The sequence below is a fragment of the Diceros bicornis genome, chromosome 3, assembly GCF_020826845.1.
Source record: "Diceros bicornis minor isolate mBicDic1 chromosome 3, mDicBic1.mat.cur, whole genome shotgun sequence".
NCBI classification, from domain to species: domain Eukaryota; kingdom Metazoa; phylum Chordata; class Mammalia; order Perissodactyla; family Rhinocerotidae; genus Diceros; species Diceros bicornis.
Window position 1 is genome coordinate 78,780,670 of NC_080742.1, and position 110,061 is coordinate 78,890,730.

The 110,061-nt window shown below is 43.4% G+C and overlaps 3 protein-coding genes and 1 pseudogene across 9 annotated transcripts; 2 read left to right on the forward strand and 2 right to left on the reverse strand.

Annotated features, from left to right (window-relative positions):
- Nucleotides 1-12,473: 12,473 nt before the first annotated feature.
- CPA5 (carboxypeptidase A5) lies at nt 12,474-30,855 on the forward strand. Of its 2 annotated transcripts, XM_058529961.1 has the most exons (11): nt 12,474-12,589; nt 14,248-14,329; nt 15,369-15,503; nt 22,472-22,570; nt 23,795-23,896; nt 25,102-25,203; nt 25,560-25,670; nt 26,108-26,198; nt 29,478-29,677; nt 29,968-30,052; nt 30,529-30,787. In XM_058529961.1, the coding sequence occupies exons 1-11, from the start codon at nt 12,474-12,476 to the stop codon at nt 30,714-30,716; spliced, it is 1,311 nt and encodes a 436-aa protein (XP_058385944.1). In that variant the 3' UTR covers nt 30,717-30,787. The 2 variants fall into 2 exon arrangements, with proteins under 2 accessions (XP_058385944.1, XP_058385952.1); XM_058529969.1 differs by lacking the exon at nt 29,968-30,052 and having other exon boundaries at nt 30,529-30,855.
- Nucleotides 30,856-40,697: 9,842 nt separating this feature from the next.
- On the forward strand, nt 40,698-47,311 carry CPA1 (carboxypeptidase A1). Its single transcript, XM_058529994.1, has 10 exons — nt 40,698-40,762; nt 41,248-41,329; nt 41,787-42,020; nt 42,268-42,369; nt 42,928-43,029; nt 43,224-43,334; nt 44,026-44,116; nt 44,633-44,832; nt 45,360-45,444; nt 47,124-47,311. The coding sequence occupies exons 1-10, from the start codon at nt 40,698-40,700 to the stop codon at nt 47,309-47,311; spliced, it is 1,260 nt and encodes a 419-aa protein (XP_058385977.1).
- A 2,533-nt stretch (nt 47,312-49,844) lies between these two features.
- On the reverse strand, nt 49,845-51,285 carry LOC131397181 (elongation factor 1-alpha 1-like; annotated as a pseudogene).
- A 4,802-nt stretch (nt 51,286-56,087) lies between these two features.
- Nucleotides 56,088-101,429, reverse strand: CEP41 (centrosomal protein 41). Of its 6 annotated transcripts, XM_058530063.1 has the most exons (14): nt 89,368-89,431; nt 89,187-89,264; nt 87,813-87,876; nt 79,082-79,189; nt 78,819-78,955; nt 74,672-74,719; nt 70,442-70,503; nt 69,376-69,445; nt 63,706-63,850; nt 61,841-61,992; nt 61,371-61,438; nt 59,941-60,055; nt 59,264-59,479; nt 56,088-58,580 (listed from the first exon to the last, which is right to left on the reverse strand). In XM_058530063.1, exons 6-14 carry the CDS (start codon nt 74,709-74,711, stop codon nt 58,423-58,425), a joined length of 1,026 nt encoding a protein of 341 aa, XP_058386046.1. In that variant the 5' UTR covers nt 74,712-74,719; nt 78,819-78,955; nt 79,082-79,189; nt 87,813-87,876; nt 89,187-89,264; nt 89,368-89,431; the 3' UTR covers nt 56,088-58,422. The 6 variants fall into 6 exon arrangements, with proteins under 6 accessions (XP_058386046.1, XP_058386054.1, XP_058386015.1 ...); XM_058530071.1 differs by lacking the exon at nt 79,082-79,189; XM_058530032.1 differs by lacking the exons at nt 78,819-78,955; nt 79,082-79,189; nt 89,187-89,264 and adding an exon at nt 101,339-101,429 and having other exon boundaries at nt 89,368-89,433.
- Nucleotides 101,430-110,061: the final 8,632 nt, after the last annotated feature.

The following is a 110,061-nucleotide window of genomic DNA, read 5'->3' on the forward strand; positions in this document are numbered from 1 at the left end:
AGGGCAATTGCTAAAATAATTATAATAAGTGTACTTGATATGCCAAGAGAGAAGATAAAATGGAATCGTATGAAATGTTCAATTAAAACCAGAGAAGGCAGGAAAAGAGGGGAACAAAAGAAACAAAGAACAAGTATAATAAATAGAAAACGGTTACAAACATGGTAGCTGTTACTCCAACTATATCAGTAACACATTTAAATGTGAATGGTCTAAATACACCAATTAAAAGACAGAGATTGTCAGACTAGATAAAAAAATAAGAAACAACTATATAGTTGTCTACGAGAAACTCACTTTAAATATAAGGATTCAGGGCTGGCCCTGTGGCTTAGTGGTTGGGTGCACGCGCTCCGCTGCTGGCGGCCCGGGTTTGGATCCCGGGCATGCACCGACGCACCACTTCTCCGGCCATGCTGAGGCTGCGTCCCACATACAGCAACTAGAAGGATGTGCAGCTATGACATACAACTATCTACTGGGGCTTTGGGGGAAAAACAAATAAATAAATAAAATCTTTAAAAAATATATATATAAGGATTCAGATATCTTAAAAGTGAAGGGATGGAGAAAGCTATTCCACGCTAACTAATCAAAAGAAAGTTGTAGTAGTTATCTTAATTTCAGACAAAGCAAACTTTAGAAAAAGAAAAATTAGGATAAAGGAGAAAAAGGGGCATTATATGACAATAAAAAATATTTTTTTAAAATTTTATTTATTTATCTATTTTTTCCCCCAAAGCTCCAGTAGATAGTTGTATGTCATAGCTGCACATCCTTCTAGTTGCTGTATGTGGGACTCGGCCTCAGCATGGCCGGAGAAGCGGTGCATCAGTGTGCACCCGGGATCCGAACCCAGGCCACCCGCAGCGGAGCACGCGCACTTAACCGCTAAGCCACAGGGCCGGCCCAATATAACAATAAAATTTAATTCTCAAAGAAGAGATAGCAATTCTTAATATGTATGCACTTAACAACGTAAGGCAAAAACTGATAGAACTGCAAGGAGAAATAGACAAATCCACTATCTGGGTGGAGACTTCAACACCCTTCTTTCAGTAATTTATAGGTCAAGTAGGCAGAAAATCAGTAAGAATATAGTTGACCTGAACGGCACCATTGATCGATTTGATGTAATTGACATTTATGGAACACTCCATCCAATAACAGTAGAATACACATTCTTCTCAAGCTCTCAAGAAACTTTCACTAAGATAGACCATATTTTGGGCCACAGAAAAAAATCTTAACAAATTTAAAAGAATAGAAATCATAAAAGTTTTCAGGTTCCCTACACTTAGGATTCCTTTCCTGTAATTCAACCTACTGCCTGTGCAGGTGTCACCTGGCCCTCTTTGTGGAAAATAGGGCTCAGGGAACTGGCACAAATGCTGATATTGCCATGAAAAATAAAGTCTTTGTTTGTGACCCAGGATTGTTGCCTTCTGCTGGCATCCATGAAACTGTTTCAAGCTAACTTGTTAGCTTGTAGGCAGGGTAAGATCTTCGACCTTTCAGAATTTTGACAGCATCTTTTATAATTTTATTCTTTTCCTGCCCAAATCAATACCTAGCTACCTGAGTTAATCCAATGAATGTCCAAGTGAGGCTAACTATTTGCTTCCAGACTCTCTATTTCCATCTTTATCTCAGTTGTATCAAGTTTATATCAATTGTTTAATCATTGGCAGTAATAATTTCAGTTTTCCATTTTCCACTAAGTTTTACAAAATGTGGGCAAAATGCACAAACATTGCTGTTTAGATGAAATCAAGTAAGGTGAGAAGCTAAATTGGCAGGCATCACCTGTCTCATGCCCCCCACACACTTGCTCTCCTTCCGCTGTTGCCCAGAAGTCTGCTGTTGTACAAGAGACTGAGTTCAGCTCATACAGGGAGTCTTACTACATAATTGATGTAAGTCAAGGAGAGCCTGAAGTAACCATGGACCCAGCAGTAGCCTTAACATTCTTGATCCCAAAGGCCTGCCATGGGGGAGGATGGTTCTGACTCTACGTGACAAAAAGGAGCAGCAAAGATTCAAAATCCCAACCAGACATCAGGTTCCAAAGGCAGAACCTTGCTCACAGCAGTGCTTAAATAGCTTTTTTTTTTTCCATAATACGTTCATTTCATGGGTAGTGAAATTCTCCAATATCTGCCAACATTGATTTAAATAAATTTTAGTTTAAAAAAAATCAGATTTTGCCACCCAACACTATGTCAGAGAAGAGGTACTTATGGAAACACAGGCATGACAGTGTGCCAGATCATTAGACCAGTGTCCTTCAGATTTTTTTTCATCCTGCACTCCTATAATTAAAAAATTTTTAACATGTCACATCCAACATATGTAATTACATATTTATAAATTCTGTATAAATACCATTGTACTCATATTATGTATTTTATAAAATTGAAAAAATTGAAATAAAAAAGGATGAGATAAAAATATATAGTAAAAGTCTTAATAATTTCTTCCTTTACCCCCATTAGGATTGAATGCCTCACTTTGGAGATCATTGGATTTGATTTAGAATGCTTCTAACTCCTCTCTGATTTACCTGAGCTCTCTAATAGTTCCTAATAGTCTTCTAAGTGAATGCCTGCCTCTTCAACCAGACTAGGGGTAGGCAAACTACAGCCCACAGGCCAAATCTAGTCCCCACCTATTTTTGTACAGCCTGAAAGCTAAGAATGGTTCATATATAAATATATATATATATTTTGTGTGTGTGTGTGTGTGTGTGTGTGTGTGTGTGTGTGTGAGAAGATCAGCCTGTGATAACATCTGCTAATCCTCCTCTTTTTTTTTGCTGAGGAAGACTGGCCCTGGGCTTACATCCATGCCCATCTTCCTCCACTTTATACGGGATGCTGCCACAGCATGGCTTGCCAAGCAGTGTGTCGGTGTGCGCCTGGGATCAGAACCAGCGAACCCCAGGCTGCCGCAGCAGAGCGCTCGCACTTAACTGCTTGCACCTCTGGGCCGGCCCCTTTATATTTTTAAATGTAAGAAAGACTATTCAGTAAGAACACCTGCTCTCTTACCTCGTGGCCCCTCAAAGCCTAAAATAGTTACTACTTGGCTCTTTGCAGAAAGAGTTTGCTGGACCCTGGATAGGGAAAGTGTTTGGGTCACCTTTGCCTTTCCTCCACACAGTGGGGACATCTTAAGCTCCTCGCAGGGCTGTGCAGGTGGCTCTCCAGCCCAAGGGGCTAGCCCTGGCTGTAGCTGTACCCCTTGGCTTGTAGGCGCCTTCTTCCAAAAAGTAGGAAGTGGCTTTTTGGGTGGTGACTGCCAACCATCTTCCTCGCTGGGAGCAGGCTCTTAGCCTGTGGTCTTGAGCACTTCACAGTGATCATTAGCTGGGTGGTCCTGGGTGGGCAGACCCTCAGCCATAGGGTGGTGAGAGCTGTGGGCTGAGGGCCAGGGCATGTCACTGGGTAAACCCTCTCCCCCTCAGAGATTGGGTGGAGGTGGGCTGGAGCTGGGGGTTCCCTTGTTAGGTGGCTGGACCAGTGGGGAAGGGGGTGGGTGCACTGCATTTGGGAGGAGGCCAGCTGGGTGCCCAGGTAGAGGCAGCCATGTGGCAGAGGGTGGCCCAAGAGCCTGTCCTCGACTGCTGGGCCTAGGTTTGGAATGGACACCAATCCTAGCGGAGGGGAAGGCAAGACCCTGGTGTTGGAGGGCTGCACTTAAGGATGACAGCAGGTGTGGTCTCTGGCTGTGGGTGGTGAGAATGGGGTCTAGTCGCTAAAAATGGGGAGCAGGACAGAACAAAGATTTAGGAACTCTGAGCTGATGGATGCAGAGCTGGTGGAATAGGCAAAGGCCTGGGAAGCAAATGTTGGTTTCCCTAAGCTTTGTTCAGTCATGTGAATGAGTGAATCAACTAATCAATCAATAAGTAGGTCCTGGGCAGTGGGCTGGGCTGTATGCAGGGTTTCTGAAGTCACATAGATGAAAATGACACAGCTGCAGCCCATGAGGACTTTGTTTCATGTTAGACTGATGCTTGTAAAGAATTAGAATCTATACGGTGTGTGATGATAGAGGGAGGCACAAGGTGTGATTAGCTAAATTGGAGATATGGGCAGTCAGCTACAGCTTCTCCCCGGGAGTGGGTGAGGGGATTGGGTGGTGTTGGGGTGGGTGGGGGTGGCCCCAGTGTGGGATTTGGAATGATGAAGTGGATTTAGAAACTTTAGAGCAGCATTAACCTACCTTTTGGCGGGTTATTGTTTTCTTGGATTTTCGGTACTTGATTTCCTCTGAAAACACCTGTTTAGAATATTTCTGGAAGGTGGGATAAGCCTGTTTTTTGTTAATTAAATCACATTTTGAGTGCACCAGGGAAGCTGGCTATGTTAAGAAACCATGGTAAATCCTCTTGTTAATCAAAGGATCCTTTTGTAATGTGAATGATGACACTCCTGTTTTTCTGTTTGTTAAGATAACATTTGATATATTTATTTCCATTAAGCACCTAAGGGGACTTTTGGAAATTAAACATAATTTAGTTTGGGAGTTTTATTTGCAAATATTGGAACACCTCATGAGATCGCTGGAGACCCTCAGGGTGGTTCCCAACCAGAAGTGGGAATTAATACCTTTAATGAAGAAGGAATTCAGGGCAAGAATCAGATTTCCTGCAAACTCCCTGCTCTGCTTCGGCTCGTTAACTCCTTCATACCTAACCTAACTCAGCTCAAATGCCACTCTTCTTTTTTGAGCTTTAATTTTTTGTTTGTGGTAAAATGTACATAACATAAAATTTACCACTTAAATACTTTTTAAGTGTGCAGTTTAGTGGCATTAAGTACATTCACATTGTTGTGCAACCATCAGTACTATCCATCTCCAGAACTTTTTCATCTTCCCCAGCTGAAACTCTACCCATTAAACACTAACTCCCCATCGCCCTACTCCTCCCCACCTCATGTCTCAAATTTAGCTAATATTTGACTACTCTAGGTATCAAATGCCACTTTAAAAAAAATTTTTTTTCTTGGTGAGGAAGATTTGCCCTGAGCTAACATCTGTTGGCAATCTTCCTCTTTTTTATGCTTGAGGAAGACTAGCCCTGAGCTAGCATCTGTGCCAATCTTCCTCTATTTTGTATGTGGGACGCCTCCACAGCATGGCTGATGAGTGGAGTATGTCCGCCCATGAGATCCGAACCCAAGAACCCCAGGCTGCCGAAGCGCAGCAGGTGGAACTTGAACCATTCGGCCAGCCTCTCAAATGCCGCTTTTTAAACCTCGCTTTTATTTTAACCAGTTATGTAGTTAAATAGGTTGTTTAAAGAGTCAGGTAGTTCTATGAGATTTGTTATAAAAAGCAGAGGAGTCCTGCTCCCCCTTCCTTCTTCCCATGTCTTGCTCTACAGCAACAACCATATCGAATTCTTTTAGCCTTGATATTCACATCCATAAACCTAGATAAGATGCTTATGTTGCTACTTCTTGATTTTTCAGTTTTAGGCATTTTCTATTGATTTTTCACTATGAAAAATAAGAATTTAGCTTTTCCATATTTCTTTTAAAATATATCTTATTGTAAAGTATATCATACATACAAGAGCCTGTATAAAACGTCCATAACCTATTAAAAATAAAATTAACACTCTTTTACCCACCGTTCAGCTTAAGAACAAACATAACACTACCTTAGAGCCTGCATGTGTCCCTCAATTGCACATCCTTCCCTTCCCCAGATGAAACCACTAATCCATACTAATAATTTCCTTCCTTTTCCTTATAATTATCATGTGTGGACATATTCCTAAACAATATATTGTTTGGTCTTACCTGCCCATGAACGTATATAAATGGAAACACGCAGTGGGTGTTCTGATTTCGCTTCTTTCACTCAACATTACAGTTTTGGGGATCATCCAGTGGGTGCGTGTAGCTGTAGTTGATGCATGTTCTCTTCTCTGTTGTATTCTGTATGAATATAACACATCCCCATTTATCCAATCTTGGACATTTTTCTTGGTGCGCATGCACGAGAGTTTCTCCAGGCCATGTAGCTGGGAGTGGAATTGTCAGGGCATAGGGTGTGCAGTACATTTTCAACTTTACTAGGTAACCACTGTTTTCCAAAATGATTTCATCAGTTAAAAGCTCCACCAGGGGTGAATGAGAAATTTTATTCCCCCCATGCTTGCCAACACTGGGTATTGACTGACTTTTTAACTTTTGTCAATTTGGTGGTGTGATATGGTAATTTCATTATGGTTTTAATTTGCTATTCCCTGATTACTAATTTTCATATGTTTATAGATCACTTGTGAGTCCTCTTCTGTGAAATGACCTTCCATGTTTTTTGCCCATTAAAAAAAAAAAATTCACTGATGTTGTTTATAATTTATGGATATTAATTGTTTATCAGTTTTACACGTTGTAAACACGTCCTCTCAGTTTGAGGTCTGCTTTCTAATCTCTGTCAAGGGTCTTAAGAACAGAAAGTTCTTAATTTTAATGTAGTTGATTTTATGCATCTTTCCCTTGAGGGGAATCTTTATGGGTTTTTTTTTTTTTTTTCCCTTTCGTGTCTTATTTAGAAAAATTATTCCCTATCCACCTGTCATAAAAATAGTCTCTACAGGGGCCGGCCCAGTGGTGTAGTGGTTAAGTTCGCGCGCTCCACTTCCGGGGCCCCGGGTTTGCAGGTCCGGATCCTGGGCACCGAACAACGCACCGCTTATCAAGCCATGCTGTGACGGCGTCCCATATAAAGTAGAGGAAGATGGGCCCGGATGTTAGCCCAGAGCCCATCTTCTTCAGCAAAAAGAGGAGGGTTGACATCGGATGTTAGCTCAGGGCTAATCTTCCTCATACACACACACACACACACACACAAATAGTCTCTATATTGTCTTCTAAGTGTGTTATAGTTTTGCCTTTTACAGTTAAATATTTTAATCTACCTGGAACTGATTTCTGCATGTGGTGTGATAGGGATTTAGTTCCATTTTTCCCATATAGATCTATAATTGTCCCAGCAACATTTATTGAATATTCTCTGTGTTCTGCAATGATCTGCTATGCCAAGTCTGCAAAAAATGAAGTTTCCGAATGTGCTTGGGTTTGTTTCTGTGCTATGTTCTATTGGTCTATCTGTGCCAATGCTATACTGTCTCAATTACTATAGCTTTATATGTTTTAATGTCTGGTATAGAAAGTTCTCCCACTTTATTCTTCTTCAGGATTGTCTTGACTCTTCTTAGGATCTTTGTTTTTTCATGTACATTTTTATCAGCTTGTGAAATTTCATGGAACCGTTGGACTTTTGGCTGAAATTACGTTGAATCTCTAGATCTATTTGAGGAGAATGGGTAATTTTATGACTTTGAGGTTTCTTATCCAAATGTACAGTATATCTTTAGATTTGTTTGGAAACTTACCATTCAATAAAGTTTTATAATTGTCTCCAGGAAGGATTGCACTTTTTTTGTTAGAATTATTCCTGAAGGGCCGGCACCGTGGCTTAGCGGTTAAGTGCGCGCCCTCCGCTGCTGGCGGCCCGGGTTCGGATCCTGGGCGCGCACCAACACACCGCTTCTCCCGCCATGCTGAGGCCGCGTCCCACGTACAGCAACTAGAAGGATGTACAGCTATGACATACAACTATCTGCTGGGGCTTTGGGGGCAAAAATAAATAAATAAAATCTTTAAAAAAAAAAAAAGAATTATTCCTGAATATTTTTATATGTTAAATATTCTTGGGAAATTGAAAGTAGTGTCATTATTTAGTGGCCCTCTTACTTCTGATAATGCCTTTTGCCTTAAAGTTTATTTTATCTTATATTAATAAATGCACAGATGCTTTCTTTCAGTCAGCATTTACCTGGAATATCCTTTTTTCCATCTTTGACTTTTATTTTTTTATTTTTATTTTTTTGTGAGGAAGATCAGCCCTGAGCTAACATCCATACCAATCCTCCTCTTTTTGCTGAGGAAGACTGGCCCTGGGCTAACATCTGTGCCCATCTTCCTCCACTTTATATGGGACGCCGCCACAGCATGGCTTGATAAACGGTGCATTGGTGCGCGCCTGGGATCGGAACTGGCCAACCTCGGGCCGCCTCAGTGGAGCGTGCACACTTAACCACTTGTGCTACCAGGCCGGCCCTGATCTTTGACTTTTAGTTTCTCTTTTTTCTTATGCTTTGAGCACATCTCTTGTGAATACATATAGCTAAGTTTTAAAAAAAAAGCTATTCTGATAATTTTTGTCTTTCACTGGAGAGTTAAACCCATTTACATTTAGTACAATAGAAAATATATTTAGGTGAGTTTCTTCTTTTTATGTCCTTTCTATTTGTCCTACTTTTAAAAATTCCTTTTTTTGGTCTTCTTTTCTCATCTTCTTTTGCTTTATTTCCCCCTCTTTTTTTTCATTTCATCTTTATCTTTTCTACCTGTTTGGAAGTTATATGGCTCTGTGCCAGTCTTTTAGTTGTTATTCAAGCAATTTTAACATTGCATACTTACCAAAGTTTAGAAAATTATCAATATCTATTCTTTCTCCCAACGATTACAAGACCTTAAAACACTAAATCTGATTACCCACTTGCAACTAATACGCTATTATTGTCCAGGATTTAAAATCTTGGTGTTACTTAGGTGATCTGGGGAAAAATATCCCCTGAGAATTCATAACCACAAGTAAGTCCCTGCATGAGTTTGTGGTCTAAATTTATGCTAACGGTGTAGTCCAAAAACACTCAAGCAAACAGATTAATTTAGAGTGGTTGCAGGTTGGTAGTGCCCCCCGAAGGCAACTCACAAAAGTAAACGCAGATCCTCTCTGGAGGAACTCAACTTCAATCCAGGCCTCAAAGGATTTCCAGATAAAGGTTCAAAGAAAATGATTAGCTCATAGATAAATGGCACAAAAAACAATGCACCATGAGTGAGAACCAGAAGAAATAATATGCAGCAGAAATAGACTTACAAAGTCTTCAGATATTGCAATTATCTGACATAAAATATTTATGTTTTATAAGTTTAAGGAAACAAACAAGGAGTTCTAAGATAGATAAGAAATTCAAATAATTTTGGCTTGAAAAAGAATCAAATGGAATTTCTAAAAATGAATACCATATTGTGTTGACTATAAAACATGATTGATTGTAAGATGCACCATAATTTTATGTGCCATCCAAAACACTGCCAATTATCGTTGCAAGATGCCACTGATTATAAGATGCACCCTGATTTCAGAGGTGTTAAAATGTGAGAAAAAAATTGTTTCAGAATCAATGAACTGTAGAAATTGAAACTTAAAATTTAGCAGATTGATTAAAGTACAGATTAAACTCAGCTGATGAGAGAATTAGTTAACTGGAATAAAGAAACAAATATTTGATCAAATAAATTATCCAGAATGTAGCCCAGAGAGACAATGAAATGGAAATAGAATGATTAAGAGTCTTGGAGGATAGAATAAGGCCTAACATATCTAATCAAAAGTTCCAGAAGAAAGTAATGGAGAGAATGGAAAAGAGGCAATGTTTAAAAATATAATGACTGAGAAATTTATGAAAATAGTGGAAAGAGAGCTATCCTCAGATACGGGAATCCAAATAACTCCCAAGCAGGATAAACCAAAAGAAATCTATGCCCAGACACCTTACGGCATATCTGAAGAATACATGAAGATAAAACTGCAGAACATCAAAGACAAAGAGAAGATTTTCACAGCAACTAATTGATTACCTTTTAACAGCAAACGGAAGCCAGAAGGCTGTGGGAGATTGTTTTCAATGTGCTGAGAGAAAAATAATCAACCTAGAATTTAAACCCAGTAAAACTCTTTCAAGAATGAAAGCAAAGTAAAGAATTTTCAAACAAATAAAAACAGAGAACTTCACTAAAGGAAAGTTTTAAAAGATATATTTCAAGCAGAAGGAAAATGATCTTATACAAGGTGTATTCTTCCAGCAGGAATATCAAGAATTCTAGGGTTCAGAGAACTCTTCAGGGGAAAATTTGCTACCTCTGAGGTGTTTAGTTTTACTTCTTCGTGGGATCTATAGATTCTTACTTTCATGCCAACCCAGTGATACATTTAAAAAGCTGTTAACAAAAATATTTTATCCAGCATTTTAGTTGTTTCATTTGGGCAGGATTGTTTAGGTGTCTAATCCACACACCTGCAGGAGATAAAAATCCTCAAAACTTCTTTAGGGAAACTCTTGTCTCTTCAGTCTGTATGGAATCCATGTTACCTGTCCTCATGGCACATGGCACCTTCCCCTTGTAGCAATACACTTGCTATATTTTTACATTTATTTGTATGCTCTTTGAATTAATTGTCTACTTACCCCATTAGAAATCTAAGGTCCAGATCTGTATCACTCTCTATTTTATTCCCACACCTTAGCAAGTGCCTGACACATCATAGGTATTCAGTAGACATTTATTGAATAAATGATTGGATGAATAATCAGTTTTGAGTGAGAAGCCAATATTAGGTATTAGGTCAAGTACGGCTATGTGTTTCTGCTTCAAATCCAGCCATTGGAGGCAAAGCCTTAGGGCTGGTGAATTCCCATAAAACTATGCCGTCTAATACAACAGCCGTTAGCCACACATGGCTAAGTTATTTAAATTAATTAAAATGAAATAAAACTAAAAATTCAATTCCTCAGTCACACTAGTCTCATTTCAAGTGGCTAGTGGCTATCCTATTGGATAGTGCAGACATAGAACATCTCCATTATCACAGGAAGTTCTATTGGAAGTGTTGCCGTAGAAGTCTCAAGAATTCTTAACCGCTCCTCTCTCTCTCTCTTGCTCTTTTGCTCTGCTCTTGCTCTCGCTCTTTCTCTCTCTCTCCTCCACCCTTAAACCAAGTACAGGGATAGTTGTCTTACTATTATTAGTGACTTAAAATGATGCTTTTGAACAAGAAGATGCTGGGTACTTTTGGTGACTAGCACCATCCCCACATTTTTTCTTTTAAATTCCTGAGCTATTGTTTACTAATACATTCTTTTATTACTATTTCTACTAAAGCTGAATGTTACTTGGGTGGAAAACCTAATTACTTTCTTTTCTAGGTCCCTAAGCCCTTTGCTAATGTTTCTGTCTGAGAGTTCCCAAAGCCAGGGTTCTAGGAGAGTTTGGCATGTCTGAACAGCTGAACCACGAGATAATGGAGTAGGTCCGGCGGGGTGTGGGAGCAGGGCATTCTGTCAATAAAAGAGCTCACTTCTCTGCACACATGGCTGGTTAATTGGCCATTCTGGGAAAGTACGGATGGGGAGGGGGGCTTCTGAGAATCGCCGGTGACAGTTAAGTGGCCTTTTGTTGATGTCCTCTGCTGAACAATTTTGTTGGATTTAGTCTCTGCCTTTCCTCCGCTTCCTGTGGCTTTTCTGTTAGATTCATCATTTACCATTCAGGCATCATCTTTCACTTTCTCCTTCCAATATGACTGCTTTGTGTGCTGGCCTCTGTTTTATTCCTACTATTCTCAGACCATAAAGGGGGCTGTGTGGGGCTTCAGCAGGACCGAGAAATTGGCTCTGCTTTCTGTTGAGAACTATAATAATGGCTGCAGTGACCTTCATGTCCGGCAGAAAACGTACTACCTCTCCCAGCATAGTGGTGACCCCCTGCAGAGAGAGAAAAGGGACTCTTCACTGAATTCCTTCTCATACGATACATACTTCCTTTGTTCCCTCTCCATTCTCTTCTCTTCCCATTCTCCCCACTGCAACTGGAGTACTGACCTAAGATGCGGCTGTGACTAAGAGTTAATGCTTTGAAATAATAATACGTTACATTTTGCAGGCTTTGCCAAGCCAATTCACTCAAATTGTCTCACCTAATACCCCCCACCCCAAATCCTGTGAGGTAGGGAGGGGAGGTGTTATTAATCCCATCTGGCTGGTGAGTACACCGAGATTGAGAGATTAGGTCAATTGTCCCAGATCTTTTAGACATGAAGTGAGCACCGGCTGTCTGTCTCTAAACCCTGCGTCCTTTCTGTGGCATCCACACCCGTATGTGTAAGGAGGCTGTGGCCCAGGGAAAGTGTGAGTGGAAGGCGAGGGAGACGGAAAGTGGAAGAAAAGCATTAAATGAGGAGGGAGGAAAGGAGCGATGTCCTTGGTGCTCTAACTACTCTTATCTTTCTCTGGAGATGGAGGATTCGATGTTCACTAGAGGCTGGCCCAGCAAACCTCCAGGCAGGAGAGAAAGCTAAGGGCTTTGTCTTCCTCTTTCCCTCTTCCCTCTCCCCTTCCCAGGAGAGGATTTGCCTAGAAGTGGGGAGGGGCAGCCCTAGGTCTCCCAAGGCCTGGCATGTGGGAATCACCTGCTGGGTCTCCCAGAAAGCCTAATGCCCATTCTCAGGCCGGGCCTGCCGGCCTTTAGGTGCTGTGCTGTCCTGAGGCCTTGGCCATGCCTGTGTGAGAGGAAAGCCACTGAAGCTCACCTGGAGGAAGAAGCATGCAGGGCACTGGCAGAGGAGGCATGGGCCCTGGGCTGTCCCCTGTGGACAGGCGCACGCTCCTGGTCTGCAGCTTTATCCTGGCAGCAGCTCTGGGCCAAATGAATTTCACAGGGTGAGTGGCTGCTCCCTAGTGGGAGGGAGGATGGCCAGGAGCTAGGGGACCAGGTGTCCCAGCGGGGAGGTGGCTGTCCTGCTGGGACCTGATCAAGGCGGAGGAAGGAGTCAGGATTTTAGTTCCCATCCTGAACCCACTTCCAACTCCGTAATCTCCCAATCTCATGCTCAAGGGCAGGACACGCAGCTGTATTATTGTCCCTCCCCAAATCCAGAGTTCTTAATCTGGGGTCTATGGGTAAGCTTTCAGGGCTCCAAGAATCCTCTGAAATCATATGTAAAATTTTTTGTGTATCTACTTTTTTTATGGGAGAAAGGTTTATAACTTTCCTTTGATTCTTAGAGAGGTTAGTAACCCCCGAAATACTATGCATCCCTACCATATGGATGTGGTATTGTCCTCCTTTGAATAGCAATAAGCACTAGTATAAATAATATATAGTATACTATACTATTTTAAATATATAAAATAATATAATATAATAAGCCATAGCAGCCCTGGTGGTCTAGTGGTTAAGATGTGGCACTCTCACTGCTGCGGCCTGGGTTCACGTTTGTTTCCTGGTCAGGAAACCACACTATCTGTCTGTTGGCTGTCATACTGTGGCGGCTGCATGTTGCTGTGATGTTGAAAGCTATGCCACTGGTATTTCAAACACCAGCGAGGTCATCCATGGTGGACAGGTTTCAGCGGAGCTTCCAGACTAAGACAGATTAGGAAGAAGGACCTGCCACCCACTTCCAAAAAAATTGGCCATGAAAACCCTATGAATTGCCTCCAAGCATCGTCTGATATAGCACTGGAAGATGAGAGGATGGCGCATAAAGCCTGGGCAGGGTTCCGCTCTGCTGTTCACAAGGTCGCTTAGGAGTCAGAATCAACCCCACAGCACTAACAACAATGACTAGTATCATACACCAGGGCCTCTATGGACATGATTTCTCAGTCTCCCAAAGATCCCGCAAGGTAACTACTCCATAGTAGAGAAGAGGAGACACAAGCTTAGAGACGGGGTTCATCATCCACGGTATCAGAGTCAGTCAGGGAGGGAGCCCAGGCATCAGACCCCAGAGGTCACACTGCAGGCTGCTCAGTTACACCACCTCCCACCCCCTTCAGTGGGACAAGAAGGGGTGGAACCTGGGGGACCCTATAAGGTAGGGTGAGGCTGATCTCTCCTATGTCCTTAGGCTCTTGGGCGAAGGCAAGGAGAGGGTACTAGGTTTGGACAGACCATGGCCTTGGGCCCTTGTATGAGAGCACTTGGGGCCACCGTTGGACCCTTGGCCCCCTGTCTCTATTCCTTTGTCCCCTTCATTCCTTTTGTTGCTCTGCCCTCCTCCACCCCACACATTCGTTTCCCATCTTTCTTCCCCTGTCTTGGCTGCGGGTTCATCAGTAGCACTGACAGGCTTTATTTAATCCCCTGGGTGGTCTGTCCTTGGGGCTGGAGAGACAGCTGGCCCCAGGCTGGAGGACTTGTGTGCTTCCCAGAGCTATAAGTCCTTCTACTCAGCAGTCCTCCAGCCTCCTGGTGACAAGGTGCCTCCCAGCCTTCCTGCCGGGTCCCCTCAGCCTGGTCTCTTCTGCCTCCTCCAAGCAGCACAGCCTTCCAGGAATCCCTCTCACTGCTCCCTCTCCCCATGTCTTTCTAGAGACCAGGTTCTTCGAGTCCTGGCTAAAAATGAGAAGCAGCTTTCACTTCTCAGGGATCTGGAGGCCCTGAAGCCCCAGAAGGTGAGGACTCCTCAGGGCTTGGGGACATGTACTCCCCTCCTTCACAGTGGCTTGCACTTTCGGCTCCCTGTCCTGCTCCCCAAACCCCAAACCTGCCCTCAAGATGTCTCTGCCAAAGATCACAACAGTGTGGAAAAATCAAATGTGGCTCCTCTTCTGGAAAGGTTGGGAACACTTGCCCAGAAGGTTGGGTGGCCCTTCTTGGCTTTCCCCTCTGTCCTGATGGGGTGCTACTGAGCAGACCCTCTCGGGGGGCCACTCTGAAAACAGCTGGAATGTCCTGAAGCCACATGGGAGGTACGTATGTCTCTGGCTGGGATGCCATGCAGCATGCAGACTGGACATGTCTGTTTCCCAATTGAAATGGCTTAGCTTGGCAAACTTGTGTTTTATTTGGGTTCGTCCCTGTGAGCCAGAGCATTTGTTTCCAAGAACATTTGTCCTCTGCAAGTATTCCACAATGGAAAACATTTTCTTCAACTATTATCATAGAAGGGTTTTGTTTGAGGGCTATTGAAACAACCAGATATTTCTGGAGGTGGCCCAAAGCCCTTGTTCCTATTTGTATGAGTGCCCCGATCAACCAGGACTCATAACACTGTACAATAATTCTCTCCATTTTACAAGTTGAAAAATAGAGTAGCATTCAGATGACATGGGGACCCAGATTAGGCCTTTCCTACTGTATCTCCCAGGTTTGGGGGCAGTGAAGTCTCTTCTGACCAGAGTTCTTCTGTGTATTAATGTCCCAGATGATGAGCCATTTGACTTTTAGAAACTGTTTCAGGCTCTTTGGATCCGGGCGAAGTTATATGTGTGAGTGGAGCTGGGAGATGAAGGTGCTTGAAATTAGAGACGAAAACTCAGTGCCTTGGCGATTGTGTTTGTCCTGGTCTTGCTGCTCGGCCTTAGGTTTTCATTATGGCACTGGGGCCCTTTTAACCATATAAGGGAAGATCATCTGGCTCGCCAGGGTGCCTACAAGATTGTGTGTAAGGACATGTGATAAATGTGCCATTTTTCTTTCCCTGTGAACAAGGTGGACTTCTGGCGTGGCCCTGCCAGGCCCAGCCTCCCTGTGGATGTGAGAGTTCCTTTCTCTGAACTGAAAGACGTCAAAGCTTATCTGGAGGCTCACGGCCTTGCTTACAGCATCATGATAAAGGACGTCCAGGTGAGGGCCCGCCCCAGCGCTGCAGCGCGGGGCTCATCTTCCACTGCCTTTCCGGTTTGGGCACAACATGAAGGAAAAAGATCCAGGGCTAAAATGGACGTCTTGTTTCTGGAGTTCTGTCTGCATTTTTGTGAACCAGCAGTGGAAGGAATGAAAGCTCATGCTTCTCAGAGAAAATTTAAATCTAAGACAGAGTTCATGGCGGGGAAGCACTCCTAGTGTGGTAACAGGGTCGCTTGTGGACGAGTCCTTTTACAGAGGGATCTGCAGCTCATAGCAAAGGAGGGGAGGGGGAGAAGGAAGACGGGAAGAAAGAGCTCAGGCCTTTTCTATGCACCATGGGGAGGCAACTCTGGATGGCTTCATTTGCTTTTCTGACTGCTCCCCCGGTGCCTGTGTGTCCCAGCCATCCAGGGAATTCTTTCACTCTAGAGAAGCGGGAGGAGGTGAGAGAAGCCGCGTGTGGGCCCTGCTGTTTCCCTCACTAGACACCTCTCCCAGGCAGGATTCTCCCAGAGGAACAGCTTTGGCTGTTCCTGGTAGGGGGAAGGAAGACTTGCTCCCAGGCACCCCAATCTCCTCTCCCCCACTTGTTGCTGCACCTTACAGTGTCTCTTCTGAACATCAAGAAATTCTATTTCAATTGTTCTATCTTCAAGGATATCCCAAGGAGCCTCCTTCCTAAAGCGAGTCTTTTGGGTACCACTCCTTGGTTAGGCCTCTGGCTGCACCCTCTGCAGACGCTGTTGTGTACCTGTAGAACGATATCCACAAAGATTCATTCCCAACCATGCTGTGCTGCAGCTAATCTCCTCTAAGCGCTTGAGTGTGGGAACACAGCCTCCCCGGAGCGCACACACTTGACACCGCATGCCAGGGGATAAAGGCATCAGGCAGCATTCCTTTCTCGCGCAAGCACAGGGCTGGGCCACTCAGGTCCATTCAAAGACCTTTATTCCTCATCAGGCACATCTGTTTCCTGCTCAACATGTAGGGATGGGCTATTTCTCTAATTAAGTCTCCCACAAACAAAAATGGGGAAACTCCCACAGACAAGAGAGGCTACTACATCCAAAGAAATAGAACTCACTTCTCATTTTTAGCCCATGCCTGCATTTTGAAGTTTGCATTTCCCTGCTTCTGCCCCACCCTGGAAACCACAGCATTTGGCAAACAGATATGACGAGGTCTCTAAAAATTATCTGTTGATTTCTGCATATCAAGAATGGCCCTAGAGGCACCCCTGAGCCTCCCCAACTGGATCCTCTGGAGTTGGTTGTCTGCGTTCTCCTTGGCCTGTCCTCTCCTGTCGTCCTCAGCTCTGCAATTGCTCTGGGAGTTTTTCACTCCCTCTCATTGTACTGGACTCGCAGCCCTAACCCAGCTAGGCAGGATTTTCACCAACAACGCACTCTGTCTGCAATGCATTAAGCTCTGATTTTCATACTTGAGATCACATTTTGGCGTCTAGGGTACTGGGAGAGGGTGGGGCTGCTGTGTTGAGTTGATTTGTGGTGAGGATGAGGGAAGGTGTCCAGGAGGAGGAAAGCTCAGAGGCGCTAACAGGAGGGGAAGGGCTTTGCACCACTCAGGTTGTTGGCCTCCAGTCTCATGTTTTAGTCATTGGCACGCAGACCTGATTTCTCCCTGTCTTCTGGTTCTTCTCAGCCTCAGGATTTGGCATAGTGTCTTCTGCATGGTGGGCCATCGACAACTGTCTGCTGAATGAGTTACTCTACTGGCAGGCTCAGGAAGAGCATGCCCAGAGAGAGACCTTACAAAATGTTGGTCTTTGTCTCCAGAGCCCCCTCCCCTGACCCCCTCAAGGTCCAGGATCATGCGCCTTATCCATCTTTATACCCCAGCACTTACTGTAGGATCTGCTGCTTAGTTGGGGCTTAATAAATGTTAGTTGAATTAATGGATGTGAGAAGGAAATGAAGGAGAGGGTGTGTTTGCTTGATAATACTAGGTTGCAAGTGAGTGTGAAAAACCTTGGTGCTCACTTTCCCTTTGGCCAGAGGCCCTGGAGAGTTTTGAGGAAGGGAAGTGCTCTGCCTCCTGCCTGCCCTGTGATCAGAGGGATGCTTGAGATGGAAGCGGTGGGTTCATTCATTCCACCCACGGATACAGAGATACCTACTGTGTGCTGGGTATTGGGCCAAAGGCTGGAAATACAAAGATAAGAAATGCAGCCCCTGTATCTAGGGGAGCTGAACTGGAGGGTCGTGGGGGTGGGGAGCGGAGGGGAGTAAATCGGTGATTACAATGGAGTGGATGAGTGCGCTGATGGAGTGGAGCAGGTTGCTATGGGAGCGAGTACAAGAGGCACTGCACGTCTGGGCTCTGAGAAGGCAGTAATTACGGTGGTGCGGTGTGGCTGAAGAGCCGGCGAGCTGGGGACAGGGGGAGGGGAGCCCCTACCCCGTTTTGCGACGAGGCTGAACCAGATCACAAAGGGCATCCTCCACGGGGTGAAGAGGTCGAGATTTTATCCCGAAAACTGTGGGGGAGCCATCGGAGGGCTCTGACATGATCAGATTTGCATTTAAGAAAAATCCCTCTGAGAGTGACAGTGTGGGGTTGGGGACAGGAGCAGGGAGAGACTGACAGGCAGGAGGGTGGTGAGGAAATTGCGGTGGGCCAGGCAAGAAATTATCTGATTCCGAGTGAGGTCTATTTGCATTTAATTTTTCCTCACCTCCTCGTTCTTTTCAGCCCTTTGGTTTTTGTGTTTTTTTCCCCGGGATGAGTCACCGTGGAAAGGCTTCACTTGAGCAATCAGCTCTGTGGATTTTAATGGCTTTTTTCTGATTACAAAATTAATAAATATTCATGTAGATAATTTGGAAAATAGGGGAAAGCGTGAAGGAGAAAACAAAAATCACCCATGCTCTGAGCATCTGGAGCAAAATACAATTTAGTGTAAATATTGCTTTACGAATTTTCCCCTTTCTCCTGGGTCATTCCCATTAGCATACAAATATAGAGTTATTTGTCTCATCTTCAAAAAATCCTTTTTTGACCCCCTCCCCCCACAGCTATCACCCCATTTCTCTGCTTCCCGGTAGAGCAAAACTCCTGGAAATATTGACTACACTTGCCGTCTCCTTCCCTCTCCTCCGGCAGACCATCCACCCCTCGCTTCACCAAAACTGCCCTTGTCAATGTCACACACATCTCCTAGGTCCACCTCAGAGGTCAACTCTGAGTGCTCATTGTTCTTTCATCCTTCAGCACACTGGTCACTTGCTTCTCATTGCAACACGTCTCTTTCTTTGGCTTCCCGGCCACTGCGCTCTCCTGGGTTATCTCATCTTACTGGCTGCTCCTTTGCATATTGTTTTGCTGTTTCCCAGCTCTGTCCTTGGATTTCTCCTCTGTCCCCTCATCCAGGATCATGGTGTTGAAGACCTTCAGCCTCCTGAATACTCCCATGTTTATAGCTCCAGCCAGACTCACATATCCAACCTGAACCCCTCTTTTCAGAGTTCAGGAGGAATCCAGATTTCCTGGTCATGCCTTGTAATAACTGTTCCATCACAGAGTCCTGGAGTCACCCCAAGGGTTGCTATTGTTGTCCTGTCATTGTCGTCATCATCATAGCTAGCATTTACTACATGCTAGGCGATGTTCTAAGCATTTTATATGTATTAACCCTTCTAATCCCCATGAGAACCCTGTAAAGTATGTGATCACATGACCTCCATTTTATGAAGGCACGGAGAAATTAGCAATTTAGTAAACCGAGGCACAGAGAAATTAGTAATTTGCCCAAGACAGTGACAGCGTCAGGATTGAATCTGAGACAGCCTGGCTACAGGCGCTGCACTCTTTGCTCTTGTGCCATCTGCCTCCTCAGCAGTGGCCATTGTTGTCTGTGTGGTGTTTTAACTTTGCCTTTTGGGCAGTGAAACCACGGTTTAGCCTTGACCCCTGAGGGGGTCCATTCTGATAACCCTAGATCCGTGGCCACCCCCCACGTAGGCATGGACTGTAGCTGCCACCAGCCAGGCAGCTGCTACTGCAAACGTTAGGCCTGGAAGAGAAGGCCAGGAACTTGTGAGGAGAGGTGACTGCTGCCGTCACAGAGCGGGGGTTAGAACCCATCTCCTGCTCCCCACCGCTGTCTCCAGGAGCTGCGTCCATTCTACGTCTGTGCTTGGAGTTCAGCTGCTGAGTGCGGTTCAGGTCTCCTCCCCTCCCCCATCCTGGAGATGCTGTTCTTTCCTTAATGTTCCCATCCTTCCTTACCCCTGTCATAAATTAATTCACACCAAGGTATTACTTTCCCTGACAGGTTATGGCTTCCAGGGAGGCAAATGGCTTACTTCTGAGTTTTTTTTTTCTCTGAGAAGCCTGACAGGGCTGTAATTAGGCATTCCTGAGCCTGTGGCAGGACTGCATTCTTAGTTTTCCCATCCCCTTCCTTCAGCCCTGTGAAGGGAGCAAACATCTGTGTATTTTTCAAGCCAGGGTAGATTAATGTTCCTGGAATTGGGACCCAGCTGCGAGGGCTGAGCATTCCCAATTTGTAAGCGGGTGTCATATCCATTCACAAGGCTGTGAGGGTGTTTGGACAGTTATTTGCAGTTTGGTGTCGACTTCCCATTCGCCTCCAAGCTGTGTGTGGAACAAAGGACAGCCTCATGGGAGCTGTCTTCCTGTGGGTGTCCCTGGGCTGTGTGGGAAGAGTGAGGTCTCTGGTCCTTTCTGCCCAGTTTCTCCTCCCTGTCCTCCACTTTCACCCGCCGCCTCAGGCCCTTCACCAGCCCCTAGGAAATTAGATATATGTCCTCTGTAACTTCATTCCAGTGGGACCAGAGCGGGGACCAGACCGGCCCTGACTCTGGGTGCACTGGCTGGCCGCCTCTCTCCCCTGCAGCTGCTCACCACAGCTGGTAGTGCCCGGCCTACAGTGATGGGCACACATGGGTCGTGGCGGCTGCTGAGATTTCCGTCGATTTCCTGGGAAGAAGACATTCCTTTTGTTAGGGCTTCCCGGAGTGGTGGTGATGTCGGTGAGGATCCCGGCTCCTCCAGCCATCTCTAACCTAACTAGCAATCCCAGCTTTGCCCGAGTGGGAACGTCCCCAGCCCAGCCAGTTCAGCTACAAAACGTTGCAATGACAATTGCCTAGCATGTAGTCGGTGCTCAAAAAGAAAATAAAATGAGCCCCAAACATCGATTTCCAGTCCCATTTTAAAATCTGTGAACTGGAGGTTTGTGAGCAAGCTGACTGGGGCAGCAGGGTGAGTGAGTCACTGGGCAATGGCTTAGTCCCAAGCAGGGGACTCTCTTCCAGCCCTGGGACTGAAGACTCCATGGCTGCTGCTTCATTTTAAGCCGTTAGGGCTTTCTGTTTTTGCGTTAGTATTATTCATTCATTTAGAAGATCCTACTTACTGAAGTAGTATAAGCACATTGCCAAAATGTAAAAATAGAGAAAAGAAAAAAAATGCTTAAAATCATAATCCTTCTATCCTAACAGGCATTGTTAGCATTTTAGTATATATATTTTTTGGCATTTTAGTGTCTGGCTTTCCTATGCTTGGGGTACTAGCTTTTCCCTTGTTTTAAAACACTTTTTAATTGCAAGAATAGTACGATGGACTTTTCACCTGTTGTTAACATTTTTTACATTTGCTTTCTCTCTCTCTCTATGTATACGCACATGCGTGTCTGTATCTATATACACATATATAGATATGTATATCTATATGTGTGTGCGTGCTTGTTATTACTGTTAGCCTTTAGTTTTGATAGCTAGCTAGCCTTAAGGAACCCAAGGCTAGGAACTAGGATAGCTGGGTTCTTATCTCACTTCTGGCCCTTATTAGCTTTGCTGTTAAGTGCCTCACCTCTGCAATTTGCTTTAGCTCTAAAATGTGAATAGTTGATTCCTGCCTTGTTATCTGGTCATCTGACAAGATCAACTGAGATGATGAGGATAAAGATGCCCGTAAACTCAAAGACTTACTTGTGGCCCAGAGCTTCAAACCAGGGGTGACTTTGGGTTGAGGTCCTCTGCTTTCCCAGCACCCTTTGTGGCTGAGGGGCCCAGGAACTTCCCATACTGGACAGTCAGCACTGAGTCCTGGAGTGCCTTGGCCCCTGGGTGGCAATGTAAGGGTATGAACTTGGGGTGAAAGGCACCTGCCCACCTCACTGAGTCCCATGCTGGGAAAAATGTCCCAGGATGATCAACCCAACCCAGGCAATATACTGCCCTCTCTCTGGTCAGTGGGAAGTACCATGTGAAGATTGAGTGCCAACTCCGAGTTGATACCCCAGGTCATTGCTTTTGGATCACCTATTCCTGTGTTTAAGAGGCAGTTAACATGGTAAGTGAAAGACTGTTGGAACATTAATAATAATGATTTGGATTGGCTTTGTTCACACCTGGCTTTCTGAATGCCTTGGACACCAATTGTCTAGGCTACTTCCTGGGAGTAGAGTTGATGTTGGGGTTCAGGGGAGCCCTCTGCTCCCACAGGGAGTCACTGCACATAGTTCAGCTTGGGCCTTGACTCAACAGAGTGTTCATAGAGGGCAAAAGCAATGTCGGCAGTAGACCATGAGCATCTTTTCCAAAATACTTTCATATCCATTATTACATTTCTTCCTGTGAGATGGGCAAGGCAGGTATTGCTGTCCCAATTTTCAAGCTGAGGGAATTAAGGTCAAGGTTCCACAGCCAGTTAGTGGCAGTGGGAGACTTGGAATGCAGCTCTCTAGACTCCTTGCCTGTGCTCATTTGAGAAGTGGTGGCATGAATGACAGCTTACCAAGCGAAAGAATCACCCAGCAACCCAGCATCTCCTCGTGTTGTACAGCTCACACTCATTTTGGCTCATTCTCATGTGTGGATGCTGTCTGTGTGCACAGCCAGCTGAGGCAGAGCTCAGAAGAGGCATGGTCGGCCCAGCCCTCTTCTTCCCTTCCAATATGTGCTTCTGTCTTCTAGGTGCTGCTGGATGAGGAGAGAGAAGCCATGGCGAAATCCCGCCGGCTGGAGCGCAGCACCAGTAGCTTCAGTTACTCCTCTTACCACACCCTGGAGGAGGTAGGTCTGCCCAGTTAAGCTCCAGGCTCTGTTGTCCCTTTGGGCCCTCAGGATCTCCAGACTCAGGCAGAGACTAGTGAAGGACTTTGGGGTCTACGGGGCTGTGAACTGAGACTTGGGGGGTACAGAGCAGACACTGGGCGAAGGTCTGTTGGTAGACAGCTTCAAAGAGATCCAGAAGCCAGGATTCAGAAAGAGGGGACTGTGGTGCAATAGTACAGCCTATGACAGGTAGTGCACCAGAGTAATGGGTCTGCTAGGCACAACACTATGGCGGGGACCTGTCATGGGCCAGAACAGAGCAGGTAGAGGCACCTTCATATCCAACACTCTGGCTAGGGATCCAGGGGTCTTGACCTCTCCTGGTGTTAAGTGGCCCCAGATGTAGGTACTAGAGTGTAGAAGGGGCAGGGAGCCAGGCACATTGGAGAGCCATTTTGTAGAATAAAAGAGTTGCCTTCACTTGGAGAAAATTCCTGATCACAGTTATAGCAGCTAGGGCAGGTGTGACTGATTGTGACCTGTCTGTAAATGAGACTATATAAGGAGAGCATAGGGGTGCCCAGTCCAGAAAGAAACTGAAGGCACAGGTCCCATTTCCACATAAAGGATGTGACATTATTGATATTGTCCACTCTATTATTATCGTCATCACTCTTGCCATTTCACAAGACCTATAATAGAAAATTCGTTTTATTTCATATATTTGTTAATTCAATTATGTGTATTGAAAGAATAAGAGAATGAATTAATAAAGTCCTTCAGTATTTATTGATGTCAGAGATAAATAACCCTCCCTTCCAGGAGCTTAGAGTCTAAAAGGGGTGAGAAGACCAAAACAACACTGTGAGGTCTATGAGATCTGTCAAATGGATTGAATGGGCCAAGAGAATGGAGGCAAGAGAGAAAATTTCCAACCAGAGAGAGCCTTGCAGACCGACCCTGGGGACTGAGTAGGCTCAGCACATGCTGTTCTTCCAGGCTAAGGTTTAGCTCTGCACGGTGGTGAGAAGCCTGGGAATCTGGGCTGACCACAGCTCGTTGCCTTAGGTCTGCAGGGCATCTTTGATTTTTGCAGTTCTTGATTTGGGTTCTTTTAGATCCTCAAGGGAGGTGGGGAAGCGTTAAGGAGGGTGGGATGAGGGAAGGAGAACATTCAGAGAGGTCCTGGGGTTCACCCCCTCCCTACTTGACTGCCTGTCTGATAAACTTCATTCCTTTCAGATATATAGCTGGATTGACAACTTTGTAACTGAGCATTCAGATATTGTCTCAAAAATTCAGATTGGCCACAGCTTTGAAAATCGGTCCATTCTTGTCCTGAAGGTAAAAGCTCAGTAGTGTTGACCACTAGACTCTACAGTGAGAGCCTCTGGCATGAGATTGAGCCTCTGGCATGAGATTGAGCCTATGTGGGGTCGTGGCTGGGTAGGAGTTTTGGGGAAAGAGAAGATTGTATGCCCCTGTCCTGAGGTGACCCACAAGTTGTGGGATTGTGGTGTTCAGGGACCCACCCTTGTAAGTATGGCCAGGTGACAGTGTGGTGACCTGGCACGTCCTGGGTCAGAGAGTAGGTGGGAGGGTTGCTAAGGAAATGGAACTGCAGAGTGGCAGTCATCACTCTAGACTTGGGGTGTGAGTGTGGGTGAGTCAGTATTCTTCCTGTTACCTCAGTTGCTTCATCTGTTAAGCGGAAAGAGAGGGACATAGAGGCCTCATTTGCAAATGACTTAGGTCATCTGGCTCAGGCAGCCACAGGTGGGCCTGAGACCGTGTGGAGACCTCCCAGCCCTTCACATGGGCCACTGGAAACAGAGTTGGAGCAAACTTGGCAGCTGCAGTGCCCTTGGTCATGAAGGAGGCAGGATAGCTGAGAGTGTGGGGCCCACGGAAAACAATTCTTAGTGTGGCCTACAGGGTACTCAGGAGCATGGACCACAGGGCGTTTGACATCCAGCTCTCAGGGAAGACAGGCACTGCTGCTCTCAACAATGCCCTGGGGACTCTGCTGAAGGGCCCAGTGGTCTCATCTAACTTGAGACTTGACTTCTCCTGTCCCTGCTTCAGTTTCCTCCAGGTGCTGTCTGTGTTCTCTCTTTATATACATAAGACCTTGCTACTCAAAGTGTGGTCCTTGCATCAGCAGCAGCAGCAGACCCCGGAGCTTGTTAGAAATGCCGAACTGCAGACCCCTCCCAAGACCTACGAATCAGAATCTGCATTTTAGTAAGGTCCTCAGGGGATTCAGGTGCCCTTTAAAGTTTGAGAAGCGCTAGTCTAAGATACTTTCAAGACCTTGGAAATTCTGTGTTTCTGGCTGGATCACTTTGCTCTCGAAGAGCATCACTGTGCCCCCGCATCCATTCACTTCATGGGCTCATGCACAGGTCCCTGCACACCCCCTCTCGAGGGCACATAGGGTCACCCCAGGCAGCGAAGATACATCCGGGGTCTCCTCCCAGGCAGCTCAGGGACAGCCTTGTAGCTGTCTCGGTTCAAACTTCTTTTTGGATCCCTGTTCTTTTTCCCAGTTCAGCACTGGAGGTTCTCAGCGACGGGCCGTCTGGATCGACACTGGAATTCACTCCCGGGAGTGGATCACCCATGCCACTGGCATCTGGACTGCCAAGAAGGTCAGCATGGACGATGGGGGCTGGTGCAGGGGGTGGGAGCTGCTCCACTACTTAAGGGCACCTCCAGTTGAAAAATTATACTTGGTTTGTTTAAACTCAGGGTACTCTCTACCCTCCTGCCCTTTGGAACAGCTGCCATGTGCTCTGGCCTTTTGCAGCACAGAACCCACATCTATCCTCTGCCTTCTAGTTGTTTAAAATCCAGGTCTTTGCTTCTGCACAAAGGATGTACCTGACGGCCTGATGCCACCCCTGCCTGCAGCCAATGGCCATGCAAATATCCTGCTCCACCTTGAAGGAGAGCCCAGCAGGGTCTCCCCTCCCTCACCCTGTATCTACTCTGCCTTTTCTTGCAGATTGTCAGTGAATATGGCAAAGACCGCATCCTGACGAACATACTGAACGCCATGGACATCTTCATGGAGATCGTCACCAACCCTGATGGGTTTGCTTTTACCCACAGCATGGTGAGGACATCTGGGAGGGAGGGGTTGGGGGCCAAGGGTCAGCTCTGGGGGTTTGGAGGAAAGGTCACTGCTGCTTTGGGCTGAGGTTCCCTGGGGGCCAGCCCCTCAGGGGCCCCCTGCAGAGAGTCTCACTGAGGCAGGTGGGCTGCTCAGGTATGCAGCTGTGGCTCTTGCCCTCCAACCTCCCTCCTGCTGCCCAAGGAAAGCCACTATTGGCAGCCTATACTCAGGCCTCCCTCCACACTCTGGCTTTAACCACCAAGTGTGTGATCCGCAGCATTGGCCCAGCCCCATGCTGGCCCCATCCTGCCCTAGAGATTCTTTCCCTTTGTCCCTCCCTGTCCCACCAGACCCCCCTTCCTAGGCCAGGATGTCAGTGGCTCCCAACTCTGGGAATGGACCCAGTGAATGAGGTCACCTGACCTGGGCTTTCTCAGAACCGCTTGTGGCGGAAGAACAAGTCCACCAGACCTGGAATCTTTTGCATTGGTGTGGATCTTAACAGGAACTGGAAGTCAGGCTTTGGAGGTATGGCAATCTACTGGACCTGGGGGCAGGGCTGGAGGAGGATGTGTTGGTCCTTGGCACATTCTCCCACACAGATTATGTTGACTCATAACTTGGGAGGCAACGTATTAGCTAATGCAAGTGAGTCATGGCCAGGGACAGGCAAGCATGTGCCTAAGATTGGCTGTGGGATATCGGGAGAGCTTGTACATGTGTGTTACATGTGTACATATGCTTAGCCTTCATGGGAAACAGCTCCTTGAGTGGAGATGAACTGCAAGGATCAAATCTTCAATATGGTGGAGAAAGGCCTAAGGTAGCTGGTTGCTCAAAACTCGGAGTTTATGGTGCCCCCAAAATGTCCCTAGCCCTTCTTTGAAGGGAGCATGCCACAAGAAAATGCCTCTGAGCTCCTTCCCTGAGAGCTGTGACCTGAAATTTGCCCTCTGAGGAGGCCAGAATGGTAGTTGACATATAGAATAAGCCGCTTCCCTATCGTCAACACTGACTTGAGCCTGGTTTTTATTTTTGACCCAAGTACTTTGGGCTGATGGGCTGGTGCGTGTCTGCAGGGCTGTCTGATTCCAGGGAGGGGTGGGTAGCTTCCTCTTGAGTTCCTTGATGTTCTTCCCTGGTTATCTCCCTTACCATGCCAGGGGCACAGGGACTAGATGGGGAAACTGAGATCTCCAGGAAGCTCAGAGATGAGCACGTGGACCCTGGAAATGCAGCAATTTGGTGGGTGGGGCATTGGGTCCAGCCAGGACAGTCTCCAGTACTGAGGGTTGCATGCACACAGCCCTCAGCCCCCAGATGTGGCATCCGCACTATACTGGGGGATTGGGGTTTGGCTCCACAGGAGACAGTGCCATTGCTTTTGAAAAGCAGATCCATAGACAGGTGGCCGCACCAACGAGATAGAACATTCTAGATCTGGTTGCCTATCGCTTTGAAAATCTGGCTTCTTTGAGTCTGTTCTCATTGAAATAATGACAGCTCCGAAGCATCTGGAGCGAGGCCCCCAGTCCACTACGTGAGGGTTGCCTGAGGGTCTGGGCTGTGTGTAACCCCGAGTGTTAAGGGAACACGACCCAGTAAAATTAGGTGATTCCACCTCCAAGTGACCAGACCCCTGCCCCAGGGCATCCACGTGGGCCCCTCAGAACCGGTTGAAGTGAGTGCCCATGGACCCCAAGATGGAAAGGCTAGTAGAAAGACAAATTACCTCTTAAAGAAAATAACTTTTGTGGGTTTCATTGCAGGGAAAAAAGATCAGTATATACACAATGGAAAAAAAAAAAAGAAGCCCAGAGGGGACAAAAAAACTCCCATAATCCCACTACCCAAAGATTACTGCTTTTAATAATTTACCATGTCCTTCTAGAGATTTCCTCTTGCTACAAATTACATTTTTAGAGAAGGAAAAATAAATAGCTAATGAATCCATTAGCAGGTACTTGTGAAATAGGCAGGCTCAGAGGACTCTGTGAACGTCAGAGAGAAGCAGGCAGCTAATTCCCATTTGGTCAGGGCGAGATTAGTTTATTCTGCTTAGCTCAAACCAGAACTAATGGCCTGAAGTGTTTCTCCATATTTGGGCAAAGCCACCTGGTCGTTGGCAGGGGAACAGCTTTCCATGCGTGGGCTGCAAACGCAGACAAAGCTTTCAGCCTCCTCGCTCTGCTCATCTGTTGCTATTTGTCATTCATCAAGTGTAGCAGGTGCAGAAGCTCCCGGCAGACACAACAAACAGGGCCACCATTAGCTGGGCTGACTCCAGCCTGTGGGACTGCTCCTCACCCCCTTGCTCCCTGCAAGCACATCCCCTTCTAACCAGGGTCCTCACCCCAGGCAAGGCCCCACAGACCAGGAGGGGATGTGCTCCCTGCTCCCCAGTGCATTGCCTCTGGGCCTTCCTGTGGCCAGAAATAGCATGAGTCTGGGCTGGTGACTCAGGCAGGAAGAGTTTGTTTATGGTTTTATTATTGCCTTAATTTAATTGCTGCATAATGAGTAATCTGTCGACCATCCCTCCCACCTGTACCACCTTCACCTGCACTCTTGGGGAGGACCGGTTTGCTGCAGTCCTAGAGCAGCATCTGAACTGGTTCACAGGCCAGGCCCCCCAGCTCTCCAGCCAGCCAGCTGCCCTGGGGGTCAAGAGGGATGCTCTGGCATCCTCAGGAGGCTTCAGAAGTTGGACTGATCCCTGGCCTCTGAATTGGGCTTGTGCACAGTCATTTCAGGGAGGAGGAGCGAGAGGAGGAACTGGGAAGGTTCTTTCCAAATATGTCCCTAACCCACAAATCTTGACCAGCCCAGCCCAGCCCAGCCCAGCCCAGCCCTCCATGACCTGGCCCTTGGGGAGGGGAGGAAAACAGAATAGGGGAAGAGGAAGAAAAGAGATAGGGAGCAAAGAATCTAGGAGGAGATGGCAACAAATTAAATTTGTGGAAAAAAATGGAAGCACTGACCCTCTTTGTCCTCTCCCCCAGTTTTGGTCCCCAAGAAGAATTTTCGAAGACCTCTTTGCATCTGTGGTTCCCAGACCAGCCCCAGGCAACTATGGGGATCTGTTCTCTCTTTTCCTTGTTGCTCCTGGGGCCATGGCTATGACAAAACTTGAGCAGATGCTAAGTCTGAGCACTCAACTGACAGTGAACCCAAGCCTTCCGCATGGCCATGGAGGGTCTGCAGAGAAGGGTCAGCTCAAAGGGGTCGCTGCTCATAGGGAAGGCTGGGTTGGGGCAGAGACCTAGTTTCCTGTGGAGACAATGCTCAGACAGGCTTGGCTTTCCAATGGAACCACAGTCAGGACTTAACCAACGGAAAAGGCAAGGGAGCTCCCCACAGGGCTACAGAGTTGCTGAGTCATGGTGTGGCTACACTCTTGTGATGTGTTAGACTAGGGTATGCAGCAGTACCCCTCCAAATTGCAGTGGCTTAACACAATAAAAGTTTATTTTTTGTGCACATCAAGTCCAATGTGGGTCAACTCTCCTTGACAGCTCTCTTCCAATAGTAACAGAAGGATCCAGGATACTTCCTCCATCTAGAGTCTTTTACTTCCAACCATGTGAGCAGAAGAGAGTGTGAAGTCATGCTTGCTCTAAATAGCCTTGGACTAGAAGGGACACATCATTTCTGCTCACATTCTCATTGGTCAGAAGTAGTCACACGGCCTTAAACTGCACAGGAGGGTGGGAAATGTAGGGGAATACGTGGATATTTTGAAAGCATGAAGTGTCTTTCCTAAAACTGGAAATTCTAACCCTTTGGGGGGTTTTATTTTACCTCCAGGAAATGGTTCTAACAACAACCCCTGCTCAGAGACTTATCATGGGCCCTCCCCTCAGTCAGAGTCAGAAGTGGCTGCCATTGTGGACTTCATCACAGCGCATGGGAACATCAAGGCTCTGATCTCCATCCACAGCTACTCTCAGATGCTCATGTACCCTTACGGCCGCTCACTGGAGCCTGTTTCAAACCAGAAGGAGTTGGTGAGATTGGCAGCTCAGGGTTTGGGGGAGGCATCCAGCAGACTCCCACAGGGTTCAGACCCTCACTTTGAAAACAAGGATCTGGACCAATAGACCCCACAGTAGGGAGGAGTGGGGAGCTTGTTCTCACGTGTGATCAAGTTCAAAGCTGGAGGTGTTGTGCTCCCGTGTCATGAGAGCCATCTACATGTTCAACTCCTAGCACTCCTAAGTCCCTGCTTCTCAGCAGTTGGTAAGGGAGCGGGGTGTGGGGAAGCCCAGCCTCTTACCCTCTGGATGTAATCTTGCAGTACAATCTTGCCAAGGACGCAGTGCAGGCCCTGTATGGGGTCCACGGGATCGAGTACATCTATGGCAGCATCAGCACCACCCTCTGTGAGTGAGCCTTCCCCTGGCCACTGCTTCAGGCACTGCATCCAGCAGGTGCCGGCTCTTTGCTGACTGGCAGGCCTGGTTGGCTACAGGGCAGTACCATAGATCTAGCTGGGCTGGGCCAGAGCTGACTCCCACAACTGGATAGAGGAGTGGACGGTGGAACCCAGAAGCAGGCAGCTGTATCTTTGCAACAGTAATTAATGTACAGCTCCCAATGCCTGGCTTACTGCTAAGTACTTTGAGGGGAAAGATCCTCCTTCTGGTGGCCTCAAGGAGCTTTCCTTTTGCTGGGCAGAGCATGGGTTGAGTGGGCAGGCTGTGGTTCAGAGTGAGGCCTGGGCTAGGAAGCTTGGTGTGGTCTGGGGTGGGTGGGCGTTTGGCCCCCAGGGCTCACTTTCCACTCAGGATGCCTCTGTACCTTGTGGCCACACCCTGTTCTTCCTTTCGGGGGCATTTCTTTGCCCTGTTGTTTCCAGATGTGGCCAGCGGGATCACCGTGGACTGGGCCTACGACAGCGGCATCAAGTACTCCTTCAGCTTTGAGCTCCGGGACACGGGGCGCTATGGCTTCCTGCTGCCGGCCTCCCAGATCGTCCCCACGGCCCAGGAGACATGGATGGCGATTCGGACCATCATGGAGCACACCCAGAATCACCCCTACTAGCAACATTACCGAGGGCAGAGCAGGAGGGTTCGTCCTCCTCCCCAAGGCCCAAGGCCCGGCGCCCCTCCTGAAACCCAAGTTATGAATTCCCCTCCATGCCCCTCCAACCCTGACCCCTTAGGAAATAAAAACAAGTTTGAACAGGCTTGGCAGCCTCTGGTGCTGGCTGCCACCCCTTTGCACTCAGCATTAAGGAGGGGGCAGGGGCAGCTTGAAATGCCTCTTAGCTCCCAGGTTTTCAGGAGGATGAGGGACTAGCAGGCCTTGTCTTTTCTCTTCTTGTGGGTTCTCATGGCCTAGAACAGATAACTCACCCTCTGGGAGCTACTAATATACACATTGTCCCCACAGTTTTTACTTTTTATTCTGTGAGGAAGACTAGCCCTGAGCTAACATCTGTTGGCAATCCTCCTGTTTTTGCTGAGGAAGATTGGCCCTGAGCCACATCCGTGCCCATCTTCCTCTACTTTATGTGTGGGATGCCTGCCATAGCATGGCTTGATAAGCAGTGCATAGGTCCACACCCAGGATCCAAACCTGCAAACCCCAGGCCGCTGATGTAGAGCACGCAAACTTCACACCACACCACGGGGCCGGCCCCCACAGTTTTTTTACATTTTTAGATGACACTGGAGGGGACACTCTTTGATCTAAAGGAGTGGGTCTCCAGTGGTGGCATTTCTGGCACCTTGAGGGAGAGATAGGTGTGGACAGGCAGCCTCCTCCTCTTCCTGCTTCATTTCCCTTGCTGGGTAGAGAGCAGGGGCACATTTCAGAGGCCCCCACTCAGAAGATCCACTCACCCCGTCAATGAATGAACGAGTCACTGGTTTGTGACCTGTTCCTCCTGGGCGTCCTCACAGGCTCTGCTGATCCTGGGAGCACAGAGTCTCAGCCTGTCAGAGCCAGCATGCAAAGCACCACGCACCCAGGAAGAAGTCTCTTCCTCCTCACCATAGTCATGGTTGTCATGCATTGAGCGGTGACTCCAGGCCAGGCCATGTACCTAGTAAGCATTTTATCTAAGGGAGAGAAAGGGGCACTGTTTTGAGATGCTAATGAGCATCCTTTGAGATGCTAATGAGATCCTTCCCCCATCCTCAGCCTTCCTTGTGCCTTTTGCCTTCCCCCACCACTGGGGAGCAGAGATAGTGGGTCTATTTGCCCTGCCCACAGGGGAAGGCAGGTATCCCTAAGAAGCAAGAGATAACTGGAAAGCTGAATGGGTTTGTGTAAGTTTGAGGCAGAAGCAAGACTTTCATTTGCAAAGGCCAGACTTTTGTTGTTGGTGTTGTTGCAAAAGAAAAGGATTGTGGGTACCCGTGAGTTGGCTCCTGCAGGACACAGAGCATAGGGTTTTACTACAAATCACAGACAGGGAAGAAAGTAGGGTAAAGTAAAAACAAGCCCCCCTTTACACACAACTGTAAAAGGAGACAGAGGTTGGACCAGTGAGTGGAAGGAGGGGATCAGCGGTGATGGAAACCCCAGGTAAGGCCCATGTCCAACATGGCGCCTGAGCAGCAGATTAACAATGGCTGAGCGAGGGGTCTGGACGGGTGATTAGAGGCAGCCATATGGTTGGGTACACCTCAGTGGTACAGCTATTGAGAGCTCTGAGCAAAGAAATGAGAAGGTTTGTGGCTGAGGGGGCCTGGGGTAGAGGCAAGGAGGCCGAGCCTAGGGGCCAAGCAACCAGCGACCATGGTGGCACAGTGGGCATTCACTGGGAACACCTGTGCCCAGGACCAGCTGTGCTATGGGAAGGCCTGAGGAAGTCAGGGTAATGAACCCCTGAAGAACCCTAAGGGGAAGAGCCAGTGACGGAGGAGGAGAAAATCCCTATTCAGGCTGCAGTTTCCCTAAAGAGATTGAGTTTTTTTAAGCTGGAAGTGGTCTGAGTGATCTAGAATTTCCAAGCCAAAGTTTTCTGCTATTAGTGGAAATACGAGGTCATGGGCTAAGTTAATATAAGCTATAGATAAATAAAGCAAGTTATACCTTTGCACACTGGAGCCTGTGATTATAACTTTTATGCTCTCTGCACAAATATTTTTATTTCATCCTCATGGGGAAGATGTTACTGGTATTAGTAAGCTCATTTTTCAGATAAGGAAAGCATGATTTTGAGCGGTTTTAAAGGGCATGCAAGACCACATGGATGGAAAGTTGTTGAGAGAGACTTGAGCTTGGGTTTGTCTAACTCCAAAACCTGTGTTACCATTTGTCCAAGTAAGGCCTGTGGCCACGCCAGCAGCAGAATCCATGGGGAGTCATTTAACATGAAGCTATGTGGGTTCCATCCCCAGACTGAAACAGATCTCTGGGGTGGACCCCCCAAATCTGCATTTTTACCGTCTGCCCCAGGAGTTCTGAGGTCCTTGAAGGCTGAGAACCACTGATCCCTGCTCTCCTGCCTCCCAGAGGGAACACATTTGAGTCTTCCAGGGGGAGTTGGGGCTTTGGGTCTCCCACCCTCTGCCATTGTCCAGTAGGGCTGAAGGTGGCTACCACAGTGGGAGGCCAGTCATCCTTCTCCAAAATATTCCCGAGGGGCCGCCTTGATCCTGGCCTAATGCAGTGTGGTCTGCAGACCACAGCATCAGCATCACCAGGAAGCTTGTTGGAAACGCAAACTCTTGGGTCCCTCCAGACCTGCTGGATCAGAATCTCTGGGGATGGGACCCATGTGTTTCTAATGCCAAGCTAGAGACGCATTGGCCTAGAGGCAGGACTATCTGGACGCTGGGATCCCAGCAGCAGTGAAAACAATAAACTCTTTTCTAGCACTTACTATGTGCCAGGCATGGTTCCAAGTGCCTTCTAGGACTCAACACTTTGGCTCCTCACAGCTGTAAGAGGTAAGACTATTACTGTCCTTATTTTCAGATGAGGAAGCTCAGGCTCAGAGAGGATAGTGGCTAAAGGGCACACGGCTACTGAGCGGCAGGGCTGGGACCGGCCTTCAGGTGACAGTTTATCATGTGCTTCTAGAACCTGAACCTGAGGGCCAAAGCCCCTCAGGACCAGGGGCCAGGAACTTGTTCTCATAGCCACGTTGGCAAGATCTCTGTGTAGCCAACAGGCCCACAAAAGGTGGGGCTGAAACTGCTTTCCAGATGGGAGTCTTCTTAAAAGGCAACTTTCTTCTTAAAATCCTTCAATGACTTAAAACCCCGCCAAAGCGCTCCTTGATCAGCCCTGCCTACCTCTCCCATGGTGTTTCAATACTCCTCACCCCCTCACTCACCAGCCCCAACCTCACTGGCTTCTTCTCTGTTCCTTCAGCATGAAAGCTCCTTCCAAACTAGAGCCCTTTGCATGTGCTTCTCCTTCTTGTCTGGAACATTCTTTCCTCCCACTCTTCCTTCAAATGGCCACTCCTTAAATTTTCCCCTTCAATACCATTTTCTCACTAGTCCTTCTAGAACCATCCACTGGCAGTAGATCTTCTATTATTCTCTTTTTCAAGGCTTTATTTATTTCCTTCATAGCAATGATAGTAATTAATTGACTTTATTTGTTGTTGTTTGCCTCTGCCACCAGTGTGAGGGCTCTGTGAGGGTAGGGACCGTATCTGGGTTATTCGCCCTCACTCACTTCCTGTCAGGCACGCAGTAGGTACTCAATATTTGATGAAGGAGTGTTTCTTCTCCTCAGCCTAGTACAAATTAGGACCAGGTTTAGCATTATGTGACAGAAACCCACCTTATAGTGGCCTAACCAGATCAGGGTTTTATTTCTGTCGTGTAACAGGAAGTCATCTGAGGTAGGCAGCCCAGGGCTAGTTCAGTGACTGCTTGATGCACTGGGGATGCAGACCCCTCAGATCTTTTCTGTTTTGCTGCTCCACCGTCATTTTGACCCCTCGTCTCCGTCATATGACTGAATTCCAGGCAGTAAGGGCAAGGGGCAAAAAACGTGAGCCAGCTGAGTTGGCCCATCCATGGACTTCCACTTACATCTTATTGGCTGGGGCTGTGTTAGGTGGCCATGCTCAGCTGCAGAGGAGGCTAGGAAATTGCTTGATTGCTGCCTCGAATAAATTGGAGTTCTGTTGGTAAGGAGCAAGGAGAGAATGGATATTGGGAAGGCAGCCAGCGGAGTCTGCGGCAGCTTCTCTGAGGGGAGAGAGGATCTCAAGGGGCCTCCAAATCAGTTTATTTGCTCTAGCTCATCAAGTGACTGACTTAATCATAAAGCCATAGAACTTTCCAAAAGAAAGGTCTTTTAAAAGCTTCTAGTCAGACCCCTCATTTTCAGTTATAAAGATCGGGGGCCGCTAGATCACCTGACTTGCACAAGGCCCCATATGAACCTACTCCTGAGAGAAGACCAAAGCCAGGGGGCCTTCCTCCTAGGACTGAGGGGTCTCCTCACCAAGCCCAGGGAGATGATGGCTGGGGCTTTAAGTTTATCAAATAAAGGCTCAAGATTTAGACATGCAAGTTTTAGAGATATTATGGAATAATCTCTTTTTCATAAAACCTGCACTTTTTTTTCATTTTTTTAGCTATATAATGCTAAATAGGAATTCAGTTTTTCTACTTTCTGCTTATTTTTTTTTCTCCCAACAAATTTCTCTTTTAAGGTATGTTTTTTCATCCTTTTCACCAGTAAAATTTATGACCATTTATTTAAAAGAAAAAAACATTGGAAAAGCTGAAGAGAGAAAGAGCGATTATACATATGGAAAGCTATAAAGAACCACAGCGAATGTGCTGCAGTTATTGCTTTCTTAAAAAAACAAACCAGGCAGGCGGTGTGGAATGTGAAAGGGTCCTGTGTGAGGGCAGGGCAGGCGCAGAGGCCGAGAGTGATGGGCTAATGGCTGGGGTCCAGGGAGGCTGCTGAGGTGCGTTTCACGTCCCCTGGCCTCCTCCATCTCCCCTCTGACTGCTCCAGATGGGGCCAGAGAGAAAAAAGGCCTTACTGAAAAATAAAATTAAATTTCAAAAAGCTCCTTTAGAAAAATAAGAAGGCCCAGGCAGCCACTTAGTACAGGCTGAGAGAGAATCCAGTGAACATGGGGCCTGGGCTTCACAAACTGGTGAGGCAGCACCACATCTCGATCCTGGGGGCAAATCATGTTCTTCTGGGGTGGTGGGGGGTCCTGAAGGACAACTGCAGCCTGTCCAGCCTTTGGAGGTTCTCCTTCCCTGAGTAGTTGGAACAGTCCTTGGGAGCGATAACTTGTTTGCAAATCAGTCCGTTTGGCTTGACCCTCACTGGCCTCTTGCCCCGGGGCCTGTACCTGGTGTCCTGCTCTCTCCTAACCAACTTCGCCAAGCTCTGTGGCTCTCCATCCGCCCTCCTGCCTCTCAGCCCACCTCCCTCCATTCCCCAAAGCATAGCTAAGACCGCAGGGCAACATTTCACAAAATGTCACTTGAGAATACAGAAGGGACATACAGTGTAGAAAAGAAAACACTCCAGCGGGACGCTGGAGATCGCTGGCGCTGGAGTTGGTGGATGTCCCTTCGCGAGGTAACCCCTACAGCCTTTGCCCTCCTTGACCATCTGCCCACTCCCACGCCGCTGGGGCAGCCCATCCTGCCCCCCAAGTGTGGGAATGCCCCTCCAAGGGCTCCTCAGCTCCTCTCTCAGGCTGGGGGAGAAGCCAGCCTCCAGCCTACTTGTCCTTCTACATTATGGGACAGTCCTGCTTAGTTCCTCTCTCTTCCACCTCTCCCGTCTCAGATTTGGGCTCTGACTTGACATTTCCTGAGGACCTACTTCTATCTTCAGGTGACTCTTCCTCCAAAGAAAAATACTGCCTCCATTCTGGGGACAAACACCTCTAGCCACTTTAAAGGGACAGTTCTACGGCTTCAAAGCAAACAAACAAATATGCTCTCCTGGGCAAAACTCAGAGAGGCCGCTGATGGATCTCCTCCGCTCAGCCTTCCATGACGCCCCCAAGCCCTGGGACCCTCCTGCAACTCCAGCAGGATGTGGCCCCTCTTGACCTACACTGCCCTGGGAACGCTGACCCATCACAAGCCCCAGGGCCCCTGTGGCTTTATTCTGATCTCACAAACCTGGCAAGCCCAGACCTGTCACCACAGTTTTGATTCGTTTGGGGGTAAAAATACAAATATCCTAGAGTCATAAAGTGTCACAGCTGGAAGGGACCATGGAGATCATTCTGACCAACTCCCTCATTTCATAGATGAGGAAACTGAGGCCCAGGGATATGCAGTGACCCGCCCCAAATCATATAAGGGGTTCGTGACAATCTACTTTTAAAGGCATCCCCTGCCCCATTTTGCTCTCTTCTGAAGTTAGAGAATGTCTTTGTGTTAGCTGTGTACTTTTTTCAGTCACATGTGACAGAAAACCAACTTGAAAAAGCTTGAGGAAGAAAAATGAAATGTGTTGGCTCATCCCCAGACCTGGGGTTGGGGTGGGGTGGCTAGGTCCACCTGAATCACGTGGCCTCAGAGTCAAGAAGGGGTGGTCCTTCCCTCCACAAGGGAAAATGGAAGTGCTGTTATCAGAAGGAGGAGGATCCTGGGCGGGGCAAGTGAGAGATGGTGGACTACATCCACCACGTGGCTGCCCCAAATTCTCATAGACTTCTCTTCCCAGACACACAACTGTACTATGTCCGACCTTAAACACACTTGCCAAAGGAGACTCCTGAAGTCTCGTCCAGCTACTGCGGCCAGCCATTCTGACTGCACCTGTTTGTGCTCTCTGCAAGGATCTCCCTTGTCCGCTGTCCCCCTTTGATCCCTAAAGTGGACATGGGGCACTGGTTCTCCTTCTGCCTCTTTAACAATCCATTTTCTAGGTTTTAGTTTGGTGGTGGCAGGTGGAGGGGTTCTCTGATCATTGCCTTAGAGCTTCTGTTTACTGTGCCTGGGCATTCTCTGGCAACAAGTCTGCCATGGATAGTTGTCCAGTTTGTGCACTGCACAAAGGCATTCTGCTAAGAGGATGAGGGACTATGACTGCCCAGAGAGGGAGGGGTCCCTTTCTCCATGTCGCATAAAGGCTCCCCTAGGCTAAAATTGTATTGTCTTCTGACAATAGCAGCACTTTAAGAGTTTGGTAAGTGCATCAGTTAGAAAGCTTTTTACAGGAACAACAGAAACTTCAATTAATAAAAACGAAATGTATATTCTTTCCTATTATATAGCCCAAAGGTGGGGCAACAGACTTGACAATATCCAGAGACAGGTGCCTCTTTCTCAAGAGTGGGGAAACGTTTGCTAGAAGCTTCCTTGCTGGCCTCCCCTCACATCTCATTCGCAAAATGGGGTCACATGCCCGGCTCTAAACCAATCACTTGCGAAAGAGAAGGGATTTCTCAGTTGTCTTAGACCACTCTTAGAATCTGTCCCTGAGCCGGCAATGGGGTGGCTTTCCCGAGGGGTGACACCTACACGCAATCTGGGTTTGTTCAGCCCGGAAGAAGAAAGGAGGGACACTGGGAACACTAGTCAATGTGGCTACAGCAGGCCTCCCTCTGTTTGCATCCGGTGACCTGTCCTTGGATCTAGACTCCAGCCTGGTGGTTTCTTTCTCATGCGAATAGGTCTTGGTGCTCTGCCTGTTCCTCTAGCTTTCTGCCTATTGGCCTTCGTCTTGGTGCTTGCCTTGGACCGAGGCAAAATAAGCTCACGGGGTGGGAAGGCAGAGCTGTGGCCCTCTGCCCCAGCCTCCATTCTAGCAAATTGGTCTTTACCAAGAGGCAATTTTCATCTTCCTGAGGTGCTTTAGGGGGGCCCAGGGAATTAGGCTGAACCTCCACCTGAGACCCAAATTCCTCTGCCACTGTGCTTTCAAGCTTCCAGCCAGTGTGGGCTTCCATTTCAGCTTGCAGCATTGAATTAATCTTTCCCAACCTTGCAAGAAAATAGATTATATGACTGTTGGACACTTTGGATTGCTGGCTCGAGGCAGCAAGAGGCCCTCTTGGCAAGGCAGTCTCCCCGCCCCCCTCCACCCCTCCCTTTTCCAATGGGCTTATCTTTTCTGGAAGGAATTCACAGAAGGCCCAAGAATTCGCCAACATCCCCCAACATGTGTAGTGTGCATGAAACAGAGTCAAAATTATAGGACAGCTTTAGATTTAGAAATAGAAAGAGAAATATTGTGTTCCTAATGCAAGCTAAAGAAAGGCTCTACAAAACCTTCTTTCCTGGTGGGGAACAGATTAGAAAGCTTGAGACACTGCAGGACACTAAGGGATGAGGAAGAGTGTGAGGGACGGGTAAGACACGGTTCCTAGTAGGAGGAAATTTATAGTCTCGTTGGGGAGACAGAAATAACTCTCCAGGAACAATTAAGGAGGAATGAATGTGAGTTTGTGTTCAAGCACCGAATAGTGTGATAAACACCCCTTCCCTTCTCTGCCTGGCAAAATCCTGTCATTAAGACCCAGGTTAAATGTCACTTTCTTGGTAAAGTCTTCCCTGGACCCTCCTGTGTGTGCCCATAGTGCTGAGTCCATAGCCTATGCTACTTCTCATGCCATGTCACAGAGAATGTGCTGCTCAGGTCTCTTACAGCGAGGAGAGCATCCCCAGTAAGTCTCTTGCAAGTCTAATCCTGTCTTGGCAACAGCTTCTTGAAGCACTTGAAAATACAAGTTGTTTGGTGACGTCTGTCTCCTTTGCTAGACGGTGAGCTCCCTGCGATCAGGGACCAGTCTGTCTTGGCCATCATCCCAGGGTGGAACATAGTACCTGGCCTGGAAGGATGACTGAATAAAGGGATGAGCATTCAGAGAAGAGGCAGACTTGTGAGAGAGAAAGAAGCCAGAGGAAGTTTTAGGGAGGAAGTGAGCCTTGCCTGGGGCCTGGAGGGCAGGAAAGGAAAGACACAGTCTTTGTGGAGGCCCAACATCTGTTGAGGATGGATTCAGTGTTTTATCATCTTCCCAGAGCTAGGCTCCGGAGACAGTTGTGAGTAAATATAATGGGGTTGCTCTGCCTTGGCATATAGGAGGGTGTCCAGGTAGGGTGTAGGGTAAAGAGGCAGAGGGAACAGATGCAAACCAGAAAGGGCTGCCTTGGCTGTCATCAGTGCCCACGCCTGAGGCCTTGACACAGAGCAGGGCCCCCAGATGGTGCTAGGGAACTGATGGGGGCCCCTGTGGATTAGAGCGGATCTGCCTTGGATGTCTCTGCAGTGAGATCAGCAGCCAGAGCCAGAGCGAATTCCCCTTTGTGAGTTCCAGTTTCTCCTGTACACTGTGCGGTCTCAACAGGGGTCTGGCCCTGGTTCCCACCACCACACTTTCTAGTCAGATGACATCCGGTTACAGTTCCCATCAAGAGCAACCCTGATCCCTGAGCCCGAGCGGTGGGGGTGGAGGGAAATGCTGGAGAGAGCTGGGCTCCTGCCCCAGTTGCTGCTGCTGTGGCCTGACTCCCACGAGGCTGCTGAGGCTGGTGGGAGCGGGGCTGGGAAGTGCCCTTCAGGGGACGGTACTGCAGAGGGGGACACGTGTGCACAGGGTAGGGCAGCCCTGGACAAAGCCAGTGCGGTGAGGAGCCAGCGGGGACAGGAGCTGTATGGGAGCAGAGGGTCCCAGCTTGCTCTGTCACATGAACAAAAGAACTGGCGCTCAGGGACCTGGGAGAAGGGGACACCTGCACGAGGCCCCAGCTAGTGAGGCCTCTCCGGAGTCCTGGCTCCCTCTCTACTGCCTGGTCAGCAAACTGGAAGTGCCCAGGGCTATGAGCGAGCAGGGTCCCCGCTGAGGCCTCCAGCCCAGCCTGGCCCCTCATGACCAAGGGGTTGGGGCCAGGCTTATCTTTCCAGCTGCCCTGTTCCCTGCCACTTTATCAGGGAGGGTGAGAAGGTGTCAGAGCTCAAAACTCCCATCCCTCCCTCCCCGTGGGACAGGGCCCAGGTGCAAGGGGAGGCCCACTCTTGGGCACAACCGGAAGACCTCTGTCCTGGGAGAGTTTAAAAAGCCCCAGGAGCCTCTCTCCGCCTCAGTTGACCTTCCTAACTGGCTGCAGCATGCAGAAGCTGCTGATTTTGAGTGTGCTGCTGGGGGCTGTCCTCGGCAAAGAGGACTTTGTGGGGTAAGGGTGTGGAGAGGAGGAGAGGGTGCTCAGAGGGGAGATAGGGAGGACTTGGCCCCCAGCCGGCATCTAGAGGAGACAGACACACAGATGCATGGGAAGATGGCCAGAGAGGAGCAGACTAGCCCACCCTGGGAGGCAGGCTGACTGGAGACCAGGGCTGAGAAGGGGTCCGGTCTCTCAGGACAGCCTCCTGAGCCCTGGAGAAATCTGAGCTCTGAGAAAGAATTTTCAGGAGAGGAGGTGGGAAGAGGCCTAGCTGGCTTTGGCGGGAGAAATAGAGTATAACTGGGACGGGGACTGCAGCAGTGTCCAGAAAGTTCCAAGGAGCCCACGCCTCCCATTGCTAAGACCCCTTGTGCTTCCCCCTGCTCAGCCCAGAGGACGAGGTGTCCAGGCCAGCCGCTGCCCTCCTCCCACGTGGGGAGTGTGCATGGCCAGTAGGGGCTGCTCAGGCCCTCAGTCTCCCCCTGTGCTCTGCCTAGGCACCAGGTGCTCCGAATCTCTGGGGCTGATGAAGCCCAGGTACAGAAGGTGAAGGAACTGGAGGACCTGGAGCACCTGAAGGTCAGAGGAAGCGGGGAGCCCTCCCTGAGGCCCCAGGGTACCTCTCAGGCTAACTGGGCCCACTCCAGAACCCCACTACCCCTTGGGACCTACTGGGGCCTGGGCTCTATCTCCCCAGCCACCCAGAACAGAGCCATGGGACTGATCCTTGTTAGGAAGTGACTTAAACCCCGCCCCCTTCCAGAATCTTGCTGCCCTTGAGCATCTGAGTGAAGGGGGTACGCCCGCTTCCAGTACTTCTCTCTCACTTGCTGTCTCAAAGCCCCTCCTCTCCGCTTCCTGGGCCATTTCTCTGACCACACTGGACTTTGTCCAGTGCCCAGGGTTTCCCTTCAACCTCTGCCCCTAACACCCATGCCTCCTCCCCAATTATACGGGAAATTCTGGCACCAACAACCCCTCCCAGGCTGGCCCTTTTCCAGCCCGCTGTGACGGTGCCAGCTCTTGTCTTCTCCAGCTGGACTTCTGGCGGGCCCCTGCCCAGCCTGGCTCCCCCATCGACGTCCGAGTGCCCTTCTCCAGCATCCAGGCTGTCAAAATCTTCCTGGAGTCCTATGGCATCGAGTACACGATTATGATCGAGGATGTGCAGTCGTTGCTGGATGAAGAGCAGGAGCAGATATTCACCTCCCAGGCCCGGACCAGCTCTACTGACAACTTTAACTACACCACTTACCACACCCTGGAGGAGGTGAGGGACACCTGGGGCCACTCCCCACAAGCACCAAGCTCTTCATCAGGCTAGCAGAATGCGGCCAGAGCCAGGGCCAGTCTGGGTGTGCCTGGCACCTGCTCTGCCTCCCTGTGTCCTGGGCTGTCTGGGTCGTGGCTCCTCTGCATTGCAGAGTTCACAGGAGGCTGGCTAACGGAGCTGCTAAGGGAGGCTCCCGGGTGCTCGGAAGCCATTAAGCCCTCCCTTCCCCACCCTTCCTTCTCAGATCTATGGCTTCATTGACTTGCTGGTGGCTGAGAACCCACAGCTTGTCAGCAAGCTCCAGATTGGCAGCTCCTATGAAGGTCGTCCCATCTACGTGCTGAAGGTAACGGGAGCCTGCAAGTGGATGTACACGGGCACACGTGCAAGAACGGGCACCCACATCTGTGCGTAGGTTCCCCCGGGTGAGCCCATGGTCACAGAGAACACACTGTTGTACTAACTCCCTGTGCCGACATTTGGGAAGGTCTGAATTTCCATGCTGGTCTAGGTGTGCGCATATCTGTACACACACAGTTTAAACTTTTAAGTGACCCGAGTGTTTCCAATCAAGTGTCACATTGTGGAAAGTATCCTGGAGGCAGAGTAGTCCAGATAAAATGTGACCTCCCACAGACAACTGTATGCGCAGCAGAACAGGGCGGGGCCCTGAAGTCTGGCTGAGTCATATTTGCCCCAAGGCCAACATGAGGGCAGGAGGCCAAGCTTTGCGGGATCCCCGGCCCGACCCCAGCCCCTATACCCCACCCGAGTGATGGCCCCACAAACAGAGCGTTAACTGGAGATAGCCAGAGAGCAGATGGCCTCTGGCCTGGGGTGCTCTCGCCTTCAAGGAGGTGAGATGAGGCTCCAGCTGGACCACTTCCCTGCTCTTCTTGTCCAGTTCAGCACTGGGGGAGAAGACCGTCCCGCCATCTGGCTCGACACAGGCATCCATTCCCGGGAGTGGGTCACCCAGGCCAGCGGGGTCTGGTTTGCAAAGAAGGTAAGCCTAGGGAGGTGAGGAGGGCTCTTGTCTGGTAGGGCATTGGTGTCTGAGGCCCACAGAAGCCCTGGCCTCCCCTTCCCATCCAGAAGTGGTGACCGTAGAGGGAGGTTGAGGACAGGCGTCCATTGCTTTAGCAGGGCTGATGCCTGGTCTGGCCCACTCTGCCTCTCTGCCCCCTAACCCTCCACCAGATCACACAAGACTATGGCCAGGACCCAGCTATCACCGCCGTTCTTGACTCCCTGGACATCTTCTTGGAGATCGTGACCAACCCTGATGGTTTTGCCTACACCCACAGCACGGTACAGGCCTTCTTCTGTTCTTGAGGAAAGCAGGGTGGGCCTCTAGCCTCCAAGGTCCACAAGCTACTCACCCCTAATCTCCACCCCCAGTAGTCGAAGGAGGGGCACACACCTGTCCTCCCAGGCCAGGGGTTCTTGACCTCGGCGGTCTTGGCTTCTGGGGCAGGGCATTCTTTGTGCGCGGGGCTGTCCTGGGCATGCAGAGTGTCGAGCAGCATCCTGACCTATTACTCACTAGATGCCAGTAGCAACTCCCAGTTGAGACAATCGAAAACGTCTTCAGACATTGCCAAATGTCTGGGTGTGGGGGGACAAAACTGCCCTCAGTGGAGGCCCACTGCCCCAGACCTTTCTTCCTGGTTCTATTTTATTTTTATGGCAGATACAGCATGTTTCCAATTAAATGTGTCTGGGGGGCGCCTCATGCGTTCTTCACCTGCCACCAGTAGAACCCTCTGGTCAAATGCCCTCCATTGTTTCCTCTGTTCTCCTTCAACCAAGAGCCCCCTTTGCAGACCTTTCTCCCTGACAACCAATTGGAAGTGGTTTCTGATCCCACACTGTGTCCACACCCAAGCTCTGGATTGGGGAGCTTCGTGTTGATGGAGGCCGCTCGCAGCCCACAGTGCTCTCTGGGGCTCTGAACCCCAGCCTAGCGCGGTGACCGACAAGTGTTTGATTCCTTCCTCAGAATCGCCTGTGGCGCAAGACTCGATCCCTTACTTCAGGCTCCTCCTGTGTCGGGGTGGACGCCAACAGGAACTGGGACGCTGGCTTTGGGTGTAAGGCCCAGTGTGATTTGGCGAGCAGGGATGGGACGACCCAGAAGGGCTTCTTACCCTCCTTTGTCCTGTTGCCCTCAGCAGTGAGGGTGGGGTGGGGGTCAGCCCTTCCTTTGAGGCTCTCAGTGAGGAAGGTGGCACTCTGAGATTTGCTTGTCCCTAGTCTGTAAAAAGAAACTTCCTTCCAATGGAACTAAAGTCTGACACCTATCCAGGGTTTTGCTAGGGTAACTTCAGCTCCTTCCCTCCGTGGTCACTTCTCTACAAGAACCTGTCTGGCTTGAGTTGCCCTTCTTACCTCCCTGGGCGTGGCCATCAGCTCTGCCCAAGCCTGGCTGTGGACAGAGGCAGGACTCCCAGGTTATAAAAGGCCTCTGGCCTTTTCTTAATCCCAGGGTCGGGGTGAGCCCTCCTGCATCCCACCTCACCCCTAACTCCATGCAAAGAGCTGGAAGCCATGGGAGCCACAACTGCTTGGGTGTAAGGAATGCCCGCTACCCCTCTCTTCTCCCACAGTGGCCGGAGCCAGCAGCAGCCCCTGCTCAGAGACTTACCACGGCAAGTCTGCCAATTCTGAAGTGGAGGTCAAGTCCGTCGTGGACTTTGTGAAGGACCATGGGAACATCAAGGCCTTCATCTCCATCCACAGCTACTCCCAGCTCCTCCTCTATCCCTATGGCTACCAAAAAGAAGCAGCTGCCGACCAGAATGAGCTGGTATGTGCTGACCCCTGCTTGCCCTCCGACCCCACAGGCGGCTTTGGGCGGGTCTGGGCTTTCATCCATCAGACTTGTTTAAGGCCTGAGGGCCTACACCCTACCACCCCTTCCTCCCGTGGGACCCTGATGGCGAGGAAGACTGGCAAGGCAGACTAGCCTCGCTTTCTGTCTGGGAAACTGAGGCACAGAGTGGTCGAGTCACTTCTGTCACATGACAGAGCAAGGGGCAGGGCTGGACTTGGAGCAAGTTGTACTGCAAGTTTGCACTTGGAGCTGCAGTGTGACCAAAGGGCAGTGAAGTGCTAGCCAGACATCCTGCAGGGTCAGAGGATTGTGGGGCTGCTGAGCCCCTGGGGCTGACGCTGTAGGGCCTACCAGGCCCTGTGCTTTCTGCTAGGGGCCCGCTTCTGCAGGGTGCTCACTCCTGGGTCACCCGGCCAGCCTCCAGGCTACCCTGGCCCTGCAATTCCCGGGGCCTGGTGTTACTGGCCATGACGAGTGGTCTTGCTTGGCTTTGTCTCCAGGATCAGGTGGCGAAGTCTGCTGTGGAGGCCCTGACCTCTCTGTATGGGACCGAGTTCAAGTATGGCAGCACCTACACCACAATTTGTAAGTGGGTGCATGCTCATGGTGGCCCCGGGAGGAAGCTCAGCTGTCTCTTCCTGCCTGAGGGAGCATCCCTCCTGGAGGAAGTAGCCAAGGGTGCCTAGATCTGGGAGCATGGGTGAGGAGAGCGGCTCCTGCCGTGCCTGACAACTGCTGGGTTGGTGGGCAGTGGTTCCCTTTTCTGATGGGAACTCTGCCTTCTTCGATATCTTCAGAAAAACGTGTCAGGTCTTCTGAGAACTCTTGTCCTCTTGTCTTGGGGTTAAGACCAGCTTGATGCATGGAGCAGGTGGAGAGTTCTGCTGGTATTTGTGGAAATTCAACTTAGAAAAAAATATTCCTCCTCCAATGCCCTTCAATTAGAGAATATATCCCATCTTTTCCCAGTTTACTTGTACATGCAATGCCCCTGGGAGGAGCGCTTCCAGAATGGAATTGAGTCAACCAGTGTGTATGGTGCACCTCCTCTGCACCAGGCCGTGTTTTGTGTGCTTGGGATACAATTGGGAATAAAATCAGCAAAGACTTGGAAACTTACAGTGTAGCCAGGGAGACTGACAATAAACACGAATAAGTAAATGATACAGCATGTTAGGTGATAAGTGCTCGGAAGAAAAGGAAAAACTAGAACAGGGTGAGGGGACTCAGGAATACGGGGGGCAGGGGGTGGATGTGGGGTGAGCGGGTTGAAGGGCCTCACTGAGTGAGTGAAATGCGGGCAAGTGTTGAAAGTAATGAGAGTGGGAGCCAAGATGCCATCTATCTGGGGAAAAGCCTTCCAGGCAGAGGAACTTTCTAGAGCAAAGGCCCTACTGTGTGATCTGGCCTAGCGAGTTGCAGGAATAGCAGGAATAGCACGGAGACCCACGTGGCTGCAGCAGAGTGAGAGCAGGAGACTGTAGGAGACAGGTGGGGAGGGGGGCAGATGGCTCCGGCCCTGAGGGAAGCAACAAGTTTGCCTGCTGACGGGAGGCAGGAGTTCTGAAGAGGCAGGGACAGGGGCAGAGGTGGGAGGGCGGCATGTCCCCCTCGCAGACTTCCTCTCACAGACCTCCTGCCCCTGCGCCCAGGTTTCGGCGGGTGAGTTGGTCCCAATCTTCCCCAGGGCTCGCCTTGCTTTTGGGACTCCAGGTCTTCTTTGGAAACTGTTTCAACCCTGAGTCGAAGGTTTTTGCTTCATTCAACGTGATCAAGTTAAATTCTGATATGCAGCCACCTCCCTCTCCCCTGCCCAATTCAAAAGCAGCTTCGTTTCCCACTGTTGACTGCATCTCTGGGCAAAGACAGACAAAGGGCTTTTGCTTTGACTGGGGCCCTTTGCACTTTCCCCTGCAGACCAGAGCCCTGGGGCACAAATCCCAGTTGCCCAAGTCGGTGACTCTGGTATCTTTGGAGGCTTGACCAAAGCGGCTGTTGGACGGTTTTCAGTGGGGCTTTCACAGTTGCAGGAACTTTCTTGCATCCCCCAGTAGAGGAGAACCGCTGCTGGTCCACCTCCCTGGGCCTCTTTGGCTGAGATCCTTTGCGGGAGCTTCTTGGGAGGAAGCTAGGCTGCTTGGTCAACAGCAGGCGCTTAGTAGACGCCTACTGCACGAGGCTCCAGGCTTCGGACTGTTAGCCCGGCCCGTGTAAATATTTCAAATTGATTGACCTTTGCTCTCCTGTTTCTGCCCCTGCCCCAGACCAAGCTAGTGGAAACTCCATTGACTGGGCCTACAGCCAGGGCATCAAGTACTCCTTCACCTTCGAGCTCCGGGACACCGGGCGCTATGGCTTCCTTCTGCCGGCCTCCCAGATCATCCCCACAGCCCAGGAGACGTGGCTGGCACTTCAGACCATCCTGGAGTACACCCTGAATCACCCCTACTGAACTGGCCCCTCGGCCTCTCCCCTTCCTCCTCTCTGGCCCCACCCAGACAACCAAATAAAGTTTGAGCATACATGGAACAGAATCTCGGGGCTTGCGTGTGGGAACGTGTGTGGCGCCTCGGCCTTTTCAAGTTGGGGCAGAAGTGATTTAGTTCCTGCAGGCCTCACTGGAAATGTGTGGGTGGTTAGACTAGATGACCCCTAAATTCCCCTGCATTCCAAGGTCCTGTGATGTTGTATCCAAATGGCGTCTGTTTTAATTAGACCACCCTGAGCTCAGCTCATCAGTGGGGTGATTTGCTCATACCTTAGGAGCAAGCAGCAGCCACAGCTGCTAACCAAATGCCCGGCACCCCACGGCGGAGAGGAATTCGGCTTGTACAATAGTCTAGCTAGTTGGAGCCATTCATCTACAAAAGCAATACCCCTGTGTATGAAATAGAAGGATCCTGGTAGCCACTGCTGTCCCAAATAGATGTTGCAGCCGGGCAAAGCAAATTTCTATAAAACACAATATGGTCTCCCACTCCTGAATTAAATTGGAAGAAAACAATTAGGTTAAATGGAATCATTTACAGAAGATAAAGAACACCAATCCCAGGACATTTTATTAACTGTAGTATATCACAGAGACTGTGCCTTTAGGGACAGTAGTTTACTTTTCATTGCCACGTCCTTTCTAGCATCTTTCAGTACATTGTCTCTGCTCCCTCTCCTGTTCCATTCACCATAACTCCTTATCATTCACAAAATTTCTCAAACACAAGGCTCTCCTCTTGATACCCTCCACAGCTCCTAGAATTTGGCTTTCCTCCTTTGGCTTGGTGATTCTGATGACTGTGGTTATCACACTTGGTGGCTAGCACCACAATACCTAGGGTATCTCAACTTTTTTCAAAGCAAGAATCTACCTTTCTTTCTTCCGAATCTCTTAAGATGTGAATGTGGAGCAGGGGGTTACTCCCACAGAAGTCGCTGGGGTGTGGGTGGGGGTGGATTCGTGGCTCCCCAAACAAGGGGTCTGGGGGTGAGGATGGCAGCCTCTCCCTGCATCTGCCTGGTGAGGTGTCACAATCCATCCAGCTCCACTGACTTAAAAGTCTTGTCTTTTCCACATAAAATGGCCTGAAGGTCAAATGCTTTTTTTTTTAAGGGACAGTTGGGGAATTTTCATCTTGGAGTTTTTATTTTAATAGTTTTTTTTTGTTATCAAACATTCTAAAAAACAAAAAGAATGAGGCTGATACATATGTAAGTTTATACATATGTAAGTTTATGAGGCAAGGTAAGTGGTGTTTCAGTCTTTACAGAAAGATGCCCTAATGATTTTACAACACTTCCTTAAGCGATCTTTTGGGAAACATTTGCCACCAATCTACGTAGATAAGCTGAAACCCATTTAAGTGCTCACTTTGGGCAAGTAAAAAGCTGATCTTATTTTTTGTTTAATAAAGACTATAAGTGAAAAAATATTGTTAGCAAGACAATATATCATTTTACAAAATTGTTTTACTTAGATTTCAAGGGTAGAATTGCTTAATTTAAAACAAACTGTGCTCTCTCATAGCAGGGACCACTTTCTTTGCTATTCAATCTCCAAAACCATCAACAGAATTTGACATATAAGATGCCCAATGAATATTTGTTGAATGAATGTTCTCTACTTTATTACTAAGGAACTCATGAATTTTATAATCTGTGTATTGTAGGTTTGCAAGTTATTTTGAATTCTCTGAGTTGTAGTTTAGAAAGTAAGGCTCTGAGAAAGTAAGAGTTTAAGAAAGCTGAAAAGACAAGGAATGAAGCACCAAAACGAAAATTCCATGAGGGCAGGGATTACATTGTTTTGTTCAACACATAATCCCTACTGTACATGGTACATAGTAGGCACTTAATAAACGCTTGTTAAATGGAAACATCGAAGTTGTTAATACCTTTTTTTTTTGTATTTTCAAGTGTAGGAAGAGCCTTACATTTTGTCTGCGATACATATTTTTACAAATCTATAAGTAAAAAATTTTTTATTTTATAAATAAAAACACAAAGCTAAAAAAGAAACAATGATTTTAGAAAATATTGCCACATATACGAAAAAGTATTAATAACCTTGAGGGGAAAAGAGCTCTTATAACTAAAGGAGGTTTAAAAAAAAAGACTAACATTTCTCTTTTTTTCTCAAACTTTGTTTTAATGGGTCTCAAAATTCTGTGACAGATTTTTGGTCAAATTGTTTCCATTAAAAAGTACTGATTTTAAAAACCAATAACTTAGCAAAAAGAGGAGTATTAGCATGGATGTTAGCTCAGGGCTGATCTTCCTCACACACACAAAAAATAAACAAAAAAAATCAAAACCAATAACTTAAAACTGCTACACAAACAAAAAACCAAATGGTCCACAAAACATTCTCTTTTCCTTCTAAAGGTTTTACAATGCATTATCATCAACCAGTCTTTTACTATTAAACTTAAATGGCCAATTGACACAAACAGTTCTGAGACCGTCCCCCCACTCATTCAGGCTGGGGTGGCAGATACTGGGGGTAACATTCATTTAGCCTTCTGAGCTTTCTGAGCGGTCTTGGTGACCTCGCGGGTTCTGGCTGCCTTCTTGCGCACTGCTTTGATGACGCCCACGGCAACTGTCTGTCTCATGTCATAAACAGCAAAACGACCCAGAGGAGGATAGTCAGAGACGTTCTCAACACACATGGGCTTGCTGGGAACCATATTAACAACGGCAGCATCACCAGATTTCAAGAATTTGGGGCCATCTTCCAGCTTCTTCCCAGAACGAAGATCAATCTTCTCTTTCAGCTCAGCAAACTTGCGAGCAATGTGAGCTGTGTGACGATCCAGCACAGGTGTGTATCCAGCACTGATTTGGCCTGGATGGTTCAGGATAATCGCTTGAGCCGTGAAGCCAGCTGCTTCCATTGGTGGGTCATTTTTGCTGTCACCAGCCACACTGCCAGGATGAACATCTTTGACAGACACGTTCTTGACACTGAAGCCCACATTGTCCCCAGGAAGAGCTTCACTCAAAGTTTCATAGTGGATTTCAACAGGCTTTACTTAAGTTGTAACATTGCCTGGGGCAAAGGTGACCACCATGCCAGGTTTGAAAACACCAGTCTCCTCTAGGCCGACAGGGACAGTACCAATACCACCAATTTTGTAGACCTCCTGAAGGGGCAGATGCAAGGGCTCGTCAGCTGGTGGCAGGATGCAATCTAGAGCTTCAAGCAGCATGGTTCCACTGGTGTTGCCATCCTTATGCACGACTTTCTATCCCTTGAACCAAGGCATGTTAGCACTCAGCTCCAACATGTTGTCACCATTCCAACCAGAAATTGCACAAATGCTACTGTGTCGGAGTTGTGGCCAATTTTTAATGTAGATGCCGACTTCCTTAACAATTTCCTTGTATCTCTTCTGGCTGTAAGGTGGCTCAGTGGAATCCATTTTGTTAACATCAACAATTAGTTGTTTCACACCCAGTGCGTAAGCCAGAAGGGCATGCTCACGGGTCTGCCCATTCCTTGAGATACCTGCTTCAAAATTCACCAACACCAGCAGCAACAATCAGGACAGCACAGTCAGCCTGAGATGTGCCTGTAATCATGTTTTTGATAAAGTCTCTGTGTTCTGGGGCATCAGTGATGGTCACATAATACTTGCTGGTCTCAAATTTCCACAGGGAGATATCAATGATGATACCATGCTCAGTTCAGTTTTCAGTTTATCCAAGACCCTGGTATACCTGAAGGAGCCCTCTCCCATTTCAGCAGCCTCCTTCTCAAATTTTTCAATGGTTCTTTTGTTGATCCCACCACATTTGTAGATCAGATGGAGAGTAGTGGCAGACTTGCCTGAAACTATGTGTCCAATGTCGATGATGTTATGAGTCTTTCCCTTTCCCATTTTGGCTTAGATTTAGTGGTGGTTTTCACAACACCTGTGTTCTGGCGGAAAATCCATTGCAAAAAAGCAAGACTAATGTTTCAAAAGAAAAATAGGCAATTCCCAAAAGAAGAAACACAAAAAGCCAATAAATGTATGAAAGATACTGATCCTCTGGGTGATTTTTTTGTATCCTAAAGCAAAACAAATGTATCATTTTTCTCCCATCAGATTGGCAAAGAATAAAAAGACTGACAACTCACAGTTATCAAGGGTATGAAGAAATAAGACCTGTCATATACTGTTGGTGGGAGGATAAATTTACTCCACCTTCCCAGAGAGCAATTTGGCAATGTAAATAAAAATTTTCAGTGTATTTGCTGCTTTGACCCAGAAAGGCCACTTGGAAGGATTTATTTTATAAAAATATTCAGGCAAGTTCAAATATATGGACAAGGTTGTAATAATAAAAATTTAAATATAAAAGAAAAGAACCTAAACAGATACCAGTATTGATACTGATATGACATGTTTACACAATGGAATATCATGAAGCCATTGAGGTCTCTGTTGACATGGAAAAACGGTCAAAAAATACTAAGTGAAAGAAGCCAGTAACATGATGGAAATGTTCTAAAATAGGATTGCGGTGATGGTTGCACAACTCTGTAAATTTACTAAAAATAATTGAACTGTATACTTAAAATGGGTGAATTTTATGGTATATGATTTATACTTCCATCCAGTTGTTAAAGAAAAAAAAGAAAGCTGGTTACAAAATAGTATGTTGAGTACAAATCTCATTTCTGTTTGAAACACACACACCATTCCCGGAAGGATATATTCCCCAATAATAATTGTGGTTAGCCTGGTAGTGGTGGTGGTTTTCTTCTTTATACTTTTCTGAATTTCTTGCAATAATCTTTTTAATCAGGAAAAAAAAAAAGCTATTTCAAACACACCAGATAACCTATGTGTAAAGTTATCTAATAGCAACTTATTATCAACATCAAACCTCTAAATGGCCATTTAATTTGTGCCCAGATTCTTTTTTATAATTTGTCTAAACTCATTTCTTCTGCTCTGGCATCATATTTCACCATCTTGCCCAGAACAATGCAATTGTCTTATCTTTGGAAAAATTTACACTCCAGGTAGAGCTAGAAGCAGCAGCGTTTCTACCAAGGAGAGGGGTGACTCGTGTCTTCCAGTTGGGGGACGTTCCCTAATCACTCTGCCATGGCTCAGATGAAAATTCCCAAGGGCCCTTTCTGCTCACATTCAGTTCCCATAGCAATCTGGGGAACTGATTATGTTAATGCCTATTCTCCAGGGCTTCTCAAAAATCTTTATTTTTAAATGAAGTCATTTTACTTTTTTCCTAGACCATTATATATGGTTCTCAAGGTGGCCTGTGGGCCATTGGTGGTCCATGAATCCTTTAGGTGGTCTCTTGAATTAACACTCAGATCTGCATGTCTAGCTTTCTGGCTTTGGCCTGAAGTTAAAATTGAAATGTCATTGAATACAATCCAGAGATGACCTCACTGGTCCCTCAGCCAGTGCAGGGCTATGCATCATCTCAGCAATTGTTTTGCAAGGGCAAGTGGGACTAGGTGGATTTGAAGATGCAGACGGACTCCTGCTCTGAGGACTCTAAAGACAAAACATCATTCTGTGAACACACTAAGACCCAGATGTTTCTTACAGGAAACCGATAACGACCAACCATGACATTCACATTGGCCAGATGAAGGACAAGCTCTCAGAAAAAGGCACAGAGGCCCCGTCAAATCTGAAAAACTGTTAAAGGGTCATGAATTCTCCCCAGAGCTTTTGGGATCCACATAAATTTGGCAACTCAAATTGTGAGCATCATCTAACAACCCCAGAGACCGAGACTGCCAAATGTTTATTGCCAAACTAAAAGAAGAAAATTAAAAGTCTCTGAGTAACCACAGTGTTGGTGTTCAGCTATAGTTTTAGAGGAGGGCAGTGGAGTAAGAGCTCTGCTGACACGGACGGAGGCACAGAGCTTGGCCGCTACTTCCTCCCATGAAACCCAGGCCTGCGGCCATGAGCCAATTCACGTTTCAGCCTAAATCAGAAACATCACCACAAAGGAAAGGAAAGATCAGACACAAATCATATCAATATACTTTATTGAATGACTAGATCAACCTATCAGGAAAACAGCTGACTTTTTTCCTACAATCTAATTAAAAGTTTGTAACTCTCATTCCTCAAGTGATACCTCATTAGGTGTTCATTAAGAAACAAAACAAACTCAGAAACCCTGGAGCACCTGTCTTCAAGATAGGTCACTAGACACAGACACTGGAAATATGGAAATACATATGCTGAGGAGCAGAAGTTTCAGTCCCTAAATTTCTATCGCCTTCTGTCCAGGCAGAGGTGGAAAACTTTCGGTGGAGTCTCAGGTAATAAGAAGGGAAGCCAATAGCCAAGAGAAAGTTACATTTTTGTTGGTAAATTCGAGGCATCACCAAGGGAGAGCATGGCTGCGCCTACCCAGAGTGGGCAGCGCAGAGTAGAGTGGCTGAACAAACTTGCTCTGGAGCCACAACTTTTGGGCTGGATCCTGGCTTCTCAAGCTTCTCGGTGAATCAAAGCAAGTTGCCTAATTTCCCTCAGTCTCCTCACCTGAAAATGGGGGTGCCTAACTCATAGGAGGACTGTTGTGATAATTAAATGAGTCAAGACTTAAAGAATCTGGGAACACTGCCGAACGTATAGTAAGCTCTCCATAATACTTGCTAGTATTATTATCTTGACATTTTCAAGATTTGAAACAAAAGAGAAAAATAACTCACTCTCAGATGGGGATGGTGTGCAACCTGTATTTGATGAATTCTGAAGGCTCCTTTGAGGCTAGGGGACCGTGAAAACAGGCCTGGCCGACTGCAGACAGCCAGGGTAACAAGGCTCCTAACAGCTCTCGGGGTGCCTCCTGCAGAGGGTAATCTAAAAATCTCAGTGCTGTGAATGCCTCTCCTACAAAAGCAGGATGTACCAGGGGATAAAAGATAACAAGGTTTCCGGGTCCCCAGAATGGCAGAGCAGTGTTGAGCGGCCACCACAATGTGCATTACATCCCAGACTTCAGTCTTCACAGGTTCAAATCATTTATCCACACACCCTTATTAACAGCCACTGTCATATAGTCTTGGAACTTATAGTCAAAATAATTTCAAATCATTTAAAAAAGAGTCCATCAGTCAATAGCATTTAATAAGTGACCTCTGTTTGCCCCACATTTTACCAAGTGCCTCAGGATGTTACACAGGTGGAGAGAATTTGCTTTTGCGCTCAGAACAAAAAGGATCAGCATCAGAGAGTGAGACCATAAGAGGACTGCGGGGTGACACATATAGTTTTGTAAACACTCATAAAATCATGCACTGAATCCTGTTCTGTCAGAATTCAAAGCTGACAAATTTCCACCATTACATATTTCATGCTATAACTGACCTGTGTACCAATTTAAGGACACCGTAAAAACAATTTCAATAATTACTACAATTCTAGGAAAAGATTATTACCCAAATGTATTCTGAACACTCTGGAAGCACAGCATGTCTCATTACTTTTATAGGAAAAATATTTGTTAATCAAAAAATTAATTGAACTGCATATAATCATATCATCATGCCCACATAATTAAACTGATGAATTATAATCCACGTTTCTGATGTTTCTTGAAAAAAAAGAAAAGTATTATGAGAGTTACATCTTTGAAAGAATTGTGAAGAAAATAAACACACATTAAAGACACTGAGAACATTTTGGAACTTGGGGAAGAAAGGTTCTTAATGATTATCCTCAGAGCAGAGAAAGGGAGTCATAGATTTAAATCTAGGTGGACAGACATTAATTATCCCCACTAAAAAAGTCAGATAACATAAAAGAGAGAATCTATAACCAATATATAACATGACAGAAACCAAAACCAACACAAGAAAAATTACCTACATATTTCTTCCTAGCCTAGGACTCTGATTTCACTTATATTTCACAAGGGAATTAGAGAAAAGAAGGTTTTATTTTGTTCTGTGTTCTTGGTGAGTAGCCTAAAGTCTTAAGAATTTCTGTCTAATCTAAATAGCACCACAGGAAAAATCCCTCAGCAACTAATGAACATTATTTGTTCTCTTCTAATTCTGATTTACACCAAGTCCAATATGATTGTGCTTGTTCTGATTTTCTACTAAAGGTAAAAAATAAAATTACTTTTAGGCCATTTGAATCATTCTACTGCCTTTCAGTAGATTAAACCCGATGTTATTACAGCCCAAGATGTTCTTTTGTTTTCAAATAAGTAGTGTAGCTTTCCCTTCCCTCCCTCCCCACTTCTTGCTTCCTTGCTTCTCTCCTTCCTTCCCTCCTTTCGTTCTTAAATACATACCCCTTTAAAGCACTGAATGTGTTATTTAGACTTTGGCCATCACTGTTCCTCAGACGGAGCTGTAGTTGTACCCCTCTATGTCTCTATGTCTTTGGACATAGACCAAGCACCTTCCATCTAGGGGGTCATGAGTTCCCAGGCAAGGATAGCTCATCAGCCTCTGAGACACTGACAAGAAAGTCCTGCTGTAATGTGTGGAAGGTGGCCATCGGTCCCTGCCTGAGCATGAAGAGAAACCTGGGCCTTCTGACTAGAGAACCAAGCTTCCTTGCCCTAAATGGAATGATTTCCTGATTCATTTATACAAAGAATACATGCCTTCCTGGGAGACACAGCAGAAAGACATATTCTTTCAAATTACCCCAGTCCCATGTGGCTCCCCCAAATCATCTCCATAGAGAGGAAGAGAGAAGTTGGCAGATCTCAGCATATTAATAGCAAACAACACATTAATAACTATGTACTTTAATCTTCAACATTCATAATTGCACAAAGTATCACTGATCACTTAAATAATACATGTCAGTTAATCTAATAAAAAAACTAGTAAAGTAGAACATTCGAAGCAATACTCGAGCATGTAAAAACTGTCTGCAAGTGACATTTAACACACAAAGTGCAGAATCAGAATAGGTCTTTGAGGAGCAGTTATTTAAAATTCTTACCAATAGGGCAAAGCACTATGGCGAAACACACATATATATATTTAGCCTTTCACATCTTTCAGCTAAATGCACAGCAATTCTAATAGGTTTGGCAAAATTGACTTTCCATATAGACACAGTAGTTTCTAACATTCTAGAGTTGTTTGGTGATGGGAATGCAGAATAGGAACAAAGGGGGACTACCATTTACTTTCAAAATAGAACCGAGTGGGCAAATCTACACTCTTTACTAGTCAACTTTGAAATGGCATAACCAGAACTTTGTTATAGAGAAAAATATTTTTTTCTTAAAAATGTATATGTGTCAAAAATGGCTGAAAAGTGTGTCCATGCTAGGGGAAAGGTGAGTGTGGAAAAATTTGCATTTTTTAAAATCTATGCTGTAAAGAAAATAAAAAGCCAGAGCATTTTGGCATTAGCAGAAGGCTGAACTAAGTTCTCAGGCAATAAATTTATAGGGAAACATGACAGGTTCCTCATTAAAGCTATGTGTACATTGGCTGAATTTTATACAAGATTCTTGAATCTTGTGGAAAATTGGGCATGGCTTGACATCTGAACAATGTCCCTGGTTTGTTTGATTTCTAAAGCATTGGAAAATGTTGCACTTTGGAAATCAAGTAGAGAAGGATAAACACACTAAAACAGGACTGGGCTGAATCTGAAAGTTCTTTTTCCATATGTCTCTATGAGATATTTATTACCTTTATTTCTCTTACAAACACAGCCCCCCATGCTAGAAATACTGTGGTACTTTTTTTTTTTTGGTGGTGAGAAAAATAGTCCCATTAAGGCAAATCTTACCCAGCAGCAGTAACCACCTAAGGACAGGCAATTTTCAGTTGGCTTTTCAGAAGCTGGTTGCCATGACAAAGAGCACAATTTATTCCTTAGTCCCTTATCACAGCTACAGATCACAGACTATAAAAATTAACAAGGCTCTTTTCCTTTTCCTGATGATTTCAGAGCTCCTCATCCTTACCTGAGGTCTTTGTTCCCCCAATTAAATGGAATGAATGTCAGTCATCTAGCAATTCAATTAATGCTGATTCAAAATTCTGGCCCAAACCAGAATCTATAATCACAACCTCCTAATCACAGCTCAGTCATGAGAATGAAAAGTAAGCAGGAAATTGCACTAATTACTCAATTAGACTAATACTGTATTTTTAAGCAAGGGCTTAAGGGGCTGTCAGCTCTGACAAAGGATCGTGGAGTCGTCCTCACCTTGTGTGCCTGTGGTGGCCCCATGGAAACTGATGTTTTCAAGTGGCCAGAATTTCCACCCCTCTAACACAGATGGACCCGAGGTGGGTAATGGAAATTTACAACTGATAAACCAACCACTAATGAGGGACAGCTCTGGGAGGCTTCGATGGCTCTCAACACAGCCCCGTATAATGGACGGGGCCTTCCTGCAAGGGGCCCCATGCCCTGTGAGAAGGCAGCTGAGCACACATTACCACCTGTGCTGGCTCCAGGAAAACACAGCGAGGAGGAACATTCAGGGAGCGTGAGAGCTGCTCTGCTAAATCTTAAACTTGAGCAATGCTCACAGGTAACGGCCTCCACACTCACAACAGAGCAGCACTGAGTGGGTGCTCCTCAGCCAGTGGGCTCACATCAGGTGGAGGGCCTGGGGGCGGCTGAAAGCCAAGAATCATCCCGTCCCCGAGGGACAGCTTCCCAGGCTGCAAAGCCTATCTGGAGAACCTTCATGAAACCAAGAACAGTGAGCAAAAAAGAACTGGTTGGGAAGAACGCACCAGATGTGACTGAGGTATTTACAAAACACAGGATATATACCAAAACAAGCTGGACCTTATTAAAATAAAACAAGAGCCTAAAAAAATGAGACTCTTTTTGGCTACTCAGTTTCAGAGATTAAATATTCTGTAAACAATAGGGAGGACACTAGAGCCTGTCATGCCTCTGGTTTTTGTAAAAATCCTTCCCCAGTTGGATGTGGGAAAGGAGCTGGAGACAGGAAGAGGGAAGAGGGCCTATCACACACATCATCGTCTTTCCTTGTCTTTCCTCCGAAAATGACCAACTTGGGCACTGCTCAGGGGTTCTGGAAGGAGAGAAAACATTTATTTGACTAAGACAGACAAAGTCTTTACTTCCAGGGTTTGCCTTGCAGGTGGCCACTGCCGAGTGAGCGGGGGTTCGGGTGGCTGGCAGGGCCCCCTGTGGGCAGGTTCTGACCGCTGCGGATACTGCGGGCGCCTGGAACCTTGGAGTCTCTTCCGGAAGCATTAGCTTGGCTCAGCCGGCCTGAAGGGAATAAGAAAGCAGGGAGCAGAACTGTAAGAATGACTCCAGGGACAATCTGCCAAGTACACTTTTAAGCTAATGAAGTCTTATGCTTACAACCACTTTTAAGCGAATGAAGTCCTATTCAGCATCTACTTTAGGCTAAAACCTACTCTTCATCCTTAAGATCAACTTGAAGGTGCGGAAGGGGGCAGGAATGAAAGGAAACCTAGATAGCTTTTCTTTCTTCCTCTCCATTATCCCCAACCAACCTAGCCTGTCCTTCCTTTCTGGTAGAAGGGTGCAGGAGCGATCAGAGAAAGAGAAGAGAGAGGAGTATTCAAAGGTAAGGTTGGAAGTGTCCCCAGAAGCAGCAGAAGGAAACAAAAACTTTCCAGGCAGGAATCCGAACGCCTTAGCTAAGCCTCCCAACTCTGTCTGAGATACACACTTCATTTGACTGATAAATTCTCTTCTCTTTCTACGGCTGTGTGTAATGCCTAATTCTTGCCACAATCTGGGATCACTTCCACTTGCACCCCCACCCCCTGCACAGCACCTGCACACTCCCCCTCCCCCACAAATATTTTAAGAATTTGAATATATTATAAGAGATCAAGCTTTTCATCTGATAAGGTGATGTTCCAAGTTGCAAATCTCAAGCTCGACACAAAACATTATCTCTAAAGGTCAAAATATCTTACTAGGATTGTCTGCAGGACCCTGATCCTCTTCCAAGTAGTATTCTATCTTTCTTAGGTCTTCCGGGGTAAATCTCCATTTATTCTCAGCTGGTGGAGGCGGCACTTTGGGGCTGGATCGTTTCCGGGCAGAACTAGGAGGAAGGGCCTGCTGGCAAGATGCTGGCAGGGAACCCGTAATCAGTCCTTCTGGGAATTTCTGAGCTAAGACTTTTAGACCTGGGTGTGATCAGAAAAAGCAGCATTAACATGGTGAGGCCAAGGCAAAACCTGGAAAGGAGCCTGCACCTCTCCTAATCTTTGGTCTCTGAGTCGAGGCCAACACAAGGACGTGAAATCTTAACTGCTTCACCATTAAGTAAATTACACCAGAAAATGTCAGTTGTTACGTGGGATTCTGAGAATTCCACCAAAAATCCTTTTGCTTAAGTCTTGAGCATTAAGGCTCTGTTACAGAGCCCTAAAGCAACAGCATTATTTCAGGAATTAAAAACATGTGCTGACGGAGCTAATGGAATTTTCACGTAACTCTCGTCTCCTTTCAGCCAGCATGGTTTTCTGTCTTTCCTGAATACTCAATTCTGAGCACGAAGAGGAAAGAGGTGATGGGGGAGGGGCTGAAGGATTGTGAGTCCAAATGTCTGTCATTTAAGTCCTAAGCAGAATACAGTCCGGCTCACCTCCAGAAAGCATGAAGAGGTTTTCAAATCCCCGCTCACACATGGTGGTGGCCGCCTGGCTGGCCAGCCTCTCATCGTCGTCATACAGAATGATGATCTTGCCGTGGGCATTTTTCTAAGAGTCAGATGAGTTAAGGTTTGACTACACTGAGCTAATGCTCCTAGACTGTAAAGAAACCCTCTAGGAACTAAGAGCTGTCAACGTTCACCTGTCTGAGTTCAGGGAACATTGGACGACTCTACTCTTTACCCAGCACACCAGCAGGTACTGGATTTCTTCCTGTCATGGAAACCACACAAGCTGGTATTCTTTTCTTTTATAGACTAATACTACCATGGTCCAAGACAGCACTAGTTACACACTCTAGACGCTTTAGCTCTGTTATACTTAACAACCCTGGAAACTAACTGTTTAAATCTCAATTTCACAGATGAGGAAATAGAAAAACTTTTATGTCCAATATGTCCACTACAGCCTTATTTATAATAAATAATATGTAAGTAATATAATATATATAATATAATATGTAATACAATGGTTTAATAAATTATAGTAAATCTGAAGATGAGCTATATTACATCAAAAGTGGAGTGGGGAAATACATTGTCATATGAAGTGAAGAAAAGCAAGATACTAAATTATATATCCAGTATGATTTCTACTTTGTTAAAAAAATACATAGAAGACAGTCTGGAATAAAATATGCAAAAAATGTAATTAGAGTTGTTCCACTGGGTGATTATTGGAGATTTCAATTTTCTTTCTTTCTTTTTTTTTTGGTGAGGAAGATTGCCTCTGAGCTAACATCTGTTGCCAGTTTTCCTCTTTTTGCTAAGGAAGATTAGCCTGAGCTAACATCTGTGCCCATCTTCCTCTATTTTGTATGTGGGACCCCGCCACAGCACGGCTTGATGAGCAGTACGTAGGTCCACGCCCAGGATCCAAACCCACGAACCTCAGGCCGCTGAAGTGCAGAGTGTGAACTTAACCAGTCACTACGCCACTGGGCTGGCCCCTCAATTTTCTTTTTTATGTTTTTCAGTATTTAAATTATTTTCTTGTATGACTATTATGAGCAAAAAAATTAAAATCTTAAGAAGAAAAAAGTTAAAATAGAAGGAAAAAAATTAAGTTCTTTAAGTTTTAACTTGGGAAAGCTTTCTGGGGGAAAAGAAATTCTTAGGACTAACTCTCAACAGATCATAACCTTTAACGTAAATTTTTCTGGCCCACTGCAATATGGCTTGGAAGCATCTGCCTTAACAGGCTACTCAGCAACAGCTAAGAATCCAAATCTTAAAATATGCTAAGTAAGCTAATTAATATCAAAGGTCCTTCACAGAGTTTTCTTACTAGGAACATGATTCATGATAAGTTTGATTCTTATAATCCTCATAACCTCAACTCCTTAAAATACAACAAAGGATACATATTCAAGAATATCATTTGAATAAGGGTTCATTGTTCTAGACAGAGTTGCAATTGGGTAACTGTAAGCTGCAAAGAGAAGAAAAAGTTTAGGAAGTTTGTAGCTCTCTTAGTACAACTTGGCCCCAATTTCCAGCTGGTTTAAAGTCTAACTAAGAGTTAAAAGAAATATATTTTCAAAATCAATGAGCCACAAACCTACATACTTTTGTGAAAATAGAAACAGGACACTGAACAAAATAAGAAGCTTCACTTCACTGTTTCTGACATTAGCACTGGGCCCCTGAGCCATCGGAGAAGTCACCAGCCTCTCTCAGAGTATTATGATAGAACCAACTCATAGGTTCCCGTAATGGATCCAGCTAATGGTTTTCTTAACTGCTAACCATGGGATGTGGTTCAAGCCTGCCTGGACTCACGAGCGGGCTCTGCTCTTGGGAGTGGGACACTATAAAGCCTTCTCTCTCTTACCTCCAACAATGTGGCACTGCTGGTAAGAATCTCTATCTCGCACATCTAGCAGCAGGAAGGGGCAGTCGGGATAAGGTTTGTCTTTGGTGTTGGGCTCTGCTTTCTTCACTAGCCCTTTGTCTAGATCCAGTTCCCCAACACCACTGATGACGCTGCAAGTGAAAAAGTAGGTCAGCAGAAACTAGTCAGGGGTTGGTGGCTTAAAGGTCAAACGTGTTTCTTCAGAACAGTGAGAGAGCGCTCAATGACTTTTCAAAAGACACCTGAAAGAAAAAGGAAAATGTATATAGTGTCTCAGTTCTGCCTCTGAATGCAAAATCCTATGGATCCTATTCTATCACACTGGTCCCCAAGGAGGGGATCCACGTGTCCATACTCACCTTCAGAGAGTGCATGTTAGGTCATGAGCATGGCTGAGGGGTAGGAACTGTAGAGCATGTGCTGCCTCCAGCAACAAGGGCAGCATCCAGAGAAAGAGAGGTCAACAGTTAATCCAATGGAATTTTGAGGAGTGCGAGAAAGCAGAGCAAAAGAGGAAGGAATAAGGTTGACTGGACAGGAAAAATGAAAGGTGTTTCTATGTACATTATATGTAATACAAAGTAACAACAATGTTTTAATATAGTTCATATACTTATACAGTGACCTATCCAATACAGATTTTGAACCTTAAGGTTTTCAATAGTTATCTGTACTTACTTCCATTTTATAGGTTACAGTGTTGAGATTGAAGAGGCTTTTAGATTTGGTGGCATTCATATGAGAGAGAGGAAAAACCAGCATTAAAATGAGGGAGTTCACCACTGACAGTTCTGTTTCTAAGGTCACAAAATTAAAATTGGTCACCATATTAATATTATAGGCAAAATGTGGTGAAAACATGAATTGAAGGAATAAGAAGAGTAGGTGTTATGAACAACGTGGCAAGTAGTGAAATATCTGTACTGGAATAAGAAGATGATGACTTTCCTAGGCAAATATGAAGCTATATGTGCCAAATCACAGATTAGTATGTAGCAACAGTTCCTTTCCTACCACAGCAAGTCAAATTCTGCATTTAAATCTGATAAACATTATAACAATATGCTTATCGTGCATATTATGTGGAGCCAAAGGAGAAGAAAATCTATTTCATATGAAACTGCAGCCTCAATGAAAGTCTTGTTGGTCTACCTTGTTTTGAATGCAATTTTAGACTCCTTACACAAAAGTAGTTATAAAAATAATAATAGTGGTACTGATGATAGCAATTCTGTCTCTAGTAGAACTAGTTTCTCCAGGAGAACTGTTTTGCCAGTAGAAGGGATGGATATGTGCCAAAAATCAGAACTGTCTTATAATCAACAGTTAACATTTGAGAGAAAATGTTGCATCACAGTCTATGGAATAAGAAGGACCAGCCCCCTGCAGTTTGAGAAGTGACACCAAGGGTTGCTTTCATTCTCCTTCGTATCTATTTAATATCAGAGCACTATGTGTGGCACTGTTTTTCTTCTGATTCTAGACAGGGTAATTACAAGCTGCAGCCGACAGAAAAGGAGGGAGGAATCATATTCTCTGAGCCAAAAGATAGTAGTTGTAAAGCTAAGTCCTAATAGCAAACGAGTATAGGAAGGCTGAGAGGAATGGAATTGAGTGGTGAAAATGAATGCTCTCCTATCAATATACTCTTAGATTAACTGACTAAGAATGCTGTGAGAAGATTCAGGAGGTGGCATTTATATAAAGAGAAAATAGAAGGGCTGGGATGAAAATGTGGGACTTCATTACTGCCAACCTGTTTCTAAGGTAATTAAATCACGGGAATTGGTATCTAGATTAACAGGAAGGTAAAGTGCAATGAAACATGAATTCGATTAGAGTACCTCTGAAGAGTCGAGCGACTGGAGTCGCCAGCTCCCACGCTATTTATGAACTGGACAGGGCTGGGTGACTGCTCCCCGGGGCTCCCTTTCCCGTTGGTCCTGGCAGTGAGTTCAGCATCAGGGTCTGAAGTTGCAGAATCGTTGTCTAAAATTTGCAAATGAATAAATAAATAAATAAGTAGTAAATTTAACCTTAGAATTTGTATTTACTTGTTAGGCAGTTCCATTGAAATTAGGTCAAGAAAGGTGAACCATATCACCGTTATTAAACTGTTCTCTAAGTTCTATTGCATACGTTCTCAAAATGTAGTCTGTGGACCCCTGGAGTCCCCAAGACCCTTTCAGGGGATCTGCAAGGTGAAAACTATTTTCATAACCGAGATGTTATCTTTTTTACTGTGTCGATATTTGCACTGATGGTACAAAAGAAATGGTGGATAACATTGCTAGCACCTTAGCAAGGGTCAGGGCAGAGGCACCAAGTTTTATTAGTAATCATTGTATTTTTCACCAACACACATGCACTCACAGTTAATAAATATGACTGTCACATTTTAAAGAGTCCTTGATGAAGTAGTAATAATAATTTTATTAAATCTCACCCTAAGTACACACCTTTTTAACATTCTGTGTCATGAAATGAGGAGTCCACATACAGCAAGTTTGCCACGTACCAAAGTACCATTGTTGTCTCAAGGAACAGTATTAGTGTGATTATTGCTGCTTTTGCCCTGAATACCATTTTTACTTGGAAGAAAAACTATACTTAGACTTGTGTATTTGGCAGACATTTTCTCAAAAAATGATCTAAGTGAACTTGTCATTTCAAGGAAAACAACTGATGGTATTTGTTGCAATGATTAAATTTTGAACAAAAATCAGAATTTTGGAAACTGTATTTGCCACCAGAAGCTTGACTACTTCCCTATACTTAATGACTTCTGAAAAGATAGGTGGTGAGATTAATAAATGTGATTTTTTTGATACCGTGTAATAAAATTTGTCAACATTTGGAAGATCTTCATAACTCAGTGAACCAATATTTTCCAAATGACCAATGAATGATATTATAAAATCATGCATGGGTAAGAAAGTCATTCAAAGTGCAAGACAGACCAATGGGTTTAATGTAACACACTATGAAAAGTTCATTGATATGGTTTCAGATTCCATGTTACAACTAACATTTAAGAAGCTACCAGTTGTTAAGTTTTGGTGTAGTATCAAAGAAAAATATCCACAGTTATCTGAAAGGGGTATTAAAATATTCCTCTCTTTTCAACTACAGGTCTGTGTGAGGCCAGATTTCATATACTTTAACTCAAAGAGCATATTGCAACAGATAGAATGCAGGAGATATGAGAATCAGCCATCTGCTAAATCAGACATTAACCAGATTTACAAAAAAATGTCAAACAATGCCATTCTCAGTAAATGAAAAAAATTCTCATTTTTTTTGTTTTGGAAATATAGCTATTTTGCATAAAAATGTTATTTATGTTTGTAATGGGTTTAGTATTATTATTTTCAAGTGAAATAGTAAATAAATACTTTTTTTTTTTTTTTTTTGTGAGGAGATCAGCCCTGAGCTAACATCCGCCAATCCTCCTCTTTTTTCGCTGAGGAAGACGGCCCTGGGCTAACATCGGTGCCTATCTTCCTCCACTTTATATGGGACGCCGCCACAGCATGGCTTACCAAGCGGTGCGTCGGTGCGCGCCCGGGATCCGAACCAGCGAACCCCGGGCCGCCGCAGCGGAGCGTGCGCACCTAACCGCTTGCGCCACCGGGCCGGCCCCTAAATAAATACTTTTTAAGTACTCAGTTTAATATTTTAATACTTTAAATAGATATAATTCACATAAACCAAAACTCTTTGAGGTCCTCAATAATTTTTAAGAGTGTGGAGGAAGATTGATACCAAAAACTTTGAGAATCTGCTGTTCTAACCAGTATAATGAGAGAAACAACAGAAAGAAGAGGCCTAGTTATTAAAGAGGATATTAAAATTTAATTTGAGTATGATATAATATACCTAGAAACTTCAAGAGAATCCTATGAGAATAAGGAAAATAAATATGTGGTTAGACAAAAAAATAAATACTAACAAACAAATTTTTTTTCCTATATACCAATTAGAAAATAACATGAAAAACATCTCATTTATAGTAACAATTGCAGATATAAAATATACTCTCCTAGAAAATAAACTTACTAAGAAATGTAAAGGACCTATAAAAACTTATAAGTCTTTTACAGACCTTATAAAAATTTTACTTAGAGACATTAAAGAATGGAGTGACATACCTTGCATAGTCCTGACTGGGTGACCAAAAGCAAAATGATGTTAATCCTTTCCAAATTTAATTTTTAGCCTTAATACTAATCCCAATGGGATTTTTTAAAAAAAGCTTGAAAGGATTTTTAAAATGAGAAGGAAAAAATACATATATATACATAAAGAGGTAATCTGGAGAACCTGCTTTATCAAATATTAATATATATTGAAAAGGTAAATGATCAAACAATGCAGAACTACAACCAGAACAATGGAATATAATAACGAACACAGAAACAAATCCTAGAATATATATAAAAAGCTAATATATGTTAAAGGTATCATCACAAATCAGTGGGTAAAGGGAGAACTATTGAATAAATGGTGCTGAGATAATTTGTCAACTATCTAGAAAAACCAAATTTAGATAACCCCCTCACATTACATACCAAAATATATAACAGATAGATTGATGTAGGAAAAAACCAACCAAGCAAGCTAAAAGAAGAAAATATAGGCAAATAATTTATCTTATTTTTGATTTTATGTGTCTAAAATAATAAAAAAAAAAACCTATAACATGAAAGGCAAATAGATTTCATGTAAAAATGCAAACCTCATATATGTCAAAAACTAAGCATAAAGAAAATTAAAAGGTGAATAACAAATTAGGAAAAATGTCTGTGACATATACAAATGAGAAAAGGTTAATATACTTATTTACAAAGAGCTTTTTACTTAACTAGTTATTTAATTGAAAAAAGATCATGCGCAGAAGGTAAAAATGCAAACAAGATCAAACTGTTAATATGGAAGGAAGTCTTCTTCCCTCTCCAGACTGCAGGCCCTCAGGCCTCCTCCCCCAAGGGAACCACCTTCACACATGTAGGTCTCCCTCCAGAAATAAAAGAACTACATACTTGTGCATACATTTTATTTCCTCCCCTTTCTACATATCCAGGAGAATGCCATTCATACTGCCCTACCCCTTGGTTTTCTGTTTGTTTTGTTGTTGTTTTATTTTTACTTAATAATACAGTTTGGAAATTGTTCCAAATCATCAAATAGAGATTTTTCTCATTCGTTTTCAAGGCTGTTTGGTTTCCAATGTATAAAGATATCATAATTATACAGAGCTTTTACAAATCAATAAGTAAAAAATGAAAATTCTATTAGGAAAAAAATGGGAAAGGACAAGTAATGTCCTCAAAAGAAGAAATATGTATGACCAATAAACACAAAGCTCAACCTCACTATCAGAGAAATTCAAAATAAAACTATTAGATACTGCTTTTCATCTAACAAATTGGCAAATATTTACAAAAATGATAATTATTCAGCATTGGTTAGGATGGGGAGAAACAGGTCTTCTCATTTACTTGGTGGGAATGCAAACAGAAAAAACCATTTTGGAGATAATGTGGAATCAGCATTGAGTGTCTTAAAATGATTCTACCCTTCGACCCTCTGCAGCAATTTACCTTCAGGAAATAATCAGAACCATGCAAACATTTACGTATTTACACTGCAGCATTACTTGATACAAGTGAAAAATTAGAAAAACTGTAACGCCCAACAATAGGAGAATAACTAAATAAATTATGGTATATCCAAAGGATAGACATTATATGACAACATAACCTTTACAATTAAGCTTTTGAAGTCTATTTAATGACATGCATAATGCATGATAAAATGTTAACTGAAAACAACATAATACAACATTATATACAAAAAGTATGGATTTGGGTGGGGAGTTAGGGGGAAAATAGACCAAAATGTTAACAGGAATTATTAGTTATTTTAATTTTCTTCTTTATATATTTTTTGCAGTTTTCTATTTTCTAGAAATATACTTTTAAGTCAGGAAAAAACAATAAACATTACAAAACGAGATTTTTTTTTTAATGCCTTCAAAGATAGCCAATATGCATACAGATACAATCTGTTCTACAGGCTTTCCTGTGGGAGTTATTATTCTGTGTAGAGCACTAGAAAAACACTAATATTACTCACACATTATGGTGTCCTACTTTACAAGAGCCTATTTTGCTGTGCAAATTTATCTCAGAAGAGAAAATTGCATGTGCCCATATGTTCTGGTGCTGCAATTTCAACAATGAATTAAAGGACCAAATCCAGGTACCTGTATAACCAGGTTAAAATTGGGAGCGCTTGTATGAGGAGACTCAATTACCTCTGTTACAAAGAGCCCTTATTTCTCTGCCGTCTGAGAGGCATCTGTCAAAGATAAATTCCTGTCTTTTTCCGATTCTCTTTATCCTCCCTAACAAAAACAAGCCCAGGGAAATGACAGTTGAGTCGCACAAACCCAGTGTTCAGACTTCCTGTGAAACTTGTCTTGCAATCAGAAGTCAAATTCCTGGCCTACACCAACGTTAACAAAACACATTCCCCTTCAATAAACAGCCACACATTGATTGTTGGTACTTCTGGATAAAATAAAGCCCTAGACTCTGTGTTCTTTTTATGAGAGTGCAACTAAGAGGTTTTATTTTTGACTTGGTATTTAGGAAAGGAAATCTGGAGCCTACCTATCTTTCTAGCCTTATCTCCTACCCAGCACCTACTCCTCCCTTAGACCAGAGGGAGACTGGATTACGTGATCCCCCAGACACGCCGGGAGTTTCCTCTTCTCTACGCCTTTGCCCAGGCTGCTCCTCAGCTTGTAACGGCCTCACCCTTAATTTGCACCGGTTGAGATTCAACCCCGACTTTTAAGGCCTAGTTCAAAAGCTTTAAGAAATCCTAGCTTGGTCTTCTAACTGGAAAATACCTTTCCTTCTTCGGAATTCCCACAGCAAAGATACTGGTTGCTACCAGAGACATTTGCAAAGTATACCTTCCTTCTAGAGTTTTTGAGAAGATTAAATAAGAAACCTCATGGGAAGTACTAGCAACATATATTCAACAAACGATGGTTTCCTTCCAGTCTTCCATGACGAATTTCTGCCATATTAGCCATATTAATAATTTTGTGTTTCTATTATCATTCTCCTCACCCAACAGACATACATGTAACTCCATGTAAGCAGAGCTGTGTTTTATTCATCTCTGTAGTCTCATAGCATCTAATTCTGTGACTTACACATATATAGGACTAAAAATATTTGTTGAAAAAAAGTGATTACTAAATTAAACACATCTGAAACATTTAAAACTACAAATGTTAGAGCCAGAAAACCAGATGGCTTTTTAAAAGAAATATGAGTTAACAGTTAAAGAACCAGATAGCATTTCTCAGAGAGTAACAATCTAATTACAAATAGATACATCAAACAGTCAAGTCCCTGGGAACACAAGAGCGCAGGGTGAGCATTGCAGTCAAATGGTCCATCCGTTATTGTCCCCACATCCTCAATTCTCATTACCTTCTAGCCTTTGAATCTCCTCAGCTGTCACTTCTAGTGTTTGATCAGATAGGGAAGCAACTTGGATGACCTGATAGAAAAAAGAATGAAATGTGTAGACGTGTGTATGTTTGTTTGTCTTTAAACAGAGGCAATTCTGTCTTTTACAAAAGACGAGGAAACATCAAACATCAAAGATCTCTTGTTTTAAGAAACTGTCAGTGTCCTCAACTGGAGACTAAATCTCAGGTCTCCTTACTTTGGGAGTGGTAATTACATTGCGGATGATCATTCCAAAAGAAAAGATTCATTTAAAGCATTACACAATAAACTTAAAAGACCGAAAGGATAATTTAGGACAAGAAACATGAATAAGAGTTTAAAACCGCTCCATATATATTCTAGTCCCAACATAACATATTATTTCTTAAAAATGCAATACTTACAATAATAGAACTGTATCAGCAATTCTTCATGCAATGAAGAAATAAATGTAATTATGAATATATTGATGATAATGTTGTATACCTACACACAGTTTTTAAAGCACTTTTCACAACTTAGCTCATAAGACCCAAGATCCACCTTGAGTTACATCAATGGAACTCTTGTTTGGGTGGCAGAGAGACACTTTGTTCATAATTTTCAAATAAAAGAAGAAAGTGACTTTCCCCAAGTAACAAAATAGCCCATGGCAGAAAGACTTGGCAACAGAGCTCAGTCATAGAAGGGAGACCCCCTGGTTTACACAGAGAAAATGTCCAAACAATCCAGAGTCCAGAATTCTAGATTCTAAATATTAAATTAAATGGACAAGGAAAAATAAAACCTAAACCACAAATTTGATGATTTAAAAGTAGAGTGCATATTTTACTTTATAAAATTCTTATCAAAGAAAAGAGAAAACTTTCATACCATCCTTGAATGAACACACACACCACACACCAATTAATCCTCCCACAGGTGAAATATAAAGAATCAGAAGAAACCCCTCCGCAAACATTACCTAGAGCTGAACTTAGAAATAGTCGCATAAAGCAGCACAAATTAGACAGTCTTTACTCTAAAGGAAGATCATTAAACTTACCAGCTGGGCAAAAGTTGTAACTTTTAGTCTCTTGAAAAGCTCATCTTTTTTGTATCTATAATCTGAAAAGCAGGATAGGACAAATATTTTTCTAGGTTTATTTTGCTTTCTTAGAGGTATCAAGTTATATGGTATGTTTTCCGACTTAAATATGCCTTTACATATGTTATTTCATTTGATCCTCATGATATCCTCAAAATTAAGTGTGGCAGCTATTATATCATCTCTTCATTTTTCCCCTTTGCTTTGGCTGGTAGAAAGCCTCATGTTGAATTTATAAGCCACCTTTTCGTGTCTACTGACTTTATCCCCTTGCCTGTATATTATTAGTCTACCAATGTCCTCTTACTATGCTGTCTCTGCTTTGACCATATTATATTGATTGCATGCATTTTTGTAAGCCTCTTTAAATCCTTTTCAGAACAAAGCAGAGAATAAACATCTGCATTTTACAAATGAGGACAGACCCAGAGAAGCTGAGTTGCCCCAGGTCAAACAGCTGGTAAGACATTTACACTCTACAATTCTAACTCTGCCCTGAAAAGAAGACAATTATATTCCTGAGGTTACAAACTATGCTAGAGACACAGGACAACACTTTTTGTTTTCCTGGGGTACAATGCTGGGAACAAAGTTACGACTGTTCTTGATAAACTCTTGCATCAATTTCTCTTCAACTCCACTTTAATAAAAATCGACCTATTCAGTTTTGCAAGATGAAAAAGTTCTTGAGATCTATTGTACAACAATGTGGATAAACTTAGCACTACTGCACTGCACACTTAAAAATGATTAAGGTGGTAAATTTTGTTGTGTTTTTTATAACAATTAAAAGAAAATAAAAATCAACCTAAAACATCAATATTTATTCAGCGTTATTTTTACAGTTCTGAGATATAACTCAAAGGGGGGTACTTCTGTACTTGTGTTAATAATTCTTCATATCACATTAAATAGCTTTTAAAAATTTAGCCAATCTCACTTTATCTAGTATCTGTCCCATCAAGACATGTTGAAAGTTAGCTTCCTTAAACTTTCCTGAAGATGACTGCTGATTCTGAAGTTTTCAGCATTGAACTCCTGCCCACCCTTCCATTTCACTCCTTTCAGGTTTTTATATTGGCGCCTATCACTCCTTAAATATGGCCTCATTATTGCAGAATTACTAAAGGTTAGCTGGATAATTACTATGGCCTTCACAGGACAAATGGCTCGTGAACCAAGACTCATAGCAACAAAGGAAAGGATTAAATGTACTTAAGACTATTTACCTGGTGTTACCAATCATTTCCATGAATTTTCCAAAAAACCAGCACAGACTGGATAGCTATTTTGGAGCACAACGTTAGCTTGGTTTACCAAACACCTTACAACTCAGAGTCGGGAAATATTACCTTAAAAACTAGCCTTTTGTAAATATATCAAGACTCTTTCCTACAGGGAATTAAAGCTTCTCTGTTCTAAATCGTCTTAAAAAGAGCAATTTGGCTAATAATTAACCATTACTTCTAGAAAATTCTTAGAAGAGCTTCTTTTGGATACAAGGTAACAAACCTAGAGGCAAAGGAGCTTCTAAAACCCGTCAGGATGCAGAACTTAATAGGCTGAGCAGAAGCTTTAAAAAGTGCAACTGAACAACTACAATATTCCTCTCAATTGCCACCAACTTGCCCACCAAAAGCCATTTATGTAAATCAAAATGGCAATAAATCAGCCAATGAAAACAGTCAACAGCTTTCAAGTAGTGTGCACTGTGGCATTTGTCCATTGACATTCTTTTGGTATAGGTGCATAGTTTGAAATACTTCTCCAATTCCTCACATTCTAAGTACAAAATGTACACATTAAAACCCCCTTTAACTAAGTAGAAATCACCTTAAACAAAAAACAGGCTCTGCTATATTCTAACGATTGGCATTTCTAGTGTCCTCTCACAAGCACTAGAAAACCCACTGCGTATTTGAGCCTGAATTCTACATACCTGGTTCTGGTTTAGAAGGACAGCCGTCATTGGGACTTTCTGACATTATTACTCAAAGATAAAAGATCAAACTAGACGTTTTATAGTAAGTTTTAAATTTTATAGAAAGGATGACTTGGAAAGCTCCGTCAGTCTGTCCTTGCAAGAGCGAACAGAGCTTTAAGAATGGAACTTCTGCTACTGTAGCTTCTCCCAAACTCCATGATGAAGACAAACAATCCTAGTTTCAGATATGTTATCAAGTTTTGCTTCTCCAGTAAGTCTGGAGTCTAAGTCTGTCTCTCTCGAGTTACTGGAAGGACAGAGACCTGACTATCTAGGATGTTTCACACTGGGTCCAACCAGTGTCATCTAACCACCAGAAGCCAAGAATAGGCTTTGTAAACCATCAATAGACACAGAGTGTCTATTTTCCCCAGGCAGAGTTGAAAGAATATTCAGATTACAAAGGAGTTCTGTTTTCAGGGTTCTGTTAAAACACGTTATTAGCAAAGGGAAGTTGGGCTCACAGTGGAAGACAAATCAAAGGAAGTAACAGAACAAGGTTTGTGATTTCACAGAAAGACCTGGCATCTAAGGTAATCTGAGAAGAGGGGTCTAGGGTGTCATGAAATAAGGCAATATTCTCTTCCCTTTCTACCCAAAAGAACACCTACAACAGAAAATGGGAAAAGAGAAGGAAAGATCTTCCAAAGGGTCAATCCCAAACCAGAATTTGAAGTAATTCTAGTCAGGGAATCAGCACAAATGTGTGAAATAAGGTGAGAGGAAACTTCTGTCTTACTAAAAGGAAGCCCACAACTTCTAAAGAGGGAAGCAAGCATTTTCAAGGACTCTATTCCAGAGGTATGTCTTTGGGGAGATAAGCTCCATTTCAAGTTAGATGTTAAAGAAATCACATCGTGCTTTTAAGAAATGTTTTAAACAGGGTTTCAGCAATCTGGGAGGAATGGGACATTTTTATGGGACAAATTTTGGTGTGGACATGCAAGCTACACTCAGCTACAAATGGATAGGAGGTGAAAGAGACTACAAACCAAAACAGCAGCAGGCCAGCCGAATCTTGCTTGCATGGATGAATTAAGGACAACAACAATGAAGTGTAGGTGAGTAAACAAGATTTTTTTCATAGTTTAAAATTTTAATACATACTTAAAATATATATAGTTTACAATATAAAGTGTATGAATATAATATAAAATATATAAGAAGAAAAGAAAAGGACACTGTGACATTACACATTAAAAACAAATGTCTATAGCATTAGCCGTTTTAGCTGAACACGGTGAGTGAGAGTCAGCATAAAGCTGTTCCTGAGTCCACATCTATTGTTTGGGGTTTCTCAGTACTGCAGCAATTCAATAGGGACATAAACATTATCATTTAAATTAAAAGGCCTGCTGTGTAAAAGCAAAAGTTCTGGTGAATTCTGGATTTGTAATATTCTCTTCCCAGAAAATGTATATTACCAGAGCCAAGTCCTGAACTGTTATTAATGAGTACCTCTTTACTATCATTAGGTAAATACTCCTCTCGCATTAGGTTCTCTTGCTGAAGCTATGAGCAAATCCATCCTAGAAAATAGATGTTTCTATTCTTCTTTAATTCTGGCCTTGATGTGTACATTTTACATCCGTTTTGGACACAGATTGAAAAATTATGATTTTGTGCAAGGGCAATGCACTCGATGACTAGTAGCATATCTTGCAGAAGATTAGTTTTTAAAAAGGATGTGCATGAAATATGATTTTTAATTAAAAGAAATCAGACTGCAATGAATTTATAATGCAAACACCACATTAAGAATAAGATCTTTCTTCCTCACACCTCTAAGTCTTTCATGAATACTGACTAATTTATACTCAAAAGAATGTTACAAAATAAGAGAGACAGTATTACCCCTATCTCAGGTATAGAGAAATAAGAAGACCAGAAAAAGTTCATGAAGACTGCAGTACAATAAAACTAGAAGCTCAAGTTGTCCCTGCTTAACTAGTGCTCATTCCACATTCCAACATGAACATCTCCTATGGGATCTAAGTTGGGCAAAACTTAGACCCAAAGGCCACAATCTTAGCAGCTGACCAGGATGACAGTGTTTCTCACATTCTGCTAGGCACCCACCAGGCTCACCTGCCTCCCACAGCTCTCCACGTGTCAGGTGTAGAGTATGGTTAGGGTTGTTAATAATCAACTTGTAGAACAACTACAGGGTTCCATTATCCCAAACCATCAGTAGTGTTACTCACTTTTTTTGATCTCTTCTAGCTTCTCAGTGTATTTAGTCATACTGTTACCTAAAAGAGAATAAGGATTTTAGATACGCTTTTAATGGAAGAAATTGAGTAACACTGTGAAAACAGAATGGAGTACAAGTATTCTCAAAGCCTTCCTATCCTGTTCTTACAGAATTACAGTCGGCAAATGGCCACACATAGTAAACAGTCTTTTGGATTATACAGCATCATTAAAAGATGAGGAATCAAGGGAAATGTTTGGGTTGAATGTGTTTAAGCTGGGGTGCATACCCAATAAACATTGAGAAGTCCCAGGCAGTACAGATGATCACTTTGTATAAACTTTTTTTTGAGTCAAGGCTTTCCTCCTCCTTTTATCCCCCCATAATCTTTTTGTGGGGAAGATATGCAGAGGAGGAGAAAGAAAGAAGCAATGGTCTTTGAACGTCTAAAATGTGCTGCTGTGGCTACCCAAGCAATTCTTCGTCTCTGCTCAGTCTTTGTGGTTTCCCTCTCTTTCCTGAACTTGGTCTTCCACTCTGCACGCTGATGTTGCAGGCTGAACTAGACCAAACAGTCTGTACGCTAGTATTCACCATGGATTTGATTTGCTGAGAAATAACAGTGGATTCCCACCACTGTGGAGAGTCCCCAGCTCTCATGTTTTATAGTCTGGTTCTACAATACTAGGCTCTAGCCAAGGTGGTTTGGAGAGTTTTCATGCATTAAAACTGGGCCAGAATCATTCTGGTTTCTGAATGAACTAAAGTCTAATTCTCAAGCCAGGGGCTATTATTTTTTACTGGGAATGCTTCCATTTGATTCAATTCAACACAGCAAGCTCTATCTGACACCTAAAAGATAAAGCAAAAAGAAAAACATTCAAAATAATTTCTCATTTCTAAAATTGTGCTCCTAACTTTTAAGTTTTAAGAGGAACTAGTCAGAATCAGTCTCAACTTCAGATAAAAGAAATACTCCCAATTACGTAACAGCATGAACTGATGTTTTCAAGGACTATTCTGAACTTTTCTTCATGTTTAGGTCAGAAGCAGAGAAAGAAAATTCCTGCTCTGAAACCCACAATACATTTTCCAAAAACAACTTACGTCATTTGTTATTATTAAATCTTTACCATGAATTCATGATGGAATAAAATTCCACTGAGGTTTTAAAAGAATTTTTTCTGTCTGAAGACGTACACCCTCCAAACCAGGACCAGAAAGCGGGAGTCAGCGTAGCCCTCGGGTCAGACTATCCCCCCAAGAGCTCAGAGGCATGGCGGCAGTCAAGGCTGCTCAGGAGGCCTGAGCCTTCTCAAGAGAGACACTGGGAACCTCTCAGAAGAGGTCCAGCTAGCACCAAAAACCAGGATTAGAACCAAACATGATCTTTTCTAGGTTCTTCAGGCTGGAATTGACTTGAGATGTGACCAGATCTCCAGAGTGGAAACCAAGAATTCTTCCAAGACACACCCCTCTCCCCCTACCTCTGAACTCAGGCGGGAGCTCGCTGGTCAATGCATTGGGGGAAGAAGACAGGGCAAACAGTGTGCTGTTCAGCATCCTACAATCTTATTCTTAAACTATTTTACATAATAGCTCTTGGTTATTTGTTCCTCAGTCCCCTACAGTTGCATGTGTGGACATGGCAGTTTCTTTGGGCCAGGGCCGCTTCAGGCAGTCTTGTCAAAAGACCGAGGTACAAAAAGGATTACTGACTTGTCCAGTGACAGAGCAAGTTAGTAACTAAACCAAGATTAGTATTCCCAACCTCCTGGTTTCTAATACGGCTCACAAAAACACATTGCTTCTCTAGTTGTGCTGTTTTAAAATCACGATTTCACTGTGAGGTAAATAAATATGTAGGAAGTGCTACTTCCTTAACAGTAGCAGGTGGGAACTGTTTTATGCTCTAAATTCCCTGAGGCATATTATGCATGGAAAACAATAGCCAACCTTATTATATAATCTTTATTATTAAAGTATTGCATTTCCAATCTATAGTGGTTTCTACTAACAAAGTGTCTAAAATCCATTTCTCAATCAATTATCAACATTTTCAGAGTATTTACACAGCACCGCGTCCTTGTACCAGCAGAGCCTCACAACAACCCTGTGAGGTCCGCTGTCACTCTCACTGTTTGTTTTTCCCACTAAAGGAGAAGGCAGGGAAACAAAGTCTTTTGCAGAGGTATACAAATATTTGGCAAAATTGAGAACAAATCTAAAACGGCTATCGATAGGAAGCTCTTTTCATTACAGACATTCATTCTATGCAAGTAGGTGGAAAAAAAGAAAATGGAGGATTTCTACATTGTTTCAACTGGAGAAATGGGACAGTAGGACGGTTGACTAATCAACACAAAAATCTCTAAAAATTATTTTAGGAAGTACGAAAAGTAGTATTTTACCCCACTTCATAGACTGCTTTTATCTTAACTGAGCAACTTATCTTACAGGATCTAATTTCATCTGAAAATAGTTTTTTGAGCAACTTATCTTACAGGATCTAATTTCATCTGAAAATAGTTTTTTGACTACCTTTTAAAAATACTAGAAACGAATCAATTCTATAATTGACTTATTTATAAACACATCTTTGTTTTATACAAAAGTAAGGAGCCTAAAAGACTATCAGAGAACCATTTAAAAAACTTTTTGAAATTACACACTACTGCCAGACAAATTTTCCTAGACAAGACTTTGATCTAAAAAACAAAAAAAGTCATTGGCTCCCCATTGCTACCCGACTAAAGTTTAAACTCCTTGCTCTAGCACTGAAGGCGCCAACATCTTACTTCCCTCTTCAATCTTGCTTTAATTACTAAACTTGACAAACTCTCTGTTAGTCTTCAGTTCTCTAACATGTCACCTTGTCCACGTAATCATAATAGCTCACCCAGCAGGAAGTGACCTTTCCCTCCTCTGAACCTCTACAGCACTCAGCTTACCACTCACAGGGCATTTATCATTGCACTGTCTTACTTGTGTACATGCCTTATCTACCTTATTATACTGAAAGCTCAAGACTATTTATACACACACACACAGAGTATCTTTATTCCTTCCATTGTCCAGCATGGGAGGCACTCAAAAATACTTGCTAAAAGAAACATACTATGAAGATCTACTATCGGAAGAATCCTCATAATGAATTATTTTAAAATGCAAATAATCACACCCCAATTTGGTTTGACTTTGTGTACATCTGATTTTCTTTAAGCTATGAACAATTTGAGTTATATACAGTCTATGTTATGTACTACCTATATGACCTATATTGTTTCAGGACTTAGGTAACCTAGAAATGCATAAGGTGATATTTGGCTTCTACTTAGTTTATAATTTAAGTTGCAACAAAAAATACATTAAAAAAGTTTTATAATTAGAATCAAGAGAAAGAGACAACTCAACCATATTAATAGTGCTATGCAAAGATAGAGCAAAATCAATGAACTGAGTGACTCATTCATTAGATTTTTTCCTTTGTTTTCCTATAATTAACAACATTATTTGCACTGAACCAATAAGAAAAGCAAGTGATTTTGAGCAGCAGCAATCTGAAGTGGGTAAGATTTATAAGTCACGAACTCAGTTGCTAAGAGACAACTCCACTGCTTTATTTTTCTTCAACATTTCCCTCCTCTATGGAGAAATTCTTTTGGCTCAGAAGGAGCAGAAAGCATGAAAAGAGGCTCAGTGGTCCTTTGTTAATCTCAATAAATTATACAAGTATAGAGTGCTTTCTGGTTTATAAAAGGCTTTTACCTACATTTCATCCTTTGACATAAGAAACAGAATTAAATACCAAATAAATGAAGAGTACCTAGTCTGCAATGAGTTTGAATGCTTAAGATCAAGGCTATTAGCAAATATTCAGGAAAAGTAAAGACTAAAGAAGAAAAAAGGAAATGACTAGTTTGTGTGGAGATAACAAAAATAAGGTGATTTTAAAAATATAAAAATAAGGCTAGAAAAGACTGACTGGAGAAAGTCTACAGAATTTTAGAAAGCTAAAGAAATTTGAAATTAGATTGAATATAGATTGAAATGAGAGGATAATGCAAGCAATAAAAGAGTATAGGAGACTAACAAAGGGAGAGCCCTGTGTTTGGAAAGTGTCCCTTAGTCAGTCTGCAGTGCTATGGAACAGAAACCTAGAGAGGGTGCTTGAGAATACACGAGAACCCTGTGGTGGAGACTGAACAAAACAGCATCGGGATTTCATCAGAAGCATAATCCATTCATGGCACAGTCTGCAGTACTGGGGAGCTGGTAAGATACACTCAGGCACCTATGGAACAAAAGAAATATTTGAAATTCAAAATAATTCTGATATTTCTAGCCATGGCTATACATCAGTGTTTGAGTTTATAAAAGAAGTAGAGTCAGAAGTATAGAAATAAAAAATAATCTTTACCCAGGAAGAAGACATCAGTCTTTGAAGAACTCAGTGGAAGGTGATTTGGGTGAAGACAGGAGATACCACAAAATTCTTGATTTCTTGTGAATAACTCTGAATTGCTCACTGTTTGGTAAGAAAAGATTAAAGACCCATCTACTTAGCCTAGAAATGAGAAATGCTCACTTGTTCCTGTGCCTATCTCCACTGCTTTGACTGCAGAGCTTAAAAACATACCATAGACGGGAGCTCCTTACTCTTGGGCTACAAGATCACTCTTGGTTTTTCTTAACCAGGACTCCTCACTCTTTTCACCTCATGGCACACATATGAGTGATAACATTTGGACAAAACGCTGAAGTTTGGACTGTCTCAGGCCCTATGGCTACCCGGAGGGCTGAAGGGATCTGTATCTTGGCACATAACCCATATGCCACTGTACTGAATACACAGGGAGGTAAGTCACAAAAACGCATAGAAAAAAAAATTAAAATCTTAACCTTAAATTGATTTTGGAATAATTTCTAAATTTGAAACAACAAAAAAATTGAACATTAGAATAAGATTTCTCTCCCACACTGACTTTAAAATACTTTGAGTTTTAAGCAATGAAGCACACTTTGGCCCTTCCAATGCTATAATAAAATTAGTTTGGGAGACTTCTGCTTCCAGGAAGATGAGGTAGACATACTTTATTCCACCAGCTAAGTACAACAAAAACCCTGGAAAACCCAAAAAATGAGAGAAAATATTTGCAAATCATATTTCTGATAAGGGTCTAGTATGCAGAGTATATAAAAGAACTCTTATTACTGAATAATAAAAAGAAAAATAACCCAATTAAAAAATAGGCCAATGATTTGAATAGACATTTCTCCACAGGAGATATACAAATGCCAATAAGCACAAAAAAAGGTGTTCAACATCATTAGTCATTAGGAAAATGTAAGTCAAAACCACAATGAGATGCTACTTCACACCCACAAAGATGACTGTAATCTAAATGATGGACAATAACAAGCATTGCTGAGGATGCAGAGAAAATAGAGTCCTCCTACATTGCTGGTGGGAAGGTAAAATGGTGTGGCTGCTTTGGAAAACAGTTTGGCACTTCCTCAAAAAAATTAAACACAGAGTTAATATATGATCAACAATTCAATTCCTAGGAATATAAGCAAGACAATTGAAAACATATATTCACACGAAAACTTGTACACTAATGTTTTATAGCAGCATTATGGCCAAATCATGTAAAAAACCCAAATGTCCATCAACTGATGAGTGGATAAACAAAACATAGAATATCTATACAATAGAATATTATTTGACAATAAAAAGGAACAAAGTGCTGATACATGCTACAACAATGATGGACCTTGAAAACATTATGCTTAGTGAAAGAAGCCAGATGAAAAAGGCCACATATTGTATGATTCTGTTTATATGAAATGTTTCGAATAGGCAAACTCATAGATACAGAAAGTAGATTAGGATTACCAGGAACTGGTAAAAGAAAGGAATGGGAAGTGATCGCTATCAGGTATCGGGTTTCTTTATGGGGTGACAAAAATGTTCTGCAATTAGATAGTGGTGACGGTTTCACAATCTTGTGAATGTACTAACAACCTCTGAATTGTACACTTTTAAAGGGGAATTTTATGGTTTGTAAATTATATCTCAATTTAAGAAAATAACACATCAATTAGAAAAAAGATTGAATAAAAAAAAAACCCTGGACATTATATATAAAACAAACATAAGAAGACTCTGATAGGTGTAGACACAAAGGCAGACTGGTTAGGGACCTCAGGACCTGAAGAATGACATGATGGTTGAGCTACCTGGGTTTTTGTTTGTTTGTTTTTTGCCTCATATACCCTAGTCTTGGAGCCAAAGAAGGCAGTAACCCAGAAATACCAATGGATAGAAAAAAAAATCCCCAACAAAAGCCTGCTGTCTCCAGTCAAAGGACCAGGAAAAGGGCAGCCTAGCAAGACAGAAAACTATCAGATAGTAACTGCTTTATTCCTGCCAAACTCCACAGAAAAGCTGTGGCCCATTCTCACCTGCCAGCAAAAGCCAAGTGGGGAGCCTCAACTTCCATCCTTGCTGGGCTGTGATGAGATGCTATCGAAGTACCAGAAAAAGGAGAAAGAGGGTGGGGCTGAAAAGGTACTCAAAGATATAACAGCTGAAAACTTTCCAAATGTGGCAAGCGACACAAACCTACAGATTTATATAGAAGCTGAGTGAACTCCAAACAAGACAAACCCAAAGAAATCCACACCAGGACGTGTCATAATTAAACTTCTGAAAACTAAAAAAAAAAGAAAAGCTTGAAAGCAGCAAGAGAAAAATGATATCTTACCTATATGAGAAAAAGAGTTTGAATAACAGCAGATTTCTCATCAAAAATCATGGGGCCAGAAGAAAGTGGCACAATATTTTTCAAGTGCTGAAAGAAAAGAACTGCCAACCTGGAATCCCATACCCAGAGAAAATGCCCTTCAGGAATGAGGGGAAATCAAGACATTCTCAGATGCAGAAAAACTAAGAGAATCTGTCACCAGCAGACCTATCCTACAGAATGGCTAAATGAAGTTCCCTAATTAGAAAGGAAAAGATAAAAAAAGGAGCCTGGAACATCAGGAAAGAAGAAAGAAGACAGTAAGCAAAAATATCGGTATATACATTCTTTTCAAGTGCCCATGGAACATATACCAAGATAGACCTTATCCTGAGCAATAAAATGAACATCAATACCTTTTTAAAAATTGAAATATATAGAGTGCACTCTCCAGCCACAATGGAATCAAACTGGAAATCAATAACAGAAAGATAATAGGAAAATCTCCAAACATGTGCAAACTAAACAACAGATTTCTAAATAACTCATGGGTCAAAGAGGAAATCTAAAGAAAAATAAAAAGCTACAATGAACTGAATGAAAATGAAAATACAAAATATCAAAATTTGTGGGACACAGCTAAAGCAGTGCCAAGAGAAATTTACAGCATTAACTACATGCATTAAAAAAGAGGAAAAGTCTTAAATCAGTAATCTAAGCTCCCACCTCAAGAATCTACAAACAGAAGAGGAAAATAAACCCAAAGCAAGAAGAAGAAAGAAAATGACAAAAAGAAAAGCAAAAACCAATGAAATTTAAAACAGAAAAACAATAGATAAAATTGATGAAACCAAGAGCTGGTTTTTTGAGGGGCCGGCCCCGTGGCATAGCGGTTAAGTGTGCATGCTCTGCTGCTGGTGGCCCAGGTTCGGATGCTGGGCGTGCACAGATGCAGATGCACCGCTTGTCAGGCCATGTTGTGGTGGCGTCCCACATAAAGTAGAGGAAGATGGGCACGGATGTTAGCTCAGGGCCAGTCTTCCTCAGCAAAAAGAGGAGGATTGGCATGGATGTTAGCTCAGGGCTGATCTTCCTCACAAAAAAAAAAAAAAAGAGCTGGTTCTTTGAAAGGATCAATAAAACGGACAAACCTGTAGTGAAGAAAAAGGAAAAAGATACAAATTACCAATATCAGGAATGAAACAGGGGCTATCACTTTAGACACTATAGACATCAGAAAGATAATAAGGGAACACTACAAACAACTCTACACACATAAATTTGAAAACTTGGATGAAATGAACTAATTCCTCGAAAAACACAAATTACCACAACTCACCCAATATAAAACAAATAATTTGAATATCCCTGTAACTATTAAAAAATTGAATTCGAAATTTAAAAATTCTCAAAAAAGAAGTCTCCAGGCTCAGATGGTTTTACTGGAGAATTCTACCAAATGTTTAAGAAAGAATTAACACCAGTAATATACAATCTCTTCCAGAAAACAGAACAGGAGGAAACACTTCCCAACTCATTTTATGAGGTCAGTATTACCCTGATACTAAAATCAGACAAAGACAATCCAAAAACAAAAACAAAACTACAAACCAATGTCTCTCATGAATATAGACACAAAAAACTTTAACAAAATAAATAGAATTCGGCAATATATAACTAGAATTATATACCATGACTGAGTGAGGTTTATTCCATGGATGCAAAACTAGTACAATATTTGAAAATCAATCAAAGTAATCCACTATACTATCAAGCTAAACAAAAAAAAATCATATATCAATTGATGCAGTAAGAGCATTTGATAAAATTCAACAGTCATTCATGATAAAAAAAAAAAAAACTCCCAGAAAAACAGAAATAGGAGAAAACTTCCTCAAGCTGATATAGCCAATATACTTAGGATGAAAGACTGAATGCTTTTCCAACCCTGAGGTTGGGAAAAAGACAGGATGTTTGCTCTCACCACTCTCATTTGACATAGGTCTGGAAGTTCTAGCCAGTGTGATAAGGCAATAAAAGGAAATAAAAGGCATACAGACTAGAAAGGAAGAAATAAAACTGTTCCTTTTTCTAGATGACATGAGCGTCTACATAGAAAAGCCCAAGAAATCTACAAAAATACCTCCTCCTGTACCTCATAAGTGAGTTTAGCAAGGTCCCAGGATACAAGATAAACACACAAAAATAGGCTGTATTTCTATATACTAACAATGAACAGATGGACACCAAAAATAAAAATACAATACTATTGGGGCTAGCCCGGTGGTGTAGTGGTTAAGTTTGTGCACTCCGCTTCAGCGGCCTGGGGTTTGCAGGTTCGGATCCCCAGCGCAGACCTATGCACCGCTTATCAAGCCATGCTGTGGCAGGCGTCCCACATATAAAGTAAAGGAAGATGGGCATGGATATTAGCCCAGGGCCAATCTTCCTCAGCAAAAAGAAGAGGATTGGCAACAGATGTTAGCTCAGGGATAATCTTCCTCACCAAAAAAAAAAAAAGTACTGCTAAAAAAATGAAATACTTAGGTGTAAATCTAACAAAACATGTACAGGACTGATACGCCGAAAACCATACAATGGTGATGAAAGAAACTAAAGAAGATCTAAATAAATGGAGAGATGTTAATGGATTGGAAGACTCAACATAGTAAGATATCAATTCTCCCCAAATTGATAGGCAGGTTTAACACAATTCCTATCAAAATCATAACAATATTTTTTTGTAAATGTAAATAAGATTATTGTAAAATTTACATGTAAAGGCAAAGGAATTAGAATAGCTAAAATAATTCTGCAAAGAAAAATAAAGTGGGAGTAATCAGTTTGACCAGTTTTAAGTATCCAATTTACCATATAGCTACAGTAATTAAGACTGTGTGGCATTGGCAGGATGGACACATAGATCAATGGAACAGAACAAAGAACCCAGAAATAGATCCACATAAATATGCCCAACTGGTTTTTGATAAAGGTGAATATGCAATTCAATGGAAGAAAGGTAACCTTTTTAACAAATGGTGCTAGAGCAATTGGATATCCATGAGCAAAAAGTTAATCTTTTGTGTTTTTTGGTATTAAAAATATTTTATTGATATTTTCACTGGTTTGCATTTATTTAGCAAAAAGTTAATCTTGATCTAAGTGGCACATCTTATACAGAAATTACCTCAAAATGTATCATAGATTTAAACGTAAAACCTAAAACTATAAAACTTTTCAAAAAAAGCATGACAGAAAATCTTTGGGACCTAGGCTAGGCAAAGAGTTCTTAGATTTGACAACAAAAGCATGATCCATGAAAGGAAACACTGATACACTGCACTTCACCAAAATTAAAAACTTTTGCTCTTTGAAAGACCCTGTTAGGAAGATGAAAAGACAGGCTACCGACAGGGAGAAAATATTTGCAACAAAGGACTAGTAGCTAGAATATATAAGGAACATTTAAAACTCAACAATTAAAAAGCAAACAATCCAATTAGAACATAGGCAAAAGACAGGAATAGATATTTTGCTGAAGAAGATATACAGATGGCAAATAAGCACATGATGAAGAGATGTTCAACATCACTAGCCATTAGGGAAATGCAAATCACAACTGCAATGATATGCCATTACACATCTATCAGAACAGCTAAAACAAAAAATGGTGATATCGTGAAATGCTAGTGAGGATGTGGAGAAACTGGATCATTCATACATTGCTGGTGGGAATGTAAAATGGTCCAGCCACTCTGGAAAACAGTTTGGCAGTGTCTTAAAAAACTACAAATGCAACTACCATATGACCCAGCAGTTGCACTTCTGGGCATTTAATCCAGAAAAATGAAGATTTATATTCATACAAAAATCTGTACATGAATATTTATAGCATCTTTATTTGTAATAGTCAAAAAGTAGAAACAATCCAGATGTCCTTCAAAAGGTAAATGGTTACACAGTGGTGCATCCATACCATGGAATACTACTCAATAATAAAAAGGAATGAACTACTAAACAACCTGGATGAATCTCCAGAGAATTACACTGAGTCAAAAAGCCAATATGAAAAGTTGCTTACTGTATGATTCCATTTATATAGCATTTGTGAAAAGACAAAATTACAGAAATGGAGAACAGATTAGTGGTTGCCAGAGGTTAAGGAGGGGGTGAAGGTAGAAAGCAGATGTGGCTTTAAAGGGCAACATGAGGGATCCTGGTGGTGATGGAAACGTTCTGTATCTAGATGGTAAGTATCAAAGTCAGTATCATGGTTGTGATATTGCAGTACAGTTTCCCAAGACGTTACCATGGAGAATGGGTAAAGGGTACATGGAATCTCTCTGTATTATTTCTTACAATTCCATGTGAATCTACAATTACCTCAGAATAAAAAGTTTGGTTAGCAAAAACATCAGTTTAAAAATCTCAGGATATAAAAGGTAATTACTGTGTATTATAAAAAGCAGACATAAGTATACCAGTTTCAAAAAAAATTGAAATTAATTTTAGGTACCATTGAGTTAAACTTTGGTTATGAAGTGAGGAATTGAAGAGAAAGAAATGGGTTTTCATTCACAAATCCCAATTCAATTTCCAGGAGAAAAAAATATAAGGATATAGACAAATCTATACATCTGAAAAAAACCTCAGCTCTAAAAATTTTAATTTTAGAAGATTCCAAAAGAAATGCACTCCTTGGGGCCGGCCCCGTGGCTTAGTGGTTAAGTGCGCGCGCTCCACTACCGGCGGCCCGGGATTCGGATCCCGGGTGCGCACCAATGCACCGCTTGTCTGGCCATGCTGAGGCAGCGTCCCACATAGAGGACCTAGAATGATGTGCAACTATGACATACAACTATCTACTGGGGCTTTGGGGAGAAAAAGGGGAAAAAAAAAAAAAAGGAGGAGGATTGGCAATAGATGTTAGCTCAGGGCTGGTCTTCCTCAGCAAAAAGAGGAGGATTGGCATGGATGTTAGCTCAAGGCTAATGTTCCTCACAAAAAAAAAAAAAAAAAGAAATGCACTCCTTTATAAATGGTCTTTAAAACATTATCTGGACTCCTCAAAGAGAATACGGCATTTTTAATCAAAGTGCTTCCCTCACAGAATAGCTTATTCCACAAGGGTGAGTCACAGTTGCAATTAAGAGGGAGACAGATAGCGACGGAGGAGTTGAAGGCATTTGTGGTAGAAGAAATGAAGATGGAGGAACTACTGGGACAGCATGGCCTAAGAGACAGTACACAGGACTTTGGACCAGGTCTCCAACATCGACTTCCTCATCTTGCATTCAAATCCTAGTTCTATCTCCTTTTATTGAACTTCAAGTAAATCATATAATCTCTGTGTCACAATTTCCTCCTCCTCAAAAGCAGAGATAATATTTTTTACTTCCCATCAAACAGGATATTTGCAAGGATAAATATCGGTATAGCACGGAAATGTTTGAAAAAAAGGTTCCAAGAAATAGTATCGTAAATGTGGTTCATTTAAAACATTTAACTTGTCTATTTTATATGAGGAAATATGCATAATGAAAGATAATGATTTTGAAGGAGACTGGGGAAAGAGAAAGACAAAATGAATGAGATTTAAACAAAGTCAACATTCTAGTTTATTTTCTCAGTTGTCTTGAGGTTACTGGTGGAAAATTCAGTATTGCTAAAGACATGCGGTATCCCAATCCACTAGCAAAGCCATCTTAATAGGATGGATTTTCCACAGCAGACTTTAAAAGGTTGAAAAAAACTAAACAAATAAACAAGCAAAATCCCACAGGACTGCAAATCCACTAGGGGCCTGGGGAGTGGTCTTTATCATGACACTGAAAAATGTTAAGAGCATGGAAATAAGCAGTAATGCACTCTTAAATGTCATTTTACCTGAATTGCAGCACTATCTTAATCTTGTCTGGTATTTTAGTTACTCACTCAACCCTGTCTGCCTCCACTCGAATCTAAGCTCTTTGACAGCAAAAATCATGATTCACACTCATCTTTGTATGTCCCACAGTCCACAACTTTGCATGTCGTTGGCACTGTGCAAATACTGAAATGAACAAACGTATACAAGTACGATCTATTACTCCCAGTTTAAAGGGATATACTTAAGGTGTTCCAAGATAGAGGTTGACCTCCTGATATCTATTTAGCCTCAGTCCTGCAACTTACTGAACAATGTTTTCATCAATTTCTCAATAAGCTAAATTATGTGAATGGAAATTTTTACTGATACTCTGAAAAACAGCTTTCAAAAATAAGTCCTGAGACCAGAAAGACATGAGGCAAGACAGTGAGAAACTTTAGCTGTGAATTATACCAGGCACGACAGGCTGCTTCTTGTCAATAATTAGCTATTGGATTAAAAAAAAAAGTTTTAATTTTCTAATCTTTACTCACCAGTGTCCAGTCTTGACTTGACATGCTGATACTTTGGGTTTTGTGGTATCCTTCTGGTCAGATACTAAAAAATAAGAAAACTCACAATTAATTGGTTAATGTAAGGATAAGGGTAGCAAAGTTGGGAAGGAGTCAGATACTTAAGAAATAGAACAAATGCTATAATTTCACCAAATTTAAACATAGAATAAGCTCTAGAGGTCCAATCATCCCTTTAAAATATGAATCTTCTCTACAGCATGTCCATAGGTAAAAAGTTATCTTGTCTGTCAAATCATTTCCATATTTTGTCAAAATAATCTCACAGCACTATGTAATTAGCAAAAAAGCTCTTAAAAATTATTTCTGATGTTGAGCCAAAATTGGTCTCTCTTGAATTTCCATCCAGCCTATGTGGCAACCCAGAATAAGCCACCCCACCCTGCCTCAAGAAATCCGTTAAGATAACTAATGGCAGCTCTCTTGCCCTTCTTTTTAATTTTACTCTTTGTATGATGGTTTCTAGGCCATCTCCTCTGAACATTCTCTAGATTTTATCTACATCTCCCTTAAAAAGTGGCATGAGGATCCAGACTTGAGCACAGTGCCCAGATGTTGCCAGGCCAGGACCCAGTTTGGCAGGCCTCTCTCACTGCTGGCTTGGAGTCCCAGGCTCCACAGATGTCATTACGATGGCATCTGCTCTCGGGGCAGCTGGGGCACATCACGGGCTCAGGGCAAGCTTGTGGTCAGCAAAAATGCCTATGTCAGGTCTCCCTTGTCCTGTACTCTGGGAGTGAACTCCAAATCCAAGCACAAGACATTTACCCATATTAAATTTCAGTGGCATTTTCAAATGCCATTAAGTAAGAGAAGGCTAATGAATAAAGACATTCCAAAACACAGTTTTCTTGCTCAGGCTTCTTTCTGGGCGACAAGTATGAACACCCTATGTTCAGTAACAGGTAGCTGTGGAATATGAAATTAAAACTGGGTAATACCTTTCCAGCTTCATCCTCTGCCACTCTCCTACATGTTCCCAAGTTGAAGTTGCCTGAATGTTCCCCAAATATGCCACATTCATTCAGGTCTCCAGGCTAAGCAAATGTCTGCCTAGAATGCCTTTCCTCAACTTGTCCTGCAAAACTTTATGCCCTCTATCAAGCTGTCCAAGGTGGAATTAGGCACTTTCTTCTCCCTGGCTCCCAGAGTATCGACACCCTGTACCATTGTTTACACCTCGACCTTCTTTCTTAGTCTAGGATTTCCTGGAAAGCAGGGACAGTAACTTATTCAAATTTGTATTCACCCAGGACCTAGTACATGGTAGGTACGTTTATTGACATTCAATCAATAAATGAATATCTAGAATGAGGACCACATTACAACAACTACCTGGTTCCGCAGAAGAGAACATCAAACTTCAAAACCTATATCACTTGCCCTCGAAAACATAGTTAACTACAGCATGTCCTGTTGGGAGGATTGAAAAATAAATTATTTATATGTAAAAATATCTTTTCGAATGACCCACAAAGCATAAAAACAATATAGGGTATACACTTCAATGTCTTACCCAGTGTCTGTTGGTCAGAGTTTCGGATTTCAGAGACCAGGAAGAGTTTTTAAAAACCAGGGGCACCTACAGAGAGTTATCAACTTTTAATTTTTAATTTAAAAAAAAAACGAAGCAAAACCTCATGACTACCATCTGCTATTTTAATACCTGAAGAGTAAGAAAGAAAAAAATCCCAGAATAAAAAGGTCAGTCCTTTAGTGTTATTAAAAAACTCATGATATTGTCTGTGTTTTTTATTTCGCCCCAGGCAAGTAAAACCTTTGTCATGGACGCTGAGCACTGGTCCTCAGGTGTGTGTGTGGAGCTAGTTTATGCTGAGAAAGGTCGGACAGCTCTTTTCTCCGTCCCATCAGGAACTCGCTGTCTATACGAGAAAGTGACTCTAATGCCAATTCCAATTCCTTCCAAGACAAAGATGGAGAAGATTCTTAACTGAGAGAAGGAAAATTTTCAGAGACTGAAAAGGGGGACTTTAGGACAAGTTCCTGAGAGGAAGACACTATCATGGCAAAACAAAACAAAAAAGCAAACCAAAAAAAAAACAGAGAAAACACAAACCTGATAAATTGAGTCAAGAAAAGCTAATACTAGAATTCAGTTATCTTAGGCTAAGGGATTTTCGTTTTCTTCTTTTCTTTTTTTTGCACTCTGTATTTTTATAATTTCTATATTCTATTTCCTGTTTTTTACTTTTGTTTTGTTTTTCCCACTAGTTTCCTAGCAAAGCTTCTTTTGAAAAATTCCAGGCTAGTCTCTGCTGAACCAACGGGATTTGTCCATACCTAAGCCAACATAGCTAAGAAGTGAGGGTGTCTCTGGGGACCAGGTGTGGTGGCAGCAGAATGACGGGGGGAGAGAGTGTGGACAGCTGCAGTGGCTGAGCCCCTCCCGCCCCCGGTTTTCCCTTACATAGTCTAATGAGAAATCCATATGCCACCGTACAAAAATGTAGGTTTTCTTTCCATTTTCCCATTTTAGTCCAACTTCTCTTTCCTGACTTTCTAGTACCAACCACAGTGTAAAACTATTTCTGCTCCACTCTAAGCAGAACACCATAGATTTTCTGGAACTGCCATACTTTTTTCCTGAAAATTCTTGCTTTGGGGGTAACTGTTTCTTGACCTACTGACCAACTGGCTTTTTTTCAATTACATAAACAGGATGGAATGGTGGAAAGTGAAAGAGCTGAGAAAAGAAGCTGTTTCAAGGAGGACTATTCATTCATTCAACAAAGCCTTATTAAGTAGCAACCATTCAATCAGTCGACATTTACTGGGTGCCTACTAGGAGTATGCCGCTGTGCTGAGGACACAGAGGTAAAAAAAACCCATAGTCCTTGCCATCCAGCTCTCACTGACGCTGGGAAGAAACACAAGCGAATGAACAGATGCCACACTGCATGATGAACAAGTAGAGGGAGGCAGGAGGTGCAACAGGAACATGTAAGATTGGCACCCCACCCAGACTAAGAGTCAAGAACCATTTCCTGAGGGGTGACTTCTGAGCTGAAATCTGAGGGCCGAGGAAGTTAGTCAAGCTAAAGGAGTAGTGGGTGGGGGCTACAGGGTTCCTGGTAACTGGTAGACGTGGACAATAGGGGGCAATACGGGGTCAAATGAGGCTGGAGAGGCAGGCAGGGGCAGAGCATAAAGGGCCTTATACCCATACTAAGAAACCTGGATTTTATCCAGTAGATCACTGGTTATCAAACAGGGGGGATTTGGTTCCCCCCTGCACACCCTGGGAACAATTATCAATGTCTGGAGACATTTTAGTTGTCACAACTGTGTGGTGGGGGGGTACTACTGACATTTAGTGAGTAGAGGCCAGGGATGCTGCTAAACATCCTACAATCATAGGAAAGCCCCCCATGACAAAGAATTAGCTGGCCCAAAATGTCAATAGTGCTGAAGTTGAGAAACCCTAGTGTAGACGATGGGGAGTCACTGAGGAAAGTTTAAGGAGAAGGGATGGGATTATATTTCTGTTTTAGAAAGATCACTCTGGCAGCACTCTGCAGAACTAATAGGATTGTAGTCAAGAATGGAGGCGCAAAGATCAGTTACAAGGTGGTTGTACTAAGAGGCTCTGTGGTCCTGAGAAAGTAGCAGTAGAGATGAGGAGGAAGAGACAATTTCAACAAATATTTAAGATGTAAAATCAGTATGATTTAACACTGACTGGTGTAACAGGAAGGACATTGATACCATTCCCCAAAAAAGGGACTTGAGGAATCGTATATTGAAAAACATGATGTGTTCTGTTTGGGGCATGTTGAGTATGAGGTATTTGTGGGTTATCCAAAATGGAGGTGATGACCTGGCTATTTGGGTCTGGAGATCAGGAGAAAGATCTGGGCCAGAAAAAACAAGATTTAGGGGTTGTCAACATATAGGCAGCAGGGGAAGCCATGAGAATGGACAAAATCACTGTTGGAGAGTATGTAAACTGAGAAGAAAAACCCCAATATTGAAGGTCCAATGGTGAAAAGTGCCATGGATGAGATTCACAAGAGGCCAGAAGAAAGTGGGTCATGAAAATTAAAGAAGTGTTCCAGGAAGAAGGGAGTGGTGCCCAGTGATCGATGTTGTCAAAGCAGAGAACAAGAGTTCAAATACAAACAACCAAACAAGAATGCAGGTCAAGTAAGAGAACAATAGAAAAGTGAATTCGGATTGAACAAACCAGGACATTGTTGAACCTGGTGGATGTGGTTATAAATTAACAGGAGCGGAAGCAAAAACAGCAGGTTGAGCATATGGGGGCGGGGGGTGGGGGGTGGGGAGAAGAGGACAGTAGCCAGATGTAGCCTCTCTTTTTGTCTCCAGAGTTGCTAAGGAATAGTTTTTGTTGTGTTTTGTTTTGGAAGAAAGGAGAGATTTGGGGATGTTTACAGGCTAATGGGCAAGATAAGAGAGGTTGAAAATGAGGCAGGAAGGCATGGATATGAGGGAGTGTGAGGATGAGGCTCAGAGCCCAGGAGGAAGGTTCAGCTTTGGATACATATTGAAGATAACGAAATGATAGGTGGTTATGATGAAGTTCATCAGGAGGAGGCAGGAAGTTGAGAAAGTTCATGTTTGTGGTTTATAGGCTCTTTGAGAGCAACCAAAAACACCAAAGACCCTTTGAGAGCTTACATCTCTAGGGAGCGTCAAAAGATAATGCCCTCCCTGTCTACCCTCCTTATCCCAGCTATTTAACTTCTACTCGGCTTTTGAGACCCAGCACAAACATATCTTCCAGGAAGATTCCTCCTCCGAAGGCCTCAGTCAGAAGGAAATCTCTTCCCTGCCTGGATTCTCACAGCACTTTGTACCATTCACACTTCTCACTTCCTGCACTTGGGATAAGGGCTCTCCCCTGTCGATCTCTGTACCTACAAGGCCTCATACTCATGTGAGAGCAGTAAGTACTGCCAAGTGGATAAAGAAGGCTCTGAGACCTGAGCAATATGCAGTATGCATGCTAGTGCCACATGGGCAGCACAGATATGGAGGGCTATAGGAATGTGAAACAAAGAGACAGCTCACACTGCAGGGGATAAAGGGAGACTTCATGGAAGAAATGGCACTGGAGCTGCGTTTTAAGGGTTGACGTCTTTAGCTAAAAAAGATGGGGAAAAGGGATGGGAAAAGTATTCCAAGTAGAGGAAATTATAACAGCAAAGCCACTTTAAAAACATATTTAAAGAACAGCCAGTTGTTCTATTTGCTGGAGAAGGTCCAACAACAACAATAATAAAGGTAATTGCTACTAACATTTATTGAGTGCTTAACTATGTTGTCAGGCACTCAACTAAGCCTTTTACCTCCATTATTTCATTTAATCCTCGAGACCACCTGTGACGTAGATACTAGTATTATCCTTATCCTACATATTAGGAAACAGAGGCACAGAGAGGAGCAGTGACTTCCTGAGGTTACTCAGCTGGTAAGAGTGGTGGAACCTGGATTTAAACTGGGCAGATGGCTCTAGAGCTTAAAAACTCTTTAACACTCTATCATACAGCCTCACTCAGACAGGAGTTCTGAATATGGGGTCCACTGATGGGTTTCAGGAGGTCAGGAGTCCCATGAAACTGTATGCAAAATTTTGGTATGTGCATTTTTCTTGGGAAAGGGTCCTTGGCTTTCACAAAATTTTCGAAGGGGTTTATAACCCAAAAAGAGTTAAGAACCATGGGTATATGGAATCTTGGGCTGTAAGGATGGACATGGGTAAGTAGGCTCAAAGTAATTGGAGAACCCTGAATGTAGACTGAGGGTCTGGACTAGGCCCTGAAGACAATGGAAGATACTAAAAATACTAAGCTGTGAGCCACACAATCCAAAGAGTATTTCGGCAGATTACTAACATACGCAAAGTAAAAGCGAGCTTTGTGAATACGTGGATGTTAGAGAAGAACGGAGAAGAATGAGAAGTCAACTATGGGATTTTTCTGAAGGGAAAATCACCAAACAAATGAGTGCAATTGTCTGAATCACAAATCATTCCAAAACGAGTGAACTTTTCCGACTTCCCACCTCTCTTAAAATGTAACTCACAAGGCTGTTTTATTAAAATTGCAACATATGTAATAAGATTTACATTTAAAGGATTAACAAAATACCATTATACATTTTGTTCAGAATTTCTCTACTTCTCTCTTTTGTATAGAGAGGAAGTCCATAAAATGAAGGGAGTGGGTGTCAATTTTAAAAACAGCCTCACGAGGTCGGCTGGTCGCGCAAGCGGTTAAGTGTGTGCTCCGCTGCAGCAGCGCGGGGTTCGCTGGTTCGGATCCCAGGCACGCACCGACGCGCCGCTTGTCAAGCCATGCTGTGGTGGCATCCCATATAAAGTGGAGGAAGCTGGGCATGGATGTTAGCCCAGGGCCAGTCTTCCTCAGCAAAAAAAAGAGGAGGATTGGCAGATGTTAGCTCAGGGCCAATCTTCCTCACACACACAAAAAATCCTCATTTAAGGCAATATCACATTTAAAATACGTCTTTTAAAGGAGAACATTTTTTTTTAATGAGAGTTTTAATCTGGTCCAATTATACTATCTCAAACACCAAGTTTGGCCCATGTTTGCACTGGCAGCAGTCCCTACTTTGCCAGCAGCTACCACCTGTGCCGATTGTATTTTTCAAGATGGCCACAACAGAATTTCCGATCCCGCTAAACACCGTGAGGCTGACACTCCTCCCGTTAAGAGTTGAGGCCTATGTTCCCTCCCCCTTGAATCTAGGTGGGCCTGTGACTGTGATGGTAGTGATGCCATATGACTTCTGAGGCTAGATCATAAAAGGCAATACGGCTTCCACCTGGTTCTCTTGGGACACTTGTTCTTGGAACCCAGCCACCACGCTGTGAGGAAGGCCCAGCCACATGGAAAAGGCCATCTGTAGGTGGTATGGCTGACAGCACCAGCTGAGGTCCCAGCCAACAGACTGTACAACGGCAGGTGAATGAAGAAGCCTTCAAGATAACTCTAGCCTCAGCTTCCATCTGTCTGCAAAACCACATGAGAGATCCCAAGTGAGAACTGCCTAGCTGAGCCTAGGGAACCTCCAGAACCATGAGAGATAATAATAAAGTGACTATTGTTGTTTTAAGGAACTAAATATGGGGGCGATTCATTACAAACCAATATATAATTGGAACGCTGTGTCCACCCTTTTTACTTTCTAGCTAAGCTCCTTGAAAAAAAAAACTACACTGGATATCTGTACCATACTCAATCCATTGCAATGTGGCCGCTGTCCCCACCATTCTACCGTGGTTCCTGTAGCAGCTAGCCAACAACCGAGATCCCCTAATTGCCAAACATAATGGCTACTTTTCAGTCTTTAACTTACATGACCTTTCTGTACAATATGACACTGCTATATAGCCCCACGTTCCTCATTTTCCACTTCCTTATCTTCTGTAATATCTCTCTCTCCTGATTCTCCAATGACACATGAATCACTCCTCCGTCAGCCACTTAAACACTGTGTTCCCCAGGATTCCATCTTCTCAATCTATAGGTTCTCTACAGGCCAAACACTTAGGTTTAATTACATTTACACGCTTCTGATTTCCATATAGTGAACTCTAGCCTTGACTTCTCCTCCCAGTTCAGACATATATTCGTTTGCTCATTCAACAAATACTTAAGGAACAATTATTGTATGCCAGGCAGTGGAACAATGCAGACAAGGTCCCTATCTTATATTCCTGTAAGAATGCCAGAAATAAACAAGCAAATAAAATAATTACAGATCATGATCTACTGAGTGAGCTGAATATCTGAGCATATTGAACAAACGCATCTAATTTCACTTCCTTCCAAAACTTCAATGAAACCTCACTGAAAGGATATTATTTTGAGAACATAAGACCCAAAAAACAGAGAGAGTGGGAGAAGTGATAGTAATAGATTTCTAAAGTCTAGAAAGCACGTCAAAAAGTGAAAATGACTTGACGGACTCAAGAAAGTCAAGGGAAAGCCAAGAACAATTCTTAAAAGGCTTAGGAATTGACAGCCCCAGGCACCTCCAGAAGTGGGGAGTAAAAGGAGAGGCTGAAATAAGGAAGATGGGTTGAAGGCTGATTGAGAAGCAGTTGAATGCGCAAAACCGTCTCCCCCCCCTCCCCCACCATGCAGCTATCCATTCCTTGGAAAGGGTGTCTGGACTAGGGGGCCTCCAGACACAGGGAAAGGCAGAGATATCACCACTGAAAATAGGGGTATTAAGTGAGTAATGCATACTAATGTTGAGATTTAGCCCCTAGCCTTAATTCCTTCAGTAATTCAACTAGGCTTTTACTCTCAGGAGAGTGGAGGAGGTCTCTGGGGAAAATGACCAACCTGAGAGGAAAGAGCTGAAGGTACAGATTTGGGAGAAGGAGTCTCCAAATCATGGCCCAGTGAAATCTTCCTATAATCAAGCTCACTATCAGCAGCCCCCTCTCACATATCCAGAGATGCCAGTCACCTTTTTGAGTCTCCTATTCAGAAACATAAATTAACAATTTAGGAATAAAAGAAGTCTGAGAACATTGTTATGGACTAAACTGTGTCCCCCCAAAATGCGTATGTTGAAATCCTAACTCCCAATGTGACTGTATTGCAGTTAGGGCCTTTAGGAGGTAATTAAGGTTAAATGAAGTCATAAAGGTGGGGCCCAAATCCAACAGGATTAATGTCCTGATAAAAAAAAGACACCAAAGACCTCATTCTCTTTCTTCGAGTGCACACAGGAAAAAGAGGCAATATGAGCACAAAGCAAGAATGCAGCCACATGCAAGCCAGAAGAGAGCTCTCACCCGAAACTAAATCAGCCAGCACTTTGATCTTGGACTTCCCAGCCTCCAAAGCTATGAGAAATAATTTTGTGTTATTTAAGCCACCCAGTCTGTGGTATTTTGTTACGGCAGCCCAAGCTAATATAAACATTACAACACGGAGGAAACCGAGACTACGCAGCAACAAAAAATATTTTACAAAACTATCATTAGGGGCCAGCCTGGTGGCGCAAACAGTTAAGTGTGTGCGCTTCACTGTGGGGGCCCGGGGTTCGCCGGTTCAGATCCCGGGCGCGCACCGAGGCACCGCTTGTCAAGCCATGCTGTGGCGGCGTTCCATAAAAAGTGGAGGATGTTAGCCCAGGGCCAGTCTTCCTCAGGAAAAAAAAGAGGAAGATTGGCAGATGTTAGCTCAGGGCCGATCTTCCTCACCAAAAAAAAAACCTAGCATTAGAGGAATGAAAATACACATCCACACAAAAACTTGTATATGAATATTCATTGATAGTACCATCATTCATAATAGCCCCAAAGGGGAAACAACTCAAATGTCTCTCAGTAAAAGAACACATGAATAAAATGTATACCCATGCAATGGAATATTATTCAGTAATAAAAAGGAATAAAATACTGATGCATGATATAACATGGATGAACCTTTAAAACATTAAGCTAAGTGAAAGAAGCCATTCACAAAAGACCACATTTCACATGATTCCATTTATATGAAATGTAGAGAATACGCAAATCTACAGAGACAGAAGTAGATTAGTGGTTGCCAAGACCGGGGGATGGGGAGATGGGGGAGACAATGGGAGGACTGGGGAGTGATAGCTAAAGGTTACAGGATTTCTTTTTGGGGTGATGAAAGTGTTCTAAAATTGACTGTAGTGATGATTGTACAACTCAGTGAATATACTAAAATCATTGAATTGTACACTTTAAGTGCATGAATTTATGGTATGTGAATTGTATCTCACTAATGTCATTACTAAAAAAATTAAAATTTAACAAGTAAAAAAACACAAAAAACTTTTGCTCTACAATCATAACAAGTACTTAGGTAAGAGTTAAAAGAAAATAATTAAGTTGAGCGATATTTTTCTGACATGGAATGATGTTCAAGACATATTAAGTGAAAAAACAGAGTTAAAGAACCATATGAACAATGTTATAAGATTTCTATAAAACAAAACCAAAGAACAAAATTCTCTCTCTCTCTACACACACACACAGACACATATGCAAGTGTATACAGCAGGTTCTGGAAAAGACAATTATGCAAAAAAATGATAAATAGTGATGTAGGAAAATGTCCTACATTACTTATAAAAGTTTATAAATACTACAGAATAAAAATAAAGGCAGAAACTGCAGGAAAAACAACAAGCAATAAGAAACGAAATGTAACCCTAATGATCTCTGTTCTGGCAGTAATCAATATTTACTGTCACAAAAAAACCAATACACACACACAAAAAAACCCCCATAAAAACTCAATAATAAAAAAAATCCAATCAGAAATTAGGCAAAAGATACAAAGAGATATTTTACCAAAGAGGATATATGGGTGGCAAATAAGCACATGAAAAGATGTAAGATGTTCAAACTCAGTATCCATTAGGGAGATGCAAATTAAGACCATGATGAGATGTCACTACACATCTATTAAAGCAACTAAAAGAAAAAATATTGACAATACCAAATGTTGCCAAGAATGTGCAAAAACTGGATCTCTCATACACTGGTGTTAGAAATGTAAAATGGTGCAGCCACTCCGGAAAATAGTTTGGTGGTTTCTAAAAAAACTAAATGTAAGCTTACCATACAACCTAGCAACTGCGCTCCCGGGCACGTATGCCAGAAATGAAAATTAACATCCACACAAAGGACTCTACCCAAAAGTTCGTGTCTTTATTTATAATAGCCCAAAACAGAAAACCACCAAAATATCCTACGGTAGTTGAATGGTTAAACAAAACTGTTAGACATCCATACCACAGAATACTAATCAGCAATAAAAAGGAATGAACTATTGCTACAGGCAACAACTTGGATGCGTCTCAAGGACATTATCCTGAGTGGAAAAAGCCAGTCTCAAAAGGTCACATACGGTATGATTCTATTTATGTAACATTCTCATAATGACAAAATTACAGAAATAGAGAACATGTTAGTGGTTGTCAAGGGTTAAGATGGTGAAAGGGAGGAAAGCAGATATGACTAGGAAGGGGTACCACAAAGGAGATATTTGTGGTAATGGAATAGTTCTGTATCTTGACTGTAAATCTATACACGTGCAAATCTTGATTATATTAAATCTACACATGTGATAAAATAGCTTAGAACGATACACATATATTGTACAAATGTTAATTTTCTGGTTTTGATATTGTACTGTACTTACATAACAGATAATCATTGGGGGAAACTGGGTGAAGGGTACACAGCATCACTATGTATTATTTTTGCTACTTCCTGTGAATCTATATTTATTTCAAAATAAAAGTTTTTTAAAGGACATCAGAGTCCAAAACAGAGGTCTTCAGAATTAAAAACATGATGGCAGAAATTAAAAATTCAATAGAAGGATTGGAAGATAAAGTTAAATCTTCCAAAGAGAGCAAAAAGACAAAGATGTGGAAAACAAGAGAGAAAATTTAAGAAAATTAGAGAACCAGTCATATAGAAACAACATCAGAATAACGAATTCAAGAAAGAGAGAATGGAGAAAATAGGAGGCAGAGAGTCAACAACAAAATAATAAAAAAAAAAAAAACTTCACAGAACAGAAAGACGTTGAGTTTCTGGTGCCCACCAAAATGAGTGAAAATAGACCAATAGCAAGGAATATCTTTGTGAAACATCATAACACTGGGGACAAAGAGAAGATTCTACATGCTTTCAGAAAGAAACAATCAAGTCACATACAAAGGAACAGAATGGACTTCTCTATAGTAACACTGGATGCTAGAAGATCACAATGCGATGTTTTCAACATGCTGATGATTTCCAATCAAGAATTCTATACTTAAACTCTCAGGCAAATAAATGTTAAGGTAGAATAATAACATTTTTAGACATGCCTGATGTTTTAGATATAAAAACTATTTATTTCTTATACATTCTTTCTCAAGAAACTACTGGAAATTGTGATCCACTAAAACAAGAGAGTAAGCTGACATCATCCAGAGCACAAACATAATCACACAGGGCATCCCTGCTCCTCTCCCCAACACCCCTAAGACTATTCCTCTTTCTCTTTCTCCCATATTCCTGATCTCATTAATAACATCAGCACCAATGAGTAGCTCAAGCTGGGAACCTAAGTCATCCACTACACTCTCATTTCTCAAAGCTAATTATGAAGATTGGATGATTTTACTCCCTAAATATTTCTCAATCCTATCCCTAATTCCATGGCCTGACTTTAGGTCTATATCATAATAACCACCTAACCAATCTCCCTATCTCCAGTCCTGGCCTCCTCAAATCCATCCTCCACAATGTGGCTATAGCCATCCGCCTAAAGCACAAATTTGACCATGTGACTCCATCACTTAAAACTCAAGTTTCCCAAATTCTGACCAGCAAGATAAACACGTGGCCGTCAAACTGCCACTCTCCACTCCTACCTCCCCCACCTCCATGGTAGCGATTATAAGTGATCATGGCGCTTTCCTGCAGAGCCTAAACTCAGCCTCATAACTTTCTTAACATAGCTTATAGGAATCCACCACGAGATGAAATCATTTGCAACTCCAGTTCAGTATAAGAGCCAAGAACTTTAGCAAGGCACAGAAGGCCCTTCCAGACTTGATTCCTGCCTGTCTCAGGGAACTGTCCACTCCCTTGTTTCACACCCCCTTAACTTCACTCATGCTGTTCTCTCTCCTTGGGATGCTTCTTCATCTGGCTAATAACCTTGCCATTTCAGGCCATCTCCAGGACCCTTCTCTCACTCCCTCAGTTGAGTTCTCTTTCCTCTGTGCTCTCCTAATATCTTGTTCCCCAACCACGTTGTACTCAAATTCTGTTTACAAGTCTCCCTCAGTAGACAGAACTTATTAAAGGACAAAGGCCTGGTCTTATTCTCTTTGTATTTCTAGCACCTACTGCACGGTAGGAGTCCGACAAACATTTGTTGAAATTAAAAGACTACAAATGCAGCAGGGCCCTAGGGGTGAAACAGACAAGAAAGTGAAAGGATCTATGGGGAATCGGGTAGAACTAATGTCATATTTTGCATCCTTTCCAAATGGTTTGGTCTGCTTATTCCTGCTCTTCCTGTATCCCCATAATCAGAAATGATGGCTTCTTTTCATTTTGTTCCTTCAATGTTCGGGGCTTCATCCACAGGTTACTTATGTTTTGTCACTGCCACTCCTAGACTGTAAGCCCTTTGAGGGAAGGGACTGTGTCTTTATGCACTTCGCTCCTCTCGGTGACAAATGCCGGCGTACAGGAAGCACATGTACATGCGAGACGGTGGCCGGTCACCACAAGACAATGGCCCAGGCTCCGCTTCCCCGACGGCCGCCCCGCCTCCCTCCCCTCTCCAGGCCCCCTCCTCACGGCGACCGCTTCCCGCCTTCCGGGCGGCGGAAGTCGCTGGCTGCTCGTCCCTGCCCACGTGGAGCCTGTTCCGGTGCGCCCGCCCGCTCCGCCTCTCCGATCCGGACCTGGCCCTCACCTCAGGATTCCCAATGTGTCTCCGGACAGACATATTTGCTCCAACCGACCACGCTCGGGGTTCTAGCCTCACCGGTTGCCTCTAACCCTAGCTTCCCACCCCGACGACCTCGCTCAGCCGCCTCCCTACAACCTCTTCTCCGATTGGCCTGCCTTCCCCGACCAGCCAATGGAGGCTCTGTTTACTGACTCAATGCAGGGTCAGAGGAGAGCTAGACTCTGCTCAATGGTTGCCAAGGGCAACGCGGGACGCCGGCTGCTGAGGCCTTTTGTGCTCTCGGCGGGGCCAGGCCGGCTCCAGCCTTAGCGCGGGAAGAGGAGCGCGGGGGAGGGGCAGGCTGGCGCCTGCGCGGGGGCGGCTGCGCAGAGCCCGAGGCGGGAGGGGCTCGAAAGGGGGAAAAAAGTGTTTCTAGCTAACGTAGAAGCACAAATGCGGTACAGAGCATCCCCCGCTTTAAAGCCATTTTAGCCAAACGTGACTACGTCTTCCACAATAGGGAATAGATATGGGACAGGGTTGTTGGGCAGGAATGGGAACCTGTAGTTTGTTATTTTCAGGTTAAGTTAATACGCAAATTATGCAAAATATCATGTGTAAATACAGTAATTATTGTTGCTTTAAAAGCTTTTAGCTAGCTAGAGAACGGCAGCCTTAATTGCAGAGCGCACACACCATTCTGTGATTCATCATTCATTTAACAAATATTTAATAAGCACCTTATGAGAAAAGCTGCAGTAGGTTTTGTGGAGGATGGGAGGATGACTAAGACCCAATCTCGTTGTCATGGAAACCACTGTGACTCCTGCCATCAGCCACCACCTGTTCTTATTCCAGATCTGAAAATGAAGTCCTAGCACCTTTACGAAACAATCACACACACAGTTTGCCTTGGCTCCAGAATGTCCCACCAAATCCATCAAAATCATTATTTCCTTTTACCTGAGAGAACAACACAGTAACCTTTTGTCCTTTGCTCTAAGTTGTTTTTCCAGGAATGGAGGAAGGTTATTCTGAGCTGTTCATGTTTACAGGCTCTCTGCTTGTGAATACCAGCATACATCTGAACTACTTCAGGGTCTGTGCGGATGAGCTGTTCAACGACATGGCCTTGCATGCTCTTGTCCTCTCAGACCCTTCAGCATCCCACCCTTGGGGCCACACCTTGAATCGTGTTCTCACTCAGAGCTGCTTGACCCCCAGGATCTCAAGCTGGCCATAGCTGTCTGCTGCAGGTTCACGCCTGCTGAGTTTGTCTTAACTTCCCTAGTGTTCTCCAGTCCTCCAACCCCTTTGAAATTCCCAGTTTTTCACCCCTCCACTAGAATAAGGAAGAGTTTAGGGGCTGCAAAAAATTGGAAGGGGGGCAGTGGGGAGGATATTTATCCAGAAGCTTCTGCGTAGCAAGCAGAAATTTCTAGATACAATACTACTTAGAATGTATGCTTACCTGGTGGAGTGTGGGGGGTGGGGTGATGATAGAGATTATGGGTAGAATAAACAGGAGAAGGCAAAGAAGAGAGGGAGATAATAAGGGACTAAACTAAAACGTGGTGAGAAAGAGAGGAAAAGAAATTTAAAGACATTTGTAGGTAAAATGAACAGTTAGTATATACAGGAGGAGAGATAAGGGGTGCAAGCAATAGGAATGCATCAAGGATGGCTATAATTTTTCTAATTTGGGGGACTGAGTAGATGAGTGATAACGCATTAATTAAGTTAAGGAATAATGGAGGTCAGGGGCCGGCCAGCTGGAGCAAGCAGTTAGGTGCGTGGGCTCCTCCGCTGCCATGCTGTGGCGGCATCCCATGTGAAGTGGAGGAGAATGGGCACGGATGTTAGCCCAGGGCCAGTCTTCCTTAGCAAAAAAAAAAAAGAGGATTGGCAGATGTTAGCACAGGGCTGATCTCCTCACAAAAAAAAAAAAAAAGAATAATGGAGGTCAAGCAATCAAAATAACAGAAAGTACAAGACCCAACAGCCCATTGGAGTTGGAAGCTCAACTTCCATTCTTCAATGTTTGGGCTCACTTCTCTGTATGGTTGTCTTTCTTTTGTTCCAGAGGGTGTGGGAATATCAGGTGTATTTGCCTCAGTAGTTATTGTGGTTGTCAAATTTGGGCTGCATATAAAGCACACAGAGAGATTATCAAAATGTGGCTTCTTGGGTCCAACTGTCAGACAGGCGGACTCTATGTGTCTAGGGTCGGGGTGTAGGAGTCTGTAATTTAAATACACGCTCCTTCACTCCCACTCCTTAATTCTGACGCGCGGAGCTCAAGGGCCACACCTTGAGAGACTCTGCTCTAGAAGAACCTCCCTTTTATTTCGCATTTTGCCTTAATGGAATCCTCGGAGAGCTTAAAGCCATGAATCAAAAGGCTTTTAACATCATGAATTTCCGTTTAGGATTCCCTTTGGATCCTGCTATAGCAAAACTGCGACCAAATTAAAGCAAGGTGCTTATTCCTAATATAAGAAATAGGTAAATGTCACAAAAAGATAATTCATAGAAGAAAAACATTCAATAAATATATTGAGAAATGTCCAACTAATAATGAAAGAAATACAAAACCAAATAGCTAGATCCATTATTCAACTAACAAATGGACAAAGGTTGTTCTGTTTTCTCTCTTTTTTAAATAATGCTCAGTGTTGGCCAGTGATTCACAAAACAAGCATGCTCATCCATTGTTGGTGTGAATATGAGGAAGTGTGACCATTTTGAAAAACAATTTGAGTGGATATTGAGAAGCCCTCAAATTTTAATATTCTGAGACGTTCTCCTAAGGAAATAATCAGAGAGATGCACAAAAATTACGCCCACAGATGTTTACTGGAATCTTATTTAAATGATGAAAAATTGAAACAGCCTAATTGATCATCAGTTAAAAAATGCTTAAACTAAATGATGGCATATCCATAAAAAGTAATATGATGGAACCATTAAAAAGTATGTTTCAAGCAATAATTAAAGCAATGGAGAACTGTTCCTGATATAGTAAATGGAAAGAGCTGGAAACAATTTTTTATTTAATATAATCCTGATTTGTGTGGAGAAAAATATAGGTATCCACTGAAAAAATTGAAAAAAATATTTAAAATGTAAACCATCTCTGGATTATGGAAATAGATGTTTTATTCTTTATACTTTGTGTATTTTGCAGATTTTCCTCAGTGACTATGAATTAACTTTATACTTTAATAAAAGCATTCTCCCCCTAAGAAACAAAAAACTCGAATCAGACTTCAGCTTGAAAAGTTGTCTGTGGCCTTGGTCTGGGCTAAATTCTGTGTAATTCCTCTACCTGAAGTGCTGTAGCTCTCCCGTTCTTGGCAGTAAAAGACTCTCCAGGCACTTGAGTAAGATCCTTGCAATCAGAGTTGTGATTGCTAAGAGGTTCAAGCTTTGTAAGAGAAGAAGTTCTGATTCTTTTCTTTAAAAGTTCCTACTTCCACTGATTAATCTTATTTTTCACAACGTTGGAAGTGCTCTTGTGAACTTCCATTTGTTTGATGTCTTCTTTTTAACCCTGTGTGTGTTCCAGAGGGCTTTTAGTCTCTACAGAGTTGGTGGGAGCCCCAGATAGGTAAGTGTGGCTGGCTAAAGGTCAGTTAGTGTTTTAGCTGCTCCTGTGCTTGGTCATCCCCTCCCTTCGGCCTCCCTTACCCCGGGGAGCTAGACGGGTATGTAGGTGTCAAGCAGTCTGGCCCTCTCCTGAGCCTAAAACCCTCTGACCTTCCTTCATCCTGAATCCGTCTTCTCGTCCAGCCTCATGCCATCCAGTTAGCTTTCCATCTCCTCACCCTTAGCTCTCAGCCTGGTTTCCTGATCAGAGCCCAGCACCCTTCCCTCAGACCTGTCTCGTGTTGCTTTTCGGAGATGGGCCTTGGCTCCCTTCCTTGGCTTCATTTACCTTCATTCCCTAAATGACATACACTTCCAGATGCTTAAGGAAAAAATTCTGCCCAACCCAGTCTGGTCCTGGGGTCCTTTCCCTGCCCCCCCAGAAATGGAACTGCGTCTGAGGCAGTGAACCCACAGATCCATAGGCACCCTGTGATAAAGTCCCTGCAGTTCTGGTAAAAGTTTAGTGTCATTCTACCTGTGGTGAAATGTGCCTGAGGGAAGAGCACACCAGCCTCTGAGGGCAGGGCCGACCCTTGCCTGCCTCCAGCTCAGGCCAGAGTTGAAGTGCTTGGCCCAAAGGCCTCAACCATCCCTGCAGCCCCTCCCAGGGGAGTAATACCTACCTCTTTAGGATTTCTTTGGAACTACCACAGGCTACACTGCTTTCTGGTAAAAAAAAAAAGAAATTGGCATCCTGGCTGCTTACCTGATGGGGTTGGCATTCCCACACATGCAGTTCTGCAGCAACTTCTGAAAGCCACATGGGACGTGTAGCTGTGGTAGAAAGGATGTATGATGTCCCCTTCCAGGGAGCTCTAAGACTTCCTTTACCACCTGTGATCAAACCCAGGGCATTTGGTCGTCACTTGCCATGTTCTGCTTCTGGCTTGGGATTTACATAGAACATAAATGTGGATGAAGTGTGTCAGATGTTCTCATTTCTCAAAATAATCTAGAAACCTAGGTTTTCATGTGAAATCTACAGGCCAGTAACTTGCAACCCCTGTGCTAGACTCTGCAAATATAGTTCCTGTTCTTCATGGTGTTTAAATAATCAAGATAATATCCGTGGTAAAAACAATCAGTGGGATTTCTGCTTCCATTTAGGATATAGAAAGCTGCAAGAGACATCACTCCTGTCTAACAATAAGAAAAAAATGAATAATCTACAAAATCACAAGTTTTCTTGAATCCTTCAGAGCTGAGATCACGAGGCAGCCACATAACTGAATTCCAAAAAGTGACAAGCCCAAGGAGAGAAGGGACACACAAACTGTTTTGCATTTGGCAGAGCACTGGAGAAAACATGACTGCTATAGAAGTGGGTAAGAAGAAATCAGCTATAATTTTCACTAATTTCTAAATGCTGAGTTTGGGCTAGTGGATCAGTTTAGAACAACTAGGAGTCTATGATGGTTAATTTTATGTGTCAGCTTGGCTAGGCACAATACCTAGATGCTTGGTCAAATACTATTCTAGATGTTTCTGTGAAGGTATTTTTTTAGGTAAGATTAACATTTAAATCAGTAGTCTTTGAATAAAGCAGATTAGCCTCCACCATGTGGTTGGGCCTTATCCAATCAGTTGAAGACTTTCAGAAAAAAAGATTGAGGTTCCCTGAGGAAGAGGGAATTCTGCCAGCAGACTGCATTTAGACTCCAGCTGCAATCTTCCCTGGGTCTCCAGCCTGCTGGCCTATCCTGCAGATTTTGGACTTGCCAGCCTCCATAATTGTGTGAGCCAATTCCTTAAAATAAATCTATCTATCAGTCTTTCTCTCCTTCTCTCTCTCTCTTTAGATAGAGATGAATAGGTAGATAGATGGATGATAGATAGATAGATAGATAGATATAAATATACATCTGTACCTATATATATTTATGTTGGTTCTGTTTCTCTAAAGAACCCTCACCTACACAGAGCCCTCAACACAAGGGAAGTTATGTTCACTTGCAAGGTCTTCTCCATGGGTGTGTCCACTGGGTGCTCAAAAGAAAGTTTAGGGGCAGGACAGGAGAACAGAGAGAGCCCTCTTTGGGGTATAGATTTGTAGGAGGTGACTAGGGACAGACACAAATCACCACCCATATCATCTGACCCTTCTTTTATCAAAGCAAAAAAGCCTTAAGCCACAAGGGGAGGGGCAGCAGACCCTCCTGCTCCCAGGGTCCTTGTGGGGAGGGGGCGGGTAGAAGCAAACCTGTCTGCATCTGGAGGAGGGCAGGAAACCATCCTCCTCACTCTCAGGAACCCAGCAGACATCTGTTACTTCAAGGGAAAGGGTAGAAGAAAAAGCTATTTGCTCTGGGGTGGGGGTGAGGTGGAGGGGGGTGTGGGGGAGATCATGAAAACCTCTTGAGGCCAAGAACCTGCACCAATATAAAGCAAAGGTAGACTTCCACTGTGAGAGAAACAGGTACCTCTCTCCTGCCCAAGGCCCACCAAAGATATAAGGCAGAGTTTGGTTACCATGGGAGAGGGGAGGGGAGGAGGGTAGGAACACTGAGAAGGTCCCACTCCCCAGGCCCAGATGCAGAGGCCTTGCCTGAAACTGGACCAGGAGAATCAATGACCACCATCTGCCTCCATCACAGCCTAGCAACAAGCAGCAAGCAACAACAGTCTATTGCTGAGGGGGAGGCAAGGCTGTGGAGAGAAACGCCACTTGATAGCGCAAATGTGCAGGTACTGCTAAAAGCCAGTGGCAGAGCAGGAATACTAAGAAAAACCCTCCAGCAACCCATTCCCCACACTGAGCACAAGGTAATGGCACTCGCTGGTGCGCCGAGGGTAATGATAGCAATAACCAAGCTGAAACCAACTAAACTACTGAGTAGATTAACTCAAACCCCCCCTCCCCCCCCCGAATAGCCTAACAGAAGAGGCATGCCTGTTTCCAGGCATAAATACTGTTTACCTCAGTCTCTACTGGCTTCTACACATAATGTCCAGCATAATAACAGGTTATGAAGACAAGAAAAGAAAAGAAAAACATGAAAGAGAGAGAAAGAAAGAGGAAGGCTTATCATTAAGAGAGAAAGCAATCAACAGAACCAGATCTCAGCAATAAGGATCTATCAGACAGGCACTTCTAAAACTATGACTAATATATGAAAGATCTAGTGGGAAAGGTAGAAAACATGTCTAAATATATGGGGAATTTTGGCAGAAAGATGAAAACTATAAAAAGGAAACGTGAGAGATTAAAAAAATACAGTATCAAAGATGAAGAATTCTTGTTATAGGTGCATCAGTAGACTAGACACTGCTGATGCAAGTATCTGTGAACTTGAAGATAGGACATTAGAAATTATCCAAAATGAAACACAAAGAGAAAAAGGTGGGGGAGGAGGGTACAGAAGACAATTTTAAAACTGTGGGGCAGTATCAAGAAGATAGAGAGGGCAAGAGAAATATTTAAAGGTAAAATGGCCAAGAATTTTCCAAAATTAATGAAAGACAACACTACAGATCTAAGAAGCTGAGAGAATCTCAACCAGCATAAATACAACCAAACCAAAACAAAATCAAAATAAAATCTACCTATATATTACTCATCATAGTCAATCTGCTGAAAACCAAAGATTTCTCTGTTTTGAGAGAAAATCTCAAAGGCAGCCAGAAAAAAAAGAAATATTACATGCAGAAGAAGAAAGATAAGATTACAGCAAACTTCTTGTCAATAACTATACAAAACAGGAGACAATGGAGGGACATTTTTTAAGTGTAGAAAAGAAAAAAAGTCAACCTAGAATTCTATACTCAGTGTAAGTATCTTTTAGAAATGAAGATAATATAGACTTTTTCAGACAGACAAAAATTGAAGGAATTCATTGCCAATAGACCTGTATTACACAAAATGTTAAAGTAAGTTCTTTGGCAGAAAGAGTATGATACAAGTGGAAATTTGGACGTATACAAATGAAGATCAGTGGAAATGATAAAATGAGGGTAAACGTAAAGGACACTTTCCTTTTTATTTTTATTCTCTTCAAAAGAAAATTCACTGTCTAAGTACAAATAGTAACAATGTATTATGGGATTTATAACATGTAGAATTAAAATGTATGACAACAATAGCACAAAGGTTGGGAGAGGAAATTGAAGTGTATGTTGTAATCTTCTTAAACTATACATGAAGTAGTATATTATTTCAAGGTAGACTGTAATAAGTTTAAGACATATCTTGTAAACCCTAGAGCAACCACTTTAAAAAAAAAGTCACAACTAAATAGCCAAGAGTGGAGATAAAATGGATAATAAAAATATTCAGTTATTCCAAAGAAGGCAGGGAAAAAAAAAAAGAATAAAGGCTAAATGTGACAGATAGAAAATGCATAGCAAAGTGTTGGCTTTAAATCCAACCATATCAATAGTTAAAATAAATATAATGCTCATGAAGGCACATGGGAGACCAAAACATGGGAAGTCTTTCCCTTTATCATTCTGGTCATTTTCAACCTTTTTATCTGCTGTGTAGTGTATCAGTGTACATAGAGCACAATCATGAAATATCTCCCTAACTGATAAATAATATTATCCTGTGATTTTTAAACTAGTGAAATCCACATGCAATGGATGTGAATAAATGTCTGCAAATGTCGTCCTAAGAAACAGGATGTAGAGGCGCCTGGAAATTTAATCAAGGCATGACGGAATGTGGAGGAAAGCTGTAACCTAATCAATGGCCTTAACAGCTGAAGAAAGACTATGTGAGCAGAAGGGGGGTGGTCTGTAGGGAGTGCTGAAAAGTGGAGCCAAGGAACAAACATTTGTCATTATGTCTCTAGCCCTGTCAAGGGAAAGAGTTGTTTTTTGACCATTAGACACAAATATGCAGTCCACCCTATATCCCTATGGATGCCACAGAGCTCATCCAATTCCCTCCCTTTGTTCTGATTTCATGCTCACAAACAATCTCTTGATTATAATTTGGCTTTCCATGTAGATTTTCCAACAGGAGAGAATGCGCTGACCAGTCAACATGAACATCTGGTCCATTTGGCAAAGAGTGTCCTCTTTGTATATGAATGCATTGGTGTTCTGGTTTATACATCAGTCAGTTCATACACCCCGGGGGCTGCAGAGGTGCTTAT

Bases quoted from the DNA above. Each gene is read 5' to 3' on its own strand.
- CPA5 (XM_058529969.1), top strand. From the start codon at position 12,474: ATGCAGGGCACTGGCAGAGGAGGCATGGGCCCTGGGCTGTCCCCTGTG. The intron at 25,671-26,107 runs GTGAGGACATCT...GGGCTTTCTCAG, and splicing joins TTGCTTTTACCCACAGCATG to AACCGCTTGTGGCGGAAGAA. The intron at 29,678-30,528 runs GTGAGATTGGCA...TGTTGTTTCCAG, and splicing joins TTTCAAACCAGAAGGAGTTG to ATGTGGCCAGCGGGATCACC.
- CPA1 (XM_058529994.1), top strand. From the start codon at position 40,698: ATGCAGAAGCTGCTGATTTTGAGTGTGCTGCTGGGGGCTGTCCTCGGC. The intron at 43,030-43,223 runs GTAAGCCTAGGG...ACCCTCCACCAG, and splicing joins GGGTCTGGTTTGCAAAGAAG to ATCACACAAGACTATGGCCA. The intron at 44,833-45,359 runs GTATGTGCTGAC...CTTTGTCTCCAG, and splicing joins CTGCCGACCAGAATGAGCTG to GATCAGGTGGCGAAGTCTGC.
- CEP41 (XM_058530032.1), bottom strand. From the start codon at position 101,371: ATGTCTGTCCGGAGACACATTGGGAATCCTGAG. The intron at 61,439-61,840 runs GTAAGAGAGAGA...TTCTCTTTGCAG, and splicing joins GCAGTGCCACATTGTTGGAG to CTTACAGTTACCCAATTGCA. The intron at 59,480-59,940 runs GTGAGCCGGACT...GATCACACCCAG, and splicing joins CCTCTTCATGCTTTCTGGAG to GTCTAAAAGTCTTAGCTCAG.